The sequence below is a fragment of the Ranitomeya variabilis genome, chromosome 4 (assembly GCF_051348905.1).
Source record: "Ranitomeya variabilis isolate aRanVar5 chromosome 4, aRanVar5.hap1, whole genome shotgun sequence".
NCBI lineage: Eukaryota > Metazoa > Chordata > Amphibia > Anura > Dendrobatidae > Ranitomeya > Ranitomeya variabilis.
The window spans coordinates 401,799,296-401,933,707 of NC_135235.1; the positions used below are offsets into that span (position 1 = coordinate 401,799,296).

The 134,412-nt window shown below is 45.8% G+C and overlaps 1 protein-coding gene and 1 long non-coding RNA gene across 2 annotated transcripts; both read right to left on the minus strand.

Moving 5' to 3' along the window:
- Positions 1-6,894: 6,894 nt before the first annotated feature.
- Positions 6,895-61,401, minus strand: LOC143764921 (uncharacterized). The gene is made up of 4 exons (XR_013213297.1): positions 61,224-61,401; positions 30,024-30,080; positions 13,730-13,801; positions 6,895-8,685 (listed from the first exon to the last, which is right to left on the minus strand). It is a non-coding gene; the product is annotated as an uncharacterized LOC143764921 (long non-coding RNA).
- Positions 61,402-72,002: 10,601 nt separating this feature from the next.
- Positions 72,003-108,130, minus strand: LOC143764905 (uncharacterized). The gene is made up of 5 exons (XM_077251001.1): positions 108,013-108,130; positions 77,916-78,009; positions 77,624-77,815; positions 75,433-75,556; positions 72,003-75,355 (listed from the first exon to the last, which is right to left on the minus strand). Exons 2-5 carry the CDS (start codon positions 77,985-77,987, stop codon positions 73,389-73,391), a joined length of 2,355 nt encoding a protein of 784 aa, XP_077107116.1. The 5' UTR covers positions 77,988-78,009; positions 108,013-108,130; the 3' UTR covers positions 72,003-73,388.
- Positions 108,131-134,412: the final 26,282 nt, after the last annotated feature.

Genomic DNA, 134,412 nt, shown 5'->3' on the forward strand with positions numbered 1-134,412 from the left:
TACAGATTTACAATGTCTATTGAGACAAGAGAAAAAGTGGGTTGCCAATCTATAGTCCGTAGGGCTGATAGAAAGTTGCCTGAGTCTTTCACAAAGGACGGAATTTTTTGAAGCAGTGGTTTAAGCAACCAATCTAGGAATTTGGACAAGGGTTCTGTTAAGGAGCCGACGCCGGATATTATGGGCCGTCCGGGTTTGGTGGCATGTTTGTGAATTTTAGGAAGACTGTACCAATTAGGAATAGTGGGATGTTCAGGGAGAAGTTTTTCTGCTTTGTTTTTTAATATTACACCCTTTGTTACATATTTATTTAGAAGTATTCTGAATTTCTCCTTGAATTTCAAGATGGGATTATAGTCCAATGGGATATAAGTAGATTTATCATTTAATTGAGACATCGCTTCTTCAATATAATAATTTTTGTCAAGAATGACTATATTGCCACCCTTGTCCGCCTTCCTTATGATTGTATCTTCCCACTGTTGCATTTCACGTATCGCTTTTTCCTCATCTCTAGATAAATTTTTTTGAGGACGACGATATAAGATGGCTTCCACATCTTTTACCACTAAGTCCTGGAATAAGTCAACGGCATTCCCTGGGGAGGTAGGAGGCATGAACGTTGACTTTATGCCCCCTTTGAAAGGTTCAATGTTAGGAACAGAATCTGGAACAATATTCAACTCTCGTGTTGTAGTAGATGGTTCACTCAAATTGGCTAGTAGCCATGCATCTTCAATATCTTTCGGATCTGCAGGTGGAAAAGCCATAAAGCCTAGATTCCCAATAGAGGCAGGGCTTTCCGTAGAAATCTCAGTGGAGGGTTTTTTATCTTTAACGTTTGAGAAAAACTTTTTCAAATGTAGCTTTCTTGTGGCTTTAAATAAATCAATCTTAAAGTCTGTCAAATTGAATTCCTCCGGAACACAAAAGTTCAGACCCAGTGATAATACATGTTTTTGTTCAATAGTAAGGATTCTTTTGGATAGATTTATTATTTGAAGCTCGCTGTTGTTAGTTGTTACCTTCTCCAGGATACTTGCTTGCGCTTTTTCTGTTGGTTTCTTTTTCCGTCCACCTCGTCGGGTCTTTTTTCTAAAGGGGTATCCCCCCGTGAAGAAACTGCTGTGGCTTCAATATTTTCTGATGTTTCTTCAACACCACTAGAGTCAGAATCTGTCACCCATCCATCTCTTTGCGCTTTCCGTTTATTGAATTTTCTAAAAGACTGATTTCTTTGAAAATTTCTTTTTTTATTATTCTTATTCCAGGAAAAAATCTGCCCTGTGGCAAAGTCATTTTTATCTCTTAAGAATTTATCTTTTTTCTTTTGTTTTGTTTCCATCTGTATTAATACTAATTTTTTATTTAATTTCTTTAAAAACATGTTATTTTGATTTTCTGTAACACGTGAGCTTAATTCTTGTTTAGCGCTATCCAATTGTTCACACAATACAGCATATTCCTTTTCGTTCTGAGTAATTACTAATGCCAGGAGGCTCCGAGAGCACTGTAGATGAATTTTTTCCCAAGCTTTCTGAAATAGGTCATCCCCACTAAATTGAGAAATTTCCTTATAGACGCGTAATCCTCTTGGGACACGTCCACATTCCGTGTAAGATTTTAATGATTGAATGGTCCAATACAGTCTAATTTCCCTCTCGGCCAGAGAATATATTTTGGCTTCCAAGGTTTTTGTGCTTATCAACAATAATTCATCTTTATGGTTGCAATCCATACAGAACTCCTCTGCACCCTCTCTACCAGCCAGTAAACCATCCTCCAAAGTAGTGCCTGGGTCCGAATCCATAATGTCTTCATGACTGGTATCCATTTTTTTAAAAGACCTTATATATACCAACCTGTGCTCAATTCAGAAAAGTCACAAAGTTCAAATAGCGTAAGCAAAGATATAGAATTAGAATGGCACTAGGTGGTTATCTTAGGCAACCAATTCGACGTTAGAACGCCGAGGTATGGAATTCCAGTTAAACGGTAAAACGTTGAAGTATAGGATCCTATTTAGAACCACTGTGGCACACGTTAATCAACAGCGTATGGGCGGTGCTCAACGTCAGTAGTAATGTGAATCCAAGCAATAAAGAAATAGAAGTGGCACTCACCCCGATGTTGCTGTAGAGTGATATCCCTTATTCAAATTATGAAGGCACGAACATAATATGGAGAGGCGGCTGGTGAGGGAAGGGGTGCAAGAGGAGGCAGAAGGACGACGGCCGTTTCGCGCTTGTGCGCTTCCACGGGTCCAGGTGCATAAATTAAAAACGTCATATCCTATATAGGGAACTAGACATCTTAATGTGAACAGGTGAACAAGTTAAAAACACATTTGGATGTAAGCACCAAATTACGTTGATAGGCACAACAAATAAATTCATTTATATCATACTTGTTCTTAATACAAATTTCATAGGAAAATAGACATGTCTAGTTTGTCATTCAGTCCAGTGGCTCCCTGTGCATTAGTTTCCATAATCCACCTGGCTTCACGCTGTTATAACATTCTACCGCGATCACCTCCGTTTTGTGGATTTTTTACAACTTCGAAACCGGCAAATCGCAATACATTTGGATTAGCGCTATGTACATCCCTGCCTCTATTGGGAATCTAGGCTTTATGGCTTTTCCACCTGTAGATCCGAAAGATATTGAAGATGCATGGCTACTAGCCAATTTGAGTGAACCATCTACTACAACATGAGAGTTGAATATTGTTCCAGATTCTGTTCCTAACATTGAACCTTTCAAAGGGGGCATAAAGTCAACGTTCATGCCTCCTACCTCCCCAGGGAATGCCGTTGACTTATTCCAGGACTTAGTGGTAAAAGATGTGGAAGCCATCTTATATCGTCGTCCTCAAAAAAATTTATCTAGAGATAAGGAAAAAGCGATACGTGAAATGCAACAGTGGGAAGATACAATCATAAGGAAGGCGGACAAGGGTGGCAATATAGTCATTCTTGACAAAAATTATTATATTGAAGAAGCGATGTCTCAATTAAATGATAAATCTACTTATATCCCATTGGACTATAATCCCATCTTGAAATTCAAGGAGAAATTGAGAATACTTCTAAATAAATATGTAACAAAGGGTGTAATATTAAAAAAACAAAGCAGAAAAACTTCTCCCTGAACATCCCACTATTTCTAATTGGTACAGTCTTCCTAAAATTCACAAACATGCCACCAAACCGCCCGGACAGCCCATAATATCCGGCATCGGCTCCTTAACAGAACCCTTGTCCAAATTCCTAGATTGGTTGCTTAAACCACTGCTTCAAAAAATTCCGTCCTTTGTGAAAGACTCAGGCGACTTTCTATCAGCCCTACGGACTATAGATTGGCAACCCACTTTTTCTCTTGTCTCAATAGACATTGTAAATCTGTATACACGAATTCCCCAAGACAAAGGCATTGAAGCCATCCGTATGATTTTACAAAATTGTAATAAAGACCAGGACTTCATTGATTTTATCACTGAGAGCCTGGACTTTATCTTATCACACAATGCATTTAAATTCATTAACAAGTGGTTCCTACAACGTATAGGAACCGCGATGGGGACGCCCGTCGCATGCGTATTCGCTAACCTATTTCTAGCAGTATTTGAGGAAAAATACATAACCTCTACTATTAATCCTTTTTTGCGGTTTATACGGACTTACCATAGGTTTGCGGATGACATTTTTATTGTGTGGGACGGTTCGGAGAACGAATTTAATAACTTTGTTTCCCATCTGAACAACATTAATGAGGACAATATGCAATTTACTGCCTGCTTTGGGGATAAGTCGCTTGATTTTTTAGATGTCAAAATTGAAATAGTGGAAAATAAAATCAATACATGTGTACATAAGAAATCCACCGCGACAAACAGTTTATTGCATTTTAATAGTGCTCACCCATTTCACACAAAAAACAGTATACCTTACAGCCAGATGGTTAGATATAGAAAAATCAATAACAACGAAACAACATTTAATAAACAAATAACTGAACTTAAAACTAATTTTCTGAATAGAGATTATCCCCGTAAAATCTTGTTATCAGCTGAAAATAGAGTCAGAAAATTAGCACAGGATGATTTATTGAGAAATCGCAAGAAATCTATACGTTCCCCTATGAATAGTGCCAACAAAAAATTTGTGTTCACATTCACACATAGCCCAATGGATAAAGCAATTTATGCGGCTATAAACAAAAATTGGCACGTATTACAGACTGATAGGGAATTATCACCTTTGATAATGAATCATCCAATCTTTGCTTATAAATGCACAAAGAATTTAGGTGATATTCTTGTGAAAAATCGTCTGGTAGCAACAGAAAGTACTAATTGGTTAAAGAAACTACAACCTATAGGTAACCACAAATGTGGAAATTGTAGTTTCTGTCACTTTAGACTTCTTGATAATCCCATCCGTGTTGGTTCCGTTTGCCATACAGTCCATCAGTTGGTTACATGCAAAACCCAGTACGTGGTTTATATAATCATATGCCCATGTCAATTCTTTTATATTGGCAAGACTATTCGTCCGATGTTCCATAGATTTAGGGAACATTACAATTCTATCTCCTCTGGCAAGGGATGTCCTCGTTTTATAAAACATATGCGAGATGTACATAGCGCTAATCCAAATGTATTGCGATTTGCCGGTTTAGAAGTTGTAAAAAATCCACAAAACGGAGGTGATCGCGGTAGAATGTTATTACAGCGTGAAGCCAGGTGGATTATGGAAACTAATGCACAGGGAGCCACTGGACTGAATGACAAACTAGACATGTCTATTTTCCTATGAAATTTGTATTAAGAACAAGTATGATATAAATGAATTTATTTGTTGTGCCTATCAACCTAATTTGGTGCTTACATCCAAATGTGTTTTTAACTTGTTCACCTGTTCACATTAAGATGTCTAGTTCCCTATATAGGATATGACGTTCTTAATTTATGCACCTGGACCCGTGGAAGCGCACAAGCGCGAAACGGCCGTCGTCCTTCTGCCTCCTCTTGCACCCCTTCCCTCACCAGCCGCCTCTCCATATTATGTTCGTGCCTTCATAATTTGAATAAAGGATATCACTCTACAGCAACATTGGGGTGAGTGCCACTTCTATTTCTTTATTGCTTAGATGAATGAAGATGGTTTCACTGGTGTTTTCAAGATGTCATGTGCACATACCCTAACTCAGTCGTCCAGCTATCACATTTTGGCTCCCATCAAGTCTCTCAGATCCACTTTTCATGCTTCTAACCCAAACAGTTCAATAACTGAAAGTTCATTGCTGACTATCATATCCCATTCCTTGACAGGAACCATTGTCACAAGATAAAACATTTTTGTTATTTTAATTTTGTAGGTTAAAAAAAGGTCTACTGGACGGCTAAAGCATGGTGGATGTGCTGCGGTTTTCAACAAGTTTCCGCATCTGTATGGAAAGGAAATGCCTTTGGCCACCTTCGCTGGGTCATGGTAAAGCACATACAAGTATTTCAAATCAAAAGGAAAAGACAAAATTGCCAAATGCAATTCAAATATCTTTATTACAAATAGGCAATTGTTGCACATCACGGTTTTTTTTCATACAAAATACCAGTGATTGTCTGCGGTCTCTGGAATCTTGCCATTTTTCTATCTTAAACTGAATTTTTCTAACACTGCACATTTTGGGCCCAATTCATTAAGACAATCAATGGACATTCCAGAGTAAGACATACCTAATTCATTAAGAGGTGCACACCACTTAAGGAGCTAGGCGAATCTTACAACTGCTGTGCACCTCCACTTAAATTTATGCAAAAGTTATGCCACTTAGTGGCATCATTTTTCATGAATTAGTTGGTCAGGTAAAGCTATGCCCCGTCCAATGCTTGCTTCGCTTGGCAAAGCTGTCCAGGACTAGTGTGAAACTGCAAAACATCAGAAACTTTTTAGCAGAACGTCTGTATTGTGCAGAATTTATGCAACTTATTAAGGTGTTTTAGCCTGAAAACTGACAAAAACACCTTAGTAGGGGGCCCTTGTGTTTATACACTCTAATAACCTAGTTATATGAAATACTTCCATTTCTGTGTGTGACACTAGCATAACTCCCAAGCAACATACCCAATGACTTGAGGTTATATTTGACTCGGATCATTCAGCCCCTTTTTATATACAATTACTCACTCATGTTACCTGCACCTCAAAAACTTCTCTAGAATTTAATCTTTTCTTATCTTGGAAATTGCTTACTTTCAGTGTGAATGACATTGATTACTACAGCTCACTACTAATAAGAGACTAATAAGAGACTACTACATCAAAACCTTGTCATGGGCAGCCCAATCTCCAGACCTGAACCTTATTGGAAACCTCTGGAATGTAATCAAGAGGATGATGGATAGTCACAAGCCATCAAACAACGAAGAACTGCTTACATTTTTGCGCTAGAAGCAGTGTGAAAGACTGGTGGAAAGCATGCCAAGACGCATGAAAGCTGTGATTAAAAATCATGGTTATTCCACAGAATATTGATTTCTGAACTCTTCCTGAGTTAAAACACGAGTATTATTGTTTCTAAATGATTATGAACTTCTTTTCTTTGCATTATTTGAAGTCTGAAAGCACTTTTTCTATTTTGACCATTTCTCTTTTTCAAAAAAAAAAATAAAAAAAAAATTTATTGCTTGGAAATTCTGAGACATGTTGTCAGACATTTATAGAATAAATGAACAATTTACGTTTTATTCAAAAATATACCTATAAAGAGAAAAATCAGACAAACAGTCATTTTGCAGTGGTCTCTTAATTTTTGCCAGTGCTGTATGTATTTTAAATTATAGTTATCGTGTGACCATTAAGGATAGAAAACCAATAGTGTGAAACACGATTTCAAATGTATTATTTATTAATGTTACATAACATAGAAAAGATAAATAACAATAGGATCTCTCAGCAGGTAAAAAAATGGTGGAAGCCGGGAGGTAACTATTCCTTTCCTACATTTCTTCTGAGAATCTGGTCCCTTGTATTATTTGTTTCCCTTGCCCCTCAAGCACTCAGTAGCACTTTGTATCCGGACATCTTCAGATACTGGCACGTGACTGGTTTATGCAGCTTTAGATGTGTGCCCTTTTTTTATTACAAAAGATGGTTGGACCATAAAATACAAGCTTTGCACTTTTTGTGTCCTCCCTAGTTTGTTATAAATTGCAAGCCTGTGAGCAAGGACCTCACTTTTTGTTTGAAGGGTAAAAGTATGGGTTATTCTGTAATAAAATTATTATTAATAGAACTCTAGCTTAAGTTGAGCAAGAATTCTTGAACATTTTTGTAGAACATGACATTTTTGGCGCAAAATTAAAGTAAGCTACCCTGGAGGTGGCGTAAAATAGAATAAACAGTGGAAAGACGTAGCAGATTTATCATCAGGGGAAAATATTGTGCTTTTTAATTGTCTGTTGCTTATTGTTTTATGGTAATTACATTTTTTGAGGTGCAATTGGTAATAATTGTTGGCCCCAATTTATCATTTGCGGGGTTTTTTAAGTCACTTTCCTTTTTAAGTGTTGTGGTATTAGTTGCCGTTTTTGGTTCTAAATTCATCAAAATGGCGCATGCGATTCATGATTTTGGTGCAAAGTTTTAAAAAATTGACTTTTTGTCCTGTCTTGAACGGCTTTTGTGACTTTTTGGAAGGACTAGAGTGAAATTGCAACAAATTCTATGATTTTAAGTAAAAAATGAATGAATCAGGTGAAAACATGGAATCACTAAACTAAACCCTCAAAGTGCAAGCCGAGCTTATAAAAGATAGACTAAAAGAAGGTGCAAATAAAATAATGAATTGGGTACAAACAAAAAGGCACAAAATGAGACAAAAAACAAAGGAAATTATGAATCGAGGATGTTGTCTTTTTCTTTTGATTAGGTGTCCTAACTACAGAATTTAATAAATGCTGATATTAACTCAACAATCTAACGCAATTAATAATACTTAGGGGTAATTAAGTCTTGTATATAGGAGTATGGTGGTGCCTGGCTTTATAGCACAACTATGTTCAGTATTATTCACTTGAAAGCTCTGAGCTCAGTTACAGGACCAGCCAGACTCACATAGAGGTCAGTGTGATGGGTACTACAGCACTGGGGGTCTCAGGTTTATTATGCAATAATAAAGGGGTTTACATAGATTAAGCTCATCAGATCGGCACCCTGATGATCAACCAATAGCTTGGGCTGCAGGAGCTGAAGGCGCACAGAGTATGGGCTAGAAGACCACAGTGTGGACTACCACACCGTACTTTTGGGTCCTGCAGGTCTCCGTAAACTGAATGTGATCTGAATTGGAGTACTGAAGAACAGATGAGGATAGGTGATCAATATCTCAGTCCTGGACAAGCCCTTTAATCTAAAGTACATTAATATGGCACATGGTTCATATAATTTAGCAGGTGCTATCTATGGAATTTTTTGATTAATAGGCTAAGTTAAGGAGTTCATGTCCTGTTTGGCAGAGAACAAGACGGACATATGTACATTAAGGCATCTCCTTTTCGCTTCTTGATGAAAAAGAGAATAGAGAACTCAGAATTCTGATCTCCCACAGCAAGTACAAGCAATATATGAGTAGAATTATAGGCAAATTGTGAATTGGTAACATTTTCAAAATCTTGAGAGTCTGAGAAAAGAAAGAGAAAAAGAAAAAATATAGTAAAAATAAATACAATAATATAAATGACATTAATTATTATACTAATACACAATAATAAAATCATAAAAAATAATGATACACAGTAATAAAATATGCAATAATAAAATCATTAAAAATAGCAATACACAGTAATAAAATACACAATAATAAAATTATAAAAAAACAATGATACAAAGTAATAATACACAGTAATAATATACGCAATAATAAAATCGTTAAAAATGGTGATACACAGTAATAAAATACGCAATAATAGAATCATTAAAAAATAAACTTTTTCAATTAAAATAACTGATAACTAATCTATAATAATCTAAAAAAAAATCTAAAGAAATAACATATACAGTTGTACTCAAATGTTTACATACCCGGCAGAATTTTTGCCTTCTTGGACTTTTTTCAGAGAATATGATGACACCAAAACTTTTTTCCAATCATGGTTAGTGGTTGGGTGAAGCCATTTATTGTCAAACCACTGTATTTTCTCTTTTTAATTCATAATGACAACCTAAAACATCAAAATGACCCTGATCAAAAGTTCACATACCCTGGTGATTTTGGCCTGATAGCATGCACAGAAGTTGACACAAATGGGTTTGACTGGCTACTAAAGGTAACATCCTCACCTGTGACCTGTTTGCTTGTAAACAACGTGTGTGTATAAAAGCTGAGTGAGTTTCTGGGATCCAGACAGACTTTTGCATCTTTCATCCAGCCACTGATGTTTCTGGATTGTGAGTCTTGGGGAAAGTAAAAGAATTGTCAACAGATCTACGGGAAAAGGTAGTTGAAGTGTATAAAACAGGAAAGGGATACAAAAAGATATCCAAGGTATTGATAAAGCCAGTCAGCAGTGTTCAAACTGTGATTAACAAATGGAAACTCAGGGGCTCTATAAAAACAAAACCACGGTCAGGTAGACCAACAAAAATGTTGTCTACAACTGCCAGGAAAATTGTTTTGGATGCAAAGTAAAACCCACAAATAACATCAGCTGAAATACTGGACTCTCTGAAAACTAGCGGAGTGGCTGTTTCAAGATGCACAATAAGGAGGCACTTGAAGAAAAATGGGCTGCATGATCGAGTCGCCAGAAGAAAGCCATTACTGCGCAAATGCTACAAAGTATCTTGCCTGCAATACGTAAAATATCACAGAGACAAGCCTCAAAACTTCTGGAACAAGGTAATTTGGAGTGATGAGACCAAAATTGAACTATTTGGCCAGAACCATAAATGTTACATTTGTAAAGAGGTCAACAAGGCCTATGATGAAAGGAATACCATTCCTACTGTAAAACACAGAGGTGGATCGCTGATGTTTTGGGGATGTGTGAGCTACAAAGGCACAGGAAACTTGGTCAAAGTTGGAAGATAAATGCAGCATGTTATCAGCAAATACTGGAGGCAAATTTGCACTCATCAGCCCGGAAGCTGGGCTTGGGACGTACTTGGACGTTCCAACATGACAACGATCCAAAACACAAGGCCAAGTTGACCTTGGCAACAGCAGAACAAAGTGAAGGTTCTGGAGTGGCCATCTCAGTCTCCTGACCTCAATATCATTGAGCCACTCTGGGGAGATCTCAAGAGCGCAGTTCATGCTAGACAGACCAGGAATTTACAGGAACTGGAGGCGTTTTGCCATGAAGAGTGGGCAGCTTTACTATCTGAGAAAATAAAGAATCTCATCCACAACTACCACAAAAGACTTCAAGCTGTCATTGATGTTAGAGGGTGGAATACACGGGGTATTAAGAAATGGGGTATGTGAACTTTTGATCAGGGTAATTTGGATGTTTTGGGTTGTCATTATTTAAAAAAAAAAGAAAACACAGTAGTTTGACAATAAATGGCTTCACCCAACCACCAACCATGAGTGGAGAAAAAGTTTTGGAGTTATCATTTATATTCTCTAACAAAATGGCCAAGAAAGCAGAAATTCTGCCGGGTATGTAAACTTTTGAGCACAACTGTATTTGCCGCACTTAATAATAAAAATAATAGTTAATCTGTAATTATTAACCACACAGTGTTTTTGGCAGACATCAGGAAGGTACTACAGAATAGCAGTTGCCTATATAATTAATTGTAAGAGACAGTCGGAAGAGAAGGCCAATATGTATTACTTTTATTGCTTTAATTTTTTACATATCACTGTATGCTCATTGAGAACCACTGCCTCTAGTGATCTTGGTGACGATGTGGCAGTGCTATAACAGCGTAATAAAAGGTGTAGCCATTTACATAGCATGGGTTGGAAAATCTACAGCGTGTCTAGTCATTAACCCCTTTCTGACAGCTGACGGAATAGTACGTCAGCTGGCAGAACACCCGCTTTGAGGTGGGCTCCGGCGGTGAGCCCACCTCAAAGCCGCGACATGTCAGCTGTTTTGTACAGCTGACATGTGCGCGCAATGAGCGCGAGCGGAATCGCGATCCGCCCGCGCCCATTAACTAGTTAAATGCCGCTGTCAAGCGCTGACAGCGGCATTTAACTAGCGCTCCCGGCCGCGCGGCCAGAAATGCACGCACCGCTGACCCCGTCACATGATCGGGGGTCATCGGTGCATTGCCATAACAACCAGAGGTCTCCTTGAGAGCTCTATGGTTGTTGATGGCCGATTGCTTTGAGCGCCACCCTGTGGTCGGCGTTCAAAGCAACCCTGCATTTCTGCTACATAGAGTTGATCTGTACTTCACCTCTATGTAGCAGAGGCGATCGTGTAGTGCATGCTTCTAGCCTCCTATGGAGGCTATTGAAGCATGGCAAAATTTAAAAAAAAAAGAGTGTTTAAAAATATAAAAAAATAAAAAATATATAAATTTCAAATCACCCCCCTTTCGCCCCAATCAAAATAAAACAATAAAAAAAAAAAAATCAAACCTACACATATTTGGTATCGCCGCGTTCAGAATCGCCCAATCTATCAATAAAAACAAAAGATTAACCTGATCGCTAAATGGCGTAGCGAGAAAAAAAATCAAAACGCCAAAATTACGTTTTTTTTGTCGCCGCAACATTGCATTAAAATGCAATAACGGGCGATCAAAAGAACGTATCTGCACCAAAATGGTATCATTAAAAACGCCAGCTCAGCACGCAAAAAATAAGCCCTCACCCGACCCCAGATAACGAAAATTGGAGACGCTACGGGTATCGTAAAATTGCGCAATTATTTTTTTTTTTTAGCAAACTTTGGAATTTTTTTTACCACTTAGATAAAATAGAACCTAGACATGTTTGGTGTCTATGAACTCGCAGTGACCTGGAGAATCATAATGGTAGGTCAGTTTTAGCATTTAGCGAACCTAGCAAAAAAGCCAAGCAAAAAACAAGTGTGAGATTGCACTTTTTTTGCAATTTCATCGCACTTGGATTTTTTTTCCCGTTTTTTGTTACACGGCATGGTAAAATCAATGGTATTGTTCAAAAGTACATCTCGTCCCGCAAAAAATAAGCCCTCACTTGGCCATATTGACGGAAAAGTAAAAAGTTATGGCTCTGGGAAGGAGGGGAGCGAAAAACGAAAACGAGAAAACGGAAAAAAGCTCCGGGGGTGAAGGGGTTAAGTATAAAATATATGATTAATAGGTTATTTTTAAGCATGATAAACAACTTGTTGCATTCCCGTGCGGTTGGCGGGCGCGTCAAAATAACGCATCCGCATACATCCGCATGTCCTGCGTACCCAATGTTAAAGATAGGGACACAGGACACATGCAGAAGTATGCGGAAGTAGGTGAGGCTTAACGGAGGACGTACGCAGCCCTCTGTAAAGCCCCCGAATGCTAATGTGAACTTAGCATAAGTAAACCATTTTTAAATTCTAGTCTATTTTGCCATTTCACTGTAACATAGTATGTTTTAGGACCACATGAAGACACAAACCTGGCCCATTTTTAGCTTTTACAACATAAGAAATGGTTCCAGGGAGACGTCAGGAGAAAATGGTAACAGCTAGCTTGAGACTTTTTGGTGAACAAGCTCTGCTCCATGGCTGATGACAGGTAATAAACTTGTAGAGGTCAGTTGAACATTACAGTAAAGGTTTTTTTTATGGATGACCTAAATGACACTGCTCCTTTTTCTCCAAGTAAGGGGTGATGAAGACAGCAGCGGCAACCCTATTGTGATGTATGTGATGTATATGTTCCAGCTTCAATGTCTTCTAATGTATATACTCCAGTCCCAGTAGTTCCTATGTGATGTACATGCTCCAGCCCCAGTGTCTCATATGTAATAAATATGCTGCAACCCCAGTGTTTCCTATTTTATATATATTCTGCTGCCCCAGCGTCTCCTATTTGATGTATATACTCCAGCTCCAGTGTCTCCTATATGATGTATATACAGCAGCCTCAGTATCTCGTATGTGATGCATACGGCAGTCTCTGTGTCTGATATGTGATGTAAAAACAGTAGTCTCAGCATATACTATGAGATGTAAACAGCAGTCTCAATGTATCCTTTGTGATGTATGCATCAGTTAGTGTATTCTATGTAATGTATGTAGCAGTCGCAGTGTCTCCTATGTAATATACATACCGCAGCCTCAGTGTCTCCTTTGTGAAGTATATACAGCAGTCTTAGTGTATACTATGTGATATACTGTATATACAGCAAAACTCCATTTGAGTTCTGTAAATGTAACATGAGCAGTGATGCAGTTCCAACTTTGGGGAGACATGCAGTGTAATATACTTCTGTGTTCAGAACAAGTTACTGCTATGAGCAGTTATTTACAAAACTTGTCACAAAGAGTCGATGGCACTCCAGACTGATACAAACCTGGAAAAGAAGTTTAGAGTAGCAACATCATCAATACAATCCAACATCACAGTCTCATCTAAGAGAAGCAGCTCCAGGGGTGACATTAAAGGTGAATTAATTACATTTTGATAATATGTAGCAGGATAATTTTAAAGTTGATAATTTTGTTGGCCCCCGAATGAGGGTATAAATATCCAAAGTTTCCCCACCTCTGCTTCAAGTCAATGTCTCCACCTACCCTACATGGTGGGCGCTGTCATCTCCTATTCCTTCCTTGTTTTTTCCGGTTCCACATTAGATGGGTGCGAACCTTAAAAAGACGACATAATTACACGTAATAAGGCAAGCTCATATTATTACCTTCTCCTAGAATGTCTGTTTATATAAAAATGTAAGTCACCCTGCGGATGGGGTAAGAAAAATAAAAACATGATAGGCAAAGTAAGGGAAGATTAAGGAGGGACAGATGTATGACAACTATATACCAAAAAGGTTGCAATCTATCGTGCTAAAGCATGCCAATGCGAAATATATGAAATATGAATAGCAGTACGGCTTCTGGATATTAGGAAAAAAATTAGACGCTTTGCACATAATTTGACCAAATAATGCCTGCCCATCAACCAACGTCAAGGTGGTTTAAAAAAACTGATAGGTCCCTACGTATATGAATACCTCTCTTAGGCTGATGTCTGAATTTCTGGGTGGCCAAATTATGTGCAAAGTGTCTCATTTTTTTCTAATTTTTGTATATTGTATATGGAGGTAGCTGCTCCTGGTATGCACCTATTCACACTATCTTGGTTGTGCCAGTCAGTCTTTTGTTATTTAGATGTATGACAATTGGTCATGGGAGAAAACCTGGATGTTCGGGTCCGGCGTGTTAGGCCAAACAGTTAAAAAAAAAAAATCGTTTGGGTACTAGAACTGTACCCGAACCAAGCCCTCATTGACATGAATGGGGGCCCGAACATCCAGTGATTGCCATGCTGTCATGTGCAAAAAGTAAAAGTGTGTTTTGTTTTTGTTTCAAATAAAAGGCTTTATTTTGGCTGTGTGTTTATTTACAATACAACTATAGGCTTAGTAATGTATAGGTGTCTTATAGACGCATCTCCATTACTAAGTCGTGGGCTTGATGCCACCAAACAATACAAAGGTGACATCAACCCCACAAAGATGAACCCCACTTGCCACCACTACAGGGCAAGTGGGAAGAGCCGGGCAAAGCGCCAGAATTCGCTCATCTAATAGATGTGCCTTTTTTGGGCAGCTGCGGGTTGCTATTTTTAGGCTCGAGGGGGCCAATATCCATGGCCCCTTACCAGCCTGAGAATACCAGCTCTCTGTTGTCTGCTGTAGCTTGGCTGATTGTCAAAAATGGTGGGGACCATACTCCATTTTTTTATTATTATTTACTTAAATAATTTAACAAAACGGCTTGGGAACCCCTCTGTTCTTGGTAATCAGCCTTGCTAAAGCTGACAGCTGAGGTTTGCAGCCTGCAGCTATCTGTTTTGCCTGGCTGGTTACCAAAAATACAGGGGAGCCTATGCCATTTTTTAAATATATTTAAATGTATTTATTTATAGTGCAGTCACTGACTGATGAATACTGATGAATACTCCCATCTGCCACCGCCTTGTCTCGCTGTTATTAGTGGCAGCAGGAGTATGCTGATGGGAGTAGTAGTACCGTAGTAGTTTTTACCTCCGGTCACAGCTGCAGGCTCACGCTGCTATCTGACAGCGTGGGAGCCAGCTGTCTGACCGGTGGTAATAATCTTACCTCCGATCAGAGCTGCCGGTGTTTCTCGTGCTGTCATGCAGATGACAACATGGAAACACCAGCTGTTCGGGCTGCCAAACCTGAACAGTAACACAGACTTTCTGGTGAAGTCCGTGTTCGGGGTCCATAAGTATTCGACACGGACCCGAACTTTACTATTTGGGTTCGCCCATCTCTAATGACAACACATATGGAGGGAGGGGAAGGATTAAAATGCATCTAGGTGAATACTGCATCAGCACACAGACATGAGGAGACCCAAGGGGAAACCTGAATATTTATTTAGCGGCTTAACAGCCAAGGTATTTATTTGTTGCCGTGTAAGAAAAGAGATGGTGGAGTAAAATAAATCCTGTACCAACCACCTAAACGAGAAGTTAATGATCCCAAGATCTAATTTTGTAAATTTATCTCATTTACATTAGGCGCGTACAAACATTTACATTTCTTACACTCTTTATTAAGTTATATTTAGATATTTTGTTATTTTTGTGGAGGCTTAAAACTGCTTAACTAAAATACATAAGGGACCTATTACCTAGATGAAGTTATTTAAGCGCTGGAATGGAGGCACTAATGTAAGGTCCCTGCCCTTAGCCTCAATATACTCACCAACCGCCTTCTTCTGATCAGGTCCCGTGCCACTATCTTAAGACCACAGTTTCTGACAGACTGGAAGCCTGGTAACAGTCACAAGCTCTCAATGGAAGTCTACGAGAGCCATCTTTGTGGCCTCATTCTGGCTCTCATAGACTTACATTGAGTAGTGATGTCCAGATTTCCCAGTAAACATTTGAGCGATCTGGCAGGTCACAAGCTGTAGAAGACGACCAGAGCAGTGCTGATAAGATGGCGGCTGGTGAGAACTGGCAGGCCAGAAGACCAATATGAGGCCCGTGAGTTTGGGGGGCCCAGCGCTGGCACTGGCCCCACCCCAGCAATGACGGCTCCATCATTCCCCTCTGCGTCTGACTTCTCAGAACAGCGAACACGATGAAATTACTACAGCGTGCCCGCTGTGTCATGTAGTACAAAGCTGCAGAGGACACGGTCAGGAGACCAGGGCAGCGGAGAACGGGTAGAGGTTGAATGAGACCATTGTTGGGGCCACTATATTATATGGATGGCTGTTTGGGGCCCATCATACTATATAGAAGGCTATATGGGGCATATTATCTTATATGTAGGGCTATGTAGGGGCCATTATATTACATGGAATGCTATGTGGGGCCCATCATACTATATGGGAGGTTATGTGGGGCTCATTATATTATATGGAGCACTATGTGGGGCCCATTACATTATATGGAAGGCTATATGAGACACATTACATTATATGGAAGGCTGTGTGGGGCACACTACATTATATGGAAGGCAATGTGGGACTATTAAATTATACGGAAGGCTATGTGGAGCTTATTACATTATATAGAAGGCAATGTGGGGCTATTATATTATATGGAGGGCAATGTGGGGCCATTATATTATACGGAAGGCTATGTGGAGCTCATTACATTCTATGGAGGGCAATGTGGGGCCATAATATTATATGGAAGGCAAAGTGCGGCATATTACATTATATGAAAGGTAATGTGGTGCTCATTATATTATACTGTTTGGAGGGTTATGTGGAGACCATCATACAGTGTGGATGTTTGTGCATGGGCCATCATACTGTCTAGGGGCTATCATATTGGGTGGAGGGCTGTGTTGAGGTCACAATTGGAGCATCATACTGCGTTGTGGTCACCATACTTTGCTGGGTGGGTACAGTAGGGTCATTATACTATGCATCTGGAGGTTGCTGTGTTGGAATTCACTGAGTTGGTTTGTTACTGTGTTTGGGGTGCACTTTTGTTGGCATCATACTTTATGAGGCTGAAGAGCTGTGAGATGTGCTCTTCTATGCCCTACCAAATATGAATTTTTTTTGTTTTTTTTGGGGGGGAGCCCAATTAGAACTTCTGCTAAGGGGCCCTATGATTCCTATGTGTCTCCCTGCTGGTGAGCATGATACTAGAAGCAGGAAACTTACATTAGTGGCATCACTCCAATAGTTAGTTTAAAAAAAATGCTGGAGTGGTGCTTTAAGATAATGTCTGTTTTCATATACACTGCCTGTAATATTTGAATGTGGATCTCAGGCATAGAACGCTGGGGTCTTGGGTGACATCCAGAATTGTTGTGAGCAGCAGACCGTGCAGTCAGCCCCCACTTGTGGACAAATCTAAAAACCAGTCTGATCTGTGACCTTGAGCTCTACATACTTCCCTTGATTGCTTTGTGTGGAGGGGTGTGCTGTGTTCCTGCATGTCTTCTTGGGACAGACAAACACTGCAATGACAGAACTGAACATGTGGCCTCCCGCTGTTTATTAACCCTTTGTGTTTGCATAGTCAAATTACTTAACTTTGTTTCTAAGGCCTCTTTCACACTAGCGTCGTACGACGCACGTCGCAATGCGTGGTTTTGGAGAAAAAACGCATCCTGCAAAATTGCTTGCAGGATGCGTTTTTTTCTCGATAGACTAACATTAGCGACGCATTGCCACACGTCGCAACCGTAGTGCGACGGTTGCGTCGTGTTGCGTCGGACCGTCAGCACAAAAAAACGTTGCATGTAACGTTTTTTGGTGCGTCGTGTCCAGCATTTCCAACCGCGCATGCGCGTCCGGAACTCCGCCCCCTCCTCCCCGGAGCTAACAATGGGGCAGCGGATGCGTTGAAAAACTGCATCCGCTGCCCCCGTTGTGTGGCGCTTTCATAGTATGTGTCGGTACGTCGCCACATCGCATTGCGACGTGCGTCGTACGACGCTAGTGTGAAGGTAGCCTATGCCTACAAATTGATGAATTAGACATTGTGCCCATATACCCTAGGGCCTCATTCAGATGTCAGTGATTTTTCTCATAAGCCAAAAACTGACCAATTTTCATCAGTGTTTTGAATCATATTTTCATGAGTTTTATCATCAGAGCTTCATTAGTTTTTCTGAATTGAAAAAAAATAAAACTAATAGAGGTTTGTTAAGTTTGTCCAGTCAGTAAAAAACAGACAGCACATGGATGGCATCCGAGTGCTGGCCGATTTTTTTCGTGGATCCATAGACTTGCATTTTAAAGTTTGATCCGAGACTTGCATCAAAACGGACATGTCTCTGTGTTTTGATGCAGACAACTCAATCTGCAAAAATAGACAGAACATCGAATCTATTTATATTAACATTTCCATATTCTTATACAATTTAATAAAGTCATTGTATAATATTAACCCCTTGGTGATGGCATCTGTACATTGTATAGCGGCCATGCGTCTTCACTGTATGGAATGGTCAGAAGCTAAGCCCACACAGTACAATGTGGATGCTGGCACCTGGGAGTAAATGATGCGACCAGGCCTAGTTCTCATTGCACCAATTTAACTATTTAAATGCTGCTGTCAAATGTGCAGAGGCATTTAAAAGGCCTCCAAGATGGCAGCTTTCACTATATAAACATTTAAATATGACAAACATGCAAAAGAATGGGAAATCGGGATGGGGCAAACACTTTTTCACATAACTGTATAATTTATTTATTTTACTTATATAGTGCCATTAATTCCACAGCGCTTTACAGACATTTTAATTTCTGTTCCCACTGGGGCTGACAAACTAGATTTCCTACTAGTATATGTTCAGAGTGGGAGAGGAAACCAGAGATTCCGGTGGAAACCCAAGCAAACAATAACATACAAACTCCTTGCAGATGTTATCCTAGACTTGAAACCGGGACCCCAGCCCTGCAAGGCTGCAGTGCTAACTATATATATATATATATATATACATATATATATATATATATATATATATATATATATATATATATATATATATATATATACAATACAGACCAAAAGTTTGGACACACCTTCTCATTTAAAGATTTTTCAGTATTTTCATTACTATGAAAATTGTACATTTACATTGACAACTTAATACTTGAATACTTAACAAAAAAGTGTGAAACAACTGAAAATATGTCTTATATTCTAGATTCTTCAAAGTAGCCATCTTTTGCTTTGATGACTGCTTTGCACACTCTTGGCATTCTCTTGATGAGCTTCAAGAGGTAGTCACTGGGAATGGTCTTCCAACAATCTTGAAGGAGTTCCCAGAGATGCTTAGCACTTGTTGGCCCTTTTGCCTTCACTCTGCGGTCCAGCTCACCTTAAACCATCTCGATTGGGTTCAGGTCTGGTGACTGTTGTGGCCAGGTCATCTGGCGTAGCACCCATCACTCTCCTTCTTGGTCAAATAGCCCTTTCACAGCCTGGAAGTGTGTTTTTGGTCAATGTCCTGTTGAAAAATAAATGATGGTCCAACTAAACGCCAACCCGATGGAATAGCATGCCGCTGCAAGATGCTGTGGTAGCCATATTGGTTCAGTATGCCTTCAATTTTGAATAAATCCCCAACAGTGTCACCATCAAAGCACCCCCACACCATCACACCTCCTCCTCCATGCTTCACGGTGGGAACCAGGCATGTAGAGTCCATCCGTTCACCTTTTCTGCGTCGCACAAAGACACGGTGGTTGGAACCAAAGATCTCAAATTTGAACTCATCAGACCAAAGCAGATTTCCACTGGTCTAATGTCCATTCCTTGTGTTCTTTAACCCAAACAAGTCTCTTCTGCTTGTTGCTTGTCCTTAGCAGTGTTTTCCTAGCAGCTATTTTACCATGAAGGCGTGCTGCACAAAGTCTCCTCTTAACAGTTGTTGTAGAGATGTGTCTGCTGCTAGAACTCTGTGTGGCATTGACCTGTTCTCTAATCTGAGCTGCTGTTAACCTGTGATTTCTGAGGCTGGTGACTCGGATAAACTTATCCTCAGAAGCAGAGGTGACTCTTGGTCTTCCTTTACTAGGGCGGTCCTCATGTGAGCCAGTTTCTTTGTAGCGCTTGATGGTTTTTGCCACTGCACTTGGAGACACTTTCAAAGTTTTCCCAATTTTTTGGACTGACTGACCTTCACTTCTTAAAGTAATGATGGCCACTCGTTTTTCTTTACTTAGCTGCATTTTTCTTGCCATAATACAAATTCTAACAGTCTATTCAGTAGGACTATCAGCTGTGTATCCACCAGACTTCTGCACAACACAACTGTTGGTCCCAACCCCATTTATAAGGCAAGAAATCCCACTTATTAAACCTGACAGGGCACACCTGTGAAGTGAAAACCATTCCCGGTGACTACCTCTTGAAGCTCATCAAGAGAATGCCAAGAGTGTGCAAAGCAGTCATCAAAACAAAAGGTGGCTACTTTGAAGAACCTAGAATATAAGACATATTTTCAGTTGTTTCACACTTTTTTGTTAAGTATATAATTCCACATGTGTTAATTCATAGTTTTGATGCCTTCAGTGTGAATGTACAATCTTCATAGTCATGAAAATACAGAAAAATCTTTAAATGAGAAGGTGTGTCCAAACTTTTGGTCTGTACTGTATATATAATGAAGGACAGTGTCCTTCGAAACACGTCGGTTTGGCCCCACCACTCACCCGTCATTGAGCTCTAGGTGATGTCACCTTTCTCCACGCCCCCACCAACCTTGCTTCTGATTCGGCAACGCTTATGGATGGAGTTTACCGCCTGAATCTCCACTCGCACGAGGAGAGCCCTAGCAACGAGAGGATGCTCCCAGGGCTCTCCGCTTACTGCAAGGAGGCTGCAGAGCACCGAATCCTCAGGGCAACTATTTGATTAATCGACTAATTGTAAGTGAACTTTAATGATCTCTAATAACTATCGGTTTGCTACTTGGTGTGTGCCTGTAGCATGGCAGTTCAGTACTTTTCGTACTTACATAATCCAGCATACATACATATTGGAGTGCGTTGAGAACAATAAAACATAAAAATGATCAATATAAATCAAAATTAATATCTCATGGAGGTCTGGATTTGGAATAATACTCAAAATCAAAGTGGAAAATCAAATTACAGGCTGATCCAACTTTAGTAAAATGCCTCAAGACATGGAAATGATGCTCAGTACTGTGTGTGGCCTCCACATGCCTGTATGACCTCCCTATAACACCTTGGCATGCTCCTGATGAGGCAGATGTTCTCCTGAGGCATCTCCGCCCAGACCTTGATTAAAGCATCAGTCAACTCCTGGACAGTCTGTGGTGCAATGTGGCGTTAGTGATGTGACATGATGTCCCTGATGTGCTTGATTGGATTCAGGTCTGGGAACAGGCAGGCCAATCTACAGCATCAATACCTTCATCATGCAGGAACTGCTGACACACTTGAGCCACATGAGGCCTAGCATTGTTATGCATCAGGAGAAACCCAGGGCCCACTGCATATGCATATGGTCTCACAATGTGTCTAAGGATCTCATCCCGGTACCTAATGGTAGTCAAGGTACCTCTGGCTAGCACATGTAGGGCTGTGTGACCCTCCAAAGAAATGCCTCCCCATACCAATATTGACCCACTGCTAAACCGGTCATGCTGGAGGATGTTGCAGGCAGAAGAATGTTCTCCATGGCATCTCCAGACTCTGTCATATCTGTCACATGTGCTCAGTGTGAACGTGCTCTCATCTGTAAGGAGCACAGGGCACCAATGTCGAATCTGCCAATCTTGGTGTTCTCTGGCAAATGCCAAGTGTCCTGCACGATGTTGGTCTGTAAGCACAAGAAGCACTGATCTGCTCTTGGAACATTCTGAAGAGATTCTTCTGCTCTGTCAAGGAAATCCTCATCTTCTTTGATGAGATCCAGTGTAGCTCTTCTCGCCTGAAGACTTTGCATCTTTTGCTCTATCAGAGCCACAAGCTTGCATTTCTGGAACGTAAAGATATTCTTTTCCTCTGGCAAGTCTGTAAACATATAGCACACATTGCAGTACACCATATGGGTAATCTCCTTCTCCATTTCACCCATTAACTGTACAAATCCATTAAAAATAAACGGAAATCTTTTTTAGTGGAAATTAAATATAAAGTACTAAAATAATGTGGTTATAGACACACCCTCAAACTAGTACTCTGTTGAAGCACTCTGAATTTATGACAGTCTTTTTTGGTTGGAGTCTATCAGCAAGGCACATCAAGAATTGCCAATCATTGCATACTTTTTCTTGCAGCAGCGCTCCAAATCTTGCAGACTGCAAGTACATCTCCTGTGTACAGCGTCCTCTTCAGGTAACCCACAGATTTTTCGACTGGATTGAGATTTGGGCTCCGGTTGGGCCATTCCAAAACTTTGATCTTGTTCTGGAAAAGCTATTCTTTTGTTTTGATTTGGAGGTATGCTTAGGGTTGTAATAATGGTGAAAGGTGAAATTCCTCTTCATCCTTAGCTTTTAGCAAAATACTGAAAGTTTCGTTGCAAAATTGACTGATATTTTGAACTGTTCATAATTCCCTTTTCCTTTACTAAAGCCCCAGTACCAGCTGTTGAAAAACATCCCCAAAGAATAATGCTGCTTCCACCATGCTTCACTTGTGAATATGGTGATGGATGTTGCGTCTGCCTGTGCCTCCGTATGGTTTCACTCCTCCCACCTTGTGTGGAAGCCGGCTTACTCACTGCCTGACCGCAGCTGGTTCCTCACGAGCTCCCTCCTCCTTCCCTGTGCACGCTGCACTGTGCTTCAGCTGCGTGCCTAGTCCGTACGCTACGCTCTTCTTAAAGGGGCAGCGCGCGTACATGGTAAAATGCGACCAGCTAACATCTGGGAGGCATTTAGTTAATGTGTTCGCCTGCAAGGTGTCTCCCAGCCAATAGCTGGGATACATCTTGTATAAAAGGCACCTTTCACAATTGGGAGGGGCCTGAGCAACCCTTATAGATTCTGTTAAGTGGTTTACTGTGTGCAACTGTTTTTTGCCAGGTTCCCCGTTCCTAGTTTGTTAATGTTTCCCATGTCCTGTGTTACCGACGCCGCTTCCCCGCGTCGCCGCTCCTCCGCTGCTGTGCCTGGGTTCCGCCGCTCTCACCTCTCTGTCCCGAGGTCTGCTTCCGGTCCTGCGCTCTCCGCCCGTCCTGCCCCTGGGTCTGTGAGCGCCGGTTCCTCCTCTGCTGCAGCGCGTCCCCGGCAATCCAGTTCCGGGTCTGCACGCGTCTGTGCTCCTCCAGCACTTCCGGTGCCTAGCCCCTCTGCAGGTATGCTGTCTTTGCGCAGGCGCTCTTGGTTTCCCAAGGGGCACAGGCGCACCTTTCCTGTTACCACTTCCTGGGATCATTAGGTCAGCCTCCCGGGTAACCCATCCCGTCCCTGCCTCTACTATAAGAGGTAGGCTCTCCTGCTTCCTAGTGCCTGATTGTTTTAGCCTTTGCTATTGCGTCCGACCCCTTCCGTTCCCTCCGCAGCATACTCTCTCCGTTTGCGTCTTCGCTTACGCTTTCCGTCCGTTCCTTCTCTTTGGTTTCCTATCTAGCTACTGCTGGTCACCCTGCTCTTGTTACTTACTTTTCCTTTTGTTTTGTTTCCCTCAGCTTTACTCCGTTCCGGTCTTCCAGCCCTCCAGACTAGCCCACTGATAACCCGTACCACCCGCCAGTATCCAGCTTCTGCATTTACTCTCTACCCTTCCTCCTGGAGCCGTCCCTCTTGGTATCTTCACCGTGGGTAAGTGACCTCTGGGCCTGCTCCTTACGGTCCCTCACCACTAGAGGCTCCAGTGAACACCAAGACAGCTGCTTAGTCACGCCCTTCCAGGGTAAGTCCAGTGTGTTTCACAATGGGTCCCCGAACCACATGCGTGACAATGGGCAGTGATGGCACTGCACCAAACATATCTTTAGGAACTATGGCCAAAAGCTGAACTTTGGTCTCAACAGACCATAACACGTTTTCCCACACACTTTTGGCAGACTTAATGAAAGTTTTGGCAAAACATAACAGGGCTTGGGTGTTTTTTTTTTGTTTTTTTTTAAAGAAAATGCTTCTGTATTGCCACCCTACACCATAGCCTAGATGTATTGAGGATACGGGAGATTGTTGTCACATGTAGTATACAACTAGTACATGATCAAATTCCTACAGCTTCTTTTATGTTGTTGTAGACCTATTAGCAGCCTCCCGGACCAATATTTCTTTTTGTCTTTTCATCAATATTTGAGAGACATCCAGTTCTAATGTCACTGTTGTGCCAAATTTAATCCACTTCTTGATAACCACTTCAGTGTTCCATAATATATCTAATGCCTTGGATGTTTTTTCTCCCTTTGCTGTGTTGTAAGCTTTCACAGCCCAGCTTTTTCTGTAAAATGTAACTAAGGAAATGCCAGGAAAATCCTACTAGAACAGCTAAACTTTGTATGTGGTTAATCAGAATAACTGTAAATGATGTCTGATGTGTGCTGACTACTATTTATCACAAGCATAAATGTGGCTAATTCTGATCACAACCACAGCACCAATTATAAGACAGTGTTTACACTTATGAAACCACATAATTTTTGTCTTATTATTTTTATTCCCCCCTTAAAATGATTTCTGTTTGTTTCTCAACTGATTTTTACAGAATATGGGTAGATGTTAAAGGTGAAAAAAGGTTGGAAATTATTTTTCTTGGTGTGATATTTTTGACATGACAAAACCCTGCATTTTAACAGAGGTGTTCAGACTTTTTATGCCCACTGTAATCTTCAGCAAAACTAGTGAATGGGTGACATACACCACTATATAGCTAAATGCTGTATAGCTTATACCACTAACAGGATGAAAGAGTGACCAGAGCCATGGTTACATCCTGATACAACTGCAGTGGCTCACTTCTCTGGCCCTTGCTCTGCAGTAGTTAGTGATAGGCAGTCCGGCTCTTTTTGGTGATCCGGCTCTCTTGGCTCCACTCACCAAAAAGAGTTATCTCTATTGGATCTTAAATGGATTCCTTTTAAATATGTTTTCACCCTGGGTAAACACATATTTGACGTTTATATTAACCCCTTAACGAGCGCCGATACGCCTTTTAACGGCGGCAGTTAAGGGTACTTAAACCACAGCGCCGTTAATTAACGGCGCTGTGGAAAAAGTGAATAGCGCCCCCCAGAGTCGGATTTTCTCTGGGGTCTCGGTTACCGGGGGTAGCCGAGACCCCAGAGAACATGATTCGGGGTTTTTTTACCGACCCCCGAGTTGCGATCGCCGGTAATTAACCGTTTACCGGCGGTCGCAAAAAAAACCCAAAAAACGCGATTTGCCATATAATTTCTCTGTCCTCCGTTGTGATCGCACATCAGAGGACAGAGAAATGGGGTCCCCGATCGCCCCCGATAGCCCCCCGATACTCACCTGTCTCCCCCGGTGCTCCTCGTGGCTCCCGATGGGCAGCGCCATCTTCTTCCGGCCAAAAAATGGCGGGCGCATGTGCAGTGCGCCCACCGGCCGGCACCCGGGAGATCTTTGGGGTCTCGGCTGCCGGGGGTAGCCGAGACCCCAAAGAACATGATCGGGGTCGGTTTTTACCGACCCCTGTTTTGCGATCGCCGGTAATTAACTGTTTACCGGCGACCGGAAAAAAAAAAAAAAAGCGATGTGTAATTCTCTGTCCTCTGATGTGATCGCACATCAGAGGACAGAGAAATAGGGGGATTCGGGGACCCTATCATACTTACCGGTGTCCCTGGGTCCTCCTGTGTCCTCTCCTGGCTGCCGGCTTCTTCCTTCGGTAAGAAAATGACGCAGTGCGCCCGCCATGATCTGCCACCTGGCAGCTAGAGGAGTTGGGGCTAAATTTAGGGTTAGGGCTAGGGTAAGGGTTAGGGTTGGGGCTAAATTTAGGGTTAGGGTTGGGGCTAAATTTAGGGTTAGGGCTAGGGTTAGGGTTGGGGCTAAATTTAGGGTTAGGGTTGGGGCTAAATTTAAGGTTAGGGTTGGGGCTAAATTTAGGGCTAGGGTTAGGGTTGGGGCTAAAGTTAGGGCTAGGGTTAGAGTTGCGGCTAAATTTAGGACTAGGGTTAGGGTTGGGGCTAGGGTTAGGGTTGGGGCTAAAGTTAGGGCTAGGGTTGGGGCTAAAGTTAGGACTAGGGTTGCGGCTAAAGTTAGGGTTAGAGTTGGGTTTAGGGTTTGGATTAGGGTTGGCATTAGGGTTACGTTTGGGATTAGGTTTGGGATTAGGGTTAAGGTTAGGGTTGGGATTAGGGGTGTATTGGGATTAGGGTTAGGTTTGAGGGTAGGGTTGAGATTAGGATTAGGGGTGTGTTGGATTTAGGGTTCTGATTAGGGTTATGGTTGTTTTGGGGTTAGGGTTGTGATTATCGTTAGGGCTGTGATTAGGATTATGGATCGGGTTGGCATTAGGGTTAGCGGTGTGTTGGGGTTAGAGTTGGAGTTAGATTTGGGGGGTTTCCACTGTTTAGGTACATCAGGGGGTCTCTAAACGCCACAGCCAATTTTGCGCTCAAAAAGTCAAATGGTGCTCCCTCCCTTCCGAGCTCTGCCGTGCGCCCAAACAGTGGTTTACCCCCACATATGGGGCATCAGCGTACTCGGGATAAATTGGACAACAACTTTTGGGGTCCAATTTCTCCTGTTACCCTTGTGAAAATAAAAGCGTGGGGACTAAAACATCTTTTTTGTGGAAAAAAAAATATTTTTTATTTTCACAACTCTGCATTATAAACTTCTGTGAAGCCCTTGGGCAATCAAACTTCTCACCACACATCTAGATAAGTTCCTTGGGGGGTCTAGTTTCCAAAATGGGGTCACTTGTGGGGGGTTTCTACTGTTTAGGTACATCAGGGTCTCTGCAAATGCAACATCATGCCCGCAGACCATTCTATCAAAGTCTGCATTCCAAAATGGCGTTCCTTCCCTTCCGAGCTCTGCCATGCACCGAAACAGTGGTCCCCCCACACATGGGGTATCAGTGTACTCAGGACAAATTGGACAACAACTTTTGGGGTCCAATTTCTCTTGTTACCCTTTTCAAAATAAAAATTTGGGGGCTAAAAAATCATTTTTGTGGAAAATTTTTTTATTTTTTATTTTCACCACTCTGCATTATAAACTTCTGTGAAGCATTTGGGCATTCAAAGTTCTCACCACACATCTAGATAAGTTCCTTGGGGGGTCTAGTTTCCAAAATGGGGTCACTTGTGGAGGGTTTCTACTGTTTAGGTACATCGAGGGCTCTGCAAACGCAACACAACGCCCGCAGACCATTCTATCAAAGTCTGCATTCCAAAACGGTGCTCCTTCCCTTCTGAGCTCTGCCGTGCACCCAAACAGTGGTCCCCCCCAACACATGGGGTATCAGTGTACTCAGGACAAATTGGACAACAACTTTTGGGGTCCAATTTCTCTTGCACCCTTGTGAAAATAAAAACTTGGGGGCTAAAAAATCTTTTTTGTGGAAAAAAAAATATTTTTTATTTTCACGACTCTGCATTATAAACTTCTGTGAAGCACTTGGACATTCAAAGTTCTCACCACACATCTAGATAAGTTCTGCTTTCCAAAACGGCGCTCCTTCCCTTCCGAGCTCTGCCATGCGCCCAAACAGTGGTTTACCCCCACATATGGGGTATCAGCCTACTCAGCATAAATTGCACAATAAATTTTGGGGTCCAATTTCTCCTGTTACCCTTGTGAAAGTAAAAATTTGGGGGTGAAAAATCATTTTTGTGGAAAAAATATGATTTTTTTTATTTTCATGGCTCTACATTATAAACTTCTGTGAAGCAGTTGGGGGTTCATAGTGCTCACCATACATCTGAATAAGCTCTTTGGGGGGTCTAGTTTCCAAAATGGGGTCACTTGTGGGGGGTTTCTTCTGTTTAGGTACATCAGGAGCTCTGCAAATGCAACATGACGCCCGCAGACCATCCCATCAAAGTCTGCATTCCAAGCGGCGCTCCTTCCCTTCCGAGCCCCGATGGGTGCCCAAATAGTGCCCCCCCCCCACATATGGGGTATCAGCGTACTCAGGACAAACTGGTCAACAGATTTTGGGGTCCAATGTCTCCTGTTACCCTTGAGAAAATAAAAAATTGCAGGCTAAAAAAAATCATTTTTGAGGGAAAAAAAAGGATTTTTTATTTTCACGGCTCTACTTTCTACATTTCTGTGAAGCACTTGGGGGTTTAAAGTGCTCACCACACATCTAGATAAGTTCCCTATGGGGTCTAGTTTCCAAAATGGGGTCACTTGTGGGGGGTTTCCACTGTTTAGGCACATCAGGCGCTCTCCAAACGCGACATGGCGTCCAATCTCAATTCCAGCCAATTCTACATTGAAAAAGTAAAACGGTGCTCCTTCTCTTCCAAGCTCTGCAGTGTGCCCAAACAGTGGTTTACCCCCACATATGGGGTATCGATGTACTCAGGAGAAATTGCACAACAACTTTTGTGGTCTAATTTCTCCTGTTACCCTTGTGAAAATAAGAATTTGTGGGCGAAAATATCATTTTTGTGTAAACAAATGCGATTTTTTATTTTCACGGCTCTACTTTATAAACTTCTGTGGAGCATTTCCACTGTTTGGGCAGGGGCTCTCTAAACGTGACATGGCATCCGATCTCAATTCCAGCCAATTCTGCATTGAAAAAGTCAAACAGCGCTCCTTCTCTTCCAAGCTCTGCGGTGCGCCCAAAAATGTTTTACCCCCACATATGGGGTATCGGCGTATTCAGGAGAAATTGCACAACAACATTTATGGTTAAATTTCTGTTTTTACGCTTGTGAAAATAAAAAAAAATGGTTCTGAATTAAAATGTTTGCAAAAAAAAGTTAAATGTTCATTTTTGCCTTCCACATTGTTTCAGTTCCTGTGAAGCACGTAAAGGGTTAATAAACTTCTTGAATGTGGTTTTGAGCACCTTGAGGGGTGCAGTTTTTAGAATGGTGTCACACTTGGTTATTTTCTATCATATAGACCCCTCAAAATGACTTCAAATGTGATGTGGTCCCTAAAAAAAAAATGGTGTTGTAAAAATGAGAAATTGCTGGTCAACTTTTAACCCTTATAACTCCCTAACAAAAAAAAATGTTGTTTCCAAAATTGTGCTGATGTAAAGTAGACATGTGGGAAATGTTATTTATTAACTATTTTTTGTGACATATCTCTCTGATTTAAGGGCATAAAAATACAAAGTTTGAAAATTGCAACATTTTAAAAATTTTCGCCATATTTCCATTTTTTTCATAAATAGTCGCCAGTAATATCGAAGAAATGTTACCACTAACATGAAGTACAATACGTCACGAAAAAACAATCTCAGAATCAGCATGATCCGTTGAAGCGTTCCAGAGTTATAACCTCATAAAATGACAGTGGTCAGAATTGTAAAAATTGGCTCGGTCATTAAGTACCAAATTGGCTCTGTCACTAAGGGGTTAATATGGTCGAAACCACACCGACTCACGGCTGAAACCATGCCCACTTACAGATAGTCAATTAAATTGAGTGAGTGGGGTTTGGTTTTGGGTGGGCAGGATTTTAAAATCCCACCAAGTGGGAGCCATTAAGAGAATTTAGTAGCTCTCACTGGGGTGACAGCAGGAGGTCGACTTTTTGCCTCCGTTCGTTCGCGAACGACTCATAACTACCAAACATCACTGACTGTGGATGAAGGATCCAGAGAGATCGATATTACATGGATCTGGATCTAATGAGAGCAAATGGACACTTACTCTCATGTGCCTTGGATGACTGCCCCTATTATCATCTGCCCCTGCTCCATAGTGCTGCCACTTGAGGACCACGATGAACCTTGTGTCATAAAGGTGACATTAATGACTAACCTCCATCTTCTTGTTCCCTCTTGAGGTTGAGGTGACCGGATGTTTACTTTTCGTTTTCTAGAAGAACATATAAAAAAAATACTTTTATAATTAATGGTCATGAAATGTTGTATCACCAAGGCCTTCAGACCTTCTAATGCAATGCTTCATTTCCTACAATAGGTTTTCCTTCGTGGGTAATATGAGGCCACATTGTATCTCAGACTTCCTTTCCGGAGCAGGGTGGGGTAGCTTTGGTTATTTCAAGCCAAACATAAGAATTACAAGGACACTCTTGGTGAAGTATAACGATCTCCTCTGGTATAACCTCTAGTTCTACCTCTCTGTCGTCCCCTAAATGACTTGTGTCTTGAATCGGTATCAGATTGTTTGGTTTCTGTCGAAGATAAGTCAATTTCCCTTGCCCCTCAAAAATTGATAAATCCTATTATCCTTGAAATCCTGAAGGTCTCTACAGAACTGTTTGTGTGATCTTTCTTTTAGATGGTACTGAAATTTCTCAATAGTATTCTGCAAGAGAATCTCTTTAGTAACCAAGATCTATGTGAAATCTTGAACTGCCTCCTATTATTACTACCCTAACCGTGACACTACCTGTCACGACCCACAAGGGTCGGTCCAGCGGATGGCACAGCAAACACTACTGGATCGCCCCCAGAGTAGGGCAATGGGGTACTCGGTACCGGGTGCTTCTCGGTTCTGGGGATGTCACGGTGGCCTGACCCAGTCCGTGGCCCTTTGAGGGGCGTCCAATTAAAGGTGTAGTTTGTATGGTGTTCGTGACGCCATCTGTGGTACTCGGTCAGGGTGACCGACGCTGCTTAGGGGTCCGCTGGGGTGATGTTATAGCAGCAAGATGGTATACCTTCCCACAGGTGAAGTGTATCCCCAGGGCTTCCCAGAAGTGTAGATGGTGATGGTGGACAATGTAAGGCGCAGGGAATAACGAGGACACAAGTTTGCAGTCTCTTTACCTTTCACTGGAAGCTTCAGCATCCACAGTCCAGGGTACGGACCACAGGGTAGGCAGAGTCCAGCCGGCCCGAAGGCACATCCAGAGTCCCCTTATCCAGGTGGAAATCAGTAGCCTTCCTACTAGCGCCTGTGTGATGTAGTCCCTCCCTGCTGAGCAACTCGGTAAGGTCCTCACAACTGTCGTGGATGTTTCTGATGTCTTCTGTCTGTCCCCAAGATGGTATGGATAGGACAAACCCGTATGACTGGGATAGCCTGAGGCTTGTTTATAGGGACCCTAGAGACGCCCCGACCCCCACAATTTGCCACCGTGCCTTCTTAGGTATTAAGGTCGGGCAGCCAACTTGGAATTGACTGTCCTGCCGTTCTCTGAAGTAATGCGTGGAGTCAATTACTCCCTCGGTGTTCCGGCCACCGGCTACGCGCCTCAGAAGGAGGCTGCCTGTTTCGGGGCAGAACGCCTCCCTGTGTTTTCTCCTTGTGCTGTGACTTTGTTTCTCACTCTCTACAACACAGTTCGCTTAGTGTCCTTTCTTAGGATGCTGCCGCACGTGGGGCAGGCGCAGCTCCGTGTCTTTCTGTCTCGTGCTAGGCCTCTGTCACGATCCCACCCCTGACAGGGACCCTCTGTCTGCAGCTCAGATGTTCTTCCTTTCCCCCTGTCTGCCTGACAGGTGTTGCCTGGGCAAAGCCCAGTCAGCTTCTGACAAACTTCCTATCCAATCCACCAGTTTTACCCTTCTGTGAGGAGTGCCCTACTAGATAGGAGCATGGCTCCCCCTGGTGGGTTGGAGTGTGAAGTGTGGTGTGATGCTGTGATACCTGGAAAGATTAACTCTTTTATTACCTTCAGACGTAATATCACTCCCCCTGGTGGAAGAATGACATTACTGCAGCAAACAGGACTCTGAGGCGCTGCACTCCCCCTAATTGTTACATACTACTAAGCGAATCCTAAGGCTATTCTAAATGTTGTATTGTATTCTACTAATTTAACCCTGAGACTACCACTAATTGTTACCTTCTACCAACCTACTCCTGACACTACTCCTAAAAAGTTATCTAATACTAGTGATGAGTGAAAACTCTCAGAAAAAGTGTTATCCGAGCATGCTCATGTGCTAACCGAGTGTCTTTGGTGTGTTCTCGAAAAAGTCCCTGTGGATGCATGGCTTGCACCTGTTCAACAGCCACAACACATGCAGGGATTATCTGTTTGTTAGGCAATCCCTCCATATGTTGCGGCTGTCGAACAGCTGTGAGACATACAGGCGCGGGGACTTGAACATATTATTGGGGTACGCCGAAGACACTCGGTTAGTACACGAGCACGCTCAGATAACACCTTATCTGAGAATTTTCGCTCATCACTAAGGGTATGTGCACACGTCAGGATTTCTTGCAGAAATTTTCCTGACAAAATCCAGACATTTCTGCCAGAAATCCGCATGCGTTTTTTTTTTGCGTTTTTTTTGTGCGTTTTTTACGCGTTTTTGTGCGGTTTTTTTGCTGATTTTTTTGCGGAATTTTTGCGATTTTTTCCTGACACTCCAATTTCATGGGAAATCCGCAAAAAATCCGCAAAAATAATGAACATGTTGCTTCTTTTTCCAGAATGCATTTTTTTTTGCGGAAAAAAACGCAACATTTGCACAAAAAATGCGGAATGCATTCTAGATGATAGGATGCATAATGTATGCGTTTTTTATGCAGTATTATAGCGTTTTTATTGGGGAAATCCGCAAAAAAAACGCAAATAATCCTGAAGAAATCCTGACGTGTGCACATACCCTCATACTTACCTAACCCTGACACATCCCCTTAGGGTATGTGTCCACGTTCAGGATTGCATCAGGATTTGGTCAGGATTTTTCATCAGTATTTGTAAGCCAAAACCAGGAGTGGGTGATAAATCCAGAAGTGGTGCATATGTTTCTATTATACTTTTCCTCTAATTGTTCCACTCCTGGTTTTGGCTTACAAATACTGATGAAAAATCCTGAACAAATCCTGATGCAATCCTGAACGTGGACACATACCCTAACTGTTACCTACTACTTAGGGTATGTGTCCACGTTCAGGATTGCATCAGGATTTGGTCAGGATTTTTCATCATCATTTGTAAGCCAAAACCAGGAGTGGGTGATGAATGCAAAAGTGGAGCATATATTTCTATTATACTTTTCCTCTAATTGTTCCACTCCTGGTTTTGGCTTACAAATACTGATGAAAAATCCTGACCAAATCCTGATGCAATCCTGAACGTGGAAACATACCCTAAGGGTATGTGTCCACGTTCAGGATTGCATCAGGATTTGGTCAGGATTTTTCATCAATATTTGTAAGCCAAAACCAGGACTGGAACAATTAGAGGAAAAGTAGAAACATGTCACCACTTCTGTATTTATCACCCACTCCTGGTTTTGGCTTACAAATACTGATGAAAAATCCTGACCAAATCCTGATGCAATCCTGAACGTGGACACATACCCTAAGGGTATGTGTCCATGGTCAGGATGGCCGGCGGTATCGCCGCAGCGGCGAAGCCGCTCGGCGCTAAGCCCCGCCCCCTTTCTGGGACGCGATGATGCCGGATGTGTTAACTGTACACATCCGGGATCATCGCTCTCTCCCATAGCGCCCTGTGATATGCCTTGCGGGGACGCTGCGTCCCCGCAAGGTGTACGGACATGCTGCGATCTGAAAAGACGCGCAGCATGTCCGGAGTCGCAGGGAAGACGGATGCGGGTTTCCACACATAGTGGACACGGGATTTCAAAAAATCCCCTCCACTATGCTGGAACATCTGGACGCTGCGTGTTTGACGCTGCAGCTCTACGCAGCGTCAAACACGCAGCGTTTACTGACCGTGGAAACTCACCCTAAGTGAACCCTGACACTATTCTAATTGTTATATACTACTAGCTTAACCCTGAGACTACCTGTAATTGTTACCCACTACTAATCGAACCCTGAGACTACGCTAATTGTTATCTAATACTTAAAGGGCCACTGTCACCCCCTCCAGCCGTTATAAACTAAAAGAGCCACCTTGTGCAGCAGTAATGCTGCAGTCTAACAAGGTGGCTCTTTTAGTTTTTGCTTCTGTTATTCCCTCAATAAAGCGTTTTATAATTTTCCCTAAATACCTGTCTTTGTACCTGGAGGCAGGTCTGAAGCCTCCTCTGTGAAGCGCCCAACTGCCGTCACTCATCTCTTCTGAGGCGATGGTCGCTGCCCCCTGCGCGCTGTTCTTCTTAAATCCGGCGCCTGCGCTGTGCGTGCCTGCCTGGGGCAGGCGCAGTGTTCATTGGCCGTCATAGCTCAGATGCCGGGTGCCTGACTGCGCCTGTGCGGGCAGTGCGGCCACCCTGTTACTCAATCCCCGCCCCGCACTGTGTTATGCATTATGCACAGTGCGGGCTGGGATTCCTGGGCAGATTCCTGCACAGACCGACGCTGGAAGGCGGGGAACCAGGGGGAGCGTCTGACAAGCGCAGTGCGCATGCCCAGGAATCCCAGCCCCGCACTGTGCATAATGCATAACACAGTGCGGGGCGGGGATTCAGTAACAGGGTGGCCGCACTGCCCGCACAGGCGCAGTCAGGCACCCGGCATCTGAGCTATGACAGCCAATGAACACTGCACCTGCCCCAGGCAGGCACGCACAGCGCAGGCGCTGGATTTAAGAAGAACAGCGCTGAGGGGGCGGCGACCATCGCCCCAGAAGAGATGAGTGACGGCAGTTGGGCGCTTCACAGAGGAGGCTTCAGACCTGCCTCCAGGTACAAAGACAGGTATTTAGGGAAAATTATAAAACACTTTATTGAGGGAATAACAGAAGCAAAAACTAAAAGAGCCACCTTGTTAGACTGCAGCATTACTGCTGCACAAGGTGGCTCTTTTAGTTTATAACGGCTGGAGGGGGTGACAGTGGCCCTTTAACTAACTGTGACACTACCCCTAATTGTTACCTGCTACTAACCGAACCCTGAGACTACTCGTGATTGTTACATACTATTAGCTTAAGGCCGGAGACACACTGGTGCGAGATACGGCCGAGTCTCGCTGGTTAAAAGCAAGCTGTGGCACCGGCACTCCGGAGCGGAGCGTGCAGCTCCATGTATTGCTATGCAGCTGCACGCTCCGCTCCGGAGTGCAGGTGCCACAGCTGTTGTAGCGCCTCCACTGCCGCAGGGCCGAGGGGTACCCGGTACCGGGCCTCTGAGTCTCTGCTCTGGGATTGTCACGGTGGCTAGACCCGGTCCGTGACCCTGCTGAGGGGCGCCCAATAATAGGTGTGGATGGTGGTGGTAGTGCGGTGCAGTGCCGGTCACAGTAAATAACGAGGACACCAGGTTGCAGTCTCTTTACCTCTTTACTGAAGGCTTCAGGATCCTCAGTCCGGAATACGGTCAACCAGGCTGCGCAAGTCCGGCCGGTCCGATGGCACCTCCAGAGCTTCCTTTGCAGGTGGAAATCTGTGCCTACCTTCTAGCGCTTGTGTGTTGTGGTCCTCCCCTGCTGTGTTTACGGGATAGTCCCGACAACTGTTGTGTCTGTTTCTCGTGTTCCCTCACAACTCGATTCTGATGTTCTTCTTCGTCCCCCAGATGATATGGCTAGGACGCACCCGTATGACGGGTAGGCTCGGATCTCTTCCTGGACCCTAGTGTCGCCCTTCTCCTGTTGTTGCCCCCTGTGTCTTCGTAGGTGATTTGTGTGAGACAGCCCGCCTATAGCTGACTGTCCTGCCGTATGTTTGAAGTATTGCTTGGAGCCTAATACTTCCTCGGCGTTCCGGCCACCGGCTACGCGCCTCAGTAGGATGTTGCCTCGTCTTACAGCACGACTCCTACTGGTATTTCTCCTTGTTGCGTTGATCTCGTTTCTCACTCAGCACAATATACCTCGCTTCTTGTCCTTTCTTAGGGTACCGCCGCGATCAAGTGCAGGCGCGGTCCCGTAACGTTCTCTCTGTTCGCTAGGCCTCTGTCAGGATCCCACCCCTGACAGGGACCCCCCTGAGTCTCTCCCCGCAACACCCTCTGCCACAGGGTGTTGCCTGTTCGATTCCCAGTCAGCTTCTGTCTAACTTCCTATCTAACCCCCCAGTTTTACCAGACTGTGAGGAGTGGCCTAATACATAGCACCCTTAGCTCCCCCTGGAGGCCAGACTGTGAAGTGTATTGGTGTCTGTGATACCTGGTCAGGTGAACTCCTTCAGTGCCATCAGACGTACCATAGCCCCCCTTAGCGGCGGAGCATCAGTACTGCAACGACCAGGACTCTGGGGCGCTGCACTCCCCCCCGGTTAAATCCAGTACTCCTGGACTGGGAAAAAAACAACAATACATGTCAGCAAAAAGACATACAATTTTGAAATGCAATAACAATAAGCAAATTTGAACAGAGCTTCCCTTTATGGGAGGTGAGGACACTTGAACGTTACAAACATGGTTGAATACTTTGAATAACATACTATAAATAACTTTTCTTACCCAACCGGGTATTCTACTTAGTGCAAATTTCTGAATAATAATTGAACATTGCCTTTAAGGACGTACACGCTGAATCCACTAAAGACCTTCTTATAAAACATTATAAGGCTAATCAACTTTTTCTTCATTTTCCATCTTTACATCTGCAGGACCGCCTGTCTATCTGCCCCAGGCCTACTGCCTCTCGTTCTGTTGCAGGACCGCCCCTTTCCGCCCGGGCCTACTGCCTCTCTGCTACTATACACAGTATAGAACGTATCATCCATCTCTCAGTTCAAGATCTCTGAGCCATCTCTGTATGGCTCCGAGGAGGACTCACCGATTAACCCCGTATGGGTTCACTTCCTGTCCTCATTCTTCTAGCAACATCATTAAACATTTCTCACAATTAACTAGCTCACTACATATAACTTTTTTATACGTAAGCATTATTAATACTTTCTTTTAAAGCATCATCATTCTTTAAGTGCTATCGATGAACGTTCCCTTTAAGAAGGAACCAAGTCTCTATGAGGTAGTGCAACTTCTCAAGCTGCAAGTCCGTACGCAGCAAGGACTCCGGTACTGCTTCCAGGAACAGTTTCTTCGCAAAGAGTCCTTTCTTTTATAAAACCAGTAGAGGGCACCTTTAAGAAGGTGCAAACTATTTACAAGGAGTTTGTAATCATGCAGTGTTCATGATCCAGCAGTTCTTTCAACAATGATAAAACAGGAAACAAAAACAAAAAGCAGAAGAAGGGATCCCGGGTAAACAAAGGGATCCCTTTAAGAGTTACCCTAATCGGGTCATAGCAGCAAGAGGACAAACAGTTAACTATTTACATGTTCGGAAGATTAGAACATTTACTTGAACCACTCAGGAGGCAGCACCGGCGGAGGCAACCCCTTTGGATATTGCCCGCCGCCTGGTACTGCGTAAGGGGGAGTGTTGTCCCATCTGGGGGTCTGCGCACCCACCGTCTTCCGTTCTGGGGCAGCTGGTGCACTGACCACCTGAGAAGACGCCCCCTTGGCCACGACAGTGGTTGAGGTGACAATGTTGCAGGTCGTGGTTTTGATGATGGTGTACGTCGGAGTGACCTCGGTGGTCTTGGTGATGATCATGGGCTGACCACAAGGGGGCACTTTTACTATGGGGGTCAGCTTCACTGGCCCCTTAGTCGGGGGTGTCACGAGGTTTTGCTTCTTATGGACATTCAGGGCGAACCACCCCTTTTCCCCAAAGTGCCTGGTGTAAGTAACTTCGTCCCCCGGGTAGAGTTCCGGTCTGGGTGGCCCTCTCTGAGATGAGACTCCACATCCCGCCGGTTGACAAAGACTTCGGCGTACAGTATATAAGGGGACAATACAAATATCTCGCTGAGGATCTGTTTATACCAAGGAAGGTGACGGGCACAAGGGGGCATTCTTTGCGTCTGGAGGAGAGAAGGTTTTTCCACCAAAATAGAAGAGGATTCTTTACTGTTAGGGCAGTGAGAATCTGGAATTGCTTGCCTGAGGAGGTGGTGATGGCGAACTCAGTTGAGGGGTTCAAGAGAGGCCTGGATGTCTTCCTGGAGCAGAACAATATTGTATCATACAATTATTAGGTTCTGTAGAAGGACGTAGATCTGGGGATTTATTATGATGGAATATAGGCTGAACTGGATGGACAAATGTCTTTTTTCGGCCTTACTAACTATGTAACTATATGTAACTATGTACAGGCCCGGCTCTTTTATAAAGCCCCAGCCTCTGCGGAGCTTGAAGGCGACAACGGTGCCCTGCATGCGCGGGGCCTGGTGAGCGATGGGGTCCTTGCGGGCCCGGTCCTTGACCGCCAAGTCCTTTTGGTGGTAGGCCTCTAGCCCGGCCTCGTACGCCCTTTCCTTCTCCTCCCACTGCTGTTCCAGTTCCATTCTGGAATGCTGTAGATAAGCCCCCCATGTACACTGAAAGATGAGAAATAGAGGTTATATTATACTCACCCAGGGGCGGTCCCGCTGCGGTCCGGTCCAATGTGTGTCGCGGTCCGGGGCCTCCCATCTTCTTATGATGACGTCCTCGTCTTGTCTTCACGCTGCGGCTCCGGCGCAGGCGTACTTTGTCTGCCCTGTTGAGGGCAGAGCAAAGTACTGCAGTGCGCAGGTGCCAGGAAAGGTCAGAGAGGCCCGGCGCCTACGCACTACAGTACTTTGCTCTGCCCTTAACAGGGCAAACAAAGTATGCCTGCGCCGGACCCGCAGCGTGAAGACAAGAAGAGGACTTCATCCTATGAAGATGGGAGGCCCCAGACCGCGACACCCATCGGATCGGACCGCCTGCCCAGGTGAGTATAATCTAACCTCTTTTTCTCATCTTTTAGGTTACATCGGGGGCTTATCTACAGCATTACAGAATGCTGTAGATAAGCCCCTGATGCCGGTGGGCTTAGCTCAACTTCGATTTTGGGGATGACAGGTTCCCTTTAACTATGAGACTACTTACTACTAACTTAACTCTTACACCATGCGATCATGCCGCCACAGCGGGACACTAGACGACGAAAGAAAGTTTCAAACGATGTGCTACGACGTACGATTCACAGCGGGGTCCCTGATCGCAGGAGCGTGTCACACACTGCGATATCGTACCTATATCGCTCGAACGTCACAAATCGTGCCGTCGTAGCGATCAAAATTGCACTGTGTGACGGTACCCTAAGACTTTCCCTACTTATCACTATTTACCTAACCCCAAAAGTACTCCAAATGTTTACTGGCTATTACCCTATCTCTGAGACTATACATAATTATATTACTAACCTAACCCTGATACTACACCTAATGATCTACACCTTACCTAACCCAGAGACTTCCACTAATTGTTACCTGCTACTAATAGTGTTGAGCGATACCTTCCGATATCGGAAAGTATCGGTATCGGAAAATATCGGCCGATACCGTCAAAGTATCGGATCTAATCCGATACCGATACCCGATCCCAATGCAAGTCAATGGGACGAAAATATCGGAATTAAAATAAACCCTTTCTTTCCTTGTAGGTTAATTCTACATGAAGGAAAACAACTAAGAATAATGTAGGCTGTATTGGGGGACGTGGCGGAGACATTAAAGGCACAGAGGTTTAGCCCAATGTAATAGAATAGCAGGATTTTGTTTTTTTTTATGACGTTCGGCGGTAGAAAGATTTTGACTATGTTAATTTTTTTTTATTTTGTCAGATATTGATGTTTCACTACTTCCACGCCCTTCACCTTCTTTTTTACTTCTCCCACACTTTCTTCTTCATTATCCTCATCATCAGCTTCTTTGACATCAACTTCTTCACCTTATTCATCTTCTTCTTCATCTTCTACCTATTATTTTTTTGGTTACATTGTTCATATTCTTTTTATTTTACTATTATCTTCATCATATTCTACTTCTTCATCATATTCTTATTTGTGACAGGCATTCCCGTAGTTGTTATCTATAAAAGTTTGAAGATTACACCTTCCGTTCTGCCTGTCACAAAAGAGTTACATTTGTCCGCGTTCAGTTTGGCCTGCAGCATCAGGCTTTATCCAGGGGCACCACGAGGAGGAACGGACTCACCCCCATACACTGCTTAGTCTTCTTCTGCTTATAATTTAGATAATATTTTTTGCTCTGATATTTAGTGTTATGCTTAATGTTCTTCTGCTCTTTGTTCTGCAGCCTCTTGTTCTTCTGCTTCTCGGTCTTCCAGGTCGTCGTCGTCTCCAGGGTCGTCGTCTCCGGGGTCGTCGTCATCGGGGTGGTCTTCAGGGTCATCGTCTCCAGGGTCGTCGTCATCACGGTGGTTGTCGTCTCTGGTGTCGTCGTCATCTTAGGGGTGGTCTTCCGGGTCATCGTGTTTAGTCTCTTGAACTTGGAAATGTAGCAGAAGGTACAAGAAGGCTGAGAAAATGCCGAGAACCAGCTGATGGAACTGGAACTCGGATGGCTACCCGAAGGTCCAAGAGCCAATGGAACTACTGAGGACCAGCTGACGTTACTGGAACCCGGTTACTAAGCAGGAGGTACCCGTGCCTGAAAGCACTACCAAGGACCACCTGACGTTGGTGGAACTCGGATACCCAGAGGGAGGCACCTAAGCCAAAGGCTCTGCCCGGAACCAGCTGACGGTACTGGAACCAGGATGGGGAGCAGAAGGTACAAGAGCAAAAGACACTGCCGAGAACCAGCTGACGGTGCTGGAACCCGGATGGGTAGCCGAAGGTCCAAGAGCCAATGGAACTACCGAGGACCAGCTGACGTTACTGGAACCCGGTTACTAAGCAGGAGGTACCCGTGCCTGAAAGCACTACCAAGGACCACCTGACGTTGGTGGAACTCGGATACCCAGAGGGAGGCACCTAAGCCAAAGGCTCTGCCCAGAACCAGCTGACAGTACTGGAACCAGGATGGGGAGCAGAAGGTACAAGAGCAAGTGTCTGCGTGGCTTTTGCAGGACACGATGCCGGCTGCACAGCAGGGGAACAGCTGGCGGTGCTGAACCCCACTGACACATTGGCTGGTGTTTTTCTCTGTGCAGCTAGCAGTACCGGGCCCCAACTGGCGGTGTTAGAGCCCGGGGTCAGCAGGAGGAGGAGCAGGAGGAGGAGCAAGGGGGAGGGGAGTGTAGGCCGAAGCCTGCAGTGGCGGCAGCTTTGGGTCTGTTGTGCCTGCGTGGCGGTCGCAGGACACGTTGCCGGCTACACAGCAGGGGAACAGCTGGCGGTGCTGAACCCCACTGACACATTGGCGAGGTGTTTGGCTCTGTGCAGCCAGCACTTCCGGACAGCAACTAGCGTTGTTGGAGCCCGGGCTCTGCCGGTGGAGCAGAGTGTAGGCCGAAGCCTAATTGAACCGATTTCAAAGGTAACCTTTAACTCCCCCTCAGGGGTTACAAACTAGAAGAGCCACAGCTTATGCAGCAGTAGTGCCGCACAAGTCAAAGGTTGCTCTTTTAATTTTGCTCCTTGCACACGCCGAATGAAACACGTATAACATTTAGCCCTTTATACAGTCAAACTGTGTTGGAGGCGCGAGTTCCCTTTGTAATGAGACGCAGCACAGATGTCAAGAATCCCACCTTGGTGCTGGGTGCAGCCTCCTGAGCGTTGTTATTTACTGTACAGGAGTCTGCGCTGTCGTGTTATCCCCCGGCCTAGCGCTGTTAGCGCTGCCCATCTTCTGACCTCATGTAATGTCGGCCGGTGCGGTTCGCGATGACCATGAATCCCAGCCCCGCAGTGTCTTAACATTGTTTAAACACTGCGGGGCTGGGATTCATGGCCTGGCGCAGCACATATGTTCGCCTCTCGCACTCGGGTCCTTACACCCGCTTCAGACTGTGCGGCGTCAGCTGATCCCTTATCGCATGCCACGGCCATGAAGCCGTACAGTCTGATGAAGGCGGAAGGAGATGAGGGACAGGCGAAGTGATGCACTGCTCATGCCCATCAATCACACCCTCGCAGTCCCAAGAAATAAGACACCGAGGGGCGTTGTGTGGGTCAGGGCGGCCGCAGAGGCGCAGGCAGCCAAAGAATGATGCCAGAAGACGGGCAGCGCTACCAAGGGGGTTGCAGCGTGTCATTACAAAGGAAAGTCACACCACCGGGACGGTTAAATGGTCACACAGAGGACACATTTTAGACGTGTTTTCAGTTCCACATGTGCGAGGAGAATACGTTTATGAGCCACCTTGCACACATGCAGCATTACCGCTGTACGAGGTGGCTGTAATACGTACAAACGCCTGGGGGAGGGGGGACAGGTTCCCTTCAATTTCAGTTCTTGTGTCTGCGTGGCTTTTGCAGGACACGATGCCGGCTGCACAGCAGGGGAACAGCTGGTGGTGCTGGACCCCACTGACACATTGGCTGGTGTTTTTCTCTGTGCAGCTAGCAGTACCGGGCCCCAACTGGCGGTGTTAGAGCCCGGGGTCAGCAGGAGGAGGAGCAGGAGGAGGAGCAAGGGGGAGGGGAGTGTAGGCCGAAGCCTGCAGTGGCGGCAGCTTTGGGTCTGTTGTGCCTGCGTGGCGGTCGCAGGATACGTTGCCGGCTACACAGCAGGGGAACAGCTGGCGGTGCTGAACCCCACTTACACATTGGCGAGGTGTTTGGCTCTGTGCAGCCAGCACTTCCGGACAGCAACTAGCGTTGTTGGAGCCCGGGCTCTGCCGGTGGAGCAGAGTGTAGGCCGAAGCCTAATTGAACCGATTTCAAAGGTAACCTTTAACCCCCCCTCAGGGGTTACAAACTAGAAGAGCCACAGCTTATGCAGCAGTAGTGCCGCACAAGTCAAAGGTTGCTCTTTTAATTTTGCTCCTTGCACACGCCGAATGAAACACGTATAACATTTAGCCCTTTATACAGTCAAACTGTGTTGGAGGCGCGAGTTCCCTTTGTAATGAGACGCAGCACAGATGTCAAGAATCCCACCTTGGTGCTGGGTGCAGCCTCCTGAGCGTTGTTATTTGCTGTACAGGAGTCTGCGCTGTCGTGTTATCCCCCGGCCTAGCGCTGTTAGCGCTGCCCATCTTCTGACCTCATGTAATGTCGGCCGGTGCGGTTCGCGATGACCATGAATCCCAGCCCCGCAGTGTCTTAACATTGTTAAAACACTGCGGGGCTGGGATTCATGGCCTGGCGCAGCACATATGTTCGCCTCTCGCACTCGGGTCCTTACACCCGCTTCAGACTGTGCGGCGTCAGCTGATCCCTTATCGCATGCCACGGCCATGAAGCCGCACAGTCTGAAGAAGGCGGAAGGAGATGAGTGACAACAGGCGAAGATATGCACTGCTCATGCCCATCAATCACACCCTCGCAGTCCCAATAAATAAGACACCGAGGGGCGTTGTGTGGGTCAGGGCGGCCGCAGAGGCGCAGGCAGCCAAAGAATGATGCCAGAAGACGGGCAGCGCTACCAAGGGGGTTGCAGCGTGTCATTACAAAGGAAAGTCACACCACCGGGACGGTTAAATGGTCACACAGAGGACACATTTTAGACGTGTTTTCAGTTCCACATGTGCGAGGAGAATACGTTTATGAGCCACCTTGCACACATGCAGCATTACCGCTGTACGAGGTGGCTGTAAAACGTACAAACACCTGGGGGAGGGGGGACAGGTTCCCTTCAATTTCAGTTCTTGTGTCTGCGTGGCTTTTGCAGGACACGTTGCCGGCTACACAGCAGGGGAACAGCTGGCGGTGCTGGACCCCACTGACACATTGGCTGGTGTTTTTCTCTGTGCAGCTAGCAGTACCGGGCCCTAACTGGCGGTGTTGGAGCCCAGGGTCAGCAGGAGGAGGAGAGGGAGCAGAGTGTAGGCCGAAGCCTGCACTGGAGCAAGTTGAAAGGGAAACTTTAACCCCCCCCCCAGGCGTTTGTAGCTGAAAGAGCCATCGTGTACAGCACTAATGCTGGAAAAGGTAAACTTAGCTCTTTTAATTATGGTCCTTGCACATGCTGAACCTAACACTTATGAAAAGTGTCCCCTCCTACCGTGATACCGTCCGGTTGGTGGAACTTTCCTTTGTGATGTGACGCAGCACAGCCGTCATTCTTACCCCCTTGGCGCCGTGCGCCGCCTCCTCAGCGTTGTTTGAATCAGTCCCGGAGCCTGCGCTGTTAGGTTAGCCCTTGGCCATGCACACATTTTGCGCTGCCCGTCTTCTGACATCATTTGGTGTCAGGCTGGCTGCGCCTGTGCGGCCGCGCTGGCCGAGATCCCGCCTCGTACTGTCTTCTGATTTCATCCCACTGGGGGCCTGAGATCCGTGGCCATGCGCAGTGCATATCCTCGCCTCTCACTCCCCTCCCTACGGCTTCTTCAGACTGTGCGGTGTCACGGCCGTGGCATGCTATTAGGGACCAGCTGACACCGCACAGTTTGAAGAAGCCGTAGGGAGATGAGTGAGAGGTGGAGGTTCAGATATGCACTGCGCATGTCCATGGATCTCAGGCCCCCAGTGGGATGAAATCAGAAGACAGTACGAGGCGGGATCTCGGCCAGCGCGGCCGCACAGGCGCAGCCAGCCTGACACCAAATGATGTCAGAAGACGGGCAGCGCAAAATGTGTGCATGGCCAAGGGCTAACCTAACAGCGCAGGCTCCGGGACTGATTCAAACAACGCTGAGGAGGCGGCGCACGGCGCCAAGGGGGTAAGAATGACGGCTGTGCTGCGTCACATCACAAAGGAAAGTTCCACCAACCGGACGGTATCACGGTAGGAGGGGACACTTTTCATAAGTGTTAGGTTCAGCATGTGCAAGGAGCACCACGAAAAGAGGCACTTTTTCCCTTTGCATCATTACTGCTGCACAAGGTGGCTCCTTCAGTAACAAACGCCTGGGGGGGGGGGCAGGTTCCCTTAAATTTAACTTGTTGTGCCTGCGTGGCGGTCGCAGTACACGTTGCCATATACACAGCAGGGGAACAGCTGACGTTACTGAACCCCAATAACAGAGGAGGGACTGTTGACTGTGCGTACAGCACTACCAGGCAACAACTAGCGGTGTTGGAGCCCAGGGACAGGTGGAGGAGGAGGAGGTGGAGGAGGTAGGAGGGATTGCCACACACACAGCAGGGGAACAGCTGACGTTACTGAACCCCAATAACAGAGGAGGGACTGTTGGGACTGTGCGTACAGCACTACCAGGCAACAACTAGCGGTGTTGGAGCCCAGGGACAGGTGGAGGAGGAGGAGGTGGAGGAGATAGGAGGGATTGCCACACACACAGCAGGGGAACAGCTGACGTTACTGAACCCCAATAACAGAGGAGGGACTGTTGACTGTGCGTACAGCACTACCAGGCAACAACTAGCGGTGTTGGAGCCCAGGGACAGGTGGAGGAGGAGGTGGAGGAGGTAGGAGGGATTGCCACACACACAGCAGGGGAACAGCTGACGTTACTGAACCCCAATAACAGAGGAGGGACTGTTGGGACTGTGCGTACAGCACTACCAGGCAACAACTAGCGGTGTTGGAGCCCAGGGACAGGTGGAGGAGGAGGAGGTGGAGGAGGTAGGAGGGATTGCCACACACACAGCAGGGGAACAGCTGACGTTACTGAACCCCAATAACAGAGGAGGGACTGTTGGGACTGTGCGTACAGCACTACCAGGCAACAACTAGCGGTGTTGGAGCCCAGGGACAGGTGGAGGAGGAGGAGGTGGAGGAGGTAGGAGGGATTGCCACACACACAGCAGGGGAACAGCTGATGTTACTGAACCCCAATAACAGAGGAGGGACTGTTGACTGTGCGTACAGCACTACCAGGCAACAACTAGCGGTGTTGGAGCCCAGGGACAGGTGGAGGAGGAGGAGGTGGAGGAGGTAGGAGGGATTGCTACACACACAGCAGGGGAACAGCTGACGTTACTGAACCCCAATAACAGAGGAGGGACTGTTGGGACTGTGCGTACAGCACTACCAGGCAACAACTAGCGGTGTTGGAGCCCAGGGACAGGTGGAGGAGGAGGAGGTGGAGGAGATAGGAGGGATTGCCACACACACAGCAGGGGAACAGCTGACGTTACTGAACCCCAATAACAGAGGAGGGACTGTTGACTGTGCGTACAGCACTACCAGGCAACAACTAGCGGTGTTGGAGCCCAGGGACAGGTGGAGGAGGAGGAGGTGGAGGAGATAGGAGGGATTGCCACACACACAGCAGGGGAACAGCTGACGTTACTGAACCCCAATAACAGAGGAGGGACTGTTGACTGTGCGTACAGCACTACCAGGCAACAACTAGCGGTGTTGGAGCCCAGGGACAGGTGGAGGAGGAGGAGGTGGAGGAGATAGGTGTTGTGAAATTGGATTTTGGGCTCCCCCGGTGGCCACTGGTGGAATTGAACTGGTGTGCATCATCCTCTCTGTTCACCTGTTTCCATCAGGATGTGGGAGTCGCTATTTAGCCTTGCTCCTCTGTCACTTCCATGCCGGTCAACATTGTAATCAGAAGCCTTTCTGTGCATGTTCCTGCTGCTAGACAACTCCCAGCTAAGTTGGACTTAGTCCTTGTTTGTTTTTGCATTTTGTTCCAGTTCACAGCTGTAGTTTCGTTTCTGTGTCTGGAAAGCTCTTGTGATCTGAAATTGCCACTCTGATGTTATGAGTTAATACTAGAGTCTTAAAGTAATTTCAGGATGGTATTTTGATAGGGTTTTCAGCTGACCATGAAAGTGACCTTTCTGTCTTCCTGCTATCTAGTAAGCGGACCTCAATTTTGCTAAACCTATTTTCATACTACGTTTGTCATTTCATCTAAAATCACCGCCAATATTTGTGGGGGCCTCTGTCTGCCTTTCGGGGAAATTTCTCTAGAGGTGAGCCAGGACTATATTTTCCTCTGCCAGGATTAGTTAGTCCTCCGGCCGGCGCTGGGCGTCTAGGGATAAAACGCAGGCTACGCTACCCGGCTACTGTTAGTTGTGCGGCAGGTTTAGTTCATGGTCAGTTTAGTTTCCATCCTTCCAAGAGCTAGTTCTTATGTTTGCTGGGCTATGTTCTCTTGCCATTGAGAACCATAACAGTTTGACCGGCCGGAAAGGGTTAAATTAATTGACAGAGAAAGGAGAGAAAAGAGAAGTCTGCTGAAGATTTTTTTTTTTTTTCTCAGTTCTGAGTGTGCTTGTAATTGAATCTCTTGCAAGTCTGCCTATATTGCAGCCTTTCTCTCTCTCTCTCCTTCTAATCCTGGAATGGCTCTGTGTTCACCTGTTTAAAATGGATATTCAGAGTTTAGCTGCAGGTTTGAATAATCTCACCACGAAAGTTCAAAACTTACAAGATTTTGTTGTTCATGTTCCTATATCTGAACCTAGAATTCCTTTGCCTGAATTTTTCTCGGGGAATAGATCTTGCTTTCAAAATTTCAAAAATAATTGCAAGTTGTTTTTGTCCCTGAAATCTCGCTCTGCTGGAGATCCTGCTCAGCAGGTCAGGATTGTGATTTCTTTGCTCCGGGGCGACCCTCAGGATTGGGCTTTTGCATTGGCTCCAGGGGATCCTGCGTTGCTCAATGTGGATGCGTTTTTTCTGGCCTTGGGGTTGCTTTATGAGGAACCTCAGTTAGAACTTCAGGCGGAAAAGGCCTTGATGTCCCTATCTCAGGGGCAAGACGAAGCTGAAATATACTGCCAGAAATTCCGTAAATGGGCTGTGCTTACTCAGTGGAATGAGTGCGCCCTGGCGGCGAATTTCAGAGAGGGTCTCTCTGATGCCATTAAGGATGTTATGGTGGGGTTCCCTGTGCCTGCGGGTCTGAATGAGTCCATGACAATGGCTATCCAGATCGATAGGCGTCTGCGGGAGCGCAAACCTGTGCACCATTTGGCGGTGTCTACTGAGAAGACGCCAGAGAATATGCAATGTGATAGAATTCTGTCCAGAAGTGAACGGCAGAATTTTAGACGAAAAAATGGGTTGTGCTTCTATTGCGGTGATTCAACTCATGTTATATCAGCATGCTCTAAGCGTACTAAGAAGCTTGATAAGTCTGTTTCAATTGGCACTTTACAGTCTAAGTTTATTCTATCTGTGACCCTGATTTGTTCTTTATCATCTATTACCGCGGATGCCTATGTCGACTCTGGCGCCGCTTTGAGTCTTATGGATTGGTCCTTTGCCAAACGCTGTGGGTATGATTTGGAGCCTCTTGAAACTCCTATACCCCTGAAGGGGATTGACTCCACCCCATTGGCTAGCAATAAACCACAATACTGGACACAAGTAACTATGCGGATTAATCCGGATCACCAGGAGATTATTCGCTTTCTTGTGCTGTATAACCTACATGATGTGTTGGTGCTTGGATTGCCATGGCTGCAATCTCATAACCCAGTCCTTGACTGGAAAGCTATGTCTGTGTTAAGCTGGGGATGTAAGGGGACGCATGGGGACGTACCTGTGGTTTCCATTTCATCATCTATTCCCTCTGAGATTCCTGAATTCTTGACTGAATATCGTGACGTTTTTGAAGAACCTAAGCTTGGTTCATTACCTCCGCACCGGGAGTGCGATTGTGCCATAGATTTGATTCCGGGTAGTAAATACCCTAAGGGTCGTTTATTTAATCTGTCTGTGCCTGAACATGCTGCTATGCGAGAATATATAAAGGAGTCCTTGGAAAAGGGACATATTCGTCCTTCGTCATCTCCCTTAGGAGCCGGTTTTTTCTTTGTGGCTAAGAAAGATGGCTCTTTGAGGCCGTGCATTGATTATCGGCTTTTGAATAAAATCACGGTTAAATATCAATATCCGTTGCCACTGCTGACTGATTTGTTTGCTCGCATAAAGGGGGCCAAGTGGTTCTCTAAGATAGATCTTCGTGGGGCGTATAATTTGGTGCGAATTAAGCAGGGGGATGAGTGGAAAACCGCATTTAATACGCCCGAGGGCCACTTTGAGTATTTGGTGATGCCTTTTGGTCTTTCAAATGCCCCTTCAGTCTTTCAGTCCTTTATGCATGACATTTTCCGTGATTATTTGGATAAATTTATGATTGTGTATCTGGATGATATTTTGATTTTTTCGGATGACTGGGACTCTCATGTCCAGCAGGTCAGGAGGGTTTTTCAGGTTTTGCGGTCTAATTCCTTGTGTGTGAAGGGTTCTAAGTGCGTTTTTGGGGTTCAAAAGATTTCCTTTTTGGGATATATTTTTTCCCCCTCTTCCATCGAGATGGATCCTGTCAAGGTTCAGGCTATTTGTGATTGGACGCAACCCTCTTCTCTTAAGAGTCTTCAGAAATTTTTGGGCTTTGCTAACTTTTATCGTCGATTTATTGCTGGTTTTTCTGATGTTGTTAAACCATTGACTGATTTGACTAAGAAGGGTGCTGATGTTGCTGATTGGTCCCCTGCTGCTGTGGAGGCCTTTCGGGAGCTTAAGCGCCGCTTTTCTTCCGCCCCTGTGTTGCGTCAGCCTGATGTTGCTCTTCCTTTTCAGGTTGAGGTCGACGCTTCTGAAATCGGAGCTGGGGCGGTTTTGTCGCAGAGAAGTTCCGATTGCTCCGTGATGAGACCTTGTGCTTTTTTCTCGCGTAAATTTTCGCCCGCCGAGCGGAATTATGATGTTGGGAATCGGGAGCTTTTGGCCATGAAGTGGGCTTTTGAGGAGTGGCGTCATTGGCTTGAGGGGGCTAGACATCAGGTGGTGGTATTGACTGACCACAAAAATCTAATTTATCTTGAGTCCGCCAGACGCCTGAATCCTAGACAGGCGCGCTGGTCGTTATTTTTCTCTCGGTTTAATTTTGTGGTGTCCTACCTGCCGGGTTCTAAGAATGTTAAGGCGGATGCCCTTTCTAGGAGTTTTGAGCCTGACTCCCCTGGTAATTCTGAACCTACAGGTATCCTTAAGGATGGAGTGATATTGTCTGCCGTTTCTCCAGACCTGCGGCGGGCCTTGCAGGAGTTTCAGGCGGATAGACCTGATCGTTGCCCACCTGGTAGACTGTTTGTTCCTGATGATTGGACCAGTAAAGTCATTTCTGAGGTTCATTCTTCTGCGTTGGCAGGTCATCCTGGAATCTTTGGTACCAGGGATTTGGTGGCAAGGTCCTTCTGGTGGCCTTCCCTGTCTCGAGATGTGCGAGGCTTCGTGCAGTCTTGTGACGTTTGTGCTCGGGCCAAGCCTTGTTGTTCTCGGGCTAGTGGATTGTTGTTGCCCTTGCCTATCCCGAAGAGGCCCTGGACGCACATCTCGATGGATTTTATTTCGGATCTTCCTGTTTCTCAGAAGATGTCTGTCATCTGGGTGGTGTGTGATCGTTTCTCTAAGATGGTCCATTTGGTTCCCCTGCCTAAGTTGCCTTCTTCTTCCGAGTTGGTTCCTCTGTTTTTTCAAAATGTGGTCCGTTTGCATGGTATTCCGGAGAATATCGTTTCTGACAGAGGTACCCAATTCGTGTCTAGATTTTGGCGAGCATTCTGTGCTAGGATGGGCATAGATTTGTCTTTCTCGTCTGCTTTCCATCCTCAGACTAATGGCCAGACCGAGCGGACGAATCAGACCTTGGAGACATATTTGAGGTGTTTTGTGTCTGCAGATCAGGATGATTGGGTTGCTTTTTTGCCTTTAGCGGAGTTTGCCCTCAATAATCGGGCCAGCTCTGCCACCTTGGTGTCTCCCTTTTTCTGTAATTCGGGGTTTCATCCTCGATTTTCTTCTGGTCAGGTGGAATCTTCGGATTGTCCTGGAGTGGATGCTGTGGTGGAGAGGTTGCATCAGATTTGGGGGCAGGTAGTGGACAATTTGAAGTTGTCCCAGGAGAAGACTCAGCTTTTTGCCAACCGCCGGCGTCGGGTTGGTCCTCGGCTTTGTGTTGGGGACTTGGTGTGGTTGTCTTCTCGTTTTGTCCCTATGAGGGTTTCTTCTCCCAAGTTTAAGCCTCGGTTCATCGGCCCGTACAAGATATTGGAGATTCTTAACCCTGTGTCCTTCCGTTTGGACCTCCCTGCATCTTTTTCTATTCATAATGTTTTTCATCGGTCATTATTGCGCAGGTATGAGGTACCGGTTGTGCCTTCCGTTGAGCCTCCTGCTCCGGTGTTGGTTGAGGGCGAGTTGGTGTACGTTGTGGAAAAAATCTTGGACTCCCGTGTTTCCAGACGGAAACTCCAGTATCTGGTCAAATGGAAGGGATACGGTCAGGAGGATAATTCTTGGGTGACTGCCTCTGATGTTCATGCCTCCGGTTTGGTCCGTGCCTTTCATAGGGCTCATCCTGATCGCCCTGGTGGTTCTGGTGAGGGTTCGGTGCCCCCTCCTTGAGGGGGGGGTACTGTTGTGAAATTGGATTTTGGGCTCCCCCGGTGGCCACTGGTGGAATTGAACTGGTGTGCATCATCCTCTCTGTTCACCTGTTTCCATCAGGATGTGGGAGTCGCTATTTAGCCTTGCTCCTCTGTCACTTCCATGCCGGTCAACATTGTAATCAGAAGCCTTTCTGTGCATGTTCCTGCTGCTAGACAACTCCCAGCTAAGTTGGACTTAGTCCTTGTTTGTTTTTGCATTTTGTTCCAGTTCACAGCTGTAGTTTCGTTTCTGTGTCTGGAAAGCTCTTGTGATCTGAAATTGCCACTCTGATGTTATGAGTTAATACTAGAGTCTTAAAGTAATTTCAGGATGGTATTTTGATAGGGTTTTCAGCTGACCATGAAAGTGACCTTTCTGTCTTCCTGCTATCTAGTAAGCGGACCTCAATTTTGCTAAACCTATTTTCATACTACGTTTGTCATTTCATCTAAAATCACCGCCAATATTTGTGGGGGCCTCTGTCTGCCTTTCGGGGAAATTTCTCTAGAGGTGAGCCAGGACTATATTTTCCTCTGCCAGGATTAGTTAGTCCTCCGGCCGGCGCTGGGCGTCTAGGGATAAAACGCAGGCTACGCTACCCGGCTACTGTTAGTTGTGCGGCAGGTTTAGTTCATGGTCAGTTTAGTTTCCATCCTTCCAAGAGCTAGTTCTTATGTTTGCTGGGCTATGTTCTCTTGCCATTGAGAACCATAACAGATAGGAGGGATTGCCACACACACAGCAGGGGAACAGCTGACGTTACTGAACCCCAATAACAGAGGAGGGACTGTTGACTGTGCGTACAGCACTACCAGGCAACAACTAGCGGTGTTGGAGCCCAGGGACAGGTGGAGGAGGAGGAGGTGGAGGAGGTAGGAGGGATTGCCACACACACAGCAGGGGAACAGCTGACGTTACTGAACCCCAATAACAGAGGAGGGACTGTTGACTGTGCGTACAGCACTACCAGGCAACAACTAGCGGTGTTGGAGCCCAGGGACAGGTGGAAAAGCAGAGGAACACAATGTAGGCCGAAGCCTGAGAAAGTCGAAAGGGAACCTTTAACCCCCCCCCCCCCCAAGGCGTTTGTAGCTGAAAGAGCCAGCTTGTGCAGCACAAAAGATGCAAAAGGAAAAGGTGGCTCTTTTCATCATGCTCCTTGCAAACACAGAACTAAACACTTATAAAATGTGTCCCCTGAAACCGTGAAACCGTCCCGGAGGTGGGACTTTCCTTCGTAATATGACGCAGCACAGCCGTCATTCCTCCCCCCGGGCGCCGCGCCCCGGCTCCTCAGCGTAGTTTGATTCCGTCCCGGAGCCTGCGCTGTTATGTTATCCCTTGGCCAGGCACACTTAGCGCTGCCCATCTTCTGACATCATTTGGTGTCAGGCTGGCTGCGCCTGTGCGGCCGCGCTGGCCGAGAGCCCGCCTCGCAGTGTCTTCTGATTTTATCCCACTGGGGGCCTGGGATCCATGGCCATGCGCAGTGCATATCCTCGCCTCTCACTCCCCTCCCTACGGCTTCTTAAGACTGTGCGGTGTCACGGCCGTGGCATGCTATTAGGGACCAGCTGACACCGAACAGTCTGAAGAAGCCGTAGGGAGATGAGTGAGAGGTGGAGGTTCAGATATGCACTGCGCATGTCCATGGATCCCAGGCCTCCAGTGGGATTAAATCAGAAGACACTGCGAGGCGGGCCCTCGGCCAGCGCGGCCGCACAGGCGCAGCCATCCTGACACCAAATGATGCCAGAAGACGGGCAGCGCTAAGTGTGCCTGGCCAAGGGATAACATAACAGCGCAGGCTCCAGGACGGAATCAAACAACGCTGAGGAGCCGGGGCGCGGCGCCGGGGGGGGAGGAATGACGGCTGTGCTGCGTCATATTACGACGAAGGAAAGTCCCACCTCCGGGACGGTTTTACGGTATCAGTGGACACATTTTATAAGTGTTAAGTTCTGCGTGTGCAAGGAGCTAAACCAAAATCAAAATAGCTACCTTTTCCTTGTGCAGCATTACTGCTGCACAAGGAGGCTCTTTCAGTAACAAACGCCTTGGGGGGGGGGACAGATTCCCTTACATTTCAGTTGTTGTGTCAGCGTGGCGGTCGCATGACACATTGCCAGCTACACAGCTGGGGATCAGCTGACGTTACTGAAACCCAAGAACACTGGGTCGTATGTTTTGACTGTGCAGACGGCACTTCTGAGCCTCAACTGGCGGTGTTGGAGCCCAGGAATTTAAGTTCAGGTGGTAGAAAGATGAACACAACAGGAGACCTGGATAACGTATACAGTGACCTAATTATTTAATCAGGAGGAGGAGTGGCAAATTCCTGCGAGATCCAGGCCTTGTTCATTTTCAGGAAAGTAAGCCGGTCAACGTTATCGGAGGATAGTCGCATGCGACGGTCAGTTAGTACACCACCTGCAGCACTAAAGACACGTTCCGATAATACACTGGCCGCAGGGCAAGACAGCACCTCCAATGCATACTGGCTTAGCTCTGGCCATGTATCCAGCTTTGAGACCCAAAACTTGAAAGGGGAAGAGCCGTCTGGGAGCACAGCAAGAGGGCAAGACATGTAGTCTGTCACCATCTGACGGAACCGTTGCCTCCTGCTGACTGGAGCCGTCTGTGATGGTGTAGACTTTTGTGGGGGGCACAGAAAACTGTGCCACAGTTGGGCCATACTGGTCTTGCCTTGGGCAGAGGCACTGCTTCTGCTCCCTCTTTGTGCAGAGCCTCCACCACTGCCTGGACGCACTGAGCTGCTTTGGAATGCACTAGCAGCACTTCTCTCAGTTGGAATGGAGAAGATGATGGAATTGACCAGTGTGTCTTGGTACTCCCGCATTTTTCGCTCCCGGTTCAACGGTGTGATGAGGCTTTCTACGTTGTCCCGGTAGCGAGGATCGAGGAGGGTGAACACCCAATAATCAGACATGTTGAGAATGTGGGCGATGCGGCGGTCGTTTCTCAGGCACTGCAGCATGTAATCCACCATGTGCTGCAGACTGCCAACTGCCCAAGAAACGCTGTCCCCTGCTGGAGGCGTGATATCTGCCCGCTCGTCATCACCCCACCCTCGCTGTACACACTGAGTACTGGACAATTCGGTAACTCCCTCCTCTGGACGGATGTCTTCCTCCTCCATTGACTCCTCCTCATCCTCCTCACAAACTGTCCCCTGCCTACGCGTTTGTGAGGAACCACGTGGCGCTGACTGTCCAGAAGATGATGGAAATGGTGAATCCTCATCCTCCACCTCTTCCACAACATCATCCCTTAGCGCTTGCAGTGATTTTTCAAGCAGGCAGATAAGGGGGACAGTCATGCTGACTAGTGCATCATCTGCACTCGCCATCCGCGTGGAATAATCAAAGGGACGCAAAACCTGGCAGACGTCATTCATAGTGGCCCACTCTGTGGTTGTGAAGTCTGTACGGCGCTGAGTGCGACTTCTTTGCGCCTGAAGCAGCTGGTACTCCATTACAGCTTGCTGCTGCTCACACAACCGCTCCAACATATGTAACGTGGAATTCCACCTGGTAGGTAGGTCACATATGATGCGATGTTCCGGCAGGCGGTGTCGGCGCTGCAGAGCCGCAATGCGCGCTTTTGCCGTGCTGGAACGCCGCAAGTGAGCACACTCTAGGCGGACCTTGTGCAGCAGTGCATCAAGATCCGGATAGTCCCTCAAAAAGCTCTGCACGACCAAATTGAGCACATGTGCCAGACATGGGATGTGAGTGAGGTTGCCGAGGCCCAGAGCTGCCACCAGATTTCGGCCATTATCACACACTACCATGCCTGGCTGGAGATTCGCTGGCACAAACCACACATCGCTCTCCTGCTTGATCGCATTCCAGAGCTCCTGCGCTGTGTGGCTACGATTCCCCAAAAAAATTAATTTCAAGACGGCCTGTTGACGTTTGGCCACGGCTGTGCTCATGTCGGTCGTAACAGGTACACGTTCATCACGGGTCCATGTGGAGGTGGACTGTGACGGCTCCTGCAGCGATGATTCTGAGGAACTGGTGTAAGAGGAGGAGTCAATGCGTACAGAATGGATTCCTGCAATCCTTGGAGTGGGCAGGACACGTCCTGCGCCACTCGCACGGTCTGTACCCGGCTCAACGACATTAACCCAATGGGCAGTGAGGGAAAGGTATCGCCCCTGTCCATGTTGACTGGTCCACGCATCGGTGGTGAGGTGGACCTTGCTACTGACGGCGTTCAGTAGCGCGTGTTTTATGTGTCCCTCCACATGCTTGTGCAGGGCAGGGACGGCTTGCCTGCTGAAGTAAAAGCGGCTGGGCACATTGTACTGTGGGACTGCCAATGACATCAAGTCACGGAAGCTGTCAGTCTCCACCAGCCTGAATGACAGCATTTCCAGTGACAGAAGTTTGGCAATGCCTGCAGTCAGAGCCTGTGCTCGTGGGTGGTTTGACGAGAAAGGCCACCTTTTCTCCCATGCCTGTACTACCGATGGCTGTAGACTGGGCTGGGAGTGTGTGGATGACTGGGAAAGTGGCGCTGCGGGTGGAATTACAGCGGGTCTCTGGACAACAGGGCCAGAGGTTCTTCCACGGCGATCCTGGGAGGAAGCCGAACCAGCTGCGTGTGAGCTGGAGGAAGAGGCAACACGAGCTGAAGAGGTGGTAGCTGCCGCTGTTGGTTGGCCTAGCTCTTCAGTGTGTTTTTCTAACAACGCCGGGTGCCTGGTGCGCACATGTTTCCACATGTTGGAGGTATTGAGGCTGCTGACATTTCGACCTCTTTTTACTTTGTGATGACACACCTTGCATTTGACATAGCAAATGTCATCTGCAACTGTGTCAAAAAAGGCCCAGGCACTGCAAGTCTTGGGAGCGCCCTTTTTGGCTTTTGGAAGAGACATGCTCCTAACGGGTGCCAAAGCGGAGGCTGCAGGATCCGCAGTCTTCCCCCTCCCTCTCCCTCTTTGGGCCGTACGGGGAATCTCTTCCTCAGAGCTGCTCCCACCACCTTCCTGTCCCTCACGCCAAGATGGGTCAAGGACCTCATCATCTACACTACCCTCTGCCCCCAACTGCTCCTCCTGGGTAGTCTCAGCAGCAGAGCACGCACCAGTAAGTGGCACCTGAGTGTCATCATCAGCTGATGCGGCCTGCGATGTGGTGACCGGAGCCACTGGCCCACCCGCCTCTTCAGAGGAAGAGAGAAAAAGCTGTTGGGCATCACTGCACCCTGCCTCTTCTTCCATTTCTCCAATGCTGCTTGGCTGGCCCCCTGTTTCCAAGCCAAGAGATTCAGAGAACAGAAGTAGAGACGGCTCCTGTCCTGGGCTCTCTGTCTGCCTGGGCAATTTGGCAGGTGGTGAAGAGACAGATGGCTGCTCTCCAGTGCTCTGTGTCTGAGAGGATGTGGCACTAATTGAAGTTGATGCATTAGCTGCCATCCATCCGACAACGGCTTCAATTTGGTCTTCACGCAGCAGCGGTGTACGGCGCTCTGACACAAAGCTGCGCATGAATGACTGTTGCCTGGTGAAAGTGGGTGCTGATGAGTCACCGGTGCCCGCAGCAGGCACAGAATCCCCACGTCCCCTCCCTGCTCCGCTCCCACGCCCACGTGCCTTACTCACTGCCTTCTTCATCTTGGTTGACTGATAAAGATAAGCAGAAAAGTACTAACGGCTTTGTGTGCTTATTCCTGAGCAACTCCTCCTAACAGGTATAAGAAACACTAATTTTCTAAAGTGTGGACTAGACTTTAATATGAGCTAATGTGGCCTACACAAATGTAAAGTGGTGTAACTGGTGTGTTTGGTGAACTTTATTATTTATTTATTTTTTGGGGGCTGAACTGACAACGGATAGAGCTGCAGTCACACGGAGACCATGCAGACAGACGTAAACGGCGCTGCAAGGCCCAAAAACCCTCCTCTACGTTATCCTATGTAGTGTTTTTCCACAAGTTAGCTGGAGACGGGTGGAAAGACACTAATAGGATTTTTTGGAAAAAATGTGCAGCAGCCTGCACTACTTAAAACAAAATGAAAATTGATTTGGCGGTATGACGCAGTGAAGAACCCTGAGCTGGAGACAACCAGGCTATGGCTGCTCACAGACTACAGGGCGAGCTGCAGTCACACGGAGACCGTGCAGACAGCCGTAAACGGCGCTGCAAGGCCCAAAAACCCTCCTCTACGTTATCCTATGTAGTGTTTTTCCACAAATTAGCTGGAGACGGGTGGAAAGACACTAATAGGAATTTTTTTAAAAAATGTGCAGCAGCCTGCACTACGTAAAACAAAATGAAAATTGATTTGGCGGTATGACGCAGTGAACAACCCTGAGCTGGAGACAACCAGGCTATGGCTGCTCACAGACTACAGGGCGAGCTGCAGTCACACGGAGACCGTGCAGACAGCCGTAAACGGCGCTGCAAGGCCCAAAAACCCTCCTCTACGTTATCCTATGTAGTGTTTTTCCACAAATTAGCTGGAGACGGGTGGAAAGACACTAATAGGAATTTTTTGAAAAAATGTGCAGCAGCCTGCACTACTTAAAACAAAATGAAAATTGATTTGGCGGTATGACGCAGTGAACAACCCTGAGCTGGAGACAACCAGGCTATGGCTGCTCACAGACTACAGGGCGAGCTGCAATCACACGGAGACCGTGCAGACAGCCGTAAACGGCGCTGCAAGGCCCAAAAACCCTCCTCTACGTTATCCTATGTAGTGTTTTTCCACAAATTAGCTGGAGACGGGTGGAAAGACACTAATAGGATTTTTTTGAATAAATTAGCAGCAAACTACACTACTTGAAAAAAAAAAAAAAAAAGAACAGTATGAGGCAATGAACCACCCTCCCTGAACTGAATACAACCAGCTATGGATGGCCTATGTGGCTGCACTCAGACTAGAGAGTGGGCTGCACTCACACACACACACACACACAGACCTTGCAGATCGCTGTGAAAACAGCGCTACAAGGCAAAAGCAAGGTGAATAGTAGGTGAACACAGCGGTTGCTAAATTAGCCTTTGGAAAGCACAAAGAAGCAAATCGCTATCTCTAAACTGTCCCTCAGTCAGCAAACAGCGTCCTGTCACTAACTGAATTCACAGCAGAGTGATCGCAAAATGGCGCCAGCGACTTTTAAACTGCATCATGACATCATTTCAGCAGCCAATCACAGCCTTGCCAGTAGTTTCATGCCCTCCATGCTAAACAGGATGTGCCCACACTTGGAATCATTCTCATTGGCTGAATTTCTGCATTTTGAATCTTGGAACTTCCGATTCCGGTATCCGATACGCGGCAAGTATCGGAATCCCGGTATCGGAATTCCGATACCGCAAGTATCGTCCGATACCCGATACTTGCGGTATCGGAATGCTCAACACTAGCTACTAACCTAACTTTGGGATCATCGCTAATTGCTACCTACCACTTACATAACCCCCAGACTACTTGGCTGAATTTTTTATTTCAGTGCTGGAGTGAGGCCACTAATCTAAGTTCCCTGACCCTATTATTATAGTTGCTAGCTGCTGTCTTACGCTGCTCCCAGAATCGCTTAGGTTCCTCACCTCCATCTTGTGACTGCAACTTTTGACTGACCGGAAGTCACATTCTCTCAATGTAAGTCTATGAGGGCCCAGTTCAGGCCTCATTTTGGCTTTCATAGACTTATATTTGGAAGTAACCTCAGGATCACCCAGCAAACACTGGAGTGTTCCGGCAGGTCACAACCTGTAGAAGACCGACAGGAGCGGCGCCGAAAACACATAAAGACACCGGCTGGTAAGAGCAATACTAAGAGTAGGGAACTTAAATTAGTGACACCACAAAACGCTGGAGTGAAGCTTTAAATTGGAACTGTACTTTCAACACACTATGCATAATTCAATGATGCAGGCCAATATATGATCAGATAAATCTATTTCCTTCTAAACTTATGAGCCAATTCTTCTCCACCCACCTGCCTCCTGAACTAACCATCCACACTAGAGAAAAAGAGCTCAACTCTTTCTTGTTCAAGACAAGACAGTCTCCCAGCACAGTGACATGTCAGGATACACCTGCTAAAATACACTATGGAGATGAGAGGGAGAAGGAGGTGCCAGGAGCAGAGTGAGAAAACAGGCAGATAGAGACACAGAAAGATCATACTGAGCTTTTTTTAACACCATAACAGCTAACCTCCTCCCACCAACTCTGAAACGTTGCTTAAAGTATTCTGACAAGGTGGCTCTTTTAGTTCTAGTCCCTGGCACTGCTTAAATAATCGTTTTTGAAATTTGTCCCTCATACCTCAATATCGCCACGGGGGCAGGTCTGCGTGCCGGGCGCCGCCTCCTCTTCCTTCATTAGCATTCCCGGCGCCTGTGCTGTTATTTTTTTTCCGGGCATGTGCAGTTGCGCTGCCCTTCGAACTTACAGTGCAGGCGCTGGGGACGCTAATGAAGGAAGAGGAGGCGGCACCCGGAGTGCAGAGGCCATGAGTGACGGCTGTAAGGCGTCTGGATTAGGGGGGAAAGACCTGCCCCCCTGGCGATTTCTAGGTATGAGGAACAAATTTCAAAAACAATTATTTCAGCAGTGCCAGGGACCCGAACTAAAAGAGCCACCTTGTCAGAATGCAGCATGGCCACACAAGGCCCATTCATACAATAAAAAGACACAACAGACAATAGATGGAATGAATGGCCATGTCATTTATTTTTGAGTTACTTGAAAATTCAATAACACACCTTTTAACCTTAAAACTAACTCTTACATAACCGGAAGTTTAACCACCATAAACCCAATCCACCCATAAGGGCGATTTTCCTCGCAAAACAAATGATCACGACAGGATAATACATACACCAAAATAAATAAATAAATAAGAACAACAAAAAAAGAAAAGGGGGGGGGGGAGATCGGGATCTTCAGTTTCTTCAGTCCAACCGTCAAATGAGGTAAAATTCAAACAACAGGGCTTTTTATAACCTCTCAAACGCCCGCCAATCGCCACCACAGCCAATGAAGCGCCGTTATTTTAGGCGCCAACAAACTGTAAATAAACCAGTTCAAACCGCCCTTGGCAATATTGCCAAAGCTAACCTGACTTACCAATGATCCTAAAGCCACCGTTAAAATAAACATACCAAACTTTCCCTCAGGACTAGGGTTGAGCGACCTTAGCTTTTTTAGGATCGAGGTGGGTTTTGTGAAACCCGACCTTCTCGGATCGTATGGAATCGGCCGATTCTACTGTAAAGTCGGGTTCCGGACCTGGAACACGAAACCCAATGTATGTCAATGAAATTATTTTTTTTATTCTCTCTCTCTCTCTCTCTCTCTCTCTCTCTCTCTCTCTCCTCCGTGCGAGGCATATGTTATTTTTTGACTCCGGAAATTACTACGTCCGAAAACGTAACATAGCACTATGATGCCGCAGGAGCCGGAACCTATGTCATCACGCTGCCCACAATTAATTGGCTCAAAAAAATGGCGGGGAAGGCGTCATTCGAAACGCGACTTTGGCGCCAAGTTCGCGTTCCACGTGGCCGACCCACACTGGGATCGGATCGGGTTTCATGAGACGCCGACTTTGCCAAAAGTCGGCGACTTATGAAAATGAACGACCCGTTTCGCTCAACCCTACTCAGGACCTGTGAGGCCATGAGACCCCCTATAATTTTTATTATTATGGACGGGGGAGGGCTGTCATTAGTGCTGCGCAAGGTGGCTCTTTTAGTTACAAACGCCGGGGGGGGGGGGGGTACATTATATTTGGTGCCCCCTTCTTCAAGCCCTACTGGTAGTAGATTATTCATGTCACCAAGCTTTCCAAGAACAATTAGTCTAGTTACATGGAGAAGTTGGAGAATTTTACATATGACATCAGTACGGCACACACAATTGGGCTACTCACAGGATGGCGGGCTGCAGGGACCCTCTCAGTCACCGTTCCTCCCTGGTGTTGCAAACACATCCCCATGTCACTTGTTTCTGGAGCCGAAGCAGGATGAGGGTGTGGAGGATAAAGAGTGGCCTGTGCACAGGGAGAGAGCAGAGGGGGCACACGGGGTGGGTGTAGTCTGAGTCATGTGCTGAGAATGCCCACTGTCTCTATATACTGAGTACTGAGCCAGAGGAGGGATACTGTGCAAATATCCAAGAGGGTGGGACATTGTGCTGTGCAGACAGCCAGATGTGATACTGCCAGATGGGGTGAGGGTAGTTATACTGTGCAACCCCCAGTTCCAGAATGAGGGACGTTGTACTTAGCCCTGCTGTTATATACTGGCAGATGGGTGGTATTGTGCGCATGCTGTCCATATATACGGCCTGATGGAAATGGTACTGTGCACTGTCCATATATACAGCCTGAAGGAAGTGGTACTGTGCACTGTCCATATATACGGCCTGATGGAAATGGTACTGTGCACTGTCCATATATACGGCCTGATGGAAATGGTACTGTGCACTGTCCATATATACAGCCTGATGGAAATGGTACTGTGCACTGTCCATATATACAGCCTGAAGGAAGTGGTACTGTGAATTGTCCATATATACAGCCTGAAGGAAGTGGTACTGTGAATTGTCCATATATACAGCCTGAAGGAAGTGGTACTGTGCACTGTCCATATATACAGCCTGAAGGAAGTGGTACTGTGAATTGTCCATATATACAGCCTGAAGGAAGTGGTACTGTGCACTGTCCATATATACGGCCTGATGGAAATGGTACTGTGCACTGTCCATATATACAGCCTGAAGGAAGTGGTACTGTGCACTGTCCATATATACAGCCTGAAGGAAGTGGTACTGTGCACTGTCCATATATACAGCCTGAAGGAAGTGGTACTGTGCACTGTCCATATATACAGCCTGAAGGAAGTGGTACTGTGCACTGTCCATATATACAGCCTGAAGGAAGTGGTACTGTGCACTGTCCATATATACAGCCTGAAGGAAGTGGTACTGTGCACTGTCCATATATACAGCCTGAAGGAAGTGGTACTGTGAATTGTCCATATATACAGCCTGAAGGAAGTGGTACTGTGAATTGTCCATATATACAGCCTGAAGGAAGTGGTACTGTGCACTGTCCATATATACAGCCTGAAGGAAGTGGTACTGTGAATTGTCCATATGTACAGCCTGAAGGAAGTTGTACTGTGCACTATCCATGCATACTGAATGGGAGAAGTGGTACTGTGCACTATCCATGCATTCTGAATGGGAGAAGTGGTACTGTGCACTATCCATGCATACTGAATGGGAGAAGTGGTACTGTACACAATCCATGCATACTGAATGGGAGAAGTGGTACTGTGCACTATCCATGCATACTGAATGGGAGAAGTGGTACTGTGCACTGTCCATGCATACAGAATGGGTGAAGTGGTACTGTACACTCAACAAACAGGTGCTGCGCTAGCAGGAGGAACTGTGACTAGGAATACATCTCAGTCACCTACCTCACTGTTGTGAACTGACGTGTCCACTTGGGACAATGGGCTGCTGTAGACCGTCCTCTGTTATCTTGGAAGATCTGTGATTAGAACAGTGCAGCCACGCATGCGTTGCACTACCATCCGGGGAGCGTCCTCCCGTAGTGCTGAGAACCCCACCAATCTCGCCGCTGTGGTAACCGGCAGGCAGCTGCGGCCGATAGCGCCGCCGTGCAGTAGCGTGGTGAGCGGGGGGCGTGGCTACTAGGTGACGTCACCAGTCCGTATGACGGACACTAACAGGGGCCAATCCCGACGCGTTTCGAGGGTGCCGACCCTCTTTCTCAAGGGACGCTCCCCGGATGGTAGTGCAACGCATGCGTGGCTGCACTGTTCTAATCACAGATCTTCCAAGATAACAGAGGACGGTCTACAGCAGCCCATTGTCCCAAGTGGACACGTCAGTTCACAACAGTGAGGTAGGTGACTGAGATGTATTCCTAGTCACAGTTCCTCCTGCTAGCGCAGCACCTGTTTGTTGATTGTATTCTAATTTTAATATTGGTTGGCAGGGTTGCACACTACGTGCCAAGGTGTTTGCAGCTGAAGGTTCGGGCCAGTATATAGCGCCAGTGTGTTACTTTACAGTGTTTGGTACTGTACACTATCCAGGCATACAGAATAGGAGAAGTGGTACTGCGCACTGTCCATGCATACAGAATTGGAGAAGTGGTACTGTGCACTATCCATGCATACTGAATGGGAGAAGTGGTACTGTGCACTGTCCATGCATACAGAATGGGAGAAGTGCTACTGTGCGCTATCCATGCATACTGAATGGGAGAAGTGGTACTGTGCACTGTCCATGCATACAGAATGGGAGAAGTGCTACTGTGCGCTATCCATGCATACTGAATGGGAGAAGTGGTACTGTGCACTGTCCATGCATACAGAATGGGAGAAGTGGTACTGTGCACTGTCCATGCATACAGAATGGGAGAAGTGGTACTGTGCACTATCCATGCATACAGAATGGGAGAAGTGGTACTGTGCACTATCCATGCATACAGAATGGGAGAAGTGGTACTGTGCACTGTCCATACATACAGAATGGGAGAAGTGGTACTGTGCACTGTCCATACGTCAGAATGGGAGAAGTAGCACTGTGAACTGTCCATACGTACAGAATAGGAGAAGAGGTACTATGCACTGTCCATACTGTGGTATGGCGAGTGGCCTTGTGATTAATGGGCGGTATGTATCACAGAGGTGGGTGGCCCTGTGATGGAAGCCTGGGCTTATTTTGCTCAGCAGATCTACTGCTGAATGTTACTATACATTGAGAAGGCTTCCAAAAGGAAGATAAATGGAACGACTGCTCTCTGGGTAATAAAGACAATAGGAGAAATTGTCAACAGAGAGACAACCGAAGGTAGCCTGATGGAAGAGGACAAGGAAGAGTTAGAAGTAGTGACTTTTCTGTGAGCTCAGTGCTGAGTGACCTAGCATGTGGTGGCTCATATTTCATATAGTATGCTACATAGGGGCTTATAATTTTTATAGGAAGCTATGTGGGGGCTCATACTGTATATATGAGGCTATATGGGGGCTCATTGTATATAGGAGGCTATGTGCAAGCTCATACTGTATATAGGAGGCTACTTGGGGTCTCATACTGTATACAGCTGGCTATGTGTAAGCTGATACTTCATATAGGAGGCTATGTGGGGGCTCATACTGCATATAGTAGGCTATACAGAGGCTCATAATGCATATAGGAGTGTAAGTGGGAGCTCTTATTGCATATAGGAGGCTATGTGGGTGCTCGTACTGTATATAGGAGCTCACTATGTATATAGGAGGCTATGTGGGGGCTGATACTGTATATAGGCTATATGGGGGGTCATAGCGTATGTAGGGAGCTATGTGGGGCTTGGCTTATACTATATATAGGCAGCTATGTGGGGACTCATTTTGTATGTAAGGGGCTGTATGTGGATTCATACTGTATGTACAAGGCTTTGTGGAGGCTCATATTGGATGTAGGGGGCTATGTGGGGGCAAATTGCCTGGGCCTGTGAGGTGTTTTCTTAATTACAGTATGGCTTATGGTCTCCTTTTCTTGTCCTGATTGAAGGAATTCCCTGATAAAACCCTGAATGACCAAAAGAGGGGGGAAATGTGTCGGAAGAAGATGCCATTAAGCTAAGTTCACAAATGTTCAGGCCGTATAGGGTATATTATTATTTATTTATATAGCACCATTGATTCCATGTATTACATGAGAAGGGGTTACATACAAATTACAGATATCACTTACAGTAAGCAAACTAATTACAGACTGATACAGAGGGGTAATGACCCTGCCCTTGCGGGCTTACATTCTACATGATGGTGGGGATGGAGACAATAGGTTGAGGGTTGTAGGAGCTCCGGTGTTGGTGAGGCGGTAGCTTCAGTAGTGGTGAGGAGGCAGGAGGGTCAGTGCAGGCTGTAGGCTTTCCTGAAGAGGTGGGTTTTCAGGTTCCATCTGAAGGATCGAATGTGGTTGATAGACAGAGACAGGTTATGGATGGCTTTGTACGTAGGTCAGTATTAGTAATTTGAACTGGATACCCTGAGGGAATGGGGGCCAGTGAAGAGATTTGCAGAGAGGGAAAGCAGAGGAGTAGCGAGGAGAGAGATGAATTAGTCGGGCAGCAGAGTTAAGGATGGACTGGAGAGATGCAAGGGTGTTAGCAGGGAAGCCACAGAAAAGGATGTTGCAGTAGCCAAGGCGGGAGATGATGAGGGCATGCACAAGCATTTTAGTAGATTGACGGTTGAGGAAAGGACGGATTCTGGAGATAGTTTTGAGATGGAGGCGACAGGAGGTGGAAAGAGTTTGGATGTGCAGTTTGAAGGACAGGGCAGAGTCAAGGGTTACTCCGAGGCAACGGACTTCCGGTACGGGGGAAAGCGTGATGTCGTTAATTGCGATAGATAGGTCAGGTATGAAAGATCTATGAGATGGAGGAAAGATGGTGAGCTCAGATTTGTCTACAATGAGTTTGAGGAAGCGAGAGGAGAAGAAGGAGGATATGGCTGATAGACACTCCGGGATTCTGGACAGCAGAGAGGTGACGTCTGGGTCAGGAAGGTAGATCTGAGTGTCATCAGCATAAAGGTGGTACTGGAATGCATGGGACTTTATGAGTTGTCCCAGACCAAGTATATATCCCAGTATATATATATTATAGTCCATGTCCATAGCAACATGACTATGAGATACATAGATGGTTTGTGGTTTTAACTGCACTGCCAATTGACTGCCATTTATCATCTGAAGGTTCGTTCTTTGTTGGACAAGGACATCATATACATTTCTTCTTGGATTTTGACAGGGTTTTTTTTGTGGACAGATATATATATATATATATATATATATATATATATATATAAATTTTGCTCAAAATAATAAAGGGAACACAAAAATCCCACATCCTAGATATTACTGAATGAAATATTCCAGTTGTAAATCTTTATTCATTACATAGTGGAATGTGTTGTGAACAATAAAACCTAAAAATTATCAACGTAAATCACAACTAATGTCCCACGGAGGTCTGGAGTTGGAATGATGCTCAAAATTAAAGTGGAAAATGAAGTAACAGGCTGATCCAACTCAGAGGAAATGCCTCAAGACAAGGAAATGATGCTCAGTAGTGTGTGGCCTCCACGTGTATGACCTCACTATAATGCCTGGGCATGCTCCTGATGAGGTGGCGGTTGGTCTCCTGAGGGATCTCCTGCCAGACCTGGACTAATGCATCCGCCAACTCCTGGACAGTCTGTGGTGCAACGTGACGTTAGTGGATGGTGCGAGACATGATGTCCCAGATGTGTGCAATCGGATTCAGGTCTGGGGAATGGGCGGGCCAGTCCTTAGCTTCAATGCCTTCATCTTGCTGGAACTGCTGACACACTCCAGCCACATGAGGTCTGGCATTGTCCTGCATTAGGAGGAACCCAGGGCCAAAGACACCAGCATATGGTCTCACAAGGGATCTGAGGATCTCATCTCGGTACCTAATGGAAGTCAGGCTACCTTTGGTGAGCACATAGAGGGCTGTGCGGCCCTCCAAAGAAATGCTACCCCACACCATTACTGACCCACTGCCAAACCGGTCATGCTGAAGGATGTTTAAGGCAGCAGATCGCTCTCCACGGCGTCTCCAGACTCTGCCAAGTCTGTCACATGTGCTCAGTGTGAACCTGCTTTCATCTATGAGCACAGGGCGCCAGTGGCGAATTTGCCAATCCTGATGTTCTGTGGCAAATGCCAAGCGTCCTGCATGGTGTTGGGCTGTGAACACAACCCCATTTGTGGACATCGGGCACTTAGACCTTCCTCATGGAGTCGGTTTCTAATCGTTTGTGCAGACACATGCACATTTGTGGCCTGTTGGAGGTCATTTTGGAGGGCTCTGGCAGTGCTCCTCCTGTTCCTCCTTGCACAAAGGCTGAGGTAGCAGTCCTGCTGCTGGGTTGTTGCCCTCCTACGGCCCCCTCCACATCTCCTGGTGTACTGGCCTGTCTCCTGGTAGCGCCTCCAGCCTCTGGACACTACACTGACAGACACACACAGTAAACCTTCTTGCCACAGCTCGCATTGATGTGCCATCCTTTATGAGCTGCACTACCTGAGCCTCTTGTGTGGGTTGTAGAGTCCGTCTCATGCTACCACAAGTGTGAAAGCACAACCAGCATTCAAAAGTGACCAAAACATCAGCCAGAAAGCATTGGTACTGAGATGTGGTCTGTGATCCCCACCTGCAGAACCACTCCTTTATTGAGTGTGTCTTGATAATTGCCAATAATTTCCATCTGTTGTCTATTCCATTTGCACAACAGCGCATGAAATTGATTGTCAACCAGTGTTGCTTCCTAAGTGGACAGTTTGATTTCACAGAAGTTTGATTTACTTGGGAGTTATATTCTGTTAAGTGTTCCCTTTATTTTTTTGAACAGTGTATATATATACACATATACAGTGGGGAGAATAAGTATTTGATACACTGCCGATTTTGCAAGTTTATCCACCTAAAAAGAATATAGAGGTCTGTCAATTTTTTATTGTAGGTATACTTCAACTATGATAGAATCTTAAAAAAAGACATTGTATGATTTTTACATAGTTAATTTGCATGTTATTGCATGAAAGAAGTATTTGATACAATAGAAAAACAGAAATTAATATTTGATACAGAAACCTTTGTTTGCATTTACAGAGGTCAGATGTTTCCTGTAGTTCTTGACCAAGTTTGTACACACTGCAGCAGGGATTTTGGCCCACTCCTCCATACAGATCTTCATTAGATCATTCAGGTTTGGTACTGTTGCTGGGCAATATTGAGCTTTAGCTCCCTCTAAATATTTTCAAATGGGTTTTGGAGACTGGCTAGGCCACTCCAGGACCTTGCAATGCTTCTTACAGAACCACTCCTTACTTGCCCGGGCTGTGTGTTTCGGGTCATTGTCATGCTGAAAGACCCAGCCATGACCAATCTTCAATGCTCTTCTTGAGGGAAGGAGGTTGTTGGCCAATATCTCGTGATACATGACACTATCCGTCAGCCCTTGCCCTGTCCCTTTTTGCAAAAAAGTAACTCGAAAGTATGTTTGCCCCACCATGCTTCAGGGTTGGGACAGTGTTCATTGGGTTGTGCTTATCTTTCTTCTTCCTCCAAACATGACGAGTGGAGTTGATATCAAAGTTATATTTTTGTCTCATCTGAACTTCTCCCATGCCTCCTCTAGATCATCCAGATGGTCATTGTCAAACTTCAAACAGACCTTGCATGCCCTGCAGGATTTTAATGATGGCGTAGTGTGTAGCTAACAGTAATATTTGAGACTGTGGTCCCAGCTCTATTCAGGTCATTGACCAAGTCCTTCTGTGTAGTTCTGGCCTGATTCCTGACTTTTCTCAGAATCCTTACCCCTCCAAGGCCAGATCTTGATAGAGCCCCAGACCGTGGAAGATTGACAGTCATCTTTTTTTTTCCATTTTCTAATAATTGTGCCAACAGTTGTTGCCTTCTCACCAAGCTGCTCACATAGTCTTGTAATACATCCCAGCCTCGTACAGGTCTGCAATTCTGTCCCTGGTAGACAGCTCTTTGGTCTTGGCCATGGTGGCAAGGTTGGAGTTTGATTGTGTGGTAACGTGTCTTTTTACAGGTAACAAGTTCAAACAGGTGCAATTAATACAGGTAATGAGTGCAGAATAGGAGGGCTTCTTAAAGAAAAACTAACAGTCTGTGAGAGCCAGAATTCTGGCTGGTTGGTAGGTGATCAAATACTTATTTCATGCAATAAAATGCAAATGAATTATATAAAAATCATACAATGTGATTTTGTTTTTTTTTAAGATTTTTCTCTCACAGTTTAAGTGTACCTACAATAAAAATTACAGAGGTGAGAAAACTTGCAAAACTGGCATTGTATCAAATACTTATTTTCCCCATTATATCACCACCAGCTCAGGGGCACAGCTGCTGATGGGAAGTCTTTTTTTTAGGGTTTTATTTCTTCTTCTGCTACTGTATACAAAGTAATAGACTGAAGAGAAGTGGCTGAGAACTGGAGTCAACTCCTCAGCTTGGAATGTAGTCATTGTGCATTGGTAATCAGCATTAAACAATGTGTCACGGGTGTGCCAGGTGCAACAGTCATTTTGGATTTAGCTGTAGAAGGTCATTGTGCTTGGCTTTGCAAGCTCCTTCTTGATTTTCATCTCTGTAGGGAGTGATATCCTTCTCCCTTTAGGACTTACACCTTGTTGCTTGACACACCCTTGCTGGATGTTTAAATACCCCGAATCCCTTCAGCAAGGTGCTGGTGTTATCTCTATTGACCTCAGTCTGTTGGAAGTGCTAGACGTCAATTAGTTTCTTCTTGGAGCCTCTTGGAGGAGTGCTGGCATGAGCTCTCATGTAGTCTTAAGCTAAATGTATTCCCTCGTTTATCTTTAGTGGTAGCGGGGGCTGACTAGTGACACCCTGTCCGCTCCCTATCCAGGGCTTATTGCTAGGGGAAGTTAGGAATAAGGTTCCTGATCGGCGATAGGTGCGGAACCTATTTAGGGTAGACAGGGTTTTGTCAGATCTGCATAGGCGTCTCCACTCCCCCTTTCCTAGTGTTTGGGCTCCCCCTCCCTCTTGCCGTTGTTCACCTAGCTTCTCTGTCTCCCAGTGTGACAGTAAGACAAAAGCTCTCACAGCAAAAGAGAACAGCAGATAGAAAAAGCAAGTCAACTAGAAACTTGCTTATTTTCATGCTGTGCAAAGGCCCCCATACACATTGGCTGAACGATGCCTCGGCCGATTGTTCAGCGACAGACATTTCAGACCACTCTCCCATACCCAGCAAGACTCCAATGCTCAAGTGCTCCTGTGTATGAGACAGTTACCTGCTGACATGTTGGCCGGCAGCTTATCTCCAAAAGAACAATGTGATCATCAGTCAGTTATCAGACATGGGCTTCAGTAAGATGGCTGCGCAGAACGATCTGCGCATGCCTAGATGTTTTATGCTGACCGCGCCATGCCCTCCGTATGTCATTTCCGGCATTCGCGGTGCTACCGACCCTGGACTACATGGGCCCGTGTATTTCCGGTGGTGTGCGACCATGCGTATTGCCGATTACGGATTATGACATTGTGGAGGGTATGTGCAATGATTTCCGGCCTTCTTTGTGTATATATATCTGACCCGGTATTACGTCTGCACACCCCTTGAGAAAGGCATTCGCCGAAACGCGCGTCGGGGTAGACGGGTGTGGGGTGTCTGGACACTTGTGCTTTTACAGCGACCGGTATGTATATTGGATATATTCGTTCTAATTACTGAGAATGACTAGTTAGCATTAATATACAAACAGCTGTATTGATCCATTGATATGCACTATATACGGTCTTTACTTATGTCGGTGGTATCTATATAAATGTACACACCCACTCCTGTCCTTTTTGTACGTGTTGAGTATGGCACGGAGAACCTCATTGTCTGCTGTGTTTTACCTGTTGTACTTAATAAAGATTTTCTGTAATTTGTATTTATCCGGACTTAGGGTATGTGTCCACGTTCAGGTTTGCTTCAGGCTTTGGTCAGGATTTTACCTGCATGCACCTGAGGTCACTGGCAGGTCACCTGCGGTGTTCCTGCGTGTTTTGCTCATTGTAGCAACATGCTGCGTTCTGAAAAAACCCAACACATGTGCGTTTTTGCGGGAAAAACGCATGCGTTTTTTAATGCACAGTGGAGACGGGATTTCATTAAATCCCCTCCACTATGCTGTAAGGGTACCGTCACACAGTGCAATTTTGATCGCTACGACGGTACGATTCGTGACGTTCTAGCGATATCGTTACGATATCGCAGTGTCTGACACGCAGCAGCGATCAGGGACCCTGCTGAGAATCGTACGTCGTAGCAGATCGTTTGGAACTTTCTTTCGTCGCTTGATCACCCTCTGACATCGCTGGATCGTTGTGTGTGACAGCGATCCAGCGATGTGTTCGCTTGTAACCAGGGTAAACATCGGGTAACTAAGCGCAGGGCCGCGCTTAGTAACCCGATGTTTACCGTGGTTACCAGCGTAAAAGTAAAAAAAAACAAACCGTACATGCTCACCATCTGATGTCCGTCCGGTCCCTTGCCGTCCGCTTCCCGCTCTGACTGTCTGCCGGCCGGAAAGTGAGAGCAGATCACAGCGGTGACGTCACCGCTGCACTCTGCTCTCACTGTACGGCCGGATCTGTCAGAGCAGGAAGCGGACGGCAAGGGACCGGACGGACATCAGATGGTGAGCATGTACGGTTTGTTTTTTTTTACTTTTACGCTGGTAACCACGGTAAACATCGGTTACTAAGCGCGGCCCTGCGCTTAGCAACCCGATGTTTACCCTGGTTACCCGGGGACTTCGGCATCGCTCCAGCGCCGTGATTGCAACGTGTGACCGCAGTCTACGACGCTGGAGCGATAATCATACGATCGCTGCGACGTCACGGATCGTGCCGTCGTAGCGATTAAAATGGTACTGTGTGACGGTACCCTAACATCTGGACGCTGCGTTTTTGACGCTGCGGCTCAGCGCTGCGTCAAAAACGCAGCGTTTCCTGAACGTGGACACATACCCTTATGACTGCATTTTATGAGTAGGTTGTTCTCAAGTTATTGGACATGCCCTATCGACATCTTCCCCGACCATATGTCTGCCTCCCCATGCACATTAGTGTGTCAGCCAAACCCATCGATCTCGGCCAGTATTAGTCTAATATGTATGGGGGCCTTAACTCACTCTACCTATTTCATAACATAAGAATAAACTTCAGGGTTTCAGAACATGGGAACACAAATCAAAATTTTTTATTTTTTTATTAATAAATAAATTAAAAATAGTCAGAACGATACAGACCTATAAAAGAGGTGATTTTTATTGCACAATGATAGTCACCTAAATGAAAGGAACCTGAACAAAGAAATATACAGTAAATATGACACTGCACTAAATGGAAATATACATTAAATGATTCATGAATCATTTAATAACGCTCGGTGCTATCCTGCACAGATACCCTGAGGAAGGAAACTGTATCCCCTGAAACGTATCAGTTAGCTTTTTGGTCTTTTTGACACTCCGTACCCTTGTGATGTAACACGCTGTCTCCAGCACTGTCAGCCTTGTATCCAGGCATGCTACTGGCCGGAGCATCCCTGGCTCTACACGTGTATCCATCGATCCTCACCACATGTCCCATTTGTCATGTTAGGTTCGTACTGACAAATCAGCTTCTCCTAAAGGCTGCATGCCATCACACCGGAACATTGCAAATACAGGGTAGGTTATTTACTTCACAGAAATGACTGTTTATCTACCTGTTATGTAAATTTATAGCACCTACTTGTTAATTTATTACCAGCTCAAAGTTTATAATCAGAGTTTTTGATTAATTCAAGCATGAACAGGTACACTATATACCTAATTACTAATAAGTATACACTTATTTCGTATTACACTTTAATTGTAAGTATCTTTGTGTTAGTGACAATAAGTGCTTAAAGCATATCCTCTAAAGAGCTTTTCTGTCCTGCCACTCAGCATCTCTATAAGCATACTAACGTGACAAACAATTTTTATTTTTCACTAAATAATTAAAGTATCATAATATTCAAAATGTTAGAGACATTGCTATCAAAAGTGCCTAGATGCTGACATCTACTGTCTGAATTATCTACACTATAGACTAGTCTAGAAGTAAAAGAATCGTCTTGCTTTACATGTGAAATCATTAGTTTATTCTAAATAGGTAGAGGATTGATTGACTGGTCTATTGTACGTCCTGCTGAGACTCAAAAAGGCAATTTTTATGAATGATCATTTTTATCTATAGTGTCCATTCATTCAAATCTTATATTCATTTCTAAGGCATATACACTTTCTAACTTCGGGTGCCATCACTTCTCGTTACTATATTTTCCTTAAATAATCTTTTGTAATATAATAATAAATAAATAAATAAGATAAAAATAAATGAATTATTCGTCCATCCACTTAATCTGTTCTTTCTTTACGTCATATTTTGAAAATAAGGCTACACATTTTCTTCAGTGCTATGTTGGGTGGCATGGTGAAAACGTTTATGGGCCGTTAGCTGTGAACTCTGGCAGAAGCGTTTCCCACATTCTGAACAGATGTATGGTTTCTCCCCAGTATGGGTCCTCAGGTGTTTCACTAGACTATCATGAAGCGTAAATGACTTTCCACACTCTGAACAAGTAAACGGTTTCTCCCCAGTGTGTATTCTCTGATGCTGGACCAGGCCAATACGTTGGGTAAATCCTTTCCCGCACTCTTGACATTTGTAAGGTCTGTCTCCAGAGTGAACCCTCTGATGTACCACAAGGCTGATCCGTTGTGTAAAGTTTCGTCCACACTCAAGACATGTGAATGGCTTTTCCCCAGTATGTAGTCGCTGGTGAGAAATCAGTGATGCATTCTGGCTGAAGCAACGTCCACATTCATGACATGCATATGGTTTTTCCCCAGTGTGAGTCCTTTCATGGACCATGAAACAAGATTGCTTCCGAAAACTTTTCCCACATATTGGGCATAAATATTTTTTATTTTCAGTATGAATTTTTTTGTGATACTCTAAATTGTATCTACTTTTAAACCGCTTCCCACATTCAGAGCAGGAAAATGGCCTCTCACAGGCAGGATTCTTCTGATGAGCCACAAAACTTTTAAGATTTTCAAAACTTTGATAACAGGCTGGACAATGAAAAGGGTTCTCTTCAGAGTGGACTCTCTTGTGTATAAGAAAGTAACGTTTATTGGGAAAATGTTTGCCACAATCAGGGCATGCAAATTCCTTTTTCTCTGTCTGCCGTTTAGCAAACGATGAAATCTTTTTAACAGACTTATCCTTAACTTCTTGATCTTTCAGATTTTGTCTTATGAGCTTTAGGGTAGTGTTTAGGCAATTCTGACATTCAGAGCAGTTAAAGGACCATTCAGTAAGATGGTTCCCACAGATCCTGGCACGTGATACCTTGCAGAAATTTTTTTCATATTCTACACATTTTGATAAGAATACATTATGTCTCTTTGCCTTAGCTGGAGACCAGTCTGGAGAAGTAATATGATTGGAAACATACTGTAGTTCTGAGAGTCCTGATTCTGCAGATAATCCATCTATTGAGGCTGAAGACCTAACCACGTTGGGCAAGGAATTCATAAAGTCTTCTAGAAAGCTTTCAGCTCTTAAATTCAATTCATGCCTATTGAGATGTGTATACGTATGTTCTGTGAAGATATGTCCATATTTGTTATATAGGTTTTCTTTACTAAATGAGACTAGTTGATCCATGGATGAATAAATGGCAGCATCTCTGAGATCTCCGGAGTGACATGTGGCTGACAGATTTCTTCTTTCACATGTGAATGGTTCATTTATACTATGCGCAGACGGATACTGATGTGTACAAGCTGAGGGTGTATAAATGTTGATGGCTGTAGAATTTCCACTATCACATGAAAAAGACTCATCCTTGACAAGTATAGGTGAATCTCTTGTATCATCTGTGAGCATACACATGTTAGGAACTGTCAACTGCATCTTCTGTGAGGCTAGCTCTTCATTATTATCAGAACTATATTGTTGTGTATGATCTGATGATCTATGAACATTATTGACTGTGAAATTTTGTTGATCACATGATGTGGTTTCCTCCATTATATGGACAGAGAGATATTGTGTACGATTTGTGTGTGTATAAATGATGGGGTCTGTGATACCTTTCTCTTGTTGAGAGTTTGATTTGTCTTTCATATTATTAGAATATAGTTGTTTATGACTTATGGGTGTAAAGCTGTTGAGATCTTCCATGTTTCCTTTATCAGATGAAGCCTTTTCCTCCTTAATATGAGAATAAGGAAAGATTTGTGTATCTGTTGTTATATAAATGTCAGACCCTGTAAGGTTTTCACCAACACACAAGAATGGTTCCTCCTTAATCTGCATTGGTGGATATTCATTTGTTCTACCCTTAGGTAAACCTGAAAAAAGTACAGTTATATATTTTAAAAACTTCAGTTTCTCCATTATACTTTGTGGTGATTAGTATAGCTCATACCTTTTGATGTAAAGGACTGGCTGTTTTCCAAGATGACACCATCGTGCAGATCCTTGTGTCGTTCTATATAGTCCCACTCCTCGATGGAGAAATAGACAGCGACATCCTGACATCTTATAGGAACCTGACACACACAATGATACAGATGTATTATCCCTAAAGTCACACAAGAAGACAATAGGCCAAAGTAAAGTGCTGTCCTAAGTCTCTTCCCATTGCAGATATTAGGGGAAAATGTGAGGTCCTATTTTTAGACTGTTAGAACTACACTGCTTCTCCTCAGTGCTGCAGATGCCCACACTCCCTCTTGTGTGTACGTCTGACTAGCCCCACCTTTCTGCGCTATCATCAAGCTAAACTAAGCATAGAATTCACATTATGCTTCTGGGAATTGTCTGCTCCTGTACAGTATCCTGTTGGGCCAATTTTATCTTCTGTCCTATACAACCACATAACTGCAGCATAGTTTTACATCATCAGCTGGTCTTAGCAGAGCTCAACTGTCCTGCAATCCCCCACAACGGTAGTGAGGAGCTGTGTTTGTTGCCTGCTGACAGATCAGGTTTGTGAAATTACAAATGCTGCTTTGTTAATGCACATAGCAGAAGGTAATGCTTTGTGATATGTTTCAATAGAGCAACATTTGCAGCATCACATCATTGGTATCTCAGCAGCAGACAAACATATTTCAATTAATCTCAGCCGATGTACACAGAGCTCCATAGTGCTATATATTTATTTTTTTAGCTCCCTCTAACGACCAGGGGTATTTCAGTTTTTGAATTTCCGTTTTTTGCTCCCCTTCTTCCCAGAGCCATAACTTTTTTATTTTTAATATGGCCATGTGAGGGCTTGTTTTTTTGTGGGACAAGTTTTACTTTTACAACAATTCTGAGTGCTGTGATATTGCAAAAAAAAAAAAAAAAAAGGTGAAATTCCACAGTTGTTTTAGATTTTTTACCACGCTCACCAAATACTAAAAATTTGAACTTATATATAAATAAAAAAAAGTTTTTTCTTTTTACTTTTTGCATGCTTCAATAGTCTCCATGGGAGACTAGAAGTTGCAGTACTTTGATCGCCTTCTGCTACACACAGGCGATGACAGATCGCCTATTTGCAGAAAAAACGCACACTTGTTATGAGAGCCGACCACTGGGTGGCGCTCATAGTAATCCGGCAATGACAACAATAGAGGTCTGCTGCAGACTTGTGGTTGTCATGCCGACCCATCAGTGACCTGCGATTATGTGATGGGGTCACCGATGAGCAGGATTAATGACGTGTTTCCTGTAAGCACAAGTTAAACGACGCTGTCAGAGATTGACAGCGGCATTTAACTAGTTAACAGCCGCAGGTGGATCGCGATTCCGTCCGTGACTGTTGCGGGCACATGTCAGCTGTATTGATAAGCGATCATGTGCCCAGAAAGCTGTGGGCTCAGTGCCAGAGCTAGCACCAAACAGGGGGAGTCCGACATGGGCATACTATTACGCCACTTGTTGGAAAGGGGTTAAACAGGGCAATCTACAATACATCTCTCCTTTCTGTCCGAGCTATATACAACCCTATCCTGCAGTATATCAATCTACTCGGCCCCTTAAAGCCTATCTCGCAGTATATCACTCCTTTCAGTCCACTACAAAAGTCCCATCATGCAGTATATCTTTATTTTCTGTAACCTCTAAATACAGCCCATCCTGCATTATATCTCTCCTTTCTGTCCCCTCTATATACAACCCATTTTTAAAATATATTTGCCTCCCATGTCCTTGTATATATTCCAGTAGAAGTTCTATTCTAGGCAGAGCCACAGCTATGCTGGCAGGATGCCAGCTGAAAGACTGCACTGTGTAGGATTGACAATAAACACTGGAACTACAAACGGTTCCGATGGCAGCTAAAGGGTAAATAGAGCCTGGAGGGGGATTTGTTGGTGGATAATAAGTGCAGAATGGAGCAGACTTAATAAAGGGTTATAGTGGCACGTATTATGTACATTATTACAAGAACACATTTTTGATTTTTTGAATACTCATTTGAGGCTTAGCTTCCTCTGCTTATTGAAGTGCATACGCTTGGCTCTGAAGAGCCAGGAAAAATAGCTGTCATTTAAAAGACTACTACAGAATGAATATGGGTATCTTTAGTATTACTATATAATTGTCCCAGCGTTCCCAGCAGCGCTCACCTCACCAGTCAGCAGTTCAATGATTTTGTTGGTGAGGTCCAGGATCTTCTGCTCCTTTTTTCTCTTATGTATGAGAAAGTGAGGAGGAGGCTCCATGATGGGACTCTTCGTCCTGCTCCATCCTCTTGATACACGTGGACAGTTGTTGGGAGTCACACACTCACCAGATGTCTTCTTCACTACTGTGCAATCCTGTGGATAGGAAATAGCACTGATAAATCTATGACTAGAAACATTTCCAGGATGTCATTTCTCCAGTCTTAAGAGAGAAATAATGCCTAAAATCCCTCACCTCTCCGATCAGAATACAGATGATATCCAGGGTGAGGTCCAGTATTTTTTCTGTCATTAGACTCTCCTCCATGGTGTGTTGGATTACGGGAAGACTAAAAACCAAGCCAGGAATAGAATTATCTTTATGTGCGCAGGGTACATACAGCTGCAATCAAAATTATTCACCCCTTATTGCAAGTTACGTTTATTACCAAAATCTTCTACTGTTTGCAAAAAAATTAACAAGAACCAGCAAGTAGCTGAACACAACAACTATAATGAGGTTTCTCAAAATTCAGCACAAAATGACACTTTTAATGACTACTGTAGTCTCAGAATTATTCAATCCTTTCACAAGAAGGGTTTTTAGTACTTCATAATGATAGAGTGCACTACGAAGTACTGAAGACCCTTGTCATGAAGGGGCCGATTCTGCTGCTCAGTGTAACAACCCTGCCGGCATCACTGCATGACCTTCCATCCCCCACCTGCCTGTTACATTAACTCACTCACCCTGTGCCATGCTGTGAGATCTGTCTGCTGCCGGCCCCATGCGTTGTGCTTCATGGCCGCTTGCTCTGTGTACACTTTCTGTCTGTGTGCATAGGGGGGCGGCGCCAGCAACTCCTGTTTCTTATTCAGCCTGTGTGCACCTCCCTAAGGTGTCTCTGGCCAATAGCCTAGAGGCCTCTGATTCTTAAGGCGTCCTCACCCATTGGAGGACGCCGAAGCAAACTTACTTCCTCAGTCAGTACTTTGCTGCTGAGGTGTCTGGTTCTGTCTCTGTGTCTGCCACCCAGTGGGGCGCAGTACCCTGGTCTGTGTTCGCCACCCAGTGGGGCGTCATACCCTGGTCTGAATCTGTGTTCCATTACTTCTGTGTCTGAACTCTGGTCTATGTCCGTTCCTGTCTGAACTCTGGTTTATGTCTGTTCCTGTTTTGGTTGTTGCCATTCCCACTCTGCTGTGTGAATCTCTGCGCTATCTCTCTGCTCTGCTTGCCACTATCTGTGGTTCTGCACTTCTCTGCTCTGGTCGCCACTACCTGTGGCTCTGTGCCTTTTTGCTTTGCTCACCACACCTGTGGCTCCGTGCCTTCTGGCTCTTGGCTCCTCCTCCAGCATCTCAGCTCTTGGCTCTACCTCCAGCGTCTCCGCTCTTGGCTCCGCCTCCAGCATCTCCGCTCTTGGCTCCGCCTCTAGCATCTCCGTCCTTAGCTCCTCCCTCTCCTCTGCCTTCTCCTTCTTTACTCTTAGCTCCGCCTTCCTCTTCTCTGCTCTTTCCTGCGTTTCTGTTCTTGGCTCTGCCTCTTGCTCTTAACTCCACCTCCTGTGGTTCTGCTTTGCATCCGCTCTTGTGGCCTTGCTCTATCTCTGTTCTGCAACTTGCTGTACAGGTCTCTACCTGTCTTTTTATATTCACCAGTCCAAACAGGTCTCTACCTGTTTCCATATACCCTCCAGTCTGAACAGGACCTTACCTGTCTCCATATACCCGCCTGTCTGCCAGCCCTGTCCGCCTGTCTGCCAGAGTGTCAACCGTGCCCATCTGCCTGCCAGTGTCTCCGTCAAGCCAGTCTGCCCATCAGGGCCTCTGCCATACCCGTCCGTCAGCCAGTGTCACAGCCGTGCCTGCCTGTGTCCTGTCCCCCGGTGGGATCAGCATCCACAGTCAGACTCCACCCTGGAGTGGTACCTGGTAGCTACCTGCTGCACAAGTCTGACCTCACCATCAGAGGCTCCAGCTAACACCTAGGAAGCTACTTAGTTAAGCCCCTTCCAGGGAAGTCTGGTCTGTGGTCCAGTGGGGCCACACCCCCGCACACCCGTGCCAACCAGTCTGGGCGCAAGCGTTACACTCAGCCACATACTAGTATCAGTTCTACCTGAGGAATCTTAGATCATTCCTAATGGGAAATGGCCTCCATACCCCATCGTTTTGCAAATGGCAGAACCCTTGTACATTTTGCTGATAAACCTAATTAGTAATGGGGGTTGATTACTTTAGTAGAAGCCCGAATCCTGTACTTGTGGGTCGTCACACATTTCAAGTTATTATAAATGCATACTACTTAGTGACAAAAAGTAGCATGTGCCTGAAAGTATCAAAAATAGTGTCTTGGTGTCCGATTTAACATGCTTACCATATTCACAGTGAGTATGACCATATATCGCACACCATTTATGCTCAATGGTGGGGATTCCTAACCTCTTACAATTGTTATTGTTAACCACTAAGTTATTGCAATGTTAAAGTTAAAAACAGGTGATCACTGTTCCACAGGATAGGAGATAACATGTTGATCGTTGGGGTCAGACTGCTGGTGTCTGCTCTGATCAGAAGAACAAGGAATTTTGATTTCTGGTAGAATGGAGTAGAACTACACATACCTGATCTGCGCTCCATTCCTTCTTTATGGGGCTGCCGAGTGCAACACTTGTCTTTTTCCGGGAGCCCCAGGCAGGACCCAGCAGTCAGAACCTCACAGAACAGTAAGTTATTACCTATGAGGCAGAGAGGTGATAACTTGCCTTAGCACATCACGTTAAAGGGAACCTGTCACCCCGTTTTTTCAGTATAAGATAAAAATACCGTTAAATAGGGCCTGAGCTGTGCTTTACAATAGTGTATTTTTTGTCCCGATTCTCCACCTATGCTGCCGAAATACCTTACCAAAGTCGCCGTTTTCGCCTGTCAATCATGCTGGTGTGGTCAAAAGGGCGTGGTGAAATAACTGTTTCTCCCCCACTTCTTGCTTATCTTCCCGGTGTTGGCGTAGTATTTTGCGCATGCGCAACTGCCGAATGCACTGCGCAGCGGCAGACAAAGAGCGCGATCTGCGCTATTCACCGGCTTTTCCGTGGCGGCGGCCATCTTCCTGAGGCCGCGCGTGCGCAGATGGAGTGCTCTGCTTCCCGGGGCTTCAGGAAAATGGCCGCGGGATGCCGCGCGTGCGCAGATGGAGATCGCGGCGGCCATTTTCCTGAAGCCGAGTTCGCATCTCTGCTTCAGGAAAAATGGCCGCCGCGATCTCCATCTGCGCACGTGCGGCATCCCGCGGCCATTTTCCTGAAGCCCCGGGAAGCAGAGCACTCCATCTGCGCACGCGCGGCCTCAGGAAGATGGCCGCCGCCACGGAAAAGCCGGTGAATAGCGCAGATCGCGCTCTTTGTCTGCTGCTGTGCAGTGCATTCGGCAGTTGCGCATGCGCAAAACACTACGCCAACGCCGGGAAGATAAGCAATAGGTGGGGGAGAAACAGCCATTTCACCACGCCCTTTTGACCAGACCAGCATGATTGACAGGCGAAAACGGCGACTTTGGTAAGGTATTTCGGCAGCATAGGTAGAGAATCAGGGGACAAAAAATACACTATTGTAAAGCACAGCTCAGGCCCTATTTAACAGTATTTTTATCTCATACTGAAAAAACGGGGTGACAGGTTCCCTTTAAATCATTTGTAGGGACTCGCTATCTTATAGGCAGCTGGTGGTGTTAATACGGGCATGTATTTCCTTGGTCAGTTTATTGAAGTGCATGAACTTGCAGCAGAACCTAAAACAAACAGCCCTTTTACGGCATAAAACCCACCAAAATAAGGAATTCATATTTGTGGGCTCATTCGTAGAGATACAGTTTTTAGAAAAAGCGTTTGTCCCTTCCTAATTTCCTATTTTTTTGTATGTTTTATCACACTTAAATGTTTCAGATCACCAAACAAATTTAAATATTAGAGAAAGATAACACAAGTAAACACAAAATGCAATTTTTAAATGAAGTTCTTTTATGGGAAAAAGAAATCCAAACCTACAGGGCCCTGTGTTGTGAATTCTGTTTTCGAACTCCCTCCTGTGGTTATGAATGGTAGTTCGGCGAGTTCTGTTCATGGACTCCCTCTGGTGGCTGTGAGTGGAGCTGCTGGTTCTGAGGTTCCTTCTCCAGCTGATCTCGGTTAGGCCTTGGCTGGCTGCTCTATTTAACTCCACTCAGATCGTTACTTGATGCCAGCTGTCAATGTCCTAGTACTGGTTCAGTTTGCTCTTGGATCTTTCAGATGACCTGTCTACTCCAGCAAAAGCTAAGTCCCTGCTAGCTTATTTGTTTATCACTGTTTTCTTGTCCAGCTTGCTATCATGATTCTGCCTGGCTAAGCTGGAAGCTCTGGGATGCAGAGTGGCACCTCCACGCCGTGAGTCGGTGTGGGGTCTCTTTTGCACACTCTGCGTGGTTTTTTGGTAGTTTTTTATGCTGACCGCAAAGATACCTTTTCTATCCTCAAGTCTGTTTAGTTAAGGCTGGCCTCCTTTGCTGAAACCTATTTCATTCCTGTGTTTGTGACTTCCATCTTAACTCACAGTCAATACATGTGGGGGGCTGCCTATTTCTTTGGGGAATTTCTCTGAGGCAAGTTAGGCCTTATTTTCTATCTTTAGGGGTAGTTAGCTCTTAGGCTGTGAAGAGGCGTCTAGGCAGTCAGGTACGCTCCACGGCTATTTCTAGTTGTTGTGATAGGTTTAGGGGTTGCGGTCAGCAAAGTTCCCACTTCCCAGAGCTTGTCCTGTATTACTAGTTTGCTCATCAGGTCATTCCTAGTGCTCCTAACCATCAGCTCATCATAACAGTACAGCTGGCCACTAAAGTGTTAATGCATCTCAATAGAGGGATAAGAGAAGTTCTGAGACCATTTTTTTTTCTCTGCAGCGTGTTTTGTTTTTCTTTTCCCCTAAAATCTCTGGGTGGTTCAGGACACAGGTGTAGATATGGACATTCAAGGTCTGTCCTCTTGTGTGGATCAACTCACTGTAAGGGTACAAGGCATTCAAGATTATGTAGTTCAGAACCCGATGTTAGAACCCAGAATTCCAATTCCTGATTTGTTTTCTGGGGATAGATCTAAGTTCCTGAATTTCAAAAATAATTGTAGACTGTTTTTTGCTTTGAAACCCCGCTCCTCTGGTGACCCCATTCAGCAAGTAAAAATCATTATTTCTTTGCTACGTGGCAACCCTCAAGACTGGGCATTTTCCCTTGCGCCAGGAGATCCTGCATTGCGTAATGTAGTTGCGTTTTTTCTGGCGCTTGGATTGCTTTATGATGAACCAGATTCAGTGGATCAGGCAGAGAAAATTTTGCTGGCTTTGTGTCAGGGTCAGGATGAAGCGGAGGTATATTGTCAGAAGTTTAGAAAGTGGTCTGTGCTTACTCAGTGGAATGAGTGTGCCCTGGCGGCAATTTTCAGAAAGGGTCTTTCTGAAGCCCTTAAGGATGTTATGGTGGGATTCCCCACGCCTGCTGGTCTGAATGAGTCTATGTCCTTGGCCATTCAGATCGATCGACGCTTACGTGAGCGCAAAAATGTGCACCATTTGGCGGTGTTTTCTGAGCAGAAGCCTGAGCCGATGCAATGTGATAGGACCTTGACCAGAGCTGAACGGCAAGAATACAGACGTCAGAATGGGCTGTGTTTTTACTGTGGTGACTCCACTCATGCTATCTCTGATTGTCCTAAGCGCACTAAAAGGTTCGCTAGGTCTGCCACCATTGGTACGGTACAGCCAAAATTTCTTTTGTCCGTTACTCTGATTTGCTCTTTGTCGTCCTATTCTGTTATGGCATTTGTGGATTCAGGCGCTGCCCTGAATTTGATGGACTTGGAGTTTGCCAGGCGCTGTGGTTTTTTCTTGGAGCCCTTACAGTATCCTATTCCATTGAGAGGAATTGATGCTACACCTTTGGCCAAGAACAAGCCTCAGTACTGGACTCAATTGACCATGTGCATGGCTCCTGCACATCAGGAGGATATTCACTTTTTGGTGTTGCATAATCTGCATGATGTGGTCGTTTTGGGTTTGCCATGGCTACAGGTCCATAATCCAGTATTGGATTGGAAATCAATGTCTGTATCCAGTTGGGGTTGTCAAGGGGTACATGGGGATGTCCCATTGTTGTCTATTTCGTCTTCCCATCCTTCTGAAGTCCCTGAGTTCTTGTCAGATTACCGGGATGTATTTGATGAGCCCAAATCCAGTGCCCTACCTCCTCATAGGGATTGCGATTGTGCTATTAATTTGATTCCTGGTAGTAAGTTTCCGAAGGGCCGACTGTTCAATTTATCTGTGCCAGAACACGCTGCAATGCGGAGTTATATAAAGGAGTCCTTGGAGAAAGGGCATATTCGCCCGTCATCGTCACCGTTGGGAGCAGGGTTCTTTTTTGTGGCCAAGAAGGATGGTTCTCTGAGACCTTGTATAGATTACCGCCTTCTCAATAAAATCACCGTCAAATTTCAGTACCCTTTGCCGCTACTGTCTGATTTGTTTGCTCGGATTAAGGGGGCTAGCTGGTTCACCAAGATAGATCTTCGAGGGGCGTATAATCTTGTGCGTATTAAACGGGGCGACGAATGGAAAACAGCATTTAATACGCCCGAGGGCCATTTTGAGTACTTGGTGATGCCATTCGGGCTTTCTAATGCTCCATCTGTGTTTCAGTCCTTTATGCATGACATCTTCCGAAAGTACCTGGATAGGTTCATGATTGTTTATTTGGATGATATTTTGGTCTTTTCGGACGATTGGGAGTCTCATGTGAAGCAGGTCAGAATGGTGTTCCAGGTCCTTCGTGCTAATTCCTTGTTTGTGAAGGGGTCTAAATGTCTCTTTGGAGTTCAGAAGGTTTCATTTTTGGGCTTCATTTTTTCCCCTTCTACTATCGAGATGGACCCTGTTAAAGTTCAGGCCATTTATGATTGGACTCAGCCTACTTCTGTGAAGAGCCTTCAGAAATTCCTGGGCTTTGCTAATTTTTACCGTCGCTTTATCGCTAATTTTTCTAGTGTAGATAAACCATTGACTGACTTAACCAAGAAAGGTGCGGATGTGGTCAATTGGTCCTCTGCGGCCGTTGAGGCTTTTCAGGAGCTGAAGCTTCGTTTTTCTTCTGCCCCTGTGTTGTGTCAGCCAGATGTTTCGCTCCCGTTTCAGGTCGAGGTGGATGCTTCTGAGATTGGAGCAGGGGCTGTTTTGTCTCAAAGAGGTTCTAATGGCTCTGCGATGAAACCATGTGCTTTCTTTTCTAGAAAGTTTTCGCCTGCTGAGCGCAATTATGATGTGGGCAATCGAGAGTTGTTGGCTATGAAGTGGGCGTTTGAGGAGTGGCGACATTGGCTTGAAGGAGCCAAACATCGCGTGGTGGTCTTGACGGATCACAAGAATCTGACTTATCTCGAGTCTGCCAAGCGGTTGAATTCTAGACAGGCTCGATGGTCGCTGTTTTTCTCCCGCTTCAATTTTGTGGTTTCGTACCTTCCGGGTTCTAAGAATGTGAAGGCTGATGCCCTTTCAAGGAGTTTTGTGCCTGATTCTCCGGGAGTTCCTGAGCCGGCTGGTATTCTCAAAGAGGGGGTAATTTTGTCTGCCATCTCCCCTGATTTGCGGCGGGTGCTGCAGGAGTTTCAGGCTGATAGACCTGACCGTTGCCCAGCGGAGAAGCTGTTTGTCCCTGATAGATGGACTAGTAGAGTTATCTCTGAGGTTCATTGTTCGGTGTTGGCTGGTCATCCTGGAATCTTTGGTATCAGAGATTTGGTGGCTAGATCCTTTTGGTGGCCTTCCTTGTCACGAGATGTGCGTTCTTTTGTGCAGTCCTGTGGGACTTGTGCTCGGGCTAAGCCCTGTTGTTCTCGTGCCAGTGGGTTGCTTTTGCCCTTGCCGGTCCCGAGAAGGCCCTGGACGCATATTTCCATGGATTTTATTTCAGATCTCCCTGTCTCTCAGAGGATGTCAGTTATCTGGGTGGTTTGTGATCGCTTCTCTAAGATGGTCCATTTGGTACCTTTGCCTAAATTGCCTTCCTCCTCTGATTTGGTTCCATTGTTTTTCCAGCATGTGGTTCGTTTACATGGCATTCCGGAGAACATCGTGTCGGACAGAGGTTCCCAGTTTGTTTCAAGATTTTGGCGGTCCTTTTGTGCTAAGATGGGCATTGATTTGTCTTTTTCTTCAGCTTTCCACCCTCAGACAAATGGCCAAACCGAACGAACCAATCAGACTTTGGAAACATATCTGAGATGCTTTGTTTCTGCAGATCAGGATGATTGGGTGTCCTTCTTGCCTTTGGCTGAGTTCGCCCTTAATAATCGGGCCAGCTCGGCCACTTTGGTTTCGCCTTTTTTCTGTAATTCTGGTTTCCACCCTCGTTTTTCTTCAGGGCAGGTTGAGCCTTCGGACTGTCCAGGTGTGGATTCTGTGGTGGACAGGTTGCAGCAAATTTGGACTTACGTAGTGGACAATTTGACATTGTCCCAGGAGAAGGCTCAACGCTTCGCTAACCGCCATTGCTGTGTTGGTCCCCGACTTCGTGTTGGGGATTTGGTTTGGTTGTCGTCTCGTTATGTTCCTATGAAGGTTTCGTCTCCTAAGTTTAAGCCTCGTTTCATTGGTCCTTATAAGATTTCTGAAATTCTTAATCCTGTGTCATTTCGTTTGGACCTTCCAGCTTCTTTTGCCATCCATAATGTGTTCCATAGGTCGTTATTGCGGAGATATGTGGCTCCTGTGGTTCCCTCCGTTAATCCTCCTGCCCCGGTGTTGGTTGAGGGGGAGTTGGAGTATGTGGTGGAGAAGATTTTGGATTCTCGTATTTCGATACGGAAACTTCAGTACCTAGTCAAGTGGAAAGGTTATGGTCAGGAGGATAATTCCTGGGTGGTTGCCTCTGATGTTCATGCTGCCGATCTTGTTCGTGCCTTTCATTTGGCTCGTCCAGATCGGCCTGGAGGCTCTGGTGAGGGTTCGGTGACCCCTCCTCAAGGGGGGGGGTACTGTTGTGAATTCTGTTCTCGAACTCCCTCCTGTGGTTATGAATGGTACTTCGGCGAGTTCTGTTCATGGACTCCCTCTGGTGGCTGTGAGTGGAGCTGCTGGTTCTGAGGTTCCTTCTCCAGCTGATCTCGGTTAGGCCTTGGCTGGCTGCTCTATTTAACTCCACTCAGATCGTTACTTGATGCCAGCTGTCAATGTCCTAGTACTGGTTCAGTTTGCTCTTGGATCTTTCAGATGACCTGTCTACTCCAGCAAAAGCTAAGTCCCTGCTAGCTTATTTGTTTATCACTGTTTTCTTGTCCAGCTTGCTATCATGATTCTGCCTGGCTAAGCTGGAAGCTCTGGGATGCAGAGTGGCACCTCCACGCCGTGAGTCGGTGTGGGGTCTCTTTTGCACACTCTGCGTGGTTTTTTGGTAGTTTTTTATGCTGACCACAAAGATACCTTTTCTATCCTCAAGTCTGTTTAGTTAAGGCTGGCCTCCTTTGCTGAAACCTATTTCATTCCTGTGTTTGTGACTTCCATCTTAACTCACAGTCAATACATGTGGGGGGCTGCCTATTTCTTTGGGGAATTTCTCTGAGGCAAGTTAGGCCTTATTTTCTATCTTTAGGGGTAGTTAGCTCTTAGGCTGTGAAGAGGTGTCTAGGCAGTCAGGTACGCTCCACGGCTATTTCTAGTTGTTGTGATAGGTTTAGGGGTTGCGGTCAGCAAAGTTCCCACTTCCCAGAGCTTGTCCTGTATTACTAGTTTGCTCATCAGGTCATTCCTAGTGCTCCTAACCATCAGCTCATCATAACAGCCCTGTGTGAAAAAGTGACTGCCCCCCCCCCAAAAAAAACAACAAACATATAAATTAACTGTGGTTTATCCATTATTTGGGAAGATGAGTTCAAATTCCCTAGCCACACCTAGGCCTGATTACTGCCACACCTGTTCTAAATTAAGAAATCATTTAAATAGGACCTGCCTGACAAAGTGAAGTAGACCAAAAGATCCCCAAAAGCTACATATCATGTCGGGATTCAAAGAAATTCTGGAACAAATGAGAAAAAGTAATTGAAATCTATCAATCTGGAAAAGGTTATAAAGCCATCTAAAAAGTTTGGGACTCCAGTGAACCTGTTACGCACGTGGTTGTGGAACCACTGTACCACGATCTGAGAGAGCCTGGAGGGGCATAACTAAGCACGCACCTGACTCTTTCCTAGACCCCCTGATGGTGGGGTTAGACTTGGCTCCAGGTGCTACTCCAGGACAGACCCAGGAGCCGTGGCAGCTGACCCCGATGGAGGACAGGGAAGCAGGAACGGCCAGTAACTGGTTAACAGGTTGGTACGGAACAAGCAGAAAATGAACACGTGACAGCTAGTGATGAGCGAATATACTCGTTACTCGAGATTTCTCAAGCATGCTCGGGGGTCCTCCGAGTATGTTTTAGTGCTCGGAGATTTAGTTTCTCTTGCCGCAGCTGAATGATTTACATCTGTTAGCCAGCATAAGTACATGTGGGGGTTGCCTGGTTGCTAGGACCCCCGAGCATGCTCGAGAAATCACAAGTAACGAGTATATTCGCTCATCACTAGTGACAGCCACAATACGGGATCATAGATGCAGATTCTCAGGTGTAAGTTCAGACAAGGTAGAAAGCGGCACAGGACCAGGGCAGATGGATCAGGATCAGGACTAGGCACAAGCAGGGTGAACTCGGGTATGAGAATAGCAGGGTGGCCTGGGACAGGAACGGACAGGGTTGATCAGATGAGAAGCATGGATGCCTTACAACTCACGCCTTATATACCAGACGTGTCTTAACTATTGGCTGGGAACGTCTTTAGCAGTGTATGTGCTGGACCTTTAAGAGTCAGGAAGCATGTGCCCTAAGCCTACTCCCAGGAGACCTGCGTGACACGTGCTGGTCCTGAGAGCAGACAGACGCTGATGGAGCGTGGACAGTATCCTAACAGAACCACAATGAGAGCCATTATCCACAAATGGCAAAAATATTGAACAGTGGTGAACCTTCCCAGGAGTGGCCGGCCAACCAAAATTACCCTAACAGCGAAATGACAACTTATCCAAGAGGTCACAAAAGACACCATAACATCCAAAAAACTGCAGGCCTCACTTGCCTCAGTTAAGTTCAGTGTTCATCACTTCACCATAAGAAAGAGACTGGGAAAAAATGGCCTGAATGGCAGAGTTCCAAGACGAAAACCACTACTGAGCCATAAGAACCTAAAGGCTTCTCTCAGTTTTTCTCTAAGAAAACATCTTGATGATCCTCAAGACTTTTGGGAGAATACTTTGTGGACTGACGATACAAAAGTTGAATTTTTTGGAAGGTGTATGTACAATTACATCTGGCAATGAAGTAACACAGCATTCAGAAAAGGAACTTCATACCAACAGTAAAAAATGGTGGTGGTAGTGTGATGGTCTGGGGCTGTTTTACTGGTTTAGGACCTGGAACACTTGCTGTAGTAAATGGAACCATGAATTCTGCTGTTTAACAAAAAATCCTGAAGGAGAATGTTCGGCCATCTGCTCATGACCTCAAGCTGAAGCGAACTTGGGTTATGCAGCAGGACAATGATCGAAAACACAAAAAAAATTAAGACTTTGGAGTGCCCTAGTCAAAATTTTCACCTTAATTCGATGGATAATACGCTGTGGCATGACCTAAAAAAGGCGGTTAATGCTCGGAAACCCTCCAATGAATTACAACAATTCTGCAAAGATGAGTGCGACAAAATTGCTCCGGAGCATTGTAAAAGACTAATTGCCAGTTATCGCAAATGCGTGATTATAGTTGTTGCTGCTAAGGGTGGCCCAACCAGTTATTAGGTTTAGGGGGCAACCACTAAATCACACAGAGCCCTGTAGGTTTAGATTTTTTTCTCTTAATAATAAAGATCCTTCATTTAAAAATTAAAATCTAATATTTACATTTGTTTGGTGATCTGAACCATTTCAGTGTGACAAACATGCTAAAGAACAGGAAATCAGGAAAGTGGCAAACACTTTTTCACACAGCTGAAAATGTCCGGCTGTCTCTCAAGTTCAGTCACAGAGACCAGCACCAAGAGATGAGGTCTCTTCACCTCTTTCTCCAGACACAGACCACTGTCTCTCACCTGCGGCAATCCTGGCACTTGACCTGGCTCACTTTAGTCAGCAACAAACAATACTCTGCAGCTCCCTGAAGAATCCCCACAATTCTCTGTTCTCCAGCACAATGAACACCTAGTGAACCTATTTCCTGGTTTAACACAAAACTAGGCATGTGCATCTAATCAAATCCTGTAGAGTTGTGATTTAACTCTGTACTACCTGGCGTAGCTACACCTTATATAAACTGATATTACATCTTATCGCACCAATCTTAAATGGGTTCTCTGGCCTTTAGGTTACAAGTCTAGTTACTTTGAAACCTCTCAGCATGCACACTGTCTGGTTTGAGTGTTCTCTGGTGCTGGTAGCAGTGGGCGCACAAAGTGACTGCAGACTTGTACCCTACAGTTGGACAAACCCTTTAATGTGTGTGATACTGATTTCTGATATTAAATAATTTTTCTGGTTGAATACGAACAGTTGCCATTTGTTAATGCTATTCCTTTGAAAATCTAATAAAAAAAAATAGACTCCAACACAAAATACAAGAAAGCTAAAATTTGAAAGGACTGCTCGGATATACAGCAATTACTGGCAAGGAATAGAAGTATTCATCATCCAGCTCAAAATATCATATATACTGTAGACTGAGGGTATTTTCCAATAGCTTTTAGTCTGCACGAACATTGTGTCCTCAGTGTAATGGCTCCGTGCCACAATAAAATCTAATTCCATCATGAGAGACATAACAGCAGAACACCAGACAATATCTTAATGGTATTTTTCATTATGTTGGCCAGAATCACTGGAGTATTCTCACTACTAATGGAAAGTGGCCACATAATGTGCATGTTACAGGCAGTGGACAAACTCCAGTCCACTGTTGGGAAGGGTATTGTTAACAGCTGGGAATTGATGAGAAACTTAAAGGGAACCTGTCACCCCCAAAATCGAAGGTGAGCTAAGCCCACCAGCATCAGGGGCTTAGGCCATGTGCACACGTTCAGGATTTTTTGCGTTTTTTTCGTGTTTTTTCGCTATAAAAACGTGATAAAAACGCGAAAAAAACGCTTACATATGCCTCCTATTATTTACAGGGTATTCCGCATTTTTTGTGCAAATGTTGCATTTTTTTCCGCGAAAAAATCGCATCGCGGAAAAAAAAGCAACATGTTCATTAAAAATGTGGAATTGCGGGGATTCCGCACACCTAGGAGTGCATTGATCTGCTTACTTCCCGCACGGGGCTATGCCCACCATGCGGGAAGCAAGCAGATTATGTGCGGTTGGTACCCAGGGTGGAGGAGAGGAGACTCTCCTCCACGGACTGGGCACCATATAATTGGTAAAAAAAAAAAAAATTAAAATAAAAAATAGTGATATACTCACCTTCTGATGGCCCCCGAAGTATTCCCGCCTCTCCGGTGCATGCTTTCTCTTCCGTTCCTATAGATGGTGTGGTTCAGGACCTGTGATGATGTCGCTGTCTTGTGATTGGTCGCGTGACCGCTCATGTGACTCACGCGACCAATCACAAGCCGCGACGTCATCGAAGGTCCTGAACCACACCGGCATCTATAGGAACGGACGCCGCTGAGGAGATTGGCTGTCTGCAGAGGGTGAGTATAACCATTTTTTTTTATTTTTTTTTATTATTTTTAAACATTCTATCTTTTACTATAGGTGCTGCATAAGCAGCATCTATAGTAAAAAGTTGGTCACACTTGTCAAACAGTATGTTTGACAAGTGTGACCAACTTGTCAGTCAGTTTTCCAAGCGATGCTACAGATCGCTTGGAAAACTTTAGCATTCTGCAAGCTTATTACGCTTGCAGAATGCTAAAAAAACCACGAAAAAAAACGGAAAAAAAACGCAAGAAAAAAATGCGGATTTCTTGCAGAAAATTTCCGGTTTTCTTCAGGAAATTTCTGCAAGAAATCCGGACGTGTGCACATACCCTTATCTACAGCATTCTGGAATGCTGTAGATAAGCCCCCGCTGTATCCTGAAAGATGAGAAAAAGAGGTTAGATTATACTCACCCAGGGGGGGTCCCGGTCCGATGGGCGTCGGGGTCCGAGGCTTCCCATCTTCATAGGATGACGTCCTCTTCTTGCCTTCATGCTGCAGCTCCTGCGCAGGCGTATTTGTCTGCCCTGTTGAGAGCAGACCAAAGTACTGCAGTGCGCAGGCGCCGGGCCTCTCTGACCTTTCCCGGCACCTGCGCACTGCAGTACTTTGCTCTGCCCTCAACAGGGCAGACAAAGTACGCCTGCGCCGGAGCCACAGTGTGAATACAAGAAGAGGACGTCATCGTAAGAAGATGGGAGGACCCGTACCGGACGCCCATTGGACCGGACTGCACCGGGAAAGCCCCTGGGTGAGTATAATCTAACCTCTTTTTCTCATCTTTTAGGATACATCGGGGGCTTATCTACAGCATTACAGAATGCCGTAGATAAGTGTTATGGTTCTGGTGGTTAGGAACACATGAACTGACCAAATAAGTAAACCAAAAATAAGGACAAGCTCTGGGAATGTGGGAACTTTACTGACCGCAATCCTGATCCTATCAACACACACTATAGGCAGCCGTGGAGCGTACCTAACTCGGCCTAGACGCCTCTTCACAGCCTGAGAAACTAGCTACCCCTAGAGAGAAACAAAGCCTCACTTGCCTCAGAGAAATTTTCCCCAAAGTGAGAGCAGCCCCCCACAAATAATAACGGTGAGATAAGGGGAAAACACAAACATAGAAATGAAAATAGGTTTTAGCAAATGAGGCCCGCTAAATAGTCAGAGGATAGCAAGGAATCTGTGCGGTCAGTATAAAATACTACAAAAATTATCCACGCAGAGAATACAAAAAGACCCCCACACCGAGTCACGATGTGAGGGGCGCAACTCTGCACCCCAGAGCTTCCAGCTAGCAATCAAATAGCATATAAGCAAGCTGGACTGAACTCATCATATACTGAGAAACATTTTCAGAAAGCAATGAGCAAAAATGGACTAGCATGAACTTAGCTTCTCCACGAGGAGACAGGTCACAAGGGAAGTCCCAGAGAGATCTGAACCAGTACTGAATACAACGACAGCAGGCAACAAGTAAAGGTCCAGATGGAGTTAAATAGGCAGCAAGCCTAGCAGGAAACGAGGCAGCTGGGGTCCAGCTACAGACCAGCCGTAACACTTAAAGCCACCAGAGGGAGCCATGAACAGAACTCACAAAGTACCACTCATGACCACAGGAGGGAGCCCGAGAACGGAATTCACAACAGATAAGCCCCTGATGCCGGTGGGCTTAGCTTATCTTCGATTTTGTGGGTGACAGGTTCCCTTTAATTTTTCACTGAGCCTATATCATACGTGGCGATATAGAGATGACACCACACTCAATAACTACCGGCTGCACCACATCGGTCTCTTGAATTGTAATGGCAGTCAGGGGCTTATTATAGGTCCCCAGGCCAGTCTACATAGTAATCCTACTGTGGAAAAGCTTAGGAAAAGTATTTCATATGGGTTTCATTAATAGTACAAAAACAAACTGTGCTTTACGTACCCTGCCCAGGTCCAATGTGAGTCTCCGCCGCCGCTCTCGTTGTTTAGTTATTGTTTGAAGTGCTGATATCACGTTGACAGTGTGGCAACCAATCCGTGAGCTTAGTAATTCTGCAGCTTGTGCTGTTTATATTGGAAGAGCCGCTAAGTTCACTTATTTACCCAAATAGACCAACAAATACAATGTGGTATACAACCAAAATGCAATATATATCCAGAAAGGCTGATATTTAAATAAGTACACTATGTACACCAGCAGGTGTCGCTAAAACTCACATAATAAGATACAAGTGGTTTACTAATCCTTCAGGATAAGCTCCTTGTCTTGTAAACCACTTGTATCTTATTATGTGAGTTTTAGCGACACCTGCTGGTGTACATAGTGTACTTATTTAAATATCAGCCTTTTTGGATGTATAACCATTTCTTTATGCGCTGGATTGCTCTGGTTTACTTTGCCTTGCCCTCTTGTCTTTGAGTATCATATATACTCATTATTATTTTTTGCTTTCTCTTAAATTTTAAATATATATCAATAAAGTATTTTATATATTACATACTTGAGTGGTATCTCCCTTTTTTTGGATATATAAGTTCACTTATTGTCTGCAGTTCTGTTGACATGACGTCAGCGCTTCAGACAATCTCAGACACTGAGAGAAGCGACGGAGACTCAGCGCCCGACCAAAAGAGGACACCCTCTTTAACGATCTGATACAGATGGCCCGTCCTATCCCAGTGGAAGCCACTAAATCCGGTGATACATTTGGGTCCTCTTTCCCACACTGTGTGGCTATCATGAGCTGTATTACCACAGTGACTATGGCACTTTCATTATTGACATGCAGGGAGAACATACCAGCTCCATAAAGATGTTGCCCATAATGGGATTTGATCCCCAGTGCTGAAAGTGTTAACCACTCCGTTGCTGTGCCACCATACTTCACCTGTTTCTTTTTTTAATATACCGTAATTGTTAACATTTGGCATTTACATATGTTAACATTTTTCATCATGGGTTTGATCCATTATTTCAGTAGCTCATTCTTATGTTACATGAGAAATGTGGAATGACCCCTAACCCCTTAGTGGCTGAGCCAATTTTGGCTTAACTTAATGATCAAGCCAATTTTTTTTTTTAAAATCTGACCAGTGTCACTTTATGTGGCAATAACTTTGGAACACTTCAACGGATCAGACTGATTCTGAGACTGTTTTTTCGTGACATATTGTACTTTATTTTAGTGGTAAATTTATGTCGATAGGTTTTGCGTTTATTTGTGAAAACATTGGAACTTTGGTGAAAATATTTTTTAAAAATTGCAATTTTCAAACTTTCATTTTTATATCCCTAAACCAGTTAGTTATGCTGTACAAAATTTTTAATAAATACAATTTCTTATATGCCTACTTTACATCTCATAATTTTTACAACGTCATTTTATTTTGTTAGGATGTTAGATGGGTTGAAAGTCCAGCAGCAATTTCTCAAGTCATTTACAATACCTGTTTTTGGGACCTATTCATATTTAAATGGACTCTGAGGGGCCTATATATTGGAAACTCTCCAAATGTGATACCATTTTAAAAACCACACCTCTGTGGTTCCAAAACTGCTCTCAGAATTTTTTTGAACCTTCAGGTGCTACACAGGAATTAATGCAAAATCGAATTTAAAAAAAATTGTAATTTATACTTTTGCTTTAACTCTAATTTTATTATTATAAAAATGTGTTCACTTTTACAACGGGTAGCACAATTTTTTACTTTCTCAAGAGGCAACTTGAAAAAGCGGACCACAGTTTGTTACCCACTTTCTTCTAAGCATGGCGATACTCCACATGTAGTCAAAAGTTCTGTTTGGCCATACGGCAGGGTTCAGAAGGTAAGATATGACATTTGGTATTTGGATTGTAAATTTGTCTGAAGTAGATTGCAGATGCCATGTCTCATTTGCAGAGTGTTTGAGGTACCAAAACAGCAGAAACCCCTACAAGTGACCCCCTTTTGGAAACTAGACCCATCAAGGAATTCACCTAGGGGGGATGTTAAGCTTGCTGAACTCATAAGAGCTTCACAGAACTTTTTAAATACCGTATGTATTTGAAAATTACATTTTTTTTTTGCTAAAATGTTGTTTTAGCCCAAAATTTTTCATTTTCACAATGGATAATAGGAAAAAAACAGACCCATAATTTATGAAATTTCTTCCTAACACAAAAATACCCCATATGTGGTCAAAAACTTCAGTTTAAGCACATGGCAGGGCTCGGAAAGGAAAGAGAGCTAATTGACTTTTGCAGAGTATATTTGATTGGAATAGATTGTGAATGCCATGCCACAATTGCAGAGCCCGACATGCCAAAACAGCATAAACCACCCACAAGTGACCCCATTTTAGAAACTAGACCCCACAAGGAATTTTGTCTAGGAGTGTATTGAGCATTTTTGCCCTTCATATTATTCACAAAACTTTATAACATTTAGATGTGAAAACAAAAAATTACATGTTTCCCCTAAAATCCTGTTTTAACACCAAAGTTATAATTTACATGAGGGGTAATAGGAAAACACTACTGTTTGAGCACACGGCGGGGATCAGATAAGAAGGAGTGACACTTGGCTCTTAAAACCCAGATTCCATTTTAGATTGTGGGCTCCATAAGATGAGCCCCTGAGGTGCCAGAACAGCAGAACCCCCCTTCCCAAGTGACACCATATTGGAAAAGTCACTGCTTAAGGATCTCATCTAGGGTTGTAGTGAGTATTGTGAACCCACGAGTGCATTACACAATTTTATAACATTGGGATGTGGAAATTTTGTGGTAAAAATGTAATTTATGTATTTGTTGAAAATTTGTCAGTTACACAAGGGTTAATAGGTGAAACTGGACACCACAATTTATGGCAAAATTTTTATCAGTGTGGTGATACCCCATATGTCATCAGAAACGACTTCAATGCCACACATCAGTGCTGAGAAGGAAGGAGCGCTATTTGGCTTTTGGAGCCAGAATTTGCTAGAATAGTTTGCGGGTGACATTTACGGAGCCCCAAAGGTGCCAGAACATCAGAAAACCCCCAAAAGTGACTCCACTGTAGAAATTGCACCTCTCAATAAATTCATCTACAGCTGCAGTGATTATTTTGTAACATCCACACCAGGCTTTATTCTGGAGTATTGCAAATCTGCCAAGCTTAATACCCAAACATTGTGCCCACAAACAGTGCAGCGCCCCTGTATATTCTGCCCAGCTTGTGCTTCTGGAAACATGCAGTCTGTAAATTGTTAATTGGGCTCTCTCCACTACTATAATGCCAAACACGTGGTCGCTTACTGTGGTTTAGACACAGTGGGGGTCAGAAGGATGGGGGCATTTGGATTTGGTAGAGCAGATTCCACAGGATTTTATTTGAGTGGGGGTGGGAGCCATGTTGCGTTTCCAGAGAATTTGTTCTACCAGTTACGTGGGAACCCCCTAACGTTCCAGTGAGCGATGACGGACCTGAGTGGGGGATGGTTTTGTGAAAGATAAATTACAGTTTTTATTGGTAAAATTTTGGGATACATAATATTTTTTGATCGCTTTCAGTATAAGGCTTGGATCACATTCTTGTGTTTTACGCTGAGTATTTAAGATGGGGTTTCTGTATAAATCCCCAAAAATTGGATTCAGACTAAACACCTGACGGAACCACCCACTAAAGTGAGGCAGATGGAGACTCTTCGTACTCTGTTTGGCGTCTGCTCCGGAGGTATCCATCTTTTCAGGCGTTCACAGGACTGTGGTTGCCCACACTTGTGCGCTAAAAAGACACCTAAAATGATGAGACACTGCTGGAATAGAGATCAGTCCAAAGTGGCTCCATCTGCCTCGTAGGTGAGTGGTTCCGTCCCGGGTTTTGGGGAACTTACACGGGAAAACCAGTGTAAGCGCTCAGCGGAGAGCACAGGATAAGTGTGATTTTTGGGAAGTAGAATGAACAAATAGACAGCAGTACAAGAATAGTTCTTATTTTGTGTTTGAGCGGTTTATAAGTGTTAAGGCGTATTTCTTCGAGTTGGTGCAATTACAGCAATACCAGATTTATATGGATTTGTTATGTTTTGCTACTATCACACAGTAAAAATGCTTGTTTATTTAAAAAAAATGTTTTTTTGTTGCCACATTCTGAGAGCTGTAACTTTTTTATTTTTTGGTAAACAGGGCTGCATGAGGGCTTATTTTCTGCGTAACGAGTTGGGAGATATTTTGGCTCATGCAAAGCATTTTGATTGGAATGAACAAAAACCTGTAATTGAGATATTATTTATTTTTTTGCGTCGTTCACCATTCGATAAAAGTTATAAGACCGATTTATTCTTCAGGTCAGTGCAATTACAGAAATACCACATTTATAGTTGTTTTTTTTTATCCTTTGCAATTTTTATAGACTAAAAACAATATTTTACAAAAATTGATGTGTTTTTACATAACCTCATTCCAGAATGAGCCACATTAGGGCCTGATTTTTGCAGAATGATTTGGTGTTTTTATTTATACCATTTTTTTTTTTACATTCCATTTTTTTTTTTTACATACCATTTTTTTTTTTTTTTTTTTTTTTTAACATATCACTTTGTTTTTTATTCATTTTATTCGTGTACCAGTATGATTTTTGTTGTGTGTTTCTTTATGGTATTCACTTCACGAAATAAATAACGTGCCAGTTTTATAGATCAGGTCGTTCCGGATGTGGTGTTACCAATCATGTGTACTTTTTTGTTTATCTTTGTTTTATAACAAATGCTGCATTTTTAGTGGCGAAACGGCTGTTTGTCATTTTTGAGATTTTTTTTTTTCTCTTTTCATATTTTATTTTACCTTTTTACACTTTTGCGAGGTTTCAGGAGTCTGCAGTCACAGACTGACTGCGGACATTTAGCAAAACACCAGACAACCCCTTTAACAACATTGTCCACTAAGGTTTCTGGCACACTTTGCCCATTTTAAGGATATGTGCACACATTGCAGATTTCCTGCGGATCCGCGTTTTTTCCCGAGCAAAAATTCGCAAGTGATTTACAGTACAATGTAAATCAATGGCAAAAAAAAATGCTGTGCTAATGGTGTGGAAGAATCCGCACGGAAAACGCAGCAGATTCTAAAAAGGACCATGTCTATTCTTTTTGCAGATCTGCTGCGGTTTTGCACCCATTCCATAATAGAAATCCGCAGGGGTAAAAAAAGGAAGAAATACGCACAAAGTCCGCAGCAAACCCGCAAAAAAAACCGCACAGTTTCTGACCTGCGTTTTCTGCCAAGAAATTCAGAATCTGCACAGAAAATTCCACAGTCAAATCCGCAACGTGTGCACATAGCCTAAGGGTTTTGAATTGTGTTCTCTTTGCTTATGTTATAAAAAAAAAAGATTTACGTTGGATGTGTGACCTACTTTTTGTATGTGCATTTTTCTGTGTATATACAGTAGGGAAAATAAGTATTTGATACACAGACGATTTTGCAAGTTTTCCCACCTACATAGAATGGAGAAGTCTGTCATTTTTATCATACGTACACTTCAACTGCGAGGCAGAATCTAAAAATAAAAAACAGAAAATCACATCTTCAATGCTCTTACTGAGGTAAGGAGGTTGTTGGCCAAAATATTGCGAAAACATGACTCCATCCATCCTCCCTTCAATATGGTGCAGTTGTCCTGTCCCTCCCCTATGCACAAAGAACCCAAAAAAGTATGATGTTTCCTCCCCTATGCATGCTTCACGGTTGGGACGGTGTTCTTGGGTTGTACTCATCCTTCTTCTTCCTCCAAACACGGCAAGTGGAGTTGATACCAAAAAGTTCTATTTTGGTCGCATCTGACCACATGACCTTCTCCCATGCCTCCTCTGGATCATCCAGATGGTGAAATGGGCCTGGACATGTGCTGGTGTAAACAGGAGGACCTTGTGTGACCTGCAGGATTTCAATCCATGACAGCGTAGTGTGTTACGAACAGTAATGTTTGAGACTGTGGACCCAGCTCTCTTCAGGTCATTGACTAGGTCCTCCTGTGTAGTTCTGGGCTGATTACTGACCTTTCTCAGAATCACCTTTACCCCACGAGGCGACATCTTGCATGGAGCCCCAGACCGAGGAAAACTGACAGTCATCTTGTGTTTCTTCCATTTTGGGATAATTGTGCCAACAGTTGTTGCCTTCTCACCAAGCTGCTTGCCTATTGTCCTGTAGCCCATCCCAGCCTTGTTGCAGGTCTACAATTTTGTCCCTGGCAAAGACAGCTCTTTGGTCTTGGCCATGGTGGAAAGGTTGGAGTATGATTGAGTGCGTGGGACATGAGTCTTTTATACAGGTAACAAGTTCAAACAGATGCAATTAATACAGGCAATGAGTACAGAGTAGGAGGGCTTCTTAAAGAAAGACTAACTATCAAGTATCAAATACTTATTTTCCCCACTGTATTTTATGTACAGTTAGTCCTCGGGTTATGACGGTCGCGAGTTACGTCGTTTCATGGTTACGACGCTTTATACGACGCCTCATTCCGACTTACGCGGTTTTGCATCGTAAGTCGAACTACGTGCAGCGGTGGAAGAATAGAGTCCAGTACTGTACCCGGTTACACAAGGAAAACGAGTCTCCTGCACGCCATAACACCCTTCATTATGGCTCCCAGGTGTTTGGATAGGCTAAGTGTTTGCAGTACTGTACTGTTATTATGGTACAGTACTATGAACGTATGGTCTGACTTACGTCGAAATTCGGTTTACGACTCCACGTAAGAACGGATCAACGTCGTAAGTGGAGGACTACCTGTACATTGGTAAGCACTACATATTTATATATGGTGCCCACTTGCCTGCAATGGTTGCTCTCCTAAGGATATATATGTGTGGTGTACCAGATGGTGAAGTGCTTTAGTGGTACAAGAAAACAACCCTTTTTCTGAAAATACTAAAGAGAACCTGACTGCTTCCACAGTCCTGCAGTAGCAGGTGATGATGGGACTTGCAGTAACAGGTGATGATGGGACTTGCAGTAGCAGGTGATGATGGGACTTGCAGTAGCAGGTGATGATGGGACTTGCAGTAGCAGGTGATGATGGGACTTGCAGTAGCAGGTGATGATGGGACTTGCAGTAGCAGGTGATGATGGGACTTGCAGTAGCAGGTGATGATGGGACTTGCAGTAGCAGGTGATGATGGGACTTGCAGTAGCAGGTGATGATGGGACTTGCAGTAGCAGGTGATGATGGGACTTGCAGTAGCAGGTGATGATGGGACTTGCAGTAGCAGGTGATGATGGGACTTGCAGTAGCAGGTGATGATGGGACTTGCAGTAGCAGGTGATGATGGGACTTGCAGTAGTAGGTGATGATGGGACTTGCAGTAACAGGTGATGATGGGACTTGCAGTAGCAGGTGATGATGGGACTTGCAGTAGCAGGTGATGATGGGACTTGCAGTAGCAGGAGATGATGGGACTTGCAGTAGCAGGAGATGATGGGACTTGCAGTAGCAGGTGATGATGGGACTTGCAGTAGCAGGAGATGATGGGACTTGCAGTAGCAGGAGATGATGGGACTTGCAGTAGCAGGAGATGATGGGACTTGCAGATGATGGGACTTGCAGTAGCAGGTGATGATGGGACTTGCAGTAGCAGGTGATGATGGGACTTGCAGTAGCAGGAGATGATGGGACTTGCAGTAGCAGGAGATGATGGGACTTGCAGTAGCAGGAGATGATGGGACTTGCAGTAACAGGTGATGATGGGACTTGCAGTAGCAGGAGATGATGGGACTTGCAGTAGCAGGTGATGATGGGACTTGCAGTAGCAGGAGATGATGGGACTTGCAGTAGCAGGAGATGATGGGACTTGCAGTAGCAGGAGATGATGGGACTTGCAGATGATGGGACTTGCAGTAGCAGGTGATGATGGGACTTGCAGTAGCAGGTGATGATGGGACTTGCAGTAGCAGGAGATGATGGGACTTGCAGTAGCAGGAGATGATGGGACTTGCAGTAGCAGGAGATGATGGGACTTGCAGTAACAGGTGATGATGGGACTTGCAGTAGCAGGAGATGATGGGACTTGCAGTAGCAGGTGATGATGGGACTTGCAGTAGCAGGAGATGATGGGACTTGCAGTAGCAGGTGATGATGGGACTTGCAGATGATGGGACTTGCAGTAGCAGGTGATGATGGGACTTGCAGTAGCAGGTGATGATGGGACTTGCAGTAGCAGGAGATGATGGGACTTGCAGTAGCAGGAGATGATGGGACTTGCAGTAGCAGGTGATGATGGGACTTGCAGATGATGGGACTTGCAGTAGGAGATGATGGGACTTGCAGTAGCAGGTGATGATGGGACTTGCAGTAGCAGGTGATGATGGGACTTGCAGTAGTAGGTGATGATGGGACTTGCAGTAATAGTGGGACTTGCAGTAGTAGGTGATGATGGGACTTGCAGTAGTAGTAGATGATGATGGGACTTGCAGTAGCAGGGGAAGATTGGACTTGCAGTAGCAGGGGATGATGGGATTTGCAGTAGCAGGGGATGATGGGACTTGCAGTAGTAGGTGATGATGGGACTTGCAGTAGCAGGAGATGATGGGACTTGCAGTAGCAGGGGATGATGGGACTTGCAGTAGCAGGGGATGATGGGACTTGCAGTAGCAGGAGATGATGGGACTTGCAGTAGGAGATGATGGGACTTGCAGTAGGAGATGATGGGACTTGCGGTAGCGGGGGATGATGGGACTTGCGGTAGCGGGGGATGATGGCACTTGCGGTAGCGGGGGATGATGGGACTTGCGGTAGCAGGGGATGATGGGACTTGCGGTAGCAGGGGATGATGGGACTTGCGGTAGCAGGGGATGATGGGACTTGCGGTAGCAGGGGATGATGGGACTTGCGGTAGCAGGGGATGATGGGACTTGCGGTAGCAGGGGATGATGGGACTTGCGGTAGCAGGGGATGATGGGACTTGCGGTAGCAGGGGATGATGGGACTTGCGGTAGCAGGGGATGATGGGACTTGCGGTAGCAGGGGATGATGGGACTTGCGGTAGCAGGGGATGATGGGACTTGCGGTAGCAGGGGATGATGGGACTTGCGGTAGCAGGGGATGATGGGACTTGCGGTAGCAGGGGATGATGGGACTTGCGGTAGCAGGGGATGATGGGACTTGCGGTAGCAGGGGATGATGGGACTTGCGGTAGCAGGGGATGATGGGACTTGCGGTAGCAGGGGATGATGGGACTTGCGGTAGCAGGGGATGATGGGACTTGCGGTAGCAGGGGATGATGGGACTTGCGGTAGCAGGGGATGATGGGACTTGCGGTAGCAGGGGATGATGGGACTTGCGGTAGCAGGGGATGATGGGACTTGCGGTAGCAGGGGATGATGGGACTTGCGGTAGCAGGGGATGATGGGACTTGCGGTAGCAGGGGATGATGGGACTTGCGGTAGCAGGGGATGATGGGACTTGCGGTAGCAGGGGATGATGGGACTTGCGGTAGCAGGGGATGATGGGACTTGCGGTAGCAGGGGATGATGGGACTTGCGGTAGCAGGGGATGATGGGACTTGCGGTAGCAGGGGATGATGGGACTTGCGGTAGCAGGGGATGATGGGACTTGCGGTAGCAGGGGATGATGGGACTTGCGGTAGCAGGGGATGATGGGACTTGCGGTAGCAGGGGATGATGGGACTTGCGGTAGCAGGGGATGATGGGACTTGCGGTAGCAGGGGATGATGGGACTTGCGGTAGCAGGGGATGATGGGACTTGCGGTAGCAGGGGATGATGGGACTTGCGGTAGCAGGGGATGATGGGACTTGCGGTAGCAGGGGATGATGGGACTTGCGGTAGCAGGGGATGATGGGACTTGCGGTAGCAGGGGATGATGGGACTTGCGGTAGCAGGGGATGATGGGACTTGCGGTAGCAGGGGATGATGGGACTTGCGGTAGCAGGGGATGATGGGACTTGCGGTAGCAGGGGATGATGGGACTTGCGGTAGCAGGGGATGATGGGACTTGCGGTAGCAGGGGATGATGGGACTTGCGGTAGCAGGGGATGATGGGACTTGCGGTAGCAGGGGATGATGGGACTTGCGGTAGCAGGGGATGATGGGACTTGCGGTAGCAGGGGATGATGGGACTTGCGGTAGCAGGGGATGATGGGACTTGCGGTAGCAGGGGATGATGGGACTTGCGGTAGCAGGGGATGATGGGACTTGCGGTAGCAGGGGATGATGGGACTTGCGGTAGCAGGGGATGATGGGACTTGCGGTAGCAGGGGATGATGGGACTTGCGGTAGCAGGGGATGATGGGACTTGCGGTAGCAGGGGATGATGGGACTTGCGGTAGCAGGGGATGATGGGACTTGCGGTAGCAGGGGATGATGGGACTTGCGGTAGCAGGGGATGATGGGACTTGCGGTAGCAGGGGATGATGGGACTTGCGGTAGCAGGGGATGATGGGACTTGCGGTAGCAGGGGATGATGGGACTTGCGGTAGCAGGGGATGATGGGACTTGCGGTAGCAGGGGATGATGGGACTTGCGGTAGCAGGGGATGATGGGACTTGCGGTAGCAGGGGATGATGGGACTTGCGGTAGCAGGGGATGATGGGACTTGCGGTAGCAGGGGATGATGGGACTTGCGGTAGCAGGGGATGATGGGACTTGCGGTAGCAGGGGATGATGGGACTTGCGGTAGCAGGGGATGATGGGACTTGCGGTAGCAGGGGATGATGGGACTTGCGGTAGCAGGGGATGATGGGACTTGCGGTAGCAGGGGATGATGGGACTTGCGGTAGCAGGGGATGATGGGACTTGCGGTAGCAGGGGATGATGGGACTTGCGGTAGCAGGGGATGATGGGACTTGCGGTAGCAGGGGATGATGGGACTTGCGGTAGCAGGGGATGATGGGACTTGCGGTAGCAGGGGATGATGGGACTTGCGGTAGCAGGGGATGATGGGACTTGCGGTAGCAGGGGATGATGGGACTTGCGGTAGCAGGGGATGATGGGACTTGCGGTAGCAGGGGATGATGGGACTTGCGGTAGCAGGGGATGATGGGACTTGCGGTAGCAGGGGATGATGGGACTTGCGGTAGCAGGGGATGATGGGACTTGCGGTAGCAGGGGATGATGGGACTTGCGGTAGCAGGGGATGATGGGACTTGCGGTAGCAGGGGATGATGGGACTTGCGGTAGCAGGGGATGATGGGACTTGCGGTAGCAGGGGATGATGGGACTTGCGGTAGCAGGGGATGATGGGACTTGCGGTAGCAGGGGATGATGGGACTTGCGGTAGCAGGGGATGATGGGACTTGCGGTAGCAGGGGATGATGGGACTTGCGGTAGCAGGGGATGATGGGACTTGCGGTAGCAGGGGATGATGGGACTTGCGGTAGCAGGGGATGATGGGACTTGCGGTAGCAGGGGATGATGGGACTTGCGGTAGCAGGGGATGATGGGACTTGCGGTAGCAGGGGATGATGGGACTTGCGGTAGCAGGGGATGATGGGACTTGCGGTAGCAGGGGATGATGGGACTTGCGGTAGCAGGGGATGATGGGACTTGCGGTAGCAGGGGATGATGGGACTTGCGGTAGCAGGGGATGATGGGACTTGCGGTAGCAGGGGATGATGGGACTTGCGGTAGCAGGGGATGATGGGACTTGCGGTAGCAGGGGATGATGGGACTTGCGGTAGCAGGGGATGATGGGACTTGCGGTAGCAGGGGATGATGGGACTTGCGGTAGCAGGGGATGATGGGACTTGCGGTAGCAGGGGATGATGGGACTTGCGGTAGCAGGGGATGATGGGACTTGCGGTAGCAGGGGATGATGGGACTTGCGGTAGCAGGGGATGATGGGACTTGCGGTAGCAGGGGATGATGGGACTTGCGGTAGCAGGGGATGATGGGACTTGCGGTAGCAGGGGATGATGGGACTTGCGGTAGCAGGGGATGATGGGACTTGCGGTAGCAGGGGATGATGGGACTTGCGGTAGCAGGGGATGATGGGACTTGCGGTAGCAGGGGATGATGGGACTTGCGGTAGCAGGGGATGATGGGACTTGCGGTAGCAGGGGATGATGGGACTTGCGGTAGCAGGGGATGATGGGACTTGCGGTAGCAGGGGATGATGGGACTTGCGGTAGCAGGGGATGATGGGACTTGCGGTAGCAGGGGATGATGGGACTTGCGGTAGCAGGGGATGATGGGACTTGCGGTAGCAGGGGATGATGGGACTTGCGGTAGCAGGGGATGATGGGACTTGCGGTAGCAGGGGATGATGGGACTTGCGGTAGCAGGGGATGATGGGACTTGCGGTAGCAGGGGATGATGGGACTTGCGGTAGCAGGGGATGATGGGACTTGCGGTAGCAGGGGATGATGGGACTTGCGGTAGCAGGGGATGATGGGACTTGCGGTAGCAGGGGATGATGGGACTTGCGGTAGCAGGGGATGATGGGACTTGCGGTAGCAGGGGATGATGGGACTTGCGGTAGCAGGGGATGATGGGACTTGCGGTAGCAGGGGATGATGGGACTTGCGGTAGCAGGGGATGATGGGACTTGCGGTAGCAGGGGATGATGGGACTTGCGGTAGCAGGGGATGATGGGACTTGCGGTAGCAGGGGATGATGGGACTTGCGGTAGCAGGGGATGATGGGACTTGCGGTAGCAGGGGATGATGGGACTTGCGGTAGCAGGGGATGATGGGACTTGCGGTAGCAGGGGATGATGGGACTTGCGGTAGCAGGGGATGATGGGACTTGCGGTAGCAGGGGATGATGGGACTTGCGGTAGCAGGGGATGATGGGACTTGCGGTAGCAGGGGATGATGGGACTTGCGGTAGCAGGGGATGATGGGACTTGCGGTAGCAGGGGATGATGGGACTTGCGGTAGCAGGGGATGATGGGACTTGCGGTAGCAGGGGATGATGGGACTTGCGGTAGCAGGGGATGATGGGACTTGCGGTAGCAGGGGATGATGGGACTTGCGGTAGCAGGGGATGATGGGACTTGCGGTAGCAGGGGATGATGGGACTTGCGGTAGCAGGGGATGATGGGACTTGCGGTAGCAGGGGATGATGGGACTTGCGGTAGCAGGGGATGATGGGACTTGCGGTAGCAGGGGATGATGGGACTTGCGGTAGCAGGGGATGATGGGACTTGCGGTAGCAGGTGATGATGGGACTTGCGGTAGCAGGTGATGATGGGACTTGCGGTAGCAGGAGATGATGGGACTTGCGGTAACAGGTGATGATGGGACTTGCGGTAGCAGGTGATGATGGGACTTGCGGTAGCAGGTGATGATGGGACTTGCAGTAGCAGGTGATGATGGGACTTGCAGTAGCAGGTGATGATGGGACTTGCAGTAATAGATGATGATGGGACTTGCAGTAGTAGGTGATGATGGGACTTGCAGTAATAGATGATGATGGGACTTGCAGTAGTAGGTGATGATGGGACTTGCAGTAATAGATGATGATGGGACTTGCAGTAGCAGGTGATGATGGGACTTGCAGTAGCAGGTGATGATGGGACTTGCAGTAGCAGGTGATGATGGGACTTGCAGATGATGGGACTTGCAGTAGGAGATGATGGGACTTGCAGTAGCAGGTGATGATGGGACTTGCAGTAGCAGGTGATGATGGGACTTGCGGTAGCAGGTGATGATGGGACTTGCAGTAGCAGGTGATGATGGGACTTGCAGTAGCAGGTGATGATGGGACTTGCAGTAGCAGGTGATGATGGGACTTGCAGTAACAGGTGATGATGGGACTTGCAGTAGCAGGTGATGATGGGACTTGCAGTAGCAGGTGATGATGGGACTTGCGGTAGCGGGGGATGATGGCACTTGCGGTAGCGGGGGATGATGGCACTTGCGGTAGCGGGGGATGATGGGACTTGCGGTAGCGGGGGATGATGGGACTTGCGGTAGCGGGGGATGATGGGACTTGCGGTAGCGGGGGATGATGGGACTTGCGGTAGCGGGGGATGATGGGACTTGCGGTAGCGGGGGATGATGGGACTTGCGGTAGCGGGGGATGATGGGACTTGCGGTAGCGGGGGATGATGGGACTTGCGGTAGCAGGGGATGATGGGACTTGCGGTAGCAGGGGATGATGGGACTTGCGGTAGCAGGGGATGATGGGACTTGCGGTAGCAGGGGATGATGGGACTTGCGGTAGCAGGGGATGATGGGACTTGCGGTAGCAGGGGATGATGGGACTTGCGGTAGCAGGGGATGATGGGACTTGCGGTAGCAGGGGATGATGGGACTTGCGGTAGCAGGGGAAGATTGGACTTGCAGTAGCAGGGGATGATGGGACTTGCAGTAGCAGGGGATGATGGGACTTGCAGTAGCAGGAGATGATGTGACTTGCAGATGATGGAAATTGTAGCTATGGATACATGTAGAAGATGAGACTTGTAGTGCCGGAAACTGATTGGACCTTGTCATTATCACAATATGATGGGACTAGTAACTGTACATGGCAGGGAATGATGGGAATGTAGCAGAGTACACAGGCGTGTGCCAGCCTAGAGTGACCGTGCACAATGATGGGGATGAGGCGTTACTACCAGTACACACTCACCTGCATCTCCTCTGAATTCCTCCCGGTACGTTGTAGCCACCAGAACACGTCACCAGTAAACTTCCGCCTCATGCGTTCCATTCCACTCATCGTGTCTGGTAAGTGTCACTCCTCATGTGTCAGCAGGGGGCGCCAGAGCGCAGCAGTCAGTGCGAGGCGGAGCTCTGAGGTATTGTGGGAGCAGGGAAACCTCAAACCTCACGAAAATCCACTAGAGGAGCTCCAGGCTGCAGAAGCGGCCGGGAAGGAAGAGGAGGATGCGTATTCGGCTGCTGTGGGGAGCAGACACTGGGGGATTAGCAGCGTGTGAAAGGAGGGCCACGAGAAAGCCGTGTGTGTCTGTGACGGAAGGGTCCACGCCACGGGGAGCAGCGTGTGACGGGAGGGCCCCCCGGGGGAGCAGCGTGTGACGGGAGGGCCCCCGGGGGAGCAGCGTGTGACGGGAGGGCCCCCCGGGGGAGCAGCGTGTGACGGGAGGGCCCCCGGGGGAGCAGCGAACCGGGGAGGATACCTTTATCATCTCCACCACTGACACCAATTTGTCACTCACGAACCAGGGTTGTTTGGTTGCCACTGGTTCTATCAGAAGGGGATTTATCTATATCCCAGTTCCAATTTGGAATTTGCAGCTCTCTGGCGCCCCCTTACTCTCAGGTCAGACAGGGTACTGCATCTAGGGCAATTAGTCGCCAGAAAGGCTGCCTGCTATGTACTGGCTATTGGGCACGCTGCAGCGAGGGGCGAGGGCGATATAAACTGCTGCACGACCAGCTCTATCCTCACCTACTGTATCCTCACCCATCCCTTGTAGATTGTGAGCCCTCGCGGGCAGGGTCCTCTCTCCTCCTGTTCCAGTTGTGACTTGTATCGGTCAAGATTATTGTACTTGTTTTTATTATGTATACCCCTCCTCACATGTAAAGCGCCATGGAATAAATGGCGCTATAATAATAAATAATAATAATAATAATAACTACTCCCACTCAGGCGGGAACAATAATTATCAACGCTGTCCGTCGCTGCCAAGCCTCCCAAAGGCAAAGGACAAATCCGCTGCCACCAGCTCCGATTTCTTAATTAATAACTGGTCTGGAGCCCACCCAGATTAATAGCGTAATTCACTTCAGAGGACGTGACAGAAAGTTATAGAGCAAGGAGAAACCAAACTAGTAATTTTATATATTTTACTCCAAAAGGTAGGCAGTGTTTCCAGAAGTATAAAAAGATATTATAAAAGAAGACAAGTATCGTATGTACAGACAGTTACAAATAAAATGGGATTAAAGTTGAAAAAACACATTTCGTTCATAACATTTCATCTCATGGCGGACAGTGTGTTATGGGGGATGGGCACATCTAGATGCATCACACATCTGTCTCACAGCTAGACCCGGGATAAAGACTAGTGAAGACTGATGTCCCACTCAGTTATCTCCGTGCCCCAAACCAAGACACTCCCCCTGTGGTGACCTCACTCAGAGGCTGAATACTCCCCTTTCTTAAGTGTTATGACAATACATTTCTATACATAACTTGCTGTATGAACTTCGTATAAGAACGACACAATGATCAGGATGTTCACGTCAGGGGGGTTCTTTGAAGTGCAAACACGGCGTAATATACATGACCCACTTAGGCTACTTTCACACTAGCGTTGTTTTGCATACGTCGCAATGCGTCGTTTAGGAGAAAAAATGCATCCTGCAAAGTTGTCTGCAGGATGCGTTTTTTCCCCATAGACTTACATTAGCGACGCATTGCGACATATGGCCACACGTCGCATCCGTCATGCGACGGATGCGTCGTGTTTTGGCGGACCGTCGGCACAAAAATTCCATGTAACTTTTTTTGTGCGTCGAGTCCGCCATTTTTGACCGCACATGCGCGGCCGAAACTCCGCCGCCTCCTCCCCGCTCATCACACTGGGCAGCGGATGTGTCATAAGACTGCATGCGCTGCCTACGTTGTAATTAACACACTGGCCGACGGTTTGCGACGGCCCGTACCGACGGACTAGTGTGAAAGCCGTACAGAGAAATCCGCTCCTTGCAACTTGTTGGGTTTAGCTCCTAGCGATTTCAGTGAGCTATAGATCTCTCGGTGGACAGTCGGAATATATATTCCTTGTATCTCTAGCCCTGATCGGTGCCAGTATGCATAACTTTAAAAGAACACTAGAGTCCCATGCAGTTTGGAAAGTGGCTGTACCAGTTTTGGCTGGGATTACGCGGGAGGGGGATGAGGGGTTTAGGGAGAGACTGGCTTTCCCAGCACAGAGCCATAAACATTCCTCTGTGGAGCTGGCAGGCTGGTCTCACATTACAACTTATATAGCAGGGGGGAGGGAGTTGCCTGCAGGCTAAGAGAGAAGCAGAGTGAAGAGGGGGGGTTAGAAAAGCCCAGAGTGTGTGTCTGAAAACCATGGACCTTTTAGGTATGTACTCAAAACATGGCATATTCATATTATCGTGACAAGAGGCTCACGGGGAGCAGCGTGTGACGGGAGGGTCCCCGGGGGGAGCAGGGTGTGACAGGTGGGCCACGGGGGAGCGGCGTGTGACGGGAGGGCCACGGGGGAGCGGAGTGTGACGGGAGGGCCACGGGGAGCGGCATGTGATGGGAGGGTCCCCTGGGGAGCGGCGTGTGATGGGAGGGTCCCCGGGGAGTTGCTAATGAGGAAGAATAGCGATGAGAGGCACTTTATGTGGGACAGTAAACCACGGCAGTTTGTTAGGAAGAATGGCCATAGTACAAAAACCAAGACAAGCTATATAAAGTGGGATCACCAGATATAATAAGATAAAATAGTCCTTTATTGATGAACACTATACACAAAGAATGAATATAAACAATTAAAACGTCAATAACATGATTCCAACCATGATCAACCAAAACAGGGTGACCAACCCTGTCAGGCAGTGAATAAAGAGTAAATCACTATATATAATGGATATGGCACATACACAAAATGAATAATACATTGACTTTTCACAAGTGACAAACTGTAAAAGCCCCCGCAGCAAGATGATATATCCAGCATGGGTGTTAGCAAAGCTCTGCTCCTAGAAACAACTGGTTCAGAACCAAGATGACATAAAAAGGATGTAATAACCCGCTGACAGTCTATTACAGTTTAAATGCCAAAGTAGCAGCCATTTAGAAACAATAAATGGAAGATGAACTGATAAGTAGATAGATACATCATGTACAACCCATGCTGTCTTAGAAGAAAAGTGCTGCTGGGGACCGCCAAAGATGAAGGATAGAGAGTACCTACACATTGTGATGCCAATGGTGTGTGTCAATATGATAGCATAGTGACCTGGTTCAGCAAAAAGTCCGTGCACCTGACGGGGCAAAGAGTGCCCAGCGTGTGTCACCACTAGCGTGTGGCTTCCTCGGGCATGTATGAAAAGGTTGTGCAGCAAGCATCTTATGTACATGATTACATAAGGTAATTGTAAACTAAAGACAGCTGTTGGAGGACTTACTGAGAACACAGTTGCGGTGACTACGAGTACCGGGAGAGCTGGAAGTAAACTAAGCTCTGTGATCTACCCACCGGCGGTGATGTAAAGAGTCATCGCGCAAGCGCGTGTGTGGCACCTGGACATCATCATCTGCGACTCAGATAAAGGAGTTTAGAGGATCTTTTACAAAATGCCTTTGAACGAAACCTACTCAATCGAAAAGAATGTGATTTCCTGACGAAGGCCGGTGTCACACTTGCGAGTGCGATGCGAGTCTCTCGCCTCAATACCTGGCACTCGGGACCGGAGTGTGCGTCTGCATGTATTTCTATGCAGCTGAAAGCTCTGGTCCCGAGTGTCAGGTATTGAGGCGAGTTTTTCGCATTGCAGTTGCAAGTGAGACACCGGCCTAACCGTCATCCCAGGGTTCCTACATTTTACATGTTGCCAAAGGTGCACAAAACACTAGTGGAACTTCCAGGTTCCTCTATCCGCGACTCGGCACATCTTATACAATTACTGGACGAGGTAGACGTGCCACCAAACACACTTTTCTGATTACAATTGATGTTGAGTTCCTTTATTCAAATATCAGTCATAATCTGGGCATCCAAGCAGTCACATATGTCTTGAACCTGTAGCCAACTGGCAAGAGGGGACACAACTCTTTCCTCCATATCCTTCTATTTGTCATTCTAGACAAAAATTATTTTTTTGACAGAAAATTTTACAGGTTCCTTGATGACGTTCTACTACTTTGGACTGGATCCATTGATGAATACCACGCCGTTATTGGAGAGTTAAATAATAATTCTTGGAATATCACTAATAATGATCCTAAACACATCAAAATGCACAAAAAACTACCTTAAAAGGCGCAAGCTGAAAGTTTTACAATGGCCCTTACACGTCCCCAGATCTAAACAAATAAAATCTGGCTAGACCTCAAAATGGCACTGCATGCAAGATGACCCAGGAATCTCACAGAACTGGAGGAATTTTCCAAAGAAAAATAGATGAAAATCCCTCATAAAAGAATTGAAAGACTTGGCTGGCTACAGAAAGCATTTAAAAGCTGTGATACTTTCAAAAGGGGTGCAACTAGGTACTAACCATGTATAAAATCAGTAAGGTTTGATCAGACATCCATTATAAAAAACAACATACAAACACAGAACATGTATATATGAGGTCTGTAACAAAGAGGATAGTTTCAAGTATAAGACTGGAGTCACACTTAACATATAAAAATTGGTCAGATTTTGACGGCCGAGAATCGCACGCGTGTTCTCCGTATGGTCATCCATGTGTAATCGGTATGCAATGCGATTTCCTCGCATCTAGTATCTGTATGCAATCCGATTTTAACATGAGCTTTTACATACAGCAGTTCTCTGTCATTGACACATCGTTTTAAAACCAAATATTCTTCAAAACAATATATATATATTAGAAGAAAAGGATAGAATAGATGGAGTACATGCATATAGAATAGGTAGATATATAGATATGTGACAAATGCAGTTAGCATATTATGTGTGCAGCTTAAGTGTATTTAATTAATAGAAACATTTTTGGAAAAAATGGTGTGGGCGCAATTTTCCAAACCAGAGAGGGAAAGCCAGCGACTGGGGGCAGATGTTTATAGCCTGGGAAGGGGGTAATGCCCATGGAGCTTCCCAGGCTATTAATATCAGCTCACAGCTGTATATTTAGCCTTTGCTGGCTATTAAAAGAGGGGGGGCCCCTATAATTAATAACCAGAAAAGGCTATGCAGATAGCTGTGGGCTGATATTCATAGCCTAGGAAGAGCCCATGGATATTGCCTCCCCCCCCCGCTACAAACACCAGCTCTCAGCGGCCCCAGAAATGGCGCCTCTCTCTTCCCACTTGCCCTGAGGCTAAGTTGGGTAATAGCTGTGGGGTTGATATCACCTTTGTATAAAGGTACCTTCACACTAAACGATATCGCTAGTGTGAAGTCACGGCGGTGACGTCACCGCTCTGCTGTTAGGGCCGGCGCTCAGTCAGTGCAGGAAGCGGACGCCGGGGGACGCGAATGTAAGTATGTACTGTTTTTTTTTTTTTTACATTTTACGCTGGTAACCAGGGTAAACATCGGGTCACTAAGCGCGGCCCTGTGCTTAGTAACCCGATGTTTACCCTGGTTACCCGGGGACCTCGGCATCGTTGGTCGCTGGAGAGCTGTCTGTGTGACAGCTCTCCAGCGATCAAACAGCGACGCTGCAGCGATCGGCATCGTTGTCGCTATCGCTGCAGCGTCGCTTAATGTGAAGGTACCTTTATAAGGTGACATCAAGCTGGCTTAGTAATGGAGAGGTGTCAATAAGACACCTATCCATTACTAATCCTATAGTTGTTACAGGTTTAAATAAATACACAGAATAAATTATTTTAATGAAATAAAACACTAAACAGTTTCCCATCTTTATTATTCAGCTAATCCTAAGCCCTCATTCTCCTGTAATAAACATAAAATAGTAAAGCAACAATATACCATACCTGTCGTCCCATGCAGTAATCCATATCTGGGGAAAATACAGTTTGCTACTCGGACGGTGCTAAGATGCGACCGTCCCGGCTGCAAACTACTGGTGAATGAATGAGATGCTGCTGACGCAGCATCAATGACTAGCAGTGACATCACTGATGCAGCCCTCCCTGCCGGCCTGACTCGCGCTGAATTCTGAACCCATTAGCTAAATATCACTACCCAAGGGCCCCCCGTAGAAGCCCACACGAAACGCGTCGGGACTGCTCTGGGCACACGCTGACAGGTTACAGAGTAAGCAGGATGTTGTCTGAATATGATCTCTGTCCCTTGGGTAGTGATATTTGGCTAGTATGTAGTGAGCATTTTAAACCCGCAGTTATTTCACAAAATTGTATAACATTGGGCTGTGAAAATGAAATGTTATTTTTTTTTCTACTAAAATGTTTTACCCCCAAGATTTTAATTTTTAAAAGGGATAATAGGAAAAAATAAACTACTAAAGTAGTTACACAATGTCTCCCAAGTACGGCAGTGCCCCATATGTGGTCAAAAATGACTTTTTAGGCACAGTGCAAAGCTCAAAAGAGAAAGAGCGCCATATCGGAGTGCAGATTTTACTGGAGTGGCTTGAGGATGGCAGAGCCTCTGAGGTATAAGGACAGCAATAAACCTCATATGTAACCCTATTTTACAAACTACACCTCTTAATGAAATCTAGGTACAATGAGCATATTGACACCACGTGTTTCTCAAAATGTTATACCATTGAGTGAAGAAAAACTAAATTACATTTCTAATCACCATAATGTTATTTTAGCCCCAGATTTTACATTTTCACCAGGGTAAATTGGTAAAAATGACCACATAATTTGTTACACAATTTCTTGTGAATGTGGCAATACCCCATGTGTGTCTGTACAGTACTGTTCGGCCACACAGCAAGACTCAGGAGGGACTCTTGGAGAACGCATTTTCGTACAATATTTTCTGGACTCCATACACAAAGCCCCTAAGTGCCAGAAAAGCAGAATCCCCCCTCAAGTGACCCCAATTTGGAAATTACACCCCGCTGGGGATTAATCTACGTGTGTAGTGATGATTTTGCTAGCAATGGATGTTGCTAAGTGATAATGCAAATATGCCATTGTGGTGCTCGTAAATTGTACCCAGCTTGTGCTTCTGGAGACACGCACTCCGTAAATTAAGTGGGCTCTCCTCGCTACAGTAATGCCAAACATGTGGACGCCAACTGTGGTTTAGGCACACTGTGGGGCTCAGAAGGAGGTGGGCATTTGGATTTGGGAGAGCAGATGTCGCTGGATTTCTTTTGGTGGGAGCGACGTCACTTTTGTGGAGCCTTTGTGCTACCAGTAATGTGGACACCTCCTTTCTGCTAACAGATGACAAACCTGATTGAGGATTTGTTTTTTTGTGGGTTGAGTAGAAGCTTTTATTGGTAGCATTTTGGATCACATTTATCCTGTGCTCTACACTGAGCATATACATCGGGGTTTCTAACTAAATCAAAAAATTACATGATTCAGATGAAACCCCTGAGGGATCCATTCACTAATGAGGCAGCAGTGGTACTTTAGACTCTGTGTAGCTTTTATTCAGTGGTATATGACTTATGAGGTACACAAAATTGTGGCGGACTGTGCTTTTATGCACGCCTAAAGACTGCCACCGCCAGATTATAGCCCAGATGGCATCCACAATGTCACCAACTGCCTCATTATAGGGAATCTTCCGCTGGGGGTTCCGTCTGAATCACATATTTCAGAGATTTAAGCGGAAACCCCAGAGTAAGCGAGCAGCGTAGAGTGCAAGATAAATAATTATTTTTTATTATTATAGCGCCATTTATTCCATGGCGCTTTACATGTGGAGGGGTATACATAATAAAAACAGGAACAATAATCTTGAACAATACAAGTCACAACTGGTACAGGAGGACCCTGCCCGCGAGGGCTCACAATCTACAAGGGACGGGTGAGGATACAGTAGGTAAGGATAGAGCTGGTCGTGCAGTGGTTTGGTCGATCGGTGATTACTGCAGGTTGTAGGCTTGCCGGAAGAGGTAGGTCTTCAGGTTCTTTTTGAAGGTTTCGATGGTAGGTGAGAGTCTGATATGTTGTGGTAGAGAGTTCCAGAGTAGGGGTGATGCGCGAGAGAAATCTTGTATGCGATTGTGGGAAGAGGAGATAAGAGGGGAGTAGAGAAGGAGATCTTGTGAGGATCAGAGGTTGCGTGCAGGAAAGTACCGGGAGAGGAGGTCACAGATGTATGGAGGAGACAGGTTGTGGATGGCTTTGTATGTCATGGTTAGGCTTTTTTACTGGAGTCTCTGGGTAATGGTGAGCCAGTGAAGGGATTGACAGAGGGGAGAGGCCAGAACAGGTGGATTAGTCAGTCAGCTGAGTTTAGAATAGATTGTAGGGGTGCGAGAGTGTTCGAGGGGAGGCCACAGAGCAGGAGATTACAGTAGTCGAGGCGGGAGATGATGAGGGCATGGACTAGGGTTTTTGCAGATTCTTGGTTTTGGAATGTACGGATCCGTGAAATATTTTTGAGCTGAAGGCAGCAGGAAGTGGAAAGGGCTTGGATATGCGGTTTGAAGGAGAGATCAGTGTCAAGGATTACCCCGAGACAGCGAGCTTGTGGGACTGGGGAGAGTGGGCAGCCGTTTAATGTAATGGATAGGTTCGTTGGGGGTTCGCGTGAGATGGGGGAAAGACAATGAATTCTGTTTTGTCCATGTTAAGTTTTAGAAATCTAGAGGAGAAGAAGGATGAAATAGTGGACAGACATTGAGTGATTCTGGTTAGTAGGGAGGTGATATCTGGTCCAGAGATGTAGATCTGTGTGTCATCAGCATAGAGATGATACTGAAAACCGTGAGATTCTATGAGCTGTCCCAGGCCAAAAGTGTAAATGGAGAAGAGCAGGGGCCCTAGAACTGAACCTTGCGGGACTCCGACAGATAGGGGGCGAGGTGAGGAGGTGGTGTGTGAATGGGAGACGCTGAATGTTCGGTCAGTTAGGTATGACGACATCCAGGATAGGGTCAAGTCTGTGATGCCAAGGGATGAGAGCGTCTGTAGTAATAGGGAATGGTCCACTGTGTCAAAGGCAGAGGACAGGTCCAGGAGGAGGATAGAGTAGTGTTGATTGCTCTTGGCGGTTAATAGGGCAGTTTCAGTGGAATGGTGTGACCGGAAGCCTGATTGTAAGCGGTCGAAAAGGGAGCAGGAAGATAAATGAGCGCCAAGCTTTACTGCGATCTTTGAGAGGCAGAATGAACACAACATCAGGTGAAGCATTGGTTCTATTTATTTTTTACGCTGTTCATCATGCGGCATAAGTGATTAGACGACTTTAATCTTCGGGTTTGTGTGATTACAGCAATACCAGATTTATATCGTTTTTGTATTTGGCTGCTATCTCGCACTAAAACAAGTTTTTCCATGGCTATATTTGTTGTTGTTGTTCCTTTTAATTTGCAGGATAAGTTGACGTTTTATTGATACTATTTTCGGGCACATAACATTGCTTAATCTTTTTCTATTCCAATTTTTGGAAGGCAGAATGAGCAAAAACCAGCAACTCTGAAACTAATTTTTTTTTTAGCCGTTCAACATGTGATAAGACAGCTTTGGATGAGTATGATTACAGCGATACCACATTTATATAATTTAGGTTGTGTTGCTTGTACACAATAAAAACTATTGTATTAAAAAAATATTGTTTTTGCATTGCTTTATTCTGAGAGCTATAATTATTTTAGGAGGAGGTAGCGACCATGCTATTTTAGAATTTGGGATAACTAGAGGAGGAAGACCTGTGAAAACTCAAACTTCAAGGTTAGATTTCAGAAAGGCAGATTTTAAGGGACTCACAAAGAATATCGTAGGGATCCAATGGCTGGATATTCTTAAAGACAAAAATGTCCAGGAAGGATGGGAAATTTTGAAAAATGAGATTCTCAAAGGACAATTGTTAACAATTCCAAAAAGAGGTAAGAATAGGAAGCATTTAAGGAAACCAGAATGGATGAACACAGAACTTAAAGAAGTTGTCCACTACTATAACCTTTTTTTTTTTCTATAAATCTTGCTATTATGTGCCACTGAAAACATCTACTGTTTATTTTAGCAATGTTACCTTTTATCATGCTGTAGCAGCACATCTTTAGTGCTGGATCCAGCTCTCATGGGGTTAATCAACAACTTCCTTTCTCCTGACTTACTGTGCTCTAATACTACAAGTTCCATGATGCATTGCACTCGTCTGTAACTCTGCACCTGGCACACCCACTCCAAAACAAACCCAAACCCCTCCTTCCTCTCCCCCCTCTATCTTCAAAAAGATTTGTGATGTCATTTCTGTCCAACCTCCTCTTTTACATTTGTCCAACCCACACTCCATTACAGATGGATAGATATATAGATACTAGCTGTACTACCCGGCTTCGCCCGGGGTAATAACTGCTGTTAGCAAAATAGAATGTGTTAACAAAAATTTATTCTGGACAAAAAAAACACACAAAAAAATTGATAGAAATGTAATTATTAAAAGGCAAAAACTAAGCTAATAGAAGCATTTTACAACATATATTTCAACACCAGAGATATTCCACACAGATTTAACTAAATTGGCCAAGTGATGTGAAGTAATCTTCTACTACTTATTCGAGAGCCTTTTGATAAACGACATTCTTAGTTTTTCCTTCAGGTGCAAAGACAAACAGATTTTTGGCTGTTCCAACTCTTGAACAGGCCACATAAAGTTGACCATGAGAAAAGCATGGAGATTGTAAATCTAAGCTAGCTGAAGAGCCCGGCGTTGCCTGGGCATAGTAAATATCTGTGGTTAGTTATAGCACCTCACTTCTCTTATTTTCCCATCACGCCTCTCATTTTCCCCATCACATCTTTCATTTTCCACCTCACATCTCTCATTTTCTCCCTCACACCTCTCATTTTCCCCCCTCACTCCTCTTATTTTCCCCCTCACTCCTCTCATTCCCCCCTAACACTTGTCATTTCGACCTCACATCTGTCATTTTCCGATCACTCCACTATTTTCCCTCACTCCTCTCATTTTGCACTCACACCTTTTCATTTTCACCTCACACCTCTCATTTTCACCTCAGTATATATATGTTTGTCATCTCCCTTATATATAGTATACACCTGTATGTCATCTCCTGTATATAGTATATACCTGTATGTCATCTCCCCTGTATATAGTATATACCTGCTGTGTGTCATCTCCCCTGTATATAGTATATACCTGTATGTCATCTCCTATATATAGTATATACCTGTAAGTAATCTCCTCCTGTATATAGTATATACCTGTGTGTCATCTCACCTATATATAGTATATATCTGTGTGTCATCTCCTCCTGTATATAGTATATACCTGTATGTCATCTCCTCCTGTATATACTATATACCTGTAGGTAATCTGCTCCTGTATATAGTATATACCTGTGTGTCATCTGTATATAGTATATACCTGTATGTCATCTCCTGCTGTATGTACCTGTATGTCATCTCCTCCTCTATATAGTATATACCTGTGTGTCATCTCTCCTGTATATAGTATATATCTGTATGTCATCTCCTCCTGTATTAGACCTCGTTCACACGTTATTTGGTCAGTATTTTTACCTCAGTATTTGTAAGCTAAATTGGCAGCCTGATAAATCCCCAGCCAACAGTAAGCCCTCCCCCCTGGCAGTATATATTAGCTCACACATACACATAATAGACTGGTCATGTGACTGACAGTTGCCGGATTCCTATATGGTACATTTGTTGCTCTTGTAGTTTGTCAGCTTATTAATCAGATTTTTATTTTTGAAGGATAATACCAGACTTGTGTGTGTTTTAGGGCGAGTTTCGTGTGTCAAGTTGTGTGTGTTGAGTTGCGTGTGGCGACATGCGTGTAGCAACTTTTTGCGTGTCGAGTTGCATGCGACAGGTTAGTGTAGCAAGTTGTGTGCAGCAAGTTTTGTGCATGGCGAGTTTTGCGCGTGGCGAGTTTTATGTGTGGTGCCTTTTGAGTATGTGCAAGTTTTGTGTGAGGCAACTTTTGCATGTGTTGCAACTTTTGTGCATGTGGCAACTTTTCTGCGTGTGCAAGTTTTGCGTGTGGCGAGTTTTCCATGAGGTGAGTTTTGCACGTGTGGCAAGTTTTGCATGTGGAGAGTTTTGCGCATGGCGAGTTTTGAGCGGCGACTTTTGTGTTTCGACTTTTATGTGGCGAGGTTGGTGTATGTGTGGTGAAATGTGCGCTGAGGGTGGTATATGTGTTCGAGCACGTGGTAGTGTGTGGCGCATTTTGTGTGTGTGTTCATATCCCCGTCGTGGTGTGGTGATTATCCCATGTTGGGGCCCCACCTTAGCAACTGTACAGTATATACTCTTTGGCGCCATCGCTGTCATTCTTTAAGTCCCCCTTGTTCACATCTGGCAGCTGTTAATTTGCCTCCAACACTTTTCCTTTCATTTTTTCCCCATTATGTAGATAGGGGCAAAATTGTTTGGTGAATTGGAAAGCGCGGGGTTAAAATTTCACCTCACAACATAGCTTTGACGCTCTCAGGGTCCAGTTTTGTGACTGTGCAAAATTTTGTGCCTGTAGCTGCGACGGTTCAGATGCCAATCCCGGACATACATACATACATACACACATACACACATTCAGCTTTATATATTAGATATCTGTATGTATTCATCTATCTGTTATCTATGTCTATTTCCATAGATATGTCCATATCCATGTTTCTAAACCCCTTCACCCCTGGAGCTTTTTTGTTTTCGGTTATCGCTCCCCTTTAGGGTTGAGCGAAACAGATCTGCACTTTTGAAAAGTCGCCGACTTTTAGCAAAGTCGGGTTTCGTGAAACCCGACCCGATCCCACTCTGGGATCGGGTCGGCGGTACACGATCTGCAATCCAAAGTCGGGTTTAGTTATATATATGTATATATCATAGATATATATATATATATATATATATATATATATATATATATATATATATATATATATATATATATATATATATATATATATATATATATATATTTACTTCAGCGCGATAATGTTGAAAAGCCGGTAATTCAATTGCCGGCTTTTCATTTCTCCTGCCTAAACCCGACATATGAGACATGGTTTACATACAGTAAACCATGTCATATCCCCCTTTTTTTTTGCATATTCCACACTACTAATATTAGTAGTGTGTATGTGCAAAATTTCGGCGCTGTAGCTATTAAATTTAAGGGTTAAATCGCGGAAAAAATTGGCGTGGGCTCCCGCGCAATTTTCTCCGCCAGAGTGGTAAAGCCAGTGACTGAGGGCAGATATTAATAGCCAGGAGAGGGTCCATGGTTATTGGCCCCCCTGTGGCTAAAAACATCTGCCCCCAGCCACCCCAGAAAAGGCACATCTGGAAGATGCGCCAATTCTGGCACTTGGCCACTCTCTTCCCACTCCCGTATAGCGGTGGGATATGGGGTAATGAAGGGTTAATGCCACCTTGCTATTGTAAGGTGACATTAAGCCAGATTAATAATGGAGAGGCGTCAATTATGACACCTATCCATTATTAATCCAATTGTATGAAAGGGTTAAAAAACACACATTATTAAAAAGTATTTTAATGAAATAAACACAGGTTGTTTTAATATTTTATTGCTCTCTGAATCCACCTGAAGACCCTCGCTTGGAAAAATAATAAACCAACAATATACATACCCTCTGATAAACTGTCACGTCCCACGAGGTAAATCCATCTGAAGGGGTTAAAATAGTTTACAGGCAGGAGCTCTGCTATAATGCAGCTGTGATCGTGCCTGTAAACCCCGGGGAATGAAGGAAATGTAGGTCAATGACCTATAGCTACCTTCAGTCGCGGTGATGCGCCCCCTGCTGGATGTCCTCATGAACTGCAGCCTGGGAACTTTTTCCCACGCTCCAGGTCATATGAGGACATCCACCAGGGGGCGCATCACCGCGACTGAAGGTAACTATAGGTCATTGACCTACATTTCCTTCATTCCCGGGGTTTACAGGCACGAGCACAGCTGCATTATAGCAGAGCTCCTGCCTGTAAACTATTTTAACCCCTTCAGATGGATTTACTTCGTGGGACGTGACAGTTCATCAGAGGGTATGTATATTGTTGGTTTATTATTTTTCCAAGCGAGGGTCTTCAGGTGGATTGAGAGAGCAATAAAATATTAAAACAACCTGTGTGTTTATTTCATTAAAATACTTTTTAATCGTGTGTGTTTTTTTTAACCCTTTCATACAATTGGATTAATAATGGATAGGTGTCAGAATTGACACCTCTCCATTATTAATCTGGCTTAATGTCACCTTACAATAGCAAGGTGGCATTAACCCTTCATTACCCCATATCCCACCGCTACACGGGAGTGGGAAGAGAGTGGCCAAGTGCCAGAATTGGCGCATCTTCCAGATGTGCCTTTTCTGGGGTGGCTGGGGGCAGATGTTTGTAGCCAGGGGGGGCCAACAACCACGGACCCTCTCTAGGCTATTAATATCTGCCCTCAGTCACTGGCTTTACCACTCTGGCGGAGAAAATTGCGCGGGAGCCCACGGCAATTTTTTCCGCGATTTAACCCTTAAATTTAATAGCTACAGCGCCAAAATTTTGCACATACACACTACTAACATTACTAGTGTGGAATATGCAAAAAAAAAGGGGGATATGACATGGTTTACTGTATGTAAACCATGTCTCATATGTCAGGTTTAGGCAGGAGAAATGAAAAGCCGGCAATTGAATTACCGGCTTTTCAACATTATCGCGCTGAAGCAAATATTAAAAAAGTATGCTTCCCCATTGAATTGCATTGGGTTTCGTGTTTTGGCCGATCCCCGACCCCGACTTTTCAATAAGATCGGCCGATTTCACTCGACCTGACTTTTGAGAAAGTCGGGTTTCGTGAAACCCGACTCGATCTCAAAAAATGAAAAGTCGCTCAACCCTACTCCCCTTCTTTCCAGAGCCATAACTTTTCCATCAATATGGCCATGTGAGGGCTTATTTTTTGCGGGACAAGTTCTACTTTTGAAAGACACCATTGGTTTTACCATGTCGTGTAACAGAAAATGTGAAAAAAATTCAAAGTGCAATGAAATTGCAAAAAAAGTGCAAATCCCACATTTGTTTTTTTGCTTGGCTTTTTTGCTAGGTTTACTAAATGCTAAGGCTGTGTGCACACGTTGCGGATTTAATTGCAGATCCGCCGCATTTTTTGCCACACTGAATTGCATCAAATCCGCAGTGTAGTGCACAACCAATGTAAGTCTATGGGAGCCGCAGACTTGTGCACATGCTGCGGAAAAAGCCGCACCGAAACGCAGCTTTTTTTTCTCGCAGCATGTCTTTTGTGCTGAACTGCAGCGTTTCTGTACCTTTAGACTTTCATTGAGTCAGACACATTCACAGCAAAACCGCAGATGTAAAAAAGATCTGCAGTTTAGATGCGGATGTGGGTCCGAGAAACGCTGCAGTTCGGGAGGAGGGAACTGTGTGGGGGCGGTGACTCTGTGCATGTATGTGTGTGCTGGGTCTGCGTGCTGTTTGGATGTGTGCGGCGCTGTGCGGGACTGTTCAGGTGTGTGCGGGGTCTGCGGGCTGTTCAGATGTGTACGGCCCTGTGCGGGACTGTTCGGGTGTGTGCGGGACTGTGCAGGGGGTCTTTTGAGGTGTGTGTGCAGGCATCATCCGATGGGACTACAAGTACGCAGCATCCAATCTGCAGCTCATTCGAATGTAATCCGGACAGTGGACACACACCCTACGCTATCCTTACATCTATCAATAGATATATCTATCCAGACACATCTATAGATAGATATATGAATAGATAGATGTATGCATCTATAGATCTATCTATATGTAGATCTGTCTATCCATTTCATCTATCATCTATCTGTCTATCTGTGTGTGTAATGGAGTGTGGGTTGGACAAATGTAAAAGAGGAGGTTGGACAATAATGACATCACAAATCCTTTTTTTTTGTTCAATAATACATCTTTATTCAGCTTTCAAGAACACCAAAACGCATAAAAACCGCGCAAAAAACGCACCAAAAGCGAATTAAAAGCATCAAAACCGTGCAAAAAACTGCACAAAAAACGCATCAAAACTGCACAAAAAACTGCATCAAAACCGCACCAAAATTGCATCAACACTGCACCAAAAACTCCATCAAAACCGCACCAAGAACTGCATCAAAACCGCACCAAAACTGCACCAGGTTTTGATGCAGTTTTTGGTGCAGTTTTGATGCAGTTTTTGGTGCAGTTTTGATGATTTTTTTGGTGCGGTTTATGCGCGGTTTTAATGCCGTTTTTGGAAATAATTAAACGGAAAATGTGCATGATTTGAATGAAAACATGCATGAAAAAACTGATTCCAAGGCCGGATTCATCATTTAACATCTCAGTTTCATACGTTTTTTGCCGGATCCGTCGCTGTGCGTTTTTTCGCCGGACAGAAAAACCGTTCCTCTGTATGTGTTTTCCATCATGCGGAAACAGCTTTTTTGACAGATCCGGCAAAAAACGGATGAAACGTGTGGCCATCAGGCGCAATCCGGCGCTAATACAACTCTATGAGAAAAAAACGGATCCGGCGGAAAAAAATGGATCCGTTTTTTTCAAAACTCGCCGGATTGTGCCTCACGGCAAAAACCTGATGTGTTAAGCAGCCAAATATATGGATAGAAACATCTATGTATCTATAGATATATCTATCTATAAATATATCTATGGATAGATATATCCATAGATATATACCGTATATACTCGAGTATAAGCCGAGATTTTCAGCCCAAATTTTTGGGCTGAAAGTGCCCCTCTCGGCTTATACTCGAGTCATGGTCGGCGCGGGTGAGGGGGAGAGAGGCTGTCAAATACTCACCTACTCCTGGCGTTCCTGACGTGGTCCCCGCATGTCCCACGGTCTTCTTGTGCCGCAGCTCTTCCTCTGTTCAGCGGTCACATGGTACCGCTCATTAAAGTAATGAATATGGACTCCACCCCCATAGGGGTGGAGCCGCATATTCATTCCTTGCAATGAGCGGTACTAGTAACCGCTGACAGAGTTAGAAGCTGCCGTGCCCGGAGACCATCTGTCCGTGAGAAGGAGCCAGGGACCGCGCTGGAGCAGGTAAGTATTTCATATTTACCTTCCCTCGTTCCACCCGCCGGGCGCCGCTCTGTCTTCCCGTCCTCTTGCTGTGACTGTTGAGATCAGAGGGCGCGATGACGTACTAGTGTGCGCGCCGCCCTCTGCCTGAACAGTCAGTGCAGAGAGACGGGACGCTGAGGAGCAGCGGGCAGCAAGAGAGGTGAGTGTCACTTTTTTTTTTATTACAGCAGCAGCAGCATTAAATGTGGCACAGTTTTATTTGGAGCATCTATGGGGCAATAATTAATTGTATGGAGCATCTATGGGGCAATAATGAATTGTATGGACATCTATGGGGCAATAATGAATAGTATGGAGCATCTATGGCGCAATAATGAATTGTATGGCACATTATATGGAGCATCTATGGGGCAATAATGAATTGTATGGAGCATCTATGGGGCAATAATGAATTGTATGGAGCATTTATATATCTATTTTTATTTTTGAAATTTAGGTAGCTGCTGCATTTCCTACCCTAGGCTTATACTCGAGACAATAAGTTTTCCCAGTTTTTTGTGGCAAAATTAGGGGGGTCGGCTTATACTCGAGTACATACGGTAATAGAAAGGCCGATGTTTCTAAGGCTACTTTCACACTAGCGTCGTGCACTGCACGTCGCAATGCGTCGTTGTGGAGAAAAAACGCATCATGCAAAGTTGCCCGCAGGATGCGTTTTTTCTCCATAGACTTTTATTAGCGACGCATTGCGACACAGTGCCACACGTCGCAACCGTCGTGCGACGGTTGCGCCGTGTTTTGGCACACCGCCGGCACAAAAAAAAGTTACATGTAACATTTTTTTGTGCGTCTAGTCCGCCATTTTCGACCGCGCATGCGCGGGCGAATGCAGCCCCCTCCTCCCCGGACCTTGCAATGAGGCAGCGGAAGCATCTTAAGACTGCTTCCGCTGCCCGTCAGGCATTTTTGTAACAGTATGCGTCGGTACGTCGGGCTGACGCAGCGCGACGGCCCCTTACCGACACTAGTGTGAAAGCAGCCTAAGGCTACTTTCACACTTGCGTTTTTAGCAATCCGTCTTTTTGGGAAAAAAAACGGATCCTGCAAATGTGTTCGTGGCGGATTGCGACGGATGGCCACATGTCGCGTCCGTCGTGCAACGGATGCGTCGTGTTTTGGCGGACCGTTGGCACGAAAAAACGTTCAAGTGAACGTTTTTTTGTCCGTCGCGTCCGCCATTTTCTACAGCGCATGCGCGGCCACTACTACGCCCCCTCCTCCCCGGACTTCAGAATGGGCAGCGGATGCGTTGAAAAACTGCATCCGCTGCCCACGACGTGCACAAATTTCACAACGTGCGTCAGTACGTAGACCCGACGCATAGCGACGGACCCGTACCGAAGCAAGGGTGAAATAGGCCTTTATGAGCGTTTAAAAAAATGGAAAAAAAACGGCGTGGGCTCCCACGCAATTTTCTGCGCCAGAGGGGGAAAGCCGACGGCCGGGGGCCAATATTTGTAGCCTGCTATGAATATCAGCCCGCTGCTGTCTGCATAGCCTTTACTGGCTATTAAAATAGGGGGACCCCCCCAAAAAAAATGTGGGGTCCCCCTATATTTTATAGGCAGAAAGGCTACGTGTACAGCTGCGGGCTGATATTCATAGCCTAGAGAGGGGCCATGGATATTGGTCCCCCCCGGCTACAAATACCAGTCCACAGCTGCCCCAGAAATGGTGCATCTGCAAGATGCGCCAATTCCGGCACTTAGCCTCTCTTCCCACTCCCGTGTAGCGGTGGGATATGGGGCAATAAGGGGTTAATGTCACCTTGCTATTGTAAGGTGACATTAAGCCGGGTTAATAACGGAGAGGCGTCAATAAGACGCCTATCCGTTATTAATCCAATAGTAAGAAACGGTTAATAAAACACGCACACATTAGGAAAAAGTATTTTAATATTCTTCATTTAACCATACTTACCATACTTCAGCGTCTGCAAAAAACGTAGTATACTACCTGTTTGCCGTAGTCCAATTAATAACAAGTGTCCCACGACGATCTCCCCTACAGAACAGTGACATCGGGTGATGTCACTGCTCTATAGGAGCCTCAGTGACACACTGACAGGAGACAATGGCTCCTGCAGTGCATCACTGAGAGGTTACCTTAGGACAAAGTCTCACTTTATGGCAATTGCTGCCTGGGAAAATTTCTCATACAGCAATGCCATAAACAGACTAGGGACTATTTTCTCACAGGGGCGTAGGAATACATTGTGGAAGGATACCTTCCATCATTGTGTTCCTGGAGCCCCTGGAGAGCAGTCGCATCAGCAGATGCTCCTGCTCTCCACGGGAGATCGACGAGGGACACTCGTTTTAATTGGATTTCTGCGGATCAAGGAGTATATTGGTTGTTTATTATTTTAATATTTTTTACAGATGACAATGGCTTTCGGGGATCAAGGTGACAAGTGATGGTGAGTCTGTACTCTATGTTACATGTACTGTATGTCTGTATGTATGTTGTATGTATGTACGTACTGTATGTGGCATGTTGCATGTCGCATGTCACATGTTGCATGTCGTCGCATGGTGCATGTCGTCACATGGTGCATGTCATGTTGCATGTCGTCGCATGTTGTCGCATGTCGTCACATGGTGCATTTCGTCGCATGGTGCATGCCGTCGCATTGTGCATGTCGCATGGTGCATGTCGCCACATGATGCATGCCGTCACATGGTGCATGCCGCATGTCATCGCATGGTGCATGTCGCCGCATGTCATCGCATGGTGCATGTCGCTGCATGTCATCGCATGGTGCATTGTTATGAATCCCAATGGCAGGGGATCTCAGAGATTAAAGCAAGTCTGCAAACATAAATACCAGCTCATAGGGAAGTGGTAACTAGGCCGACCATATACCTGATCCTAGCGCAAACACTAACAGTAGCCGGGGAATGTGCCTACGTTGATCCTAGACGTCTCGCGCCAGCCGGAGAACTAACTAACCCTATCAGGGAAAATAAGACCTCTCTTGCCTCCAGAGAAAAGACCCCAAAGTAATACAAGCCCCCAACAAATAATAACGGTGAGGTAAGAAGAAAAGACAAACGTAAGAATGAACTAGATTTTAGCAAAGAGAGGCCCACTGACTAATAGCAGAATATAGTAAGATGACTTATATGGTCAGCAAAAAAACCCTGCAAAATATCCACGCTGAATATCCAAGAACCCCCAAACCGACTAACGGTGTGGGGGGAGAATATCAGCCCCCTAGAGCTTCCAGCGATATCAGGAATCACATTTTGTACAAGCTGGACAAAAATATAAACAATGCAAATGATCAAAAATAAGAAAGCAGGACTTAGCTTATCTTGCAAGGAACCAGGACCTGAAGACAGGAGCAAACAGAAATGAACTGATTACAACGATGCCAGGCACTGGACTGAGAATCCAGGGAGTTTAAATAGCAACACCCCAGGCCTAACGAAGCAGGTGAGTACCAACCTGGGAAAGGACAATCCAAGTGCCAAAACCACTAGTGACCACAAGAGGGAGCCAAGAAGTATAGTTCACAACAGTGCATGTAATCTCATGGTGCATGCCGTATGTCGTCGCATGGTGCATGTCATCGCATGGTGCATGTCGTATGTCATCGCATGGTGCATGTCGCATGTTTTCGCTTATCGCATGGTGCATGTCGTCGCATGTTGCACGTTGTCACATGCTGTTACATGTCACATGGTGTGTGTTGTATGTATGTATGTATGTATGTATGTATGTATGTACTGTATATGTGTATTTTTTTTTTTTTTTTTACATTCAACACATTAGCCAGATGATGGGACTACTACTGTCCCATCATTGGCTAATGTGTCACTCACTGTCACTGTAGCAGACAGAGCCCAATGGGACTTGTAGTCCCATCGGACGATGTCTGCACACAGAGACAGACACACACACACACCCACCAAAGACCACCCCCGCAGCAGACCCCAGCACATACCGGCGCCGGCACGCAGAGCCCCGGCGCCGGCCCGCAGAGCCCCGGCCTCCACATACCGGCGCCAGCACGCAGAGCCCCGGCCTGCACATACCGGCGCCGGCACGCAGAGCCCCGACCTGCACATGCCGGCACGCAGAGCCCCAGCCCGCACATACCGGCGCCGGCACGCAGAGCCCTGGCGCCGGCCCGCATAGCCCCGGCCCGCAAGTACCGGCGCCAGCACGCAGAGCCCTGGTGCCGGCACGCAGAGCCCCGGCTCGCACATACCGGCGCCGGCACGCAGAGCCCCGGCCTGCATATACCGGCACCGGCACGCAGAGCCCTGGTGCTGGCCCGCATAGCCCCGGCCCGCAAATACCGGCGCCGGCACGCAGACCCCCGGCGCCCGCACGCAGACCCCCGGCGCCCGCACAATCATTCCTTCACAGCCCCGCCCGCCCCCAGCACCGCCCCCGCAGGCAGCCCACAGCCCCGCCCACAGCCCAGTCACTCTTGATGAGTGACTGCTGACTGAGGCTGGCTCACGCCTGCTGCTGTCACGTCAATTTCCAGAGTCTGGAAATTGACGTCACGTCGTCGGCTGCAGCCTGGGGTCACGTGACCCAGCATAGCGCCGCTACAGGCGAAAACGGCAACGGAAGGTATTTGCACAATTCATTAGGGGCCCCGGGGGAATACATTGGGGGGTTAATTGAAAGTAGTGGACAACCCCTTTAAACATGCTAAAAAGGAAGAAATAAATGTTTATCACATGGAAAGAGGGATGCATATGTAAAGAAGACTACAATGCTGTCTGCAGAACCTGCAGGGGACGCATCAGATTAGCTGAAGCTGACAATGAATTAAGGCTTGCAAGAGACGTCAAAAGCAATAAAACAGGATTTTGGAGACATCAAAAGTAAAAGAAAAGTCAAAGATGCTATAGGATTTTTACAAGATGAAAATTATGAAATGGTAAGAAAGGATGTTGAGAAGGCCGAACTTTTAAATTCCTATTTTGCATTTGTTTTCTCTCAGAAAGGAAATGTATCATCAACTGATCTTCACTGTCCTATTAAAGGAATAGAAGAATTCAGAAAACAGAAAGCTAGTGAGGAAATACTTAGCTAACAAATGAATTCAACTCTCCCGGTCCAGATGAATTACAACCCAGAGTACTGAAGGAGATTGCAGAAGACATTTTTAACCACTCTCCAAAATCTTTCAAAATTCTTGGTGATCAGAAGAAGTCCCAGAAGACTGGAGAAGAGCAAATGTTAATATATTGAAAAAGGGGAGGAAGGTAGACCCAGGGAACTATAGGCCAGTGAGTCTGACTTCTATACTAGGAAAGATCTTTGAACAAATTATTAAACAACATGTATGTACGTACCTGGATAAGAATGAAGTGGTTAACCAGAATCAGCATGGGTTTGTAACTAATAAGTCATGTCAGACTAACTTACTTTCCTTCTAGGACAGAATCACTGACTGGGTGGACCAGGGAAATGCTGTAGATATAGTATATCTTGACTTCAGCAAAGCATTTGACAAAGTATCTCACACTATCCTTATTGAAAAAATGGCTAAGTATGGAACGGACAAGGTAACTATTAGGTGGATTCATAACTGGCTTAGTGATCAGACCCAAAAAGTGGTGGTAAATGGCTGCACATCCAGATGGAAGAATGTCTCAAGTGGGGTACCACAGGGCTCTGTTCTGGGCCCTGTATTGGTCAACATCTTTTTCAATGATTTAGATGACAGAATTGAGGGTACACTGATTAAATTTGCTGATGACACAAAGTTACAAAGTTAGGAGGGATAGCTAATACTAGAGAAGAGAGAGAGGATTAAAAGATATAAACTGAAGCAATGAGCAGCAACAGAATATTTTTTTAAAGGGAAAAATGCAAAGTACTACATCTGGGCAATAAAAGTGAAAAAAACATATAGAATGGGAGGAATAGGGCTAAGCAACAGCGTATGTGAAAAAGAATTTGGTATACTGATAGATCATAAACTAAACATGAGTCAACAGTGCGATGCAGCAGCAAAAAAGGCAAATAAAATTCTGGGATCTATTAACAGAAGCATATAGTCTAGATCACGTGAAGTCATTATCCCCCTCTACTTCTCTTTAGCCAGACCTCATCTGGAATACTGTGTCCAGTTTTGGTAACCACATTTTTAAAAAAGACATCAACAAACTGGAGCAAGTTCAGAGAAGAGCGACCAGAATGGTGACCGGTCTGCAAATCATGTCCTATGACGAACGGTTACAGGATTTGGGAATGTTTAGCTCGCAAAAAAGTAGACTGAGAGGAGACTTAATGGCTGTCTACAAATATCTCAAGGGCTGTCACATTGTAGAAGGATCATCTTTATTCTCATTTGCATAAGGAAAGACTAGAAGTAATGAGATGAAACTGAATGGCAGGAGACACAGATTAGATATTAGAAAAAACTTTTTGACAGGGTGATCAATGAGTGGAACAGGCTGCCACGAGAGGTGATGAGTTCTCCTTCAATGGAAGTCTTCAAACAGAGGCAGGACAGACATTTGTCTGGGATGATTTAGTGAATCCTTCTTTGAGCAGGGGGTTGGGCCAGATGACCCAGGAGGTCCCTTACAACTTACCATTCTATGATTTTATGATTCTCTGATATTTTTGATATTTTTCCACTGATGGAACTGTATGGCGGCTTGTTTTGTGCGGGACAAGATGATGTTTCCAGCAATACCATTTTTTACATTGGTCTTTTTGGTCGTGTTTTATTCCACTTTTTCCCAGCGGTATCATGAAAAACCATATTTTGCCATGTTTTGATTTTTTTTTTTAGGACGTTCACTGTAGGAGTTAACTAATGTGATTGTTTTATAGATTGGGTCTTGCCAGATGCAGCAATACCAAATGTGTACTTTGTTTAGTTTTGTTTTTACATAAATCTGTTTAATTTATTGGTGCAATATTTTTTTTCTTCATTTTGTTTTTTTAAATAATTTTTTCACTCATAACTTTTTTTTACTTATTCCCTCGATAGGACATTAACTTTTTGTAGTCTGATTATTCAGATGTACTGCAGTGCATGAGACCTATGTTATTACCCAGGCAGTTCTTCTGTTGCACCCTGTCTATGGCTGGGTCTAACAGGCCACCATAACTAGCTACAGGAGCTCATTGTTTGATCTCTGGGTGCGATGACAACCATTTTATCACTTATCATTTCATCACAGGGGTGCTGATGGGGGTGAGTGAGGGAGCCTGCTTCCTCTCACAACCCTCCAGATGTCGTGATCGCTATCAATCACTGCATCTGGAGGGTGTATAAGCCAGGGGCGGTGCAGGCACTGGCCCAGGCTGTTACCGCAGAAGCTCGGTTGTCAGCTGCACCAAGCTCCAGCACCGATCTTGTGCAGGGTAGGGCTAATACTTCAGCACCTCCCGCACAATCATGTTATGATCGGTCAGACTGACTGACTGATTACAGCGATCAGAGAGTGAGGGCTGATGAAATGGGTCCCTTCATCTCTGCCCGTGCAGCTCAGCTGTCGACACGGAGCTGTCGCTGTGTGTTTTCACACAGTGACAGTTTAAATGCACGATGGCTATAACACGTCATGATGTGCAAACTGACACCGGCTCACGACGTGCTATGTCAGTCATTGGTCGTTAAGGCTTCTTTCACACTTCAGTATGGCGTCAGTCACTTCCGACATAGTGACGGATCGACGGATCCGTCACAATTGTTGAGAAAACGGTTCTAACAGATCCGTTTTTTTGACGGATCCGTTACTTGGGGGTTGTCTGGGAAAAGTATCTACTTTTTGGAGCATGCGCAATTGAAAAAACGGATTGGGGCGACGGATCCGCCGAAATGACGGTCGCGACGGATCCGTCGCCCATAGGCGGCCATTCTATGGAATGGCGGACGCCACGGATCCGCCGCGAACCGTCATTTCGGCGTTGACAAAAAACGTTTCAATGTCCGTCTATGTCTAGACAACGTCCGCCAAATTTCGACGGATCCGTCGCATGACGGATGGAACTGACGACCATCCGTCACAATCCGTCGCCAATGCAAGTCTATGGGAAAATAACGGATCCGCCAAAAAAAAATGACGGATCCGTTATTTGAGGAAACTGGCGGTTTTAGACTGACGCCAAAAAACTGAAGTGTGAAAGAGGCCTAAGAGGTAAAAGCGGCACAGATGTTTCCTGTAGTAAAACAATATCACAGTATATTAACCACATGTTCAAATGTGAAATCTTAGAAAGATCCATTACATATGATTAGGGTTTTGAAAACTCCATAAACATATATTGTACTGCACTTTAATTTCAGTGCTCAATGTGGGCAGAAAATCTGTCAGATCTGCCAGCCGTTTTTGTTCTCTATGTTGTCTACCTTGCACCTTGTAATGTGCTGCATGAATGAATTATGAAATGCAATGAAAACATAAATCTTTATTGTACCACAGATAACAGTGGCTCAATATATAATTTTTTTTCTTTTAACATTATACCTTACTAGATATATACAATTTGTAAATAAAATTAGGCCACTTACATATAGGACCTATATTACTCTTAAAAAACAAACAAAAAACATTTGTATAGGATTTCATTAGTTCCATTATAATAGTTTTGTATAATCAAGTTTCTTGTCATCCAGCTTTTCCTACAAATCAAAGACTTTCAAACTCTGCTCATCAATATGGATTCTCCTCGCTGTGAACTCTAAGTCTATGTGCACACTTTGCGGGTTTTCCCGCGGATCCGCGGCGATTTTGATGCTGCGGGTCCGCAGCAGTTTCCATAGCGTTTACATTTACATGTAAACCCTATGGAAACCACAAACCGCTGTGCACATGCTGCGGGAAAAACCGCGCAGAAACGCAGCGGTTTACAACCCGCAGCATGTCACTTCTTTGTGCAGAATCGCAGCGATTCTGCACCCATAGGAAAGCATTGATCCGCTAACTTCCCGCATAGGGCTGTGCCACGATGCGGGAAGTAAGCGAATAATGTGCGGTTGCTACCCGGGGTGGAGGAGAGGAGACTCTCCTCCAGGCCCTGGGAACCATATTTGGGGTAAAAAAAAAAAGAATCAAAATAAAAAATAATGATATACTCACCTCTCAGCGCTGCACGCGGCCGTCCCGTCTCAGTTGCTGTGCGAGCAGGACCTGCGGTGACGTCGTGGTCATATGACCGTG

Bases quoted from the DNA above. Each gene is read 5' to 3' on its own strand.
- LOC143764905 (XM_077251001.1), bottom strand. From the start codon at position 77,987: ATGGAGGAGAGTCTAATGACAGAAAAAATACTGGACCTCACCCTGGAT. The intron at 75,557-77,623 runs GTGAGCGCTGCT...TGTGTGTGTCAG, and splicing joins TTGAACTGCTGACTGGTGAG to GTTCCTATAAGATGTCAGGA. The intron at 75,356-75,432 runs GTATGAGCTATA...TACTTTTTTCAG, and splicing joins CCAGTCCTTTACATCAAAAG to GTTTACCTAAGGGTAGAACA.